Here is a 144,179-nt window from a genome sequence, read left to right as displayed (position 1 = left end):
CTGTTTATTACTGTTGCCTTTTTTTTTTCTTTGAGATATTTCAAGACCTATGCTGGTCTTGAACTTACTATTTTCCTGCCTCACCCTCCCAAACTGTTGGGCTTAAAGGCTCATCGAACTTTTTATTTTATTTTATTTTGCAGTACTAGGGGAGAGGTGTTTTTTTTTTTTTTTTTTTTGTCTTTTCTTTTTTGGTGCTGGGATCGAACCCAGGGCCTCACGCATGCTAGGCAAGCGCTGTACCACCGAGCTACATCCCAGCCCTATTTTGCAGTACTAGGACTTGAACTCAGGACCTGCACCTTGAGCTCCTTCCACCAGCCCTTTTTTGTGGTGGGTTTTTTCAAGAGAAGGTCTTATAAACTATTTGCCCCAGCTGGATTTGAACCTCATGAACTATTTGCCTAGCTGGCTTCGAACTGCGATCCTCCTGATCTCTGCCTCCTGAGTAGCTAGGATTACAGGTGTGAGCCACCAGCACCCGAATCATACTCAGATTTTACTCTTGGTTTTAGTATAATTTAAGTTTAGTAATGGCTGTGCTTAAAAAACAGTTTGCAAAGTTTCCAAAAAGTTGCCAGTTCTCTTCAGCTAGCACACCACTACCTGCTACACATTTTGGGATTGAATAATTTTTATAAAAAATATACAATTTCATGTTAGACTAAGGAAAAGAAAAAATTTTACCAAAAAGGTAAATCTAATTTTATTTTATGTACTCATTTCTCATGTTTTTATTTTAACTGATTCATAGCAATGTACAAGTTTATAGGGTACAGTGTGACATTTCAATATGTAATGTCAGATATTTCATATGTAATGATCAGATCAAGCTAATTAGTATATCTACCACCTCAAACATTTATCACTTCTCATGTTGGGAACATTAAAAATCTATACTGGCTATCACAAAATATTTGATTATTTGTTGTTAACCATAGTTATCCTACTATGCTATAAAACATTAGAGATTATTTGTCTTTACCTAACTGTACTCCTAGACCCATTACCGTCATCCTCTTAACTCCTTCCTGCATACCCTTCCCAGGACCTGGTAATCACTGTTCTTCTCTCTCTCTCCTTCTAGATCAACCTTTTAGCTTTTACATATAAGTGTAAACATGTAGTATTTGTGATTTAGTTCACTTAATACCATGTCCTCCAGATCCGTTCATATGACAAAATTTCAATCCTTTTTATGGCTAAACAATATTCCATAATGTATATGTATCACATGTTCTTTATCCACTCATTTATCAATGGAATGCTGCAATAAATAAGTGAGTGGAGATATCTTTTTGACCTATCAATGTCATTTCTTTTGGATATGTACTAAGTAGTGCGATTGCTGGATCAAATTATAGTTTAATTTCTAGTTTTTTGAGGCACCTCCATACTATTTTCCACAATGGCTGCACTAGGTAAACATGATTTTAAAAGTAAGATTTACATTGGATTTTGGAGCATGTGAGTATTCTCAACATCCACCTATATTCTCAGCCTGAAAACCTGAAGGAAGCCTATGGCTTGCAAGGGGAGGAGTGAAGAAGAACCTGGTGGGTCATTTCTAGAATCAGTCTGTCTTTGTATATAGGAAGGTAGAGACAGGTAGGCTCTGTACCTTGAGTTCTTGGAAAGAAATAAAAAGGAAGTGGTAATTTTGGACCAAAAGAAATGTACTTTTTTGGGCTAAGTGTCTAAGATGTGTGTGTGTGTGTGTCTATCTATCTATCTATCTATCTATCTATCCATCTATTTCTATCATCTATCTACTCTCGAGTCAGAAATGAGATCCCTTACTTCAGGTAAAATTCAGTGGTCAGTTAGTGTAGACTTTCAAATTTGCTTTAAAAATAAGTGTATTTCTGTTTGTTATAGCAGTGCAGGGCACCCCTCAGGCGGGCATACGCAATACTAATAAAGGCAGTCATTCAGGACCCTTGGTTCTTCCCAACTGCTCATTCCATTATCCTCCAGTAGGAAGAATGGGAAAGAGCATGGTGAAGCATAGGCCAGTTCTAGAAGTGGTGCACATTCCTTCTACTCATTTTCTACTGACTAACCTTTCTGCATGATAGGATGGGAAATGTAGGTTCTCTTTTTGTCTAAGAGGAAGAGAGACTAGTGGACAGCCAGCAGCCTCCACATTCAGGTCATATTTTGCTGGGCCTGGAAAATTTTATCTGGTAAAGACCAGAGCAGCATGCCTCCTCCTCTCCAATGTTTGAGAATGTGATCAAAATCAATCAGGAGATTGCAAAGGTCCTCTACTTACAAGTTTCAGTAAACTTTTCTAAGAACGATTGGCAAACTTTGATAGCACATCAGCCGTATCATCTATGACTGAAGAAAGGAAAGAGTACCTTGGACACATCAGCGTGAAATCCCAGAGTCTGTGAGACAGCCATTGTTCCACTTAGACAACTCACTTAGGAGTAAGTCCAATCAAAGCAGAGGTTTACATCTAGTTATATTTCATTCACTGAGAGAAAATAAATCACAGCTAGGTAAGGTGCTGTGCTAATTTCAGTGGGTGGGTTAATCCTACTTGGATTTAGAAGAGCCGAGAATAATACTACATATAAGCCATATTATCTCATGTGCCATTTTTCCCCTTACTGTCATTTCTGCAGTTATCTAATATAAGCTGTTTTTTATTTGTTTAGATACTTAATATAGACAATTTTTGACATTTTTGTGGGAATAACTTCCTCATAAACATAATAATTATGCTTCAAAGACAAAATGCTTTTGGAATCCTTTCCCTTTTTAAATTCCCTTTTACAGCCAATTTATAAAGCCATCCAAAAAAATCAGTTATGTTAGTCATGCCTTGATTTTTACCCAAAATAGTTTTATCTAGTTTGTGACTGCTCAAATCTAATGTGTTTCCAAACAATTTTTGGTTCTTCAAAAATATTAAATCCATGAATTGACACCTTTGAAGTTATTTAAAGAAGTTTGCCACAGGCTTTGAAATTCTAAAGACAGCTCCAAAAATATTTCAGGTAGTTGCATCAACTCTGGACTAAGTTCCAATGTAAGGGAAAAGGTTTGAAAGAAAACATTCATTTGATGTTTAAGTTATAGCAATCTTGATTTTAAAACAACAACAAAATGAATGTCATAGTCAAATTATATAAGGAATTAGAATCCATCTATAATGTGAGAAATATAGCAATTACCTAAGTAATTGCTTAAATCATTTCTGCTTGTCTTTTTCCTTTTGTGTTATCTATCAGTTATATATGCACAGTTTTAAAAGCAAAATAGAAAAATGGTAGTCTCCTTCCTTCTTCCTTCCTATTCCATTTCCTCTTTCCCGGAAGCACTTTCATCATTTTTGGCTGATCTTTTGATATTTACCTCCTTATCTCCGATTAACATGCTTGCACAGTCTTTTTATTATTTTATTTTTTAACAGTTTTAGCATTATTTAAAGACCTATTGCAATCGAAGTTGTAACTTCCCTCCACATTCCCTACAACACATGCACAACCTTCCCATTCCTTTATTCTCCATAAACATGTGTGCACCAATGTAGTGTTTATGTTATCATGATTCTGTAATTGTTATTCATGTGCCATGTATGCAGTTGTACCATGTGGTAAGCATGGCTGTGCCATGTAGTGAAGCAAGATTTCTTTCCCTTTTTCAGAAATTTTTCTGTTTAATTTTTTTAATCAAAATCATTAATTTAATTTTTATACATTTGCTTTTTTCTGGACATCCATGCATGAATTCCTTTAGTCAAACTCCATAGTTCCTCATATAGTCTGTTTGTCCATGAAAGGTTGCTTATACATTTTACCATTTCCTTCATTCTTTTTTCCATTTTTTCACATATTAATTGTACAAAATAATGTGTTTCATTATGATGTTTTCATGCATGTATGTAATGTACTTTGATCTTATTCACCCCATCACCTTTCTCTTATGTCTCCCCCACCACTAGTCCCTTTTTTTTTTCCCAAATAATCTCCCTTCTGCTGTCATGTCATTGAAAAAAATCAAGATTCTGCATAGGAGAGAAAATATGCGATACTTGTCTGGTGACTGGCTTATTTTGCTTACCATGATGATCTTCAGTTCCATCCATTTTCCAGCAAATGACATAATTTCATCTTTTTTATGATGTAAGACTCCATTGAGTATATATACCGCATTTTCTTTATCCATTCATCTGTTGATGGGCACCTACACTGATTCTATTACTTGGTTATTGTGAATAGGTTCACAATAAACGTGGGCATGCAGGTATCTCATCATATGCTGACTTTGAATCCTTCAGGTATAAATTTAGGAGTAGGATAGCTGGATCACATGGTTGCTCTATGTTTAATTTTTGAGGAATCTCCATACTGATTTCCACAGTGGCTACATTAATTTACATTCCCACCAACAGGGTATAAGGGTTCCCCTTCCATCCTTGCCAGCATTTGCTTTTGTTTATTTTCTTGATGTAGCCATTCTGACTGGGGTAAGATGTAATTGTGATTTGCATTTCCCTGTTGGCTAGAGATGTAAAACATTTTTCACACATCTGTTGGTCATTTGAACTTCTTTTGTAAAGCATCTGTTCAGTTAATTTGCCCATTTATTGATTGGATTATTTGTTCTTTTAGTACTTAATTTTTTGAGTTCTTCATATATTCTGGATATTAATCCTGTCAAAGGAGTAACTGGTAAAGATTTTCTTGCATTGTCTAGACTGTCTCTTCACTCTAATAGTTTTTTTTTTGCTGTGCAGAAACTTTTTAATCTGATGAGATCTCATTTGTCAATTCTTGCTGTTATCTCCTGAGGTACTGGAGTTTTATTCAGAAAGTCATTGCTTATGCCCATGTCTCGATATTTTTAGCTTATGTTTTCTTCTAGTAGTTTAAGTTTCAGAACTTATATTAAGGCATTTGATCTATTTTGAGTTATTTTTATATAGGGTGAGAGATAAGAATCTAGTTTTAGTCCCACATGTTGACATCCAGTTTTCCCACCACCACTTCTTAAAAGGTTGTCTTTTTTCCAACACATATTTTGGGCAGCTTGTCAAGAATCAGATAGCTGTAGCTGCATGGGTTTATGTCTGAGTAATCTATTCTATTCTGTTGGTCTACAAGTTCATTTTTTGTGCTGGTACCATGCTGTTTTTATTACTATTTCTCTGTATTATCTGAAACCAGCTATTGTGATACCTTTAGCATTGCTCATTTTGCTCAGGATTGCTTTGGCTATTTGGGGTCTTTGGTCTGCAAAGCTTTTTGAACTGATCATTTTATGTTATTTGTTTTCTTAGTTTTCCCTGTCCTATTTATCATGCATTCAAGCCCAAATTGTTCAATTGTCTAAATTTCTCTCAAGTAAATTAAGAGACTGTATTCTATCAATCTCATTCTTTATTCTCAATTTTGTCTTATGGAAGAAATCGTTCTTGAAGCCTTCCCACTTGCCCCCATTTGGGATGTGTTGCTTTCTCAACTCTATATAATGATTATTTGGGATTTTTTAAATCAACTTTTTGGGATTCCCTCTGCCTTAATCCTATGCACATTCTCCTGTATTCTCTTACTGGGCCTTCTTCCATTTTAATGGAACAAATCTTCAGGCATTCTTCTGAGAAAAGGTACATGAGCAATAACTGAGGTTTTAAAATGGAAAAATTAGACATGTTGAAACTATTCCAGGAGTGAGGAGAGAGAGGGACAAAGGAAAATGATGGAGGGGTAAATTTAAGTAAAATATATTGCAAGAACTTTTGTAAATGTCACAATGTACCCCCAGAACAACAATAATATAATAAAATGAAAAAAAAATACGATTTTACATGTCTGAAAATTGTCCAGATCAGGCCTATTCAGGAAATCTGCTTTTTGACTTAAAGTCAACTAATTAGGGACCTAGTACAGTTTGAATATGGAATGTTCCCTACAGGCTCATGTTTTGAATGCTTGGTCCCCAGCTAGTGGTGCTATTTTGTGAGGTTGTGGAAACTTTAGGAGGTGGGGCCAGATGGAGGAAGCAGGTTACTGGGGGCATGCCTTTGAATGTTGTACCTAGTCATCTGGAACTTCCTCTTTCTCTGCTTCCTGACCACTAGGAGATGAATAACCTCCTCCTCCACATGCTATAGCTGCTATGATGTTCTTCTCAAGGGCCTGGGGCCAAGCAACTGTGACCTGAACCACCCGAAACTTTGAACAAAATAAAACTTTCCTTCTATAAGTTGTTTCTACAAGGTGCTTTGGTCACAACTGCAGAAAAGTAAATATTACAGGAATTAATCTGAAAGATCCCTTCCCCTTTGCCATCATTAATCAAAATATAATATAATCATAAGGGTGCTATTTTATCACCTTTGTTTCTAAGCAACAGAAACAAGTTCAAAGTTCATCACCCACACTCAAAGAGAGGAACTTCTATAAAAGCATGTATACCATAGGGCGGGACTCATGGGGGCCATCTGCTTTATTTTGGAAGCTCCTATTATTTAGATTTTGGACCTTGTGGGGTATTTATGTGTGTAGATTCATAATATATGTATATACTCTATTATGTATAATATTGTACACATATATACATAAATAACATATATTATATATACACATATGTATCTACACATACACAAAAAATACCCTATGAATTTCAAAACAGAGATGTAGAGTATCAATGAACACCGTGTGTGTGTATGTGTGTGTGTTATATATAATATGTGTAGATTATATATGTATATATGTACATGTGAGTATATTTATATATTATATTATACATATATAGTATATATATTTTGTATCTACACACACACATGCACACACACACATGGTGTTCACTGATACTCCACATCTCTGTTTTTCTGTTGTAGCTTCTGAGAAATTTCCTCAGATGTTTTTGTCTTTTAACTCTTTATATATTTTTAAAATTCAAGTAGCTTGCTTTGCTTTCTGAATATTCTCATTTGTTATAGTATTCTATCTTTCTTTGTGGGGCTTTGCACATGCTAGGTCAGTGCTCTACCACTGAGCAACATCCCCAACCATTCAGTATCATTTCATGGATGTTCTGTCCTGCTGGGTTTTGTTTTTTTTTTTTTTTTTGAGATACTGAGGCTTGAACTCAGGGCCTATACCTTGAGCTGCTCCACCAGCCCCTTTTTTGTGTTGGGTTTTTTGGGATATGGTGTCGAGAACTATTTGCCTGGGCTGGCTTCAAACTGTGATACTCCTGATCTCTGCTTCCTATGATTATAGGCGTGAGCCACAGGAGCCCAGCAAAACTTTCTGAGGATATTATTGATATGGTTGTGCTTTATTTTGTTTTGGAATTTTCTTCTCTATGTAGGATAAGGGTTTCTTCCAAGTTTGTTTGTTTTTTTCGAGATTAGGTCTTGCTATGTAGTGCAGACTGCCCTTGTACTCACAATCCTCTTGCCTCAGCCTCCTAAGTGCTGTGGTTACAGACGTGTACCATCCTTTTTTTTTTTTTTTTTTAGGAGTCTGTATTGTCTGCATATTTATTTTATCAGAGAGATTTTAATTTTCATACACTTTCATGTTGCTATCTAGAGTACTTTCATTTTAGCTTAAAGAAATTCCTGTATCAATTTTTGTAAGGAAGGTCTGGTGATGATGAACTCCCTCAGCCTTTGTTTTTCTAGGAAAGTCCTAATTTCTTCTTTCGTCTCCTTCCTTCCTTTTTTTTTTTTTTTTTTTTTGAGACAATACATAGCCCAGGCTGGCCTTGATTTTGTGATCTTCTTGCTTTCCAAGTGTTGAGATTACAGGCATGAATGACCACACTCAGCTTTTCTCCTTCAACTTTTGAAGAACAGTTTTGTGAATCTGGTATCCTGGCTGGCATTTTTCTTCCCTTTTTAGCATTTTGAACCTACCACCTCACTTCCTTTTGACCTGCAGAATTTCTGCTGAGAAATCTGCTAATAATTTCATTAGAGCTCTCTTGTCCACCATGAGTCACTTTTCTCCTGCAGCATTCAATGTTCTCTCTGTTTTGATGTGTATTGGTATAAGCCCCTTTGGGATCACCCTAGTTGGAGTCATTTGACCTTCTTGAATTTGGGTGCCCATTTTGTCAGATTTGGGAAGTTTTCAGCCATTATTTCTTCAGATTTCTGTTCCTTTCTCCTGGAAATCCCATGATGTGCATTTTCGTTGGGTTGATGATGTCCTCCAATTCCCTTACACTTGCCTTACATTTTTAAATTCTTTCCTTTTCCTCTTCCATCTTGATAATTTCAGACGACCTGCCTTTGAGTGCTGAGTCTTCTGCTCAGACGTGTACCATCCTGTCTAGCTTCAGGTTTTTATTTTTTATGGTTGCTTTATTTTAGTTCTTTTACTTATCAGGTTAAAATTTACTTTAAATGAGAAAGGCTCAGGTAGTAGAGCACCTGCCTAGAAAGCATGAAGCCCTGAGTTCAAACTTCACTAGTGCCAAAAATAAAAAAAAGAGAGAAAGGCAGTGGGTATCTCTGAGTGTATGTATAGGGCTATTGGAGCTGAAGGTAGAGAATTGGTTTATCCAAAGGTAATTTTACTTTAGGGTGATCTCACTTGGCTACTTTTTGGTGGTGGTGGGGAATGTTATAATGCCAGTATCTCCAAGCTTTTTCTTTTGAGATGGTCATAACATGTAAGAAAGGATCTTTTAATCTCTTGGTTAAGAGAAAAAGTCAATCAACAACTGTTCTGAAAACTAGATTAGGATTCTCAGCATTTAACATGCATTATCTTCCTTGAATTCAGTACCCTACTCTCACCTTCAGCCCCTACCCAGTCAAAAGACTCTTCGTCTTACTTTCCTCAAATACTAAACCTCTAGTCTCTAAGGAGGTAGATGGGGGGCCTCGAGGGGTGGAGTGGTGGTTGCCTGGATGCTGGGAGTGCAGATATTGGTGGGTGTGACGACCTTTTAAACTTTCATCCAACCCTCTTGTTTTCACCCAGTCCCATTTCCAGAGACATTTAGCACTGTCAATTTCAGAAGCTTGCACAGTCTATGATAGGTAATTGAGTTAGTCCATAGTTTTCCCTGTGCTGGCTCTGGCTTCTGTATTCTCAGGTCTGTTACAATCTTTTTACCACTCATTCACTTACTTTCCAGTCACCAGGTTGTGTAATCATTTCTTTGTTTTGTTCTGCTCTTCTGTTCTTTCTGTCCTCATTGGTTTGTGCTTCCTGAGTTTCTTATTTCCATTACTAGGGGTTTGAAAGAGTATAAAAGTAGATGTATCCATTTAGTTTACCATATTTATCTGTAAGTCTGTTTATGTTTTATTGGAATAATTTTTTTTGGTTTTGAGAGAAAAAGATAATTGCTCTGATAAAAAAAAAAAACCAAACAAACAAAACGTAGGCCAGGTGCAATGTCTCCAGCCTATAATCTTAGCTACTTGGGAGGCTGAGATTGGGAGGATCATAGTTGGAGGCCAGCCCAGGCAAAAAGTTAATGAAACCCCATCTCAACTGGGCACAGTGGTACATACCTGTCATCCCAGCCACATAGGAAAGCACAAATAGGAGGATTTCAGGGCAGGTTTGCCAGGCATAAAGTGAGATCCTCTCTCAAAAATAATTAACATGAAAGAAAAAAAAACCACAAAAGGGCCTGGCAGAGTGACTCAAGTGGGAGAGTGCCTGCCTAGCAAGTATAAGGCCAAGAATTCAATCCCCAATCCAAAAAAACCCCAAAGACAGCCCCCCCAAACAAACAAACAAAAATTCATCTGCTCTATCTTTTGGGGGCATCTATCTGAGAAAGCACATTCATTTTTTGCCACCAAAGCTTTAATTAAAGTCAGTAAATTGATTAAACAGTTTTAGACAATGGTTCTTTCCTCAGGGGAGATAAAGAACATTTATTTGTCAATAAATACATGGACTCTGAATGAAGTAAATACCATTTCATTGATAATTAATTTTTCATGCTCACATAAAACTAGCAACTTCCACCTGCAGATAAATTATTCTGGAAGGCCGTTGGTTGAAGCTGAGGTTTCTTTCCATTAATGTTGGCTTCATTCCATTTGTGATAGCCTAGTCTTATCAACTGAGAGAGCTTCTGACAAAGTGACAAAGAACCAACATTGTCCTCTTCATTTTGTTTATGAAGGTTGTTTGAATAACAACTATCCAAGACAAAAATTCAAGCCAATTTGTAAATATGAAAAAATAACATAAGGATTTTTCTCCCTAAAAGTGTGGTCATATGTGTTTAGCAAGTTCCAGGTTCAGAACATTATAAAAAAGATAATCACTACTGCTGTTTAAAAACTTATGACTTTAGAGACATTTTTTAACATCTGTTGGATTCCCTCAATATCCCTAACCTTGGTAAAGACGGTCCTGCAATTTGCAATTTTTGTTTTGATTTGAAGAACCCTTATGAAATTCACTTCCCTGAGCAAAGTATCCCAACAGTACACACGAGGGACTTTCTCTAAGTCATAAACCTCCTGTGTTTCCATGAGACATCATCTCCTCAAGAGAGGCCTTTCCTGGAGCCAACAAATCTCCTTCATTTTCTTTATAAAACATATTGCCATGACCCAAACATTATATGTACATATGAATAAAATAAAAATTAAAAAAAAATTGCTATCTGAAATTATGCTACCTATCACTTGCTTACCTTTAACTGTCTAAATGCCCTGTACTAGAGGTAAAGCTCATGAAGACAAGAGCCTTGCTTGTCTACTCTGGACTGTGGACGTCAGCCAGGGAGCTTTCCCAGATGTTCACACTACCTGCCCCTTCTCATTCTTCCTGTTTCTGCTCAGCTTTCACCTTCTCAGAGACCACGCCATGCCCAAAGTCAGCTTTTCAAAATTACTGTCCATTTTCATACGAATCGTTGTTGCAAGGAATTAAAGGTGATTCCAGTTAGTTAAGCAGAAAGGGAGTTTTTAAAAATGTTGTTGTTGTTTTGTTTTGGGGGGCCCAGGGTCTCACCACGTAGTCCAGGATGGTCCTGAATTTATGCTGGAATTTGTTTTCCTGAATTCTTGAGAGAACTGGAGCAATATGCTTGAGCTAAGTTTCCTCAATAGCATCCAAAACTGTATTGCAGAACTGATCTTATGAAGGAATACTTCTACCTGCCATGTTGGGTCTTTTGTGCCTTGCACTGCCTTGTTGCCCCAACTCTTATTACAGGAGAGAAGGAAGGAAAGCAGAGAGAGAGAGGAAGAGAAGGAGAGATGGAGGGAGGGAAAGTAATCACCTGAACTATCTTTCCTTTTTGTATTGCTGGCATCTGGTTCAGATTCAAGTGTGGTTTTTATCTAATGAATGGATCCCAAGTCAAATGCCTTTCTCCAGCAAAAAAGACAGATAATAACCTCCTAAAAAGGAACCTAGTCTTTGCCTAACAGCCATACCCATGCATTGGAGCATTAAACAGTTTTCAGTTGTGTCCATTGTAGTCTCATTCACATTACTTCACTGATTTTCTTCTCAGCCTTTATATGCATATTTCTTGTTATTTCCACTACAATGTAAGCATAAGAGGATGGAGAATGTATTAGTTTCATATTTCTGCTGTGACAATCTAGAGACTTGTAAGAACACAAAAATGTTAGATCTGGATTCTGTATATGGAGAGAGAACATGCAATGTTTGTCTTTCTCGGTTTGGCTTATTTCATTTAAAATGATGATTTCCATTTACATCCATTTTCCCCTAAATAACATAATTTCACTCTTCTTTATGACTGAATAATACTCCATTGTGCATATATACTACATTTTCTTTGTCCATTCATCAGCTGATGGACACCTGGACTGATTCCACAATTTAGCTGTTGTGAATAGTGCTAATAGTGCTGCTGTGAACATGGGTGTGCAGGTGTCTCTTTTATATGCTGACTCACATTCCTCTGGATATATGCCCAGGAGTGGCATAGCAGGATTACATGATAGCTGTATTTTCAGTTTATTGAGGTGTCTCCAAAATAATTTCTATAGTGGTTGCACTTACTTATATTCCCACAAGAGTACATAAGGGTTCCGTTCCCCCAGTCCTCACCAATTTTGTTGTTTTCTTGATGATTGTTAATCTGACTGGGGTGAGATGGAATCTTAGTATCGTATTGATTTACTTTTCCTTTATGACTAAAGATGTTAGATATTTCTTCATATATCTATTGATCATTTGTACTTCTTTTGACACTAGTTTGTTCATTTCATTTGCCTACTTATTAACTGGATTGTTTACTCTTTCTATTAAAGCAGCATATGCCAAATGTGCTTGTATTTTAGAATTGTCTTGTCTAGTTCTGTAAAGGAACAAGGCATTCTTCATCATTTTTTTTCCTTTTTCTTTTTTGGTGTTACTGGGGCTAGAACTCAGGACTTTGTGATTGCTAAGCAGGAGTAATTGGATTATTTATTATTATGGTGTTTAATTTTGAGAATTATTTATATTAATCATTTATTTGATAAATAGTTGGCAAACATTTGCACCTATTATGTAGGTTGTCTCTTGATTCTGTTAATTGATTCCTGTGCTGTGCAGAAGTTTTTAAAATTTTATATAATCACATTTGTCAATTCTTACTCTTATTTCCTGAGCAATTGGAGTCCTATTCAGCAAATAATTGCCTATGCCTATTGCTTACAGTGTTTCCTCCATGTTTGCCTATTGTAGCTTCAGGGTTTCAAATCTTACATTAATATCTTCAATCTATTTTTAATTGATTTGTGAATAGATGAAAGATAGGGGTCTAGGCTAGCTTTAGTGTTCTATATAACCATTTCCCAAGCACCATTTGTTGAAGAGGGTATCTTTTCTCTGACATATATTATTGGCTCCTTTGCCAAAAGTCAGATGACCACAGCTGTGGAGGTTTATATCTGGGTCTATTCTATTCCACTGGTTTTTGTGCCAGTCCCATTCTGTTTTTGTTACTTTGGCTCTGTAGCATAATTTGATGTCAGGTATTGTTGTACTTCCAGTATTGCCTTTTTGCTCAGGATTGCTTTGGCTACTTGGGGTCTTTTGCACTTCTATGAATTTTAGGTTGATTTTTTTATATCTGTGGAAAATGACATTGCAATTTTGATAGGGATTGTATTGAATCTGTAGATTGCTTTTGGTAGTAGAGGCATTTTCAGAATATTAATTCTGCTGAGCCACACACTTAAAAGGTCATTCCATCTTCTATTGTCTTCTTCAATTTCTTTCTTCAACGTTCTATAGTTTTCACTGGAGAAGTCTTTTACCTCCTTAGGTTTATTACCAGGTGTTTAACTTCTTTTGTAGCTGTTGTGAATGGGTTTTCCTGATTCCTTTCTCAGCCTGTACATTATTGGTATATAGAAAAGCTATGGGTCTTTGTATGTTTGTTTGATGATGAACCAAACAGGTTCATCAGATCTAAGAGTTTTTTGGTGGAGTCTTTAAAATCTTTTAAGGATGGGATCATAGCATTTACAAATAGGGATAATTTGATTTATTTATTTCTTATTTGTATCCTTTTTATTTCTTTCTTTTACCTTATTACTCTAAGAATTCAAACACTATATGAATAACAGTGGAGAGAATGGAGACCCTTGTCTCATTCCTGACTCGAGAGGAAATGGTTTCAGATTTTCGTCATTTACTATAATGTTGGCCAAAGGCTTACCATATATAGTCATTATTAATTTGAGTATGATCCTTTCATTCCCAGTTTCTTGGAAGCTTTTATCATGAAGAGATGTTGAATTTTGTCAAATTCTTTTTCTGCATCTACTGAGATGATCATGTGATTTTTGTCCTTTTTTCTGTTTATGTGATGTATTACAGTACTCGATTTGTATGTATTCTGTGATCCTTCCATCCCTGGAATGAAACTAACTTGAGAAGGATGTATCATTTTTTTAATGTGTTGTTGAATTTGGTTTGCAGGTATTTTATTGAGAACTTCATTTTCTGTTGAGAACTATATTTTTCTTTGTTGTTGTTTTCTTACCTGGTTTCAGGACTAAGGGAATACTGGGTTCATAGAATGAGTTTGATAGCATTCTTTCTCTTTTTAATTTAGAGAATAGTTTAAGAAGAATTGGGGTTCTTTAAAGTTCTTATACAATGCAGCAGTGAATCCATTCAGTCCTGTGCTTTTCTTTCTTGAGAGACTCTTATTATTGCTTCAGTTTTATTGTTCGTTATAGATCTATTTGGGTGGATTATATCTGCTTGGCTCAAATTTGGTAGATCATTTGCATCTAGAAATTTATTCAATATTCTATATTTTCTACTTCATTAAAATATGTTTTCTTAATATTCCCTAATGATTCTCTGAATTGTACCACTGTTTGTTGTGATATTCCCTTTCTCATCTATAATTTTATTAATTTGTGTCTTCATCTTTCTTTAAAAATATTTATTTATTTACTATTTATTTGGTGACACTGGGACTTGAACTCAGAGCCTTGCCCCTACCACTTGAGTCACTCTAACAGTACAAGCCCCCTTCTTCATCTTTCTTTTAGTTAGTTTGGTTAAGGGTTTGTCAATTTTTTTTTTACCTTTTCAAAGAACCAACTTTTTGTTTCATTGATTTTTGTATTATTCTTTTGTCTCCATGTCTGTCCTGATCTTTTTTTTTTTCTTTTATTATTCATATGTGCATACAAGGCTTGGGTCATTTCTCTCCCCTGCCCCCACCCCCTCCCTTACCACCCACTCCGCCCCCTCCCTCTCCCCCCCCCAATACCCAGCAGAAACTATTTTGCCCTTATTTCTAATTTTGTTGAAGAGAGAGTATAAGCAATAATAGGAAGGAACAAGGGTTTTTGCTGGTTGAGATAAGGATAGCTATACAGGGCATTGACTCACATTGATTTCCTGTGCGTGGGTGTTACCTTCTAGGTTAATTCTTTTTGATCTAACCTTTTTTCTAGTTCCTGGTCCCCTTTTCCTATTGGCCTCAGTTGCTTTTAAGGTATCTGCTTTAGTTTCTCTGCGTTAAGGACAACAAATGCTAGCTAGTTTTTTAGGTGTCTTACCTATCCTCACCCCTCCCTTGTGTGCTCTCACTTTTATCATGTGCTCAAAGTCCAATCCCATTGTTGTGTTTGCCCTTGATCTAATCTCCACATATGAGGGAGAACATACGATTTTTGGTCTTTTGGGCCAGGCTAACCTCACTCAGAATGATGTTCTCCAATTCCATCCATTTACCAGCGAATGATAACATTTTGTTCTTCTTCATGGCTGCATAAAATTCCATTGTGTATAGATACCACATTTTCTTAATCCATTCGTCAGTGGTGGGGCATCTTGGCTGTTTCCATAACTTGGCTATTGTGAATAGTGCCGCAATAAACATGGGTGTGCAGGTGCCTTTGGAGTAACCTGTGTCACAGTCTTTTGGGTATATCCCCAAGAGTGGTATTGCTGGATCAAATGGTAGATCAAGGTCTAGCTTTTTAAGTAGCCTCCAAATTTTTTTCCAGAGTGATTGTACTAGTTTACATTCCCACCAACAGTGTAAGAGGGTTCCTTTTTCCCCGCATCCTTGCCAACACCTGTTGGTGGTGGTGTTGCTGATGATGGCTATTCTAACAGGGGTGAGGTAGAATCTTAGTGTGGTTTTAATTTGCATTTCCTTTATTGCTAGAGATGGTGAGCATTTTTTCATGTGTTTTCTGGCCATTTGAATTTCTTCTTTTGAGAAAGTTCTGTTTAGTTCACTTGCCTATTTCTTTATTGGTTCATTAGTTTTGGGAGAATTTAGTTTTTTAAGTTCCCTATATATTCTGGTTATCAGTCCTTTGTCTGATCTATAGTTGGCAAATATTTTCTCCCACTCTGTGGGTGTTCTCTTCAGTTTAGAGACCATTTCTTTTGATGAACAGAAGCTTTTTAGTTTTATGAGGTCCCATTTATCCATGCTATCTTTTAGTTGCTGTGCTGCTGGGGTTTCGTTGAGAAAGTTCTTACCTATACCTACTAATTCCAGAGTATTTCCTACTCTTTCTTGTATCAACTTTAGAGTTTGTGGTCTGATATTAAGATCCTTGATCCATTTTGAGTTAATCTTGGTATAGGGTGATATACATGGATCTAGTTTCAGTTTTTTGCAGACTGCTAACCAGTTTTCCCAGCAGTTTTTGTTGAAGAGGCTGCTATTTCTCCATTGTATATTTTTAGCTCCTTTGTCAAAGACAAGTTGGTTATAGTTGTGTGGCTTCATATCTGGGTCCTCCATTCTGTTCCACTGTTCTTCATGTCTGTTTTTGTGCCAGTACCATGCTGTTTTTATTGCTACTACTTTGTAATATAGTTTGAAGTCAGGTATTGTGATACCTCCTGCATTGTTCTTTTGACTGAGTATTGCCTTGGCTATTTGTGGCTTCCTGTGTTTCCATATAAATTTCACGGTACATTTTTCGATCTCTTTAATGAATGTCATTGGAATTTTGATGGGAATTGCATTAAACATGTAGATTACTTTAGGGAGTATGGACATTTTTACTATGTTGATTCTACCAATCCATGAGCATGTGCGATCTCTCCACTTTCTATAGTCTTCCTCAATCTCTTTCTTCAGAAGTGTATAGTTTTCCTTGTAGAGGTTTTTCACATCTTTTGTTAGGTTTACACCTAGGTATTTGATTTTTTTTGAGGCTATTGTAAATGGAATTATTTTCATGTATTCTTTTTCAGTTTGCTCATTATTAGTGAATAGAAATGCTAATGATTTTTCTATGTTGATTTTATATCCTGCTACCTTGCTATAGCTATTGATGATGTCTAGAAGTTTCTGAGTAGAGTTTTTTAGGTCTTTAAGGTATAGGATCATGTCGTCTGCAAATAAGGATATTTTGACAGTTTCTTTACCTATTTGTATTCCTTTTATTCCTTTTTCTTGTCTAATTGCTCTGGCTAGGAATTCCAATACTATGTTGAATAGGAGTGGAGATAGTGGGCAGCCTTGTCTGGTTCCTGATTTTGGAGGGAATGGTTTCAGTTTTTCTCTGTTAAGTATAATGCTGGCTGTAGGTTTGTCATATATAGCTTTTATAATGTTGAGGTACTTTCCTTCTATTCCTAGTTTTCTTAGAGCTTTTATCATGAAATGATGTTGGATCTTATCAAAGGCTTTTTCTGCATCTATTGAGATGATCAAGTGGTTTTTTGTCTTTGCTTCTGTTAATGTGGTTTATTACGTTTATTGATTTTCATATGTTGAACCACCCCTGCATCCCTGGGATGAAGCCTACTTGGTCGTGGTGAATAATCTTTTTGATGAGTTGTTGAATTCAGTTTGCCATTATTTTGTTCAGGATTTTTGCGTCAATGTTCATTAAGGAGATTGGCCTATAGTTCTCCTTTTTGGAGGTGTCTTTGCCTGGTTTTGGGATAAGTGTAATACTGGCTTCATAAAATGTGTTAGGCAGTTTTCCTTCCCTTTTTATTTTGTGGAACAGTTTAAGGAGGGTTGGTATCAGTTCTTCTTTAAAGGTCTGATAGAATTCAGCAGAGAATCCATCAGGTCCTGGACTTTTCTTTTTTTTTTTTTTTTTTTTTTATTTTATTATTCATATGTGCATACAAGGCTTGGTTCATTTCTCCCCCCTGCCCCCACCCCCTCCCTTACCACCCACTCCACCCCCTCCCACTCCCCCCCCTCAATACCCAGCAGAAACTATTTTCCCCTTATCTCTAATTTTGTTGTAGAGACAGTATAAGCATTAATAGGAAGGAACAAGGGGTTTTGCTGGTTGAGATAAGGATAGCTATACAGGGCATTGACTCACATTGATTTCCTGTGTGTGTGTGTTACCTTCTAGGTTAATTCTTTTTGATCTAACCTTTTCTCTAGTACCTGTTCCCCTTTTCCTATTGGCCTCAGTTGCTTTTAAGGTATCTGCTTTAGTTTCTCTGCATTAAGGGCAACAAATGCTAGCTAGTTTTTTAGGTGGGGAGACTCTTGATTGTTGCTTCAATTTCATTTTGTGTTATAGATCTATTCAGGTGATTAATTTCCTCTTGGTTCAGTTTTGGATGATCATATGTATCTAGAAATCTTTCCATTTTATTAAAATTTTCAAATTTATTTGAATAAATTTCTCAATGTAGTCTCTGATGATTTCCTGGACTTCCATGGTGTTTGTTGTTATCTCCCCTTTTGCATTCCTGATTCTACTAATTTGGGTTTTTTCTCTCCTCATTTTAGTCAGGTTTGCCAGGGGTCTATCGATCTTATTTATTTTTTCAAAGAACCAACTTTTTGTTTCATTAATTCTTTGTATGGTTTTTTTGGTTTCTATTTTGTTGATTTCAGCTCTTATTTTTATTATTTCTCTCCTTCTATTTGTTTTGGGATTTGCTTGTTCTTGTTTTTCTAGGAGTTTGAGATGTATCATTACATCATTGATTTGGGATCTTTCAGTCTTTTTAATATATGCACTCATGGCTATAAACCTTCCTCTCAGGACTGCCTTAGCTGTGTCCCATAGGTTCCGGTAGGTTGTGTTTTCATTTTCATTGACTTCCAGGAACTTTTTAATTTCCTCTTTTATTTCATCAATGATCCATTCTTCATTAGGTAATGAGTTATTTAGTTTCCAGCTGTTTGCATGTTTTTTGTCTTTACTTTTGTTGTTGAGTTCTACTTTTACTGCATTGTGATCAGATAGTATGCACGGTATAATTTCTATTTTCTTATATTTGCTGAGGCTTGCTTTGTGCCCTAGGATATGATCTATTTTGGAGAAGGTTCCATGGGCTGCTGAGAAGAATGTATATTGTGTAGAGGTTGGATGAAATGTTCTGTAGACATCTACTAGGTCCATTTGATCTATTGCATATTTTAGATCTTGGATTTCTTTATTGATTTTTTGTTTGGATGACCTATCTATTGATGATAATGGGATGTTAAAGTCTCCCACAACCACTGTGTTGGCATTTATATATGCTTTTAGGTCTTTCAGGGTATGTTTGATGAAATTGGGTGCGTTGACATTGGGTGCATACAGGTTGATAATTATTATTTCCTTTTGGTCTATTTCCCCTTTTATTAGTATGTAATGTCCTTCTTTATCTTGTTTGGTCAATGTACGTTTGAAGTCTACATTGTCAGAGATAAATATTGCTACTCCTGCCTGTTTTCAGGGGCCATTGGCTTGGTAAATCTTCTTCCAGCATTTCATCCTAAGCCTATGATTATTTCTGTTGGTGAGGTGGGTCTCCTGTAAGCAACAAATTGTTGGATCTTCCTTTTTAATCCATTTCATTAAGCAGTGCCTTTTAATGGGTGAATTAAGTCCATTAACATTAAGTGTTAGTACTGATAGGTATGTGGTGATCCCTGTCATTTAGTTGTCTTAGTTATTTGAAGGTTTGATTTGTGTATCTAAGTTAAGGTTACTCTCTACTTTCTTGCTTTTTCTTTTCCTGTGGTTTGGAGCTGCCTGTCTTTTCATGGTTAAGTTGGGTTTCACTTTCTGTGTGCAGAATCCCTTGAAGAATCCTTTGTAGTTGTGGCTTTGTGGTCACATATTGTTTTAGTTTCTGCTTATCATGGAAGACTTTTATTGCTCCATCTATTTTGAATGATAGTTTTGCTGGGTAGAGTATCCTGGGGTTGAAGTTATTTTCATTCAGTGCCCGGAAGATCTCACCCCACGCTCTTCTTGCTTTTAATGTTTCTGTTAAGAAGTCTGCTGTGATTTTGATGGGTTTACCTTTGTATGTTATTTGTTTTTTCTCTCTTACAGCCTTCAATATTCTTTCCTTAGTTTCTGAACTTGTTGTTTTAATGATGATATGTCGTGGGGTAGTTCTATTTTGATCTGGTCTGTTTGGTGTCCTGGAGGCCTCTTGCATCTGTATGGGAATATCTTTCTCTAGATTCGGGAAATTTTCTGTTATTATTTTGTTAAATATATTATGCATTCCCTTCGCTTGCACCTCTTCTCCTTCTTCGATGCCCATGATTCTCAAGTTTGGCCTTTTGATGGAGTCAGTGAGTTCTTGCATTTTCTTTTCACAGGTCCTGAGTTGTTTAATTAATAGTTCTTCGGTTTTTCCTTTAATTACCATTTCATCTTCAAGTTCTGAGATTCTGTCTTCTGTTTGTTCTATTCTGCTGGATTGGCCTTCTGTTTTGTTTTGCAGTTCTGTTTCATTCTTTTTTCCATATCCTGGCTGTTTTCTTCTTTTATGTTGTCTATTTTTGTCCTGAGTTCATTTGTCTGTTTATTCTTCGTGTTCTCTCTTTCACTTTGGTGTTTATACAATGCTTCTATGGTTTCCTTTATTTCTTCTTTTGTTTTTTCAAATTCTCTATTTTTGTTGTCTTGGAATTTCTTGAGTGTCTCCTGTACATTTTAGCTGACCCTATCCAGTATCATCTCTATAAAATTCTCATTGAGTACCTGTAGTATGTCTTCTTTTAAATTATTCTTGTGGGCTTCATTGGGTCCTTTGGCATAGTTTATCTTCATTTTGTTGGAGTCTGGATCTGAGTACCCATTTTCTTCATTCCCCTCTGGTTCCTGTACTAATTTTTTCTGTGGGGAAATTGGTTTCCCTGTTTTTTCTGTCTTCCCGTCATTGTCTTTGGTGTTGTTACTGTCCCTGTACTGTGTGCAATTAAGTATTTTCTAGCTTGTAATAATAACAATGGTAATATTTAGAATGGAAAGTTGAGCTGAGATGGAAAGCCAGAAGTTAAAGAAATGGGAAAAACAAATACACAGACTGGAGGGAGAAAACAGAACAAGGTATCAGACAAGAAGATTTCAAAGGTATAAACAGGGAGCTTTAGTGTACTAATTGACAGTAAGCTGAACAGACAGAGAGACAGAGAGAGGATTGAAAATCAAAAATAAAAAAAAAAGGTAAGAATAAAAATAAAAAATAAGTAAATGAAAGAAAAATCTATTTATAAAAATGTATTAAAATAAAATGAAAAAATAGAAAACTAAAAAAAACCAAAAAACCTCCAAGTTCAAATGCAGTGAAGTCACAGTCTCCAATCCTGGAGATGGTGCCTCAGATGTTGTTCTGTAGTTGTCTCATCAAAGGGGACGCATAAAGAAGAACAAAACTACACACACACACGCATAAAAATAACACCACCAAGTGTCCCAAGTTCAAATGCAATACAGTTTCAGTAAGTTTTTCAGCTTGCAGGTGTAATTGGGTTGTTCTCTCATCAAAGGTAAGGAGGCAAGAAAAAAAAAAAAGAGTCTAGAGACAGTTCTGAGTATGGTTTCTGCAACTGTGGCTTGCCTGCCCACTGTTGTCAGCCTGCTGTTGCTGGAGGCGTTATTTATGCAGATCTCTGGGGTGAGTTTAGCATTCACCTAGACCTGCAGGCTTTGTTGCTTAGATTTCCCCTGTGCGTGAGCCTCTGCTACAAGCTTGCCCCTTTCCAAGCACTGGGAAAGGTGACACTGCACCTGCATTCTCAAGCCTGCGTGTTTATTTACAGTTCATGTGGGAGGTGGGTCTTCCCCTCTCTCCTGTGCAATTCTCCTCCCACCTCCGCTTTCACAAGCTTTCCTGCTCCTGGTTGCTGGGTGAGCGCCCTGCCCCCACCAGAGGCTCTCTGGCCTGCCAGGCTTGTTTATTTACAGTCCCAGGAAGGATTCCCTTCCCCCAATCTTCGGTGCTCAGTGCGCCCCACCCTCTTTCCTGCGTGTCTTATTTGTTCTTATTGCTTATTACTCAGTTTCTCTTTTTTCCTGGGGTGAAGGTCAGTCTGTCCAGGGGGCTATGCTGCTCTGGCCCAAGGTTGTCTTTGGGAGTACTGTGGTACCACAAAGCTCACCTGGTCAGCGTCTTCCCAAGCCCTCTGGGCGCCAGCGACTGGCGGCCCTGGGGCCCTCCTGGTTTCTCCATTTAAAGTGAAGTGGAGATTCTCTGCGCTGGCAGGAGGTGTGGAGGGGTCAAAGTTATGCCTTTTCTCAGTGATTATGCCTGCAAAGTGTGTCTCCGGCGTCTCTCCAAGATTTCACTATAGGAGGCTCACTTTCTGCTTCTTCCCTCTAGCAGCCATCTTGGCTCCATCCTGTCCTGATCTTTATTTTTCTTTCCATTTGCTGATTTGAGGTTTAGATTGTTCATGTTTTTCTAAGACTTTGAGGTTTATCATTAGGTTATTTATTTGGGATCTCTAATTTTTTAATGTAAGTAATCATAACCATAACGTTTTCTCTTGCCACTGACTGTTCTGTGTCCCAAAAGTTCTTATAAGTTGTATTTTCTTTAAAATCATTCGATTCTAGAAATTTTTTTTACTATACACTTATTTCTTCAATGACCCATGGATCAGGCAAGAGTGAATTGTTCATATGTTTGATTATTTTCTATAGTTTCTGTTGTTATTAATTGCTAGTTTTATTCCATTGTAGTCTAGTGAGATACATTCATTTCAATTTTATTGTATTTTTTAAGATTTGTTTTATGTCCTATGATATAAACTATTTTTGACAGAGTTTCATGGGCTGCTGAGAAGAATGTGTATTCTGTACCTATTGGGTAGAGTGTTCTGTAGATGTCTGTTAAGTCCATTTGGTTTACAGTGTCTTTTAATTCTAAAGTTTCCTTATTGATCTTTTGTCTGGATGGTCTATCTATTGGTGAGAATGGGGTATTAAATTCACCCACTATTATTGTTTTGGTATCCATCTGTATTTTTGGGTCCAGTAAGTGTTTGTTTCATGAAATTGGGTGCACTTGTGTTGGTGAATAGATGTTTGCAGTTTGTATGTCCTCCTGCCAGATCGTTCTCTTAATAAGCATGAAATAACCTTCTTTGTTTCTTCTAACTAATTTGGTGTGAAGTCAGCTTTGTCACATATGAAAATAGTTATTCCTGCTTGCTTTTAGGCTTCATTTGCTTAGAAAATCTTTTTCCGTCCTTTCACTCTAAATCTATGTGATTGCCAGTGAGGCATGTTTCTTATGACAAGAAATGGATTGGTCTTGTTTTTAATCCATTTTTCTGGTCTGTGTCTTTAGATTGGAGAATTAAGAGTATTAACATTCAAAGTTATTATTGAAAGGTATGTCATAATTCCTGTCATTTTATTTATTTATTTATTTATTTATTTATTTATTTATTTAGTGCTTTGTTCTTCCTTCCTCCTCATTTGCTCTTTTAGTCATCTAGAGTGATTTATTCTTTCCCATATTTTTGTGGTTCATTTATCTTCCTTTTTGGTGTCTAAGGTTCCTTTAAGTATCTGAATTAGTGATCATGAATTACTTTATTTATTTATTTTAATTTGGAAGATTTTATTTCTTCTCCAAAAATGGAGGATAGCTTTGCTGGGTAATCTAGGTTGGCAGTTATTTCTCTCAGGGCTTGTATTATTCTATGTCTTCCTTGCTTTAAAGTTTCTATTGAGAAATCTGCTGTTATTCTGATGGGCTTACCTTTATAGGTGACTTGACATTTCTCTCTTGCAGCTTTTAATATTCTTTCCTTCTTCTGTAGGCTTAATGTTTAAGTGTAGTATGACATAGGTTCTGGTTCTGTGTATTTGAAGTCTTAAAAGCCACATGTAACTGGATAACCATTTCTTTCTCAAGCTTTGGGAAGCTTCCTGTGATTATTTTGTTGAATATATTTCTATAACTTTAATTTACACCTCTTCTTTTATGCACATGATTTGTAGATTTGGTCTTTATTGGTGTCCTAAAGGTCTTGCATCTTCTGTTTGTGCTTCTTTAGTTTTTTTTTTCTATTTTTATCTGCATGTTCAAATACATCTACCTTGTCTTTAGTCATCTAGAGAGATTGACTATCAGAAACAGTCCTGATAGTCTATCTTCAATTTGACCCAGTATACTGGACAGAATTTCAACTGAGTATATCCTTTGACTTATTGAAATTTTCACTTCCGGAATTCCTTATTTCTATATCTTTATTGAATTCCCTTTTTGTGTTCTGCATTGTCTTCTTTTTCACATTAAGCTTTTTACTTAAGTTTCCTTGCAATTTATTCAGGTGTTTATTCATGCCCTCTTTAACTTCATTGATCGTTCTTATAATCATTCTTTGAATTCTTTGTCTGAGATTTCCTCTACTGAACTGTCATTAGTGTTTGTTACAGTGGAGTTGTTGAGATGTTGAAGGGTCATGGTTTTTCTTTCACATTTCTTGTGTTTCTGAATTGGGATATGTGCATGTAAGGCCAAATCACTGGTTGAAAGTGTTAATCACCTGTAATCTTTCTGTTGATGTATTTTCAATGTTCAGGCAGGATAGTGTCATGGCTGGGATGAAGTCCTATTTCTCACTACTGGACTGGGATATGGTCCTGTGTCCCGAATGATTCCTACTACATACTCAATAAGTATTGATTGGATGAAAGAACTTAGATGATGAGAGTTGAGTTGGATTCTCTGCTTTCTTTTATCTTATACCCAACGTGTCTTGTTTGGGGCCATTCTAGCAGTAGAAGAGAAAGTTTAGACTCTATTAACATCTCATAAGGACACTGTCAGTGAGGCTTCACTAAAACCCTCATATGGACTTAACTCATCTACAAACCTAACCAGTGCATCAGGATGTTTTTTGACTTGGGATGCTGGGCCCTGTATTTCCCACTTCCCCCAACCCCAGCCATCTGAGTCAATATTGCTAGCAGTCTGATGTAGATCATGGAAAACATCCTTAAAAACTTGAGTTGCCAGAAACTAACAAGAAATCTGAGACTAGAAGAGCAGTCTCTCTTGTAGACAAACTCAAGTTCCTTCCAGTTCAGTTAAATCATGCTACTGTGAATGCTTAGACAACTGAAACCTTGCATTTAGTATCCTCAGTAAAGTTCTCTAGACATACCCATACATGTGTGTGAAGGCCAACTGAGGCCCACACTATTATCATGGCATCTCTTCTCAGAGAGTCAGTTTGACTAATAACAAGCAATTTAAAGCCTTGTTTTCATGCAAAACAAATATTGAACCTGTTACAGTGTAATAGAGAATGACTGCTTAAATTTTCAAGGAAAATAATTAGAATATTTTAAAAGTATTTCAGATAGACTTCCTTGAGTTACCCCCAAATAGTTCTCCTGTTCCCCATCATCTAAAATCTCTTTAACTATCAGTTAGGGGTACATTGGTGAAAAATGTCAAAAAAAAGGTCTAAACTTACCAGAAATATCACTTACCTAGCTCATGGTATAGTCTACATAAGAACATATAACAGTCTTTCTCTTTATTTTTCTAGGATCAGACTACCAATCATGAAAGAAAATGGGGGTGATATCTTACAGATATCCCTATAGACTTCTCTAAATTCACAGATTCTCGGATCAAGAAATTGCCACCAAAATAGTTTCTGCTGGGTATGGAGGGGGTGGGGGGGAGAGGGAGGGGGCAGAGTGGGTGGTAAGGGAGGGAATAGGGGCAGGGGGGAGAAATGACCCAAGCCTTGTATGCACATATGAATAATAAAAGAAAAAAAAAAAAGAAGAAATTGCCACCAAGATCCTTAGGCAAAAAGGAGACAAAGCTTTCCTTGGTCATCTTGTACCTACTTTTCTCTAGATATACAAAACCCTAGGGTAATCACACACTTGCCATTGGGTGTCACATTCTGACATCATATTCCCCTAATACTCCGTGCTGTAAAATTATCTTTTGCTTTTTGCTGTTCTTCCTCTGTTTTCTGCCCAGCAACTTCATCATAATAATAAATCTAAATTATTGTTAATTAATACCCTCTTACAACAAAGAACCAAGAAAACTGATTACTTATCTAAAGTAATTCTTACTAAAATATGAATACGTATGTTGCTTATATTTTGAAAGTAGAAAGATATCCAGATTAATTCTTTCAATAAGGTTGGAATTATTTCAGTTTTGCTCATTCTCAGGACTCTAACACAGAGCCTGACAGGAAATGAGTATTCAGTATTATTATTTGGATGGCAGAATACTTGGGTGGTAGCTTTGAGTAAGGAAGGCATCTTAATGTTCACGTTTTTCTTCCACTGCTTACATCCTTACTTATTTGGATGGCTGAAAAATAAGGCTAAAAGTTTTTGTTATTATTTTTTGTTTCTTTGTTTTTCACTACTCATAGAGAAATGACTATCATATTTCATAAAAATTTCCCTGATCTGTGTTGTTACATAATAATAAATTCACAGTAATGTTTTGGTTTCTTGGAAAGAAAGCTTTGTCTTAGAAATTTGCTTTTTTTATACCTAATTCCTTCTAGAACTGTTTTGGGACATACCTTAAAAAGAATAAGCCCGTGAGTGGGGAATTCCAATTCAACTATCTACAGCACTTAGCACATGACAAGCGATGAGTCCATATTGACTGAATTTGGGAGGCCACGTGTAGGATGCAGAGTCAGAAAGAAAAGTCCACACTCAACCACTGTGCGACCATGCAAGTCATTTAACTGCTTTCATGAGCCATTTTCTCCCACTGTTTCCACGTCTTGTCCAAAACTCACTAATCTGTGAGGCTTAAGATCTTCAGTTAAAGTTGTACTAAATGTTTTCCAAGGAAAATAAAAATGTCAGCAATGGTACAAATTATATAAGATACAACTATGTTGTACCTCCAGAAAGAGATTTGAGATGAAATATATAAAGTATCAGATACAGGGTTGCAATGAACAGTGTTAGAATTCAGTCCTGTTAGATTTTTAAGTGAATTCAACCATGTACGGAGTAAAAGCTAAACACAGAAAATAACATGGCCTGATGCTTAAGGGGAAATGCATAATCATGCCCACTGGGGAAAGGAAACAATCTGGATGTGGCTCTGGCAGTGATCTTGCTTACCAGGCCTTTCCTGCCCACCTTCGTCTTCCTTTTGTCATCCTTTTCTTCTGGGGTATACTTTCACTGGCAAGGAGCATAAAAAGGTATTACAAAAAGAAACTGGTAAAGTGATAAAGAATTGACCCAGTGGGCAAGGAAATGAATTATATAACTGTAAAATGGTGTGTGGGAAAATTTGCACAGACAGGAGATGAATAAAAAGAAGCACTGTGCCTGTTACTAACTTGGACAGGAATAAAAAAAAAAATCTTATCATCTTACTTTTCCCTACCTTATTTTTCTGGATAGATTTGACAGCTCAGAATTCCTCAGTGATTCTACTTTCTTGTTTCACATCTTTTTGTCTCATTTTTTTTCTTTCATTGCACAGTTTTCAAGCCCCCATACCACACTTAAGAAAAACGAGGGAGAATCACAGGCCTGGGGCTTGCATATAACTCTGTGTGGCTCAAAGGATCCTCAATTTCTCTGCTTCTGTGCTTTTCATCTGGAAAGTGGGCATAATAGTGGGGATGGTAAATGGGAGAACATGGGCAACCTCTGCCTGCCATCATCACTGTTTCTTCTCTCCAAGCTCTTCCAGCTTGGTACAAGCCATGTTGAAGGCTCCAGGCTCCATGCCTGCTTATCTGTTTTGATGGCCACTTTTTCACCAGCACAGCCCCCTAAATCTTATTTTATTTGCCTATGCTAATTTGCTCTTTTCTTCTTTCTGTTTCTGTCCTATATTTAGTTCAAATGAATGAATACATCATCAATATCTGCAATCTATTTATCTATGAGTTTTAAAATACATAAACTCCCATTCTTATGTGAGATTAAAGTGCCAATTGTTTAATTCCCAGTACCACCAAAATAAGCAAACAAAACTTCCCGAAGCTATTATATCTAATAGGTGCATTCAGCAATGCTATAAGACAAAAAAAAAAAAAAATCAGCATACAGCTTGAGTATCCTGTAATCTTAGCTACTGAAGGGGCAGAGATCAGGAGGATCATGGTTTGAGGCCAGACCAGGCAAAAAGTTATTGAGACCACATCTCAATCAATATGACCCACATGGTGGCACAGCACCTATGATCCCAGCTGCACAGGAGGCCATAAGTAGGAGGATCATGAACCGAGGCTTCTTCAGGCAAAAATGTGAGACCCTACCTGAAAAATAGCTAAAGCAAAAAGGGCTAGTGGTGTTGCTCAAGTGGCAAAGGGCCTGCCTCGCAAGTGTGATTCTGAGTTCAAATCTCAGTACCACAAAACTAACAAACAAAAAGCTGTATAAAATCAGTAACCAGTAGATGCTATATACCAATAGCAAATTATCTGAAAAAGAAATCAAGAACACAATCTCATGTCTCATAGCTACCAGGAACAACCAGGAATAATTTTAACCAAAGAGGTAAGAAATTTCTATAATGAAAACAAGACACCAATGAAAAAACTGAAGAGACAAAGAAACAGAAATACATCTCATGCTCATGGATTTGGAGAATCAATCTTGTTTAGCTCTCCACACTTCTCAAAGTAATCTACATATTCAATGCAGTCCATGTTAAAGTATCAATGACATTCTTAAAGCCTAATTTTGCTTTATTTTGTCTCTTGAGAGGGTCTCATTGTATAACCCAGGCTTACCTCGGACTCTAGATCTCCTGCCTCAGCCTCCTGAGGGCTGGGGTTACAGGCATACACCACAATGCCAACGACATTCTTCACAGAACTAGAAGGATCTACATTCATATAGAACCATAAAAAATCTAATAGCCAAGTAAACTTTAGTATTAAGAACAAAAAGGGGGCATTACACTACCTGATTTCAAAATGTACTACAAAGCTATAGTAATCAAAACATCATAGTATTGGCATTAAAAAGACACATAGAACAATTGGACGAAAAGAGAACCCATGTATCTGCAAACAACTGATTTTTGACAAAGGTGGTAAGAACATGCATTGGAAAAAAGATGATCTTCAAAAACTAGTGTTGGGAAAATAAGATATGCACATGCAGAAGAATGAATCTAGTTTTCTGTACCTCACCAAAATAGATTAAAGACCTAAATGTAAGTCCTGATCCTATGAAACTACTGGAAGAAAAATTAGAAATCATTAGAAGAAACTAGATCCCTGTCTTTCATCTTGTAGCAAAATAAACTCAAAGTGGATCAAAGACCTTAATATAAGGCCTAAAACTTTGAAACAACTCCAGGCAGTAGGAGGAAATACCCTGGAACATATTGGTATAGGGAACTCAAAAGGCTCAGCATGTAAGAGAGAGAATGAACAAGTGGGATTACATCAAATTTAAGAGCTCTGCACAGCAAAAGAGTCACTAGACTCAAGAGACAGCCCACAGAATGGGAGAAAGTCTTCTCCAGCTACTCATCCAATTAAGGACTAATATCCATAATCTACAGGGAACTCAAAAAACTCAACCCCCAAAGAATCAACATCCCAATGAAGAATCGAGCACATGAATTAAACTGGGAACTCTCAAAGGAAGAGGCACAAATGGCCCATAAATACAAAAGTGTTCAACTTCCCTGGTTATAAAAGAGATGCAAATCAAAACAATACTTAGATTTCATCTCACCCCAGTTAGAATGGCCATATGCAAAGGCAATAACCACAACAAATGCTGGTGAGGATATGGCAAAATAGGAACCCTTATAAACTGTTTGTGGGAATGCAAATTAGTGCAACTACTATGGAAAGCAGTGGAGATTCCTCAGAAAGCTAAAGATAAAACTGCCATATGATCCAGTGATACTGCTCCTGGGCATCTATCCAAAGGATTGTAAGTCAGGATACAATAGAGACACTTGTTTACTGATGTTTATCACAGCACTATTCACAATAGTCATGCTTTGGAAACAACCCAGGTGCCCTACAACTGATGAACGGATCAAGAAAATATCATATATATATACACAGTGGAATTTTATCCAGTCATAAGGAATAATGGCAATATGTTGTTTGAAAGTAAATTGATGAAATTGGAGGACATCATGCTCAGTGAAGTAAGCCAGGCTCAGAAAGTCAAAGGCTGCATGTTTTCTCACATATGTGGAAGATAGATCCAAAAGATAAATATATATATATATATATAAAACAAGCATGATCATATACAGACTCAAATGTAAAACATGTTTGTAATAGTTGAACTACTGTATGGAACTTGAGGAAAGAGGTAGGAGAATAACAGAGCATAAATAATATCATAAAACATAACACCTGTGAAAATAGAGGACATAAGGGTGTGTATTGAAAGCAGTTGAAAAATAGGAGGTGGGACACTAAGATTCCACCTCACCCCTGTTAGAATAGCCATCATCAAAAACACCACCAACAACATGCGTGGGTGAGGATGTGGGGAAAAAGGAACACTGGTACACTACTGGTGGGACTGCAAGCTGGTGCAACCACTCTGGAAAAAAATTTGTAGGCTTCTTAAAAATCTAAACATAGATCTGCCATATGATCCAGCAATCCCACTCCTGGGGATATACCCAAAGGAATGCAACTCAGATTACTCCAGAGGCACCTGCACATCCATGTTTATTGCAGTGCTATTCACAATAGCCAAGTTATGGAAACAACCAAGATGTCCCACTACTGACGAATAGATCAATAAAATGTGGTATTTATACACAATGGACTTTTACTCAGCTATGAAGAAGAATGAAATTTTATCATTTGCAAGTAAATGGATTGAACTGGAGAACATAATTCTGAGCAGGTTAGCCAGGCTCAGAAGACAAAAATCGTATGTTCTCCCTCATATGTGGACTTTAGATCTAGGGCAAATACAGCAATGTTACTTGGGTCACATGACAAGGGGAGAGCATATACCGGAGGTATGGAGATAGGTAGAAAACCCAAAACATGAAAGCATTTGATGTCCCCACTCCAGAGGAACTAATACAGAAACCTTAAAGCGACAGAGGTCACCATGAGAAGGGGATCAGGAACTAGTGTAAATATCAATTAGAGATGAATCAACTTGGGTTGTGACACATTTGTACATGGAAGCAATGCTAGGAAAATGCTTTGTCTTTCTTATTATGCTTATGTCTTCTTTTCAACAAAATTAGAGATAAGGGTAGAACAGTTTCTGCCTGGAAGTGGGGGGGAGAGGGTGAGGGCAGGGGACAGTGGGGAGAAATGACCCAAACAATGTACGTAGATATGAATAAATGAATAATAATAAAAAAAAGAAAAATAGGGGGTGGGAGGAAAAGGGGTAAGGGAAAGTAATGGAAGGGGTTGAACTGCTCAAAGTAAAGTATACTCACAGTGGGCATACATTGAGAAAACCCTTTGAACATCAACTTAAATATTAATAATGAAAGGCAAGACTGTAAAATAGGTATAGTGTCAGTGGGGAGGGTACTAATAGGAGAGGGTAGGGTGAATGAAGGCAATTAAGGTTAGGTTATATGGTTGATGGATTTCATATACTTATGTTAAATAGAATGAAGAAATCTCTTGCAATTTCTTTAAGTGGTGCAGGGAAGGGTTGAGGGGAAGAGATGATGAGGGTGATAAAACCAATATACAATATAAGCCTAATCAGAATTGTCATTATGAATTCCCCCATATAACAAATATATCCTAATAAAAAATTTTATAACACAAAAGACCTAAATGTAAGATCCTATGAAACTACTAGAAGAAAAACTAGGGAAAATGCTTTAAGATAATAGGATGGGCAAGGAATTTTTGGATAACATCCCAGAAAGCACAGGAAATAAAAGCAAATTAGATAAATGGGATTTCATCAAAAAAGTTTTTTCACAGTAAAGAGAATGATCAACAGAATGAATAGACAACCTAAAGAATTGGAGAAAATATTTGCAAACTGTGCATCTGGCAAGAGGTTAGTAACTATAATATATAAATAGCTCACATAGAATAGCAACCAAAAACAAAGAACCTACAGCATATGTCATTAAAATGGGGGCTAGATCTTGACATTTTCCAAAGAAGACACACAATGGTCAACAGTAATGTGAAAAAGTTCTCAGTATCACTAATCATCAGGAAAATGCAAATTCAAACCGTAATGCAATATCACCTTTTAAAAAGGCTAGTGCCAAAAAGATAAGTGTAGACAAAGAATGATAAAAGAGAACCCTTGCACATTGTTGGTGGGAATGTAAATTAGGACAATCGTTAACAGAAAATAATATAGATGTTCCTCAAAAAATTAAAAGTAGAACTACCATGTGATCCTTCCATCCACTACCAGGTATGTACATCAGTATGCTAAAGAAGCAGCTACACTCCCATGTTTATTGTAGTACTATTCACAATAGCCACAAAATGGAAACAATGTAAGTGTACAAGAACTGATGAAGAAATGAATGGAATAGTATTCAGTCATCAAAAGAACAAAACCCTGTCATTTGCAACAACATGGATGAAGCTAGAGGTCATTTTTGTTAAATGAAATAAGCCAAGCACAAAAAGAGAAGCACTATACGATCTCACCAATATGTAGAATGAAAAAAGATGATCTCATTGAAGTCTATAGTAGAATGGTGGTCACCAGAGACCAGAGAAAGCAGGGGAGAGAGAGGGATGTGGAAAGGTTGATTACTGGGCACTGAGAAGAAAAAAGTTCTGATGTTCTATTGCACAATAGGGTGATTATAGAAGACAATAATACAATGCATATATATGCATGTTTGTATATTTAAATCTAGAAGAAGAGATTGTGAATGTTTTCAGCATAAAGAAGTGATAAATTGAGGAGATAGCTTTGTTTCCCTTGACTTGAATATTACACAATGCAAACATGTATTGAAGCATCATGTTATCTCATAAATAGTACATTTTTGCATGTTAATTAAAATTAAAGGCTAAAAAATCTTTTTATCATATTTGCAGATAAGAAAGCTTAATTTTGATATTAGTTTATATTCACTATAGTTACTGATTTTTTTTTCTTTGTGGTACTGGGGTTTGAACTCAGAACCTACACCTTGAGCCACTCCACCAGCCCTTTATTTTGATGTTTTTTTTCAAGATAAGGTCTTGTGAACTATTTGTTCTCTTGATCTCTGCCTCCTGAGTAGCTAGGATTACAGGTGTCAGCCACCTACGCCCAGCCTGATTTCTTTTTTGATCACTATAATAGACCTCTTTAAAAATTACCTACAGTGTTTATAGGAGAGTAAGTTAGGTAGAACAAATTCCAAAAACTCTCAACAATTTTTATTAGAAACGTATTTCCTTGACACTGTCCAAACCAACTCACTACCATGAGGACCATATGTTGATGGTGGATTATTTCTTCTCCTTCTCCTCCTTCTCTTCTCCTCCTCCTTCTTCTCCCTCTTCTTCTCCTTCTCCTTCTCCTTCTCCCTCTCCTTCCGTCTCCCACTCCTTCTCCTCTTCCTCCTCTTCCTCCTTTATCTCTTTTAAGAAAAAAGAAGAAAAAGTTTGGTACTCACTTTAAGAATGTATTTTTTGTTATTGGATATGGGATTCCATACTTTTCCTTATTTGGTTCTTTATAATTATTGTGTAAAAGAAAAATTAAATGAAGCAAATGGTAACATTGGACTGGAGCACTGTGATACAAAATTGGAGATCCCTAAGGGTTTTTTGAATGTCTTACTTAGTCACTGCTTCTCATCAAACATACCCAAATGTTTGTAGTATGTGAGTATTCTAAAACAAATCTTTCATAGTGTCTGAGTACAGAATTAAATCCATAGTTTGCAGACACCTCTTTGTTTCTCTATATGCATTTAGCTACTGATACATCTTTTTCAATGAATGAAGCAAATCTGAGCACATACAATAAAGGGAAGCAAAAATTACCAGGTTTGGACTTCAGTTCACAGTCAGAAAGATTCTGTTGAGTCTGCCGGCAGGGGATCTCGGTATTAATACCCTACCTGGAAAGAGCTGACATGTTGAAAATGAGATTAACACCTTCCTGTTTTACATTAACTAAGGCTAAAGTGTCATTTGCCTCATCAGGAGAAAATATTCAATACTGAAATGATAGAGTTGTGAACAAAGATATGGTTTTAAGAAAAATGTTAAAATATGAAGTAGGATTTTTGTTGTGGTGGTAGAGGTGGTGATTCCTTAAAGATAAATACTTTGTGGAAATAAAAGACAAAGTAACAAGGATGCCTAAAAGCTAAACACAAGCACATGTTGCACAGCAACTCTTTCTCAGGCCAAGCCAATTGACACAGTAAGCACAATTGTCAGATGCTTAAAAAATAGTAAACGAATGCACCATATTGAAGAGTAATGATGCCTAGGTATTTGTTGCCAATTTCAGACCAGCCAAGAAACAAAAGAGCTAATATAAGTGATTTATTCATTCAGATATAAGATAGCACTTTTTAATTCCCTCACTTTCACAATCCATCTTGTTATGTATTTACTAAAGATGAGCATTTAGATGAAAAATATGAAAAATTCTAATGTAGGGAAGCCTCAAAAATCTCTGTCAAATATAAGTAGAAATGGGGTGGGAGAAGTCAGCCATAAGTGGCCTGAACTTCATACACTCAAAACAGGGCCTGGCCAAGAAACCAGAGAGACGAGATATGTGCTCCATGACTCATGGTTTGGTTATGCATGCAGACATTAACAATACCTAGATTATCAAACCAATTCAAATAGGTAAAAGGGCAGAGCCATACTTACAATAGGAGTGTTTAAGAAAGAGAAGAACTCTGCTAGGAGGATCAGGGGACATTTTCAAGAGGAGATGTGGTGTGACCTGGATTCTGTAAAATGGGTAGGATATTAATAGGTAGGAAGGGAAAATGGTGGAGAGAGCTTTCTAGGAAGAATGGACCAGTTCATTTGACTCCATGAGTGCTCCATATACAGCACTATGATTAAATAGACACTTAAAATATATGAACAGAAAACACACTGTCATGGAAATTACCACAGGGCATCCACTTTCTTGAAAAACCTATATATGTAATTGAATATAGAAGTGGTGTGCTAGTCAGCTTTCTATCAGGATGACAAATACTTATACACACTATAACAAAGACTGGTGTGTAAAGAGAAAGGTTTATTCTGCCTCACAGTTTTGGAGGCTACTCCATGATCAATTGCCTCGTTGCCTTGGGCCTGTGGTGAGGCAGTACATGATGGCAGAAGCCTCTCACGGGCATCTCATGGTCAGGTCAGGAAAAAAGAGAAAGAGGAAGAAACTGGGGTCACACAGTCCCCTTTAATGGCATGCACACAATGACAAACCTCTATTAGGTACCACCTCTTAAAAGATCTACCACTTTCCAATAGTGCCAAGCTGGAGACCAAGCCTCCAACACATGGGCCTTTTAGGGACATTCCAGATCCATACTATGGAAAAGAAAAAGAAATAAAATCAGTACCTAATTCTGCTTGCTAAATGCCTACTATTCAAGTCTTAAGAATAAAATACACCGGTAGCTATTGTTTCTATTCATTGCAGAGCTTCTTCTAATTGCCGCTATCTTACAGAGTCTCATTGAAAAGAAAGGGAGGTAGAAAGGGGGATGAAAATGCATGAGGTTTTTCAGGAATGCCAGTCATGTGAAGTTGGGCTCCTACTCTGACTACTTTCTTTTATTATTCCAAAGGTGACACTGGTCTATAGTGTTCAAAGGGAGCCGAGGAGGACAAGCAGTTTTAAGGAAGGCAAGTTAATGCCTCCCTAAGGAGAAGCCAAAGAGGCCCTTGCTTGTGGTGATGATGATAATACTAATAATAACAGTAAAAAGTGCAGGGGTGGAGTGGGGAAGGAGTTCTGATAACTGGGCTTGAGATGGGAGGAAAAGGTGGAGGTAAGCCTTGCAGGTGTTGGAGGAGGATTTGTAGGTGATGCGAGAATAAGGACAACTGGAGCTGTGAGGCAGGATACAGGAACATATCCAGGCAGCTACCAGGAATAACAGAGAGCACACGTTGCATCATCAGGATCACTGAGACCCGAATCCTCGGGGAAGTCATGTCTTTTTTGTACTAGATGTTTTGAAGCTGAGCTGGGGTGGGGGTTGTGGGAGGGGGGATGGAGGAGTGAAGGAGGAGGGGAAAATCACTGAGAAAAATTAAGCAGTCTGAAAGGAGAGTAAGATTATGAAGATAAATGTTTACCTCTCCACTGCATTGTATCTCTTGAAATGAAACTGTTTTTGAATAGTGCTGCATCGGTACTGCAAGAATGTGGGCATTGTGAACAAATTGACTGTCTCAGATGATTTGACACATTTTGATTTCTGCTTAGGAAAATATCTGTTAATCCTATTAGAAAGAGAAGGAGAGAGTCCTGAGCAGGAATGCAAAAAATCAAATCCATCTTGTGCACTCTATCCCAATGCCAAGTTTTTAAAATCTTAGCTATTTCCAAAAGACCTCATGCCTCATCACTGACCTATTTGGCATTACATCAAAATCCCTTCTTCTCCACCTCCTCCTCCTTGCCTGGCACTGCCTAAAATCAAGACAAGATTGGATGGCTGCCCTCTCTGTGGCAAACCAAAGGAAAAAAAGAAATCTCATTTTATGCTTTTCTCTTAACGTAATTTTCCTTCTTTTCTTCCATTTTTCTTCGTACTCTCCTTTTCTTCCTTCTTCCCCCTCCTTTCCTTTCTTCTTTATGTGGTTTGCTGTTTGCTAATATCCAACTCCAGACTATTCTTTGTGTTTGGCAGAGGAAGCAGTTTTATTGTTTGGAAACTCCAGGGGGGATATGGTGTCTATGATGTAGTCTAGGCCCAACCTCCCCTAGGAAGGTTAACTGCCTCCACCCTACTCTCAAAGGGGAAAAGATGCCAACCACACACTTGTGAGCTCACTGCTGTTCAGAAGTACTTTTTCTCCCCACAATAGTATACCTCAATGTTATAATGTGACTTTTTGAGGCCGGGACAAGTTATGTGGAATCTGAATCTATAGAGAGCAAATTAGCAATAAGGAGAACACAAGACATTTTCCCCTCACTACTTTGTGAAAAAGGTTCTTCTTGGAGCAGCACCTAAGTCTGATCAAAGGGTCTGTTCATCTGTCTCAAGAGCCAACGCTGGAGCTCAGCATGGAGCTAAAAATATGCACTCACAGTCCTAGAAAATTGTATTCATTAAACTCTACCTACAGGTCCTCACCCAGAATCTGCCCCGTACCAAAGCAGCTTGCTGCTGTTAATCCTCCTTTATAGATTAGGCAGTAAAATAAAGAGGGTGGGGCTGAAATGCAGGGGAAGTCTGCATACTTGTTTGGAAAAAAAGAAAAGGAAAGCACAGGGATTTCTTGTTCTCTCCTTCATGTTCTGAGTCGCCAGGATTGTCCAGACACCACTGAGAGACACAGGGCTTTTTAATGTTCTCAGTATTTTCACTTCCACAGCGTAAGTGCTACATGTAAAATGGGAACTTAGAGGCAAGATCAAAAAAACGTCTTTCAAACAGTGGAACATTATTTCTGTATTCCTCCTTTCTTTGTGTGTTAAGGAGGAAATAATAATAATCACAGCTGACATTATTGAGCACTTGCTATGTGCCAAGCAGGTGGTATGTTATTTACATAATCTCACTACATTCTCTAATATCCCTGTGAGATAGGTACTCTGGTTGCCAGTTTTGCAGATGGTGACATTACAGTTTTAGAAAGGTAAGGTAACTTGAGCAAGTAAGTGGCAAAGCTGGGATTTGAACTCTAAGCTTGCAAAGCCTCACTCTTAACATCTGTGCCATAATGCCCTCTCTAAATAGTTCCCTTAAAAGTATGTTTTATGGTTTTCATTTAAGACTTTGGTGACTGCTACTTAATAATAGTTCTGCTATTATCTTAATCTTTACAATTTTCTGCAATCAAATCATAGGGTTCCTTGAGGGAAGGGACTGTGTCTCCCTTACTTTCACAGCATCTCCTGCAGCTCTTAAAACAAAGTCTCTTGCACTAAGCTAAACAATTATTTGTTGAAATGCACTCTACATTATCTCTGTATCTAAATAAGGCCTGTCTAAACAAGTCCATTTCCCTCTACACTGGGGTTTTCCTCTTCTTTGTAGCCATCTCCTTCTTCTTGTTTTGTTTTCGAAAGGTTGATTTTGAACTAGAGGGACATTGCAGTTGTCTTGTCACTTAGCGTGATTTGAAAGTGAGAGTCTGTGTAGTGCTTTAGCCTGCCCTCAGCAATCAGGCCTCACATGCACGAAGCTCTGATTGTAGGAGTTGCCTTATTTGCATTGATGAGGATGAGCCAGCTGCTAGAGCATACAGAACTGCACCTGACACAATCACTGAGTTCAGGATTAGCGTGGGGAATCAGGAATCCACTGAGCTGCGTGGCAATCTCAGCCCCACATTAGAGTCACTCATGCAAAATGACCCAAATTTGCAATGAGCACAATTAGCAACCCAAAGATGCATGTTAATTTGGGGCCTGCTCTTTTCCTATATTTCCCAAAATTAAAAATAATAAATATACTCTTTCCTAGATGAGTCTGGGCATGAAAACAATTGAAGACTTTAAGGGTTTGTAGAAAATGTGCAAAACCCAGAAAATGAAGATTTCTTTGGGTAACCAGCCAACTGCCCCTCAAAATTGGCATCATATAGGGGAAGAGCTTTGTAGTGACATGCCCCCTTTGTGAATCAGTAGACAACAACTATGCATAAGTATAAATATAATAAAAACCACAATAACTGTAAAGAAAAATTTAAGCTCAAAAAAGGACTTGATATTTTATATTATACGAATATTTCTGAGGCTATGTTTGGATTACATATAACCAATATACACTCAATTATTTCAAGATGTCCTAAAAGTATGTTCCATTTTTATTAACCAGAGTTTATAAATCAAATTGAATGTCCTCAAACCCTGGGCTGTGTTTCCATATATTTCCAGTCTATAGGTATTAAAATGCTCACCTATACTTTAGGAAAAAAAAATCTACAACATTTTGCAAAAACTGAATAAATGATCATTCGAAGCAAAAGCATGCAGTTCAAAAGCTAAACCTCCCATTGGAGAACAGAAAATTTAATGAGCTTTTAATGGAATGCAATGCTCAGAGTAGTAAATTATTTGTTAGTTGACGATGCAATCAGCATGCTGATTAAGGTTGCTTGGTTTTTTACTAAACATTAACTGAATGAAAACGGGTAGTCCTTGTTCTGCTTGGGGGGCTTTAAGGAAGCAAATGGACTTTCAGAACAGAGATTGTCAATAAAGGTGAGTGCACTCCAGGTGTCATTTGAATATGATGATAAAATACTAGTGATAAATATTTAAAAGCATTTTAAATCCACAATGTTCGCCTAGTGTATTGTGGACTCTGTTTAAAGAAACAGTGGGCCTTAACAGGCCTAACAACAATCCCTCTATCTCTAGAAAGAAATATCTAGATCTGCTTTCTTTTATTGCAAAAGAAAAAAGAGGGATGGGAATGCTTTGAAAATATAAACCAACATGGACTCAGGGAGCAGGAACTGCTTGGGAGTTTGGGATGTAAACGCAAAAAAAAGAGAAAAAGGGACAAAAGTCAAAACAAAGAAAAAATATTCCTGCAGCAAATAAAAAAGGATATCTGTTTCTCTGGATAGAATGGGATAAAAATTTAATTAAGCAGTTTCAGTATTCTGTTGTTTTAAGATAATTGCTATTAGGTTATATATAATTTTAAATTTATAAATGATGGCATTCTGAGGGCAAGAAGTATTGTGTTATTGGAGTTATATTCCGTCTAATTTAGTAGGTCTGAAGGGGAGTGAAAGAAAAAGAACAAAAAAATGGAAATAAATTATCTAATCCTTATTTTTTGTTGTTAGATATTTAATACAGAATTCATAAAAACATCATTTATTATATTTTAGTCATATGTACATTAGTCGTAAGTTATTGCTTCTTTTGTTATTAAGTCTGTTTAAATTACTGGATTTATTTTCCCCCCTTACAAGGGGTTTTTGTTTGTTTTTCTCCCTACCAATTGAAGAACTGTGGGTTTGTAGGTTAATTTTCTTTGAACAGATAAAAATTTCTTTTTCTATAAATCCCAATTAGCTTCATCATCGTTGATTCTCTGGCAATGATCAGGTACTCTTAAAATCCGATAAATAACTACCTCTCACTTTTAACTATTCCTGTTTATGGCCCAAGAGGTTAAAAGCCTTTGACTGGCATTTGACTTCTGACCTCATATAAATGTTATCTTATCAGTTCCTGCTTGTTAACTTGTATTGAGTGCTTGTCCCTGATGGCTTTTAGATAAAGGGTTGTGGATTTTTTTCCCCTTTTTTTTCTTTTTAATATATTTCCTATAGGAACTAAACCATTTGCTTTGTTCTATGCCTAGTGCACTCAAGTCTGCACAGTAAGAATATGCTTTAAATCTGTTAAAAAACACCAAATATAACTATATTTATTTCTTACATTATTTTAAATTTAGCTTTCTGGGTACAATTTTATGATTAAAAATATATATTTATTATAATTAATGTTAGTAATTACTACTGATCTTAATCCTTTAGCATGTTTGTCAAGAAGCTAGCTAGCTTCATATTTTTTCTCTTGTAAAAAATACGTTTTTTTTTTTAATTTAGCTTTGCATTTTGCACCAGCATGAGATGAGTTAGAGAGATAATTTATGGAAATCTTGTCTCCGCAGACTTCAGAAGTCCGCCTAATGAGAGAGTCATCAGTAAGATATATCTTTTTTAAAAAATCAAATCCAGACCATGAACAGTGCATTTTCTAACCTTTGGGGAGGAAGGTGGTGGCCTGGTGCCCTCCTTTGCCCTTCTGTCCTAAGAATTAAGAAAGGTCTGGGCCTTTTATTTCATTTGCAGCTGTGTGTGTTGTTCACACATTCAAGTGTGTAAGTGTGTGAGTATAGTCACTACCTAAAAACATTTGAATGTTCGCATTTTAATCTCTTGCCATATACCTCCATGGCACCATGAGCGTATTCTAGGCAGATTTTGGTGCCTCAGAGACTGCTTCATTTGCAAATGACCTACAATGTGATTTCTAAACAAAATATTACATTAATTTCTGTGTGGAAAACAGACAGTAAGGAGAGGGAAGAAGGAAGAGGCAGCCATCTTGGAGTCTGTTTGCCTTTTAGCCTCATTCTTTCTTCTTCTAAGGCTCAGTAGTTAGAATATTATCTTTGTTTTTAATTGGCCCTCGACATAAAGCAAGAGGCATATTCAAGAGACCTTTGTATTTATACCTGGCATAGAAAAAAAGTTGTAACCTCTGTGGACTTTAAGTAATAACTACGACAATAGACAAACTACACTTATTATTCTCTATCCTTCTAAATAAATATACATATAAATGAAGCATATGCCACAGCTTGTAAGAGACCTGTACAAAACCTATTAAGGGAAACAAATGTCTATTTGGACCATTCATGTGCTGCTATCTAAAGAATTAATGTCAGTAAAGTTATCTGCCCTTCCTCCTCCCCCATTCTGTCTTTTCTCTCTCACACACACTCACATGCAGGCACACAAACACACACACCCAGACACCCCCACTATGGAGAAATGGCAACCCTGGAAACTTTTTTTTAAAACAGGAATTCCCCTTCTCTTAGATCATAGGTATTTAGGAACATTTGAAAAAGACTAGCTTTTATTTTTTTATTTTATTTTTCTGTGTATGGAGAGCTGCTATGGGTTTGTAATGTCCCAATATTGCCCGTATTCTGGCAACACACAGGTTTCATGCAATTTGTCCTAACTTTTCATTTCAACTATTGCTTTTCTCAAAGTGGCCAGAGTTTAAAGACTGCGAAAGCAAAGGGAAAAGAAAAACCACGGCAGGGGGAAAAACAAACCAACCCCCAAACTGGTGCTGGTATTCACTGCATTGACACATTCTCAAATGTTTTCTCTGTGGTTATAACACAAAAGCGCTTTCTTCTCTGTTTTGATGTGTTAAAGACGGAAAGAGAGAGGACACTTCGAAGTGGTAAAATAAGTATTTGGAAAGCACAGGGAAAGTAATTCTCCTTTAAGCGCCCAGTATGTGTCAGTAACATGTAGAAACTCTACAGTTTAATATTAAGTTTTTAAAATTGGAAAGGGTCTGAAATGTTAAATTTAAGTGCACTGTGTCACATCCACCAAACTTTTAGCTGCCAGTGTTACCTTCTTTTTGTATAGTCACAAGAGCATCTAGAAGTAATCATTCTACTGTCTCTGAAATAAGGAAAACAAGGTTGCTAAGCCTCTTCAAAAAGGGTGTTAGGGGATTAACGACAAACTATTGTCAAATTTTGATATTTGGCAGAAACTATAAACTTTCATTCCTTTAATATTGGTAATCTGAACTAATTTTCCTAGGCAATATTATTTGCAGACTGTTTTTTACTGAAATAAATGAGAATAAAAGACAACAATGTGGTTGTTAAACTCTCCTACTCCATTGACCAAATTCTCTGAGTAGAATCCCAGAGTCCCTTTCAATTATGCTTTTTATCCTTGAGTGGGGGGGGTTAAAAAAACAAGATTTAAATGTGTAAATGACCATTCTTCCAAGTATATAATTCATCTTTTAATATAAGGTCCTAAGCCTCAGTATATCTAGGGAAGAAAAAAGTGTTTACTTAAACCAGTTTATATACCAATCAAAACAAACTCCCCCAAAAGAATTTCTGATGTAGAATTTTTAAATTGTTGTAGTTAGAGGAACAGAAGATGAAGGGAAATTGAGGCTCTCAGTTTTTCTGCACATCTAAACTTAAGCTTTATAAGGTTACCAAATGATGTATTTAAAATACTGCTTATATATGTTCATATGTTTATAAACTTATCCCAAGAAAATATTGAGAAATACAGCCCATTTGATTTTTTTCTTCTCTGCCTCAAAGATCAAACCAGCTCTGTTTGGAAAAGCAGAGGCTTCTATGATATTATGAACCTTTTTGTGTTTCAGCAGTAAGTTGAGAATTTAGAGTCAGAAATACCAAAAATTTTAAGACCCAAATTATTGCTGCTGTTCCTTTGTGAAAACTAATGCAGATGGGCTTCTAATTTCCTTTGGTATCTGTCCTGTCTTTTGTGTTTTCTTTATTTGTATAATTTGGTCTTGTCCCTTCCTAGAGAATACTTAATTTGGGCACAGTCTTCCTGGTAGATTGTTATTCTCACTCCCCAGCTTGTCTGGGGCTGGGAATGGAGGTGGATTTCCTTACTTTAACAGCTTTGTAATTCAGACTCAGAGAAGAAGGACTTTTTTCTATCCATCTGGACATGCTTAAAGGTCACACCCAAGAGTATAAGCCATGTTCATATCATTCTTATGGAAAGAGGAAAATAATATCCACAGGCATCTGATACTGGGGCATGGCCTGGACACACACCTTGTCTTCTTCTTCTTGTCCTTGTCTTCCCTGAAGAACGACTATATTCATCCCCAAAGTGGTTGTTTCAAAGTGACCAGTCAGATGCTAGTAGGTCAGCTGGCCATACTGTTGGACAGAGGGTTCATAAATCAGAGAAATGTTGGTGTGGTTGAAAGAGGAAGGTAGGCCAGCCTGAGGGAAGCCCCGTAAATCTCTCCCAGAGCTTTGTTCCCGGTAGGGAGTGGGGTGAGAGTTGGGGTAGCTCAGGGCTGTGGGCTGTTTAATGCCCTGGCCCTCCTGCAGTGGGTGCTAACCTGTTGTTCACAAGAGCTGCCACTACCCTTCCCAAACATCGGTCCGCTTGGAAAAGTCAAGCACGGCTGAGCCCTGATTTTCATTTAATAGTCAAAACCAAGATGCATTTGGGCTATGATGATAGGACAGCTCCCTTGAAAAGATTATTTGAACTACAAAGGCATTCATTTAGGGCTAGCAATGTTGCAAAAGGGCCTGCTAGAAATTAGCAGCCTGTCCTGGTATTTGGAGAGCAAGAGTGACAACTTATTGGAAGTTCTCAAGGAATCATTTATATTTCACACTCCACTAGGCAGCTGATTTGAGATTGTCTGTTAGCATAACAAAAGCTCTGAGCCTGTGAACTTCAGAAACCTTTCGACCTCTTAGCTGCTGGCATGAATAGCCCCCAGTCCTGCCTATAGAGATCTCCCAAAGCTCCCCTGTTCGTGGCTAAATTGTTAATCAGGGTAATTTAATATAGTTTTCAATATGCCTCATCTCTTATTGGGAAAGGTATTCACAGCTTCCCTACACCGAAAAAAAAAAGTTCTTTTATTCAAGTGTGAGAGGGGCAGCTGCAGACAGACCCCATCCCTTGCTACTCCCCCCACTTCTCCTTCCCAGCAGCAATGTTCTGAGCAGCAACCACAGGGAAGGGCCAGAAAGAGAAATTGGGATGATGACGACTACTACGAAGATCCCTTTGCATGTGCTCCACCCTGAACCAGAAACTCCAGGCTTTGTATGCTGGGAACCAACAAAACAAAAACCCAAGAAACCCAAGGCTTAGCCATAAAGGAAACTTCAGAGCCAACACACACACACACACACACACACACACACACACACACACACACACACACACACACACACACACACACACCCCACACCTACTTCTCTGCCTTCCCTTTCCCATCACCGTTCTCCTCCCCCCATCTCCCAACTAAGCTGCTCCTGTGGCCCTGACAAAATGCACCAGACCCCGAGGCCTGCTCATTTTCATTTCTCTCACTTGTCAGAGACAGCCCACACCGGGCTGCACACTCCTTCACACAGTCACACGCAGCCTGTCCCCTGCATCCACTCCCAGTGTCACACATACTTTCTCCCACCGCTCCCTCCCACACTATCAATTCACATGCACATTAGTTAACTCAAAAGAGCTGAAGCACAAATATATTCATTTTAATCCAGTTAAGACCTAAGAGGTCTCATAGGATATTATTCAATAGTTTGAAAACCAAGTATAAAACTCAGATTTTGCTCTACTGTTTCATCTCAAAGAGGCCTACAGTTTGCCTTTCTTTCACTATCGTCCATGTGCAAAAAATAAAATAAAAAGTGAATTTTAAAAAATCATCATGAGCAAAGCACCCAACTTCAAGTAGACATTCTGCTAAAATACTATTATGTTGTCTTTCTTAATGATTGTGTTTCTAAGTGCCCATGTGCAAATTCAGAATGGTAACTTCAGACAACGAAGTAAAAATATGAAATCACTAATTATGTTTTTAAAATTAGAAATGGAAAGATACAATCTCTTAATCTTATTTTTATTCTTTCTTTTCCACGCTAGAATTTTAGGCCATCTGAAAAATGCATCTGAATACTCCCGGATCTCTTTGGCGGTGATTTTTGGTGTGATTGGTGCTTTCTCTTTGTGTGAGTTGAGGCCTTGTGACTTGTGCCATTTCTCGTGTATGTCTGTTTGGGTTGGTGTGTTTGTCTCTCTGCCTCCTGAAGTTGGATAAAGGCAAGGTCTATTGCCTGAAGTATTTTCTTTGATTTTTCTCTAGCTCAGAATGATCCCGGATGGGGGTTGGGAGATTTTTTTTCACTCACTTGGGATCTTAATGTGGCATCTAAAAACTGAGGAGAGGTGGGAAACCAATTTCTGTTTACAGCATCAAGGAAAGGGTTATAAAACCTCCCATATCAGAAATACAAATATAGACCCACACGTAAGGAACCAAAACAAAACAAATAGCCCAAACTTTTTCCCAAGATAATTTTTCTTGACATTAAAACAATGGTTAAAAAATAAGTTTCCTAGTCAAAATTTAAATATCTAAACAGTGCCCACAGGTGACATGTAGAAACAGAAAATAAAATAATTGTTTATAGTTATCATATGGTAATCCTCAAATTTATGTTTTCCTAAAAAGAAAAATCTGACAGCTTCAACTTCATTGTTGTAAAAGTTTTGAAGATAATGAGTTTTTTAAATTAGTAATTTGTGCATTATTCATTTCAATGATATGCTTTTGGTTTATTTTATTCTTTAAGTTATGATTTTCATTTAAAAAAAATTGATAGGTATTACAAATTGGTAGATAAATATTGCTAGTTTCTGTTTTTAAAAAGCCAAAAACTTGAAATCATTCATAAAAAAATTAATAGAAATTTAACTTTCATAAGATGTTTAGAGAGAAAAAATATTGTGGGAGTGAATTCAAGTATGACGTATTTGATACATTGCAAGAACTTTTATAAATGCCATGATGTACCACCACTCAGCACAACAATATAAAAAAATTGTGGCTTTAAACCCACGAAAAAAATACACAATTTTCATTTTCAGTGCTTTTGCTTAACGTTGTTTTCATTAGCCTTTTCCTCATTAGAATTTATGATCCATGTCCATCATTGCACTTTCACATCTCTGATTTCTGTTAAATTTCCTAGGAGAGGTTAAAAAATAGAAAAGAGTAAAAAGGCCTGTTTGCTTTCATCTAAGGTGCTCAATATTTTAAGACTATTTATATTTGCATTTAATTTTTCCATTGTCTTAATTCAAATTATTAAAATTTGACTTAAATTAATTCTATTGGGAGCTAAGAAGTAACAGAGGGATTTTTAAAAGGAATTAAACAACACATTTTTGCTAATTACAACGTTTTCTTGAGCTTGGGCCATCTAATGCCCTCTTCAGCATGGCACAGTTTGGGCTTTATATTTGTGGAAAAAGAAGGGTTAGAGAGAGAAGGATGTATATTTGGAATGGTGTTTGACAGGGGGAATGAACGCAGACACCAGAACAATTATATTACAATCCCATTGGGAATGCCAGCACCAAATTTAGCCAGACTGATGGGGTACTGTCTAGACGGTCCCTTTTGTGTATCAGCTGTTTTTTCCCTGCTTTATTGCACTGCTTGAATGTGTGAGTTGAACATGCATATGGATCCCAAACATAACCCTCCTGCAACCATACATTACTATTAAAGTTCTTCTCATTTGGCTAAGATTCAAGAGCTATGTATTCCTACTGTATTCCCTTTGCAATATTTTGTAATTAAAATGCAGCTTCCAGATTAGTGGTTTAACAAAGGTCATAAGACAAAATAAAAGGTGCCTGGTCTGTTTCTTTATATGAAGAAAATGTACTAGGTAAACATTTCTATCTTCCCAAACATGTCCACCTCTTTTTCACTCAAGTGAAAGAAAGCCATAAAGAAAAGAAATAAAACAATGAGAGAAGAAAGGCAGAGTACATATAAATTACTACTTTTCTTTTTGAAAAGGGCAAAGGATGGAAAGAAATAATATTCATTAAATGTTTGCAGGGTAATTAATGGCAGTCAGTGTATGTGTGTTTTTCCTTTTTTTTTTTTTTTTTTTTTGGTAAACCAAATGGAGTCTAGTAATCAGGGTTCTTACAAAGTCTTAGAAATGGATGCCCAAACTCTTTTAAATATATGGTTACAAATTGCTTTATTGTTGTTGCACAGCTAGAAAATCCCAGAGACATTTCACATTTGGGCAACTGTAAGGATTTTGTTTTCTTTGTAAAGATAGTGCAGGATGGATAGGCTTACTTTTAAGTGAGTCAGTATCCTCATAAAACAGTCATTGTTCAAAGGAGTAGGAATGCACCCTTAACTAGGATACACACTTCACAGGTGATGGGTATTAAGGATGTCTTTGCTAACAACCAAGAATTTGAAGCAAAAACACACAAGTATTATTGCAATTAGAAAATAAGAAACAGAAAAAAACACTAATACTGATGAAAGAGGTGTGAGATTCACTTCTTCCCATACAGTCACCAAGAATCGAAGGTATAAGAAATTAGAATTCCAGACAATGTAAATCATTGTAAATAAAATCCTTGCCTCATATAAGGATCTGGAATGAATTCACTGTTTCATGAAAGAGGATCCCATGATTCATAGCTCAAATAATTTGTTAATGCATACACACAAACTTTATTTGGAGCAGGAATTCTGCTCTCCATTTCTTTGAAATTATTTTCCCTTAACAAAAAGGAAAATGGTAAAAGCTTTTATTTTAAAGGGAAAACAAGTTAATAATAGGTAAAAAACATAATCTAAGTAGTTAGATTCTTGATACATACGCTAAATTTTGTGATTGATCAAATCATAGAATTTAGATTTTTAAAATAATGATTCTCAATGCTTTGCTTCTGGAATTTGATAACTATCACTTATTATGGACAATGAAGACTTCATCCATCTTTTGAGGATTGAATGCTGAAGATTGTGTTATAGGAAAGAGAAAGTAAATTGTACTTCTACTTTTACAGAAAAAGGAAAGACAAGAGGTGATCTATTTTCTTGGTTTGAAACATCATATAAGCAAATCAACAATCCTAAAGTATGATCAGTGACATAGGCTGGAAAAAACTCCTGGTTGGAAGAGGGGATGAAACTTGAACAACTGACATAAAATATGGAGAACTTCAGTAGGCACTTAGAGGGATTGGTGTTAGCAGCCTTTCAGGCCCAACTTTGGTAAGACAGACAAAAAACATCATCAAAGGCAGGTGGAGAGAGCAAAGAAACCAAGACTGAGAAATACAGAAAACAAGAGGAAAATGGGGGTTTGTGCATTGGTTGGGGGTGGGTGGCAGGCAGTGGTACTGAGTGTGGGGGAGGGGGACCAGGAAGAAAGAGGGAGCAGAGAATGAATATTCTAAGCATTGTTTTAATCTAAAACAGAGCTGCTTCCAGGAGAATGAATTTCAATGGAGCTGAGCCAAAAATAATTACAGAGATTTTCTTGTTTTGTTTTGTGAATGAAGAGCATCTCTTTTCTCTGGAGATGCGAGAGTGAGAAAGCACCAGAGCCAAGAGGTTGAAGTGATGCCCCTCTGCCCCTTTGCTTCCACACACCACAGTGGCAGCCCTTTCTTTCTTTCCTTTCCCAATAGCTATTGGCACAGAATTGTGTGAGCAAGAGACGAAAGTGGCAGCAGCCCTCAAACCTTAGCTGGATTTTCTATTCTGACAACAGCTTGTTTACTTTGATAAGGCTGAAGTATTGAAATTGGAAGCAAGATTAGGGTGGGGGGGCAGGAATACATATTTTAGGTTCTAGAAATAAAATTGAGCTATTTACAGCTAAGAATATTCTCCTATTTGAGATACTTGAAACTTCCTTTGGGGTTTGTTTTACCAATTACATTTGTTTCCTTGTTTTTCATCATCAATAGCAGGCTACTAAAGGAAATAAAATATTCTGTCAATTTTCCTCCATTTTCTCTGTGATGTAAAATCTTTATCTTGGAACCTTTTTTTACAGGGAAAAAAAAGTCATTTGTTAAAATAGCTTGAGCTGTGACTGAATTTTTGTGGAAGCAATATAATATACTCATGAAAGCAGGAGTAAAAGACTTTATACTAATATGAAATGCACAAGGTTGGAGGAGAATCCACTAACATTAATAGACTTTTGTGACAGTAATCATAAACAACTCAGAATTAACATCTAAAGACTATTAACTTTCTTAAGATAAATTGACTTACACACAAATCATTCCAGTAAGTACCATCTGAACCTGGGCATTCTCTTCAGATTTCTTCTTTTAGTTGTTGGGCCCTGTTAATAACCCTGTTGTCATTTTTTACCATTCATAGATGTTAATTCTACAAGAAGGGTTAAGGTATCACTTGTGTCCTTGTGCTATCTGAATTAAAAAAAAAAAAATTTCAAAAACCTAAGGATCAGTTCCTTTCCTCTATATCATATTTCACAACTTGTAGAAATTCATACTTGGTCTTATAAATATTTGATCTACTAAGTTTTAACAATTGAGTGACCCAGCAGAAGAGCAGCATAGAGTTGTAAATTTAATGGGTTAACACTAAAATGACCTTGGCATGAATTTAAGGCAAAAACATTTTGATTGTATTCATGGTCAATACTATCTACAGTCTTAAGCATAAACATCTGAGAAAGTAGCAAGAATAGACACAGTTTCCTTTAAAACTTTTACATATTAAAATTAGTGCTGTTTTCTGCCAAAGAACTATTGAAATATATAGCAGTTAGCAGTAAAGTTACATGATTCTATTATGCAGGTAACTTTTTTATTTTTTAAAAGGTGAAAAATGTCTTCATGTACATGGGACTTTATTTAGGGATTTTCAAAACATGTTTTAAATGTCACTGAATTTATTGTGTAAATCTGCGAATATGAGTTTTATGAATCCACATTTAATTTAATTAATCATTGATTCACTTGACATTTTTCTCCTCCTGAATTCTTCCCCCTATTTTCATCTCTCTATTAAAAGCATTTCTTTCACAGTGGTAGACTAATTTTTGAAGCAGATTTTACAAAATAAAACTGACAATGGTTTTAGAAGAACTTTTAAGAGCATTCAACTTAGATTTATTAGAAGTGATTAAATGAATACTTAAGAATTCAAAGTATCACAGTAATCTTAACATTGTATTTAAAAATCTAGTTCACCAAAATGAATGATATACTTTTTAAGAAGAGCAATTAGTAATATCAAATAACCAGAATCATCAGAAGTATACACTAAGCCAAAACAAATATTTGAGATTAGCGACAAATATTTATTTCTTGAAGAAAACATTATCTTTTTAAAAATTAAGTAACTTGCAAAATAACAAAAGATTAAATATTTATATCTATTAAAAACCTTGGCTGCTATAATTTCAGAATATATATTGGGTTATACTACATCACTAAAATTGAGACAAAATATTAGTTTACTAAAACATTTAGAATATAGTACACAATAATTTATTGTTAATGACAATATGTCACAGCAGTATATGTATTTACTATCAATCCCTACAACTTATTATAAAATTGAAGAGATGAAGTCAGATTTATAACTGATAAGTGTCCCAAAGCTATTGGTGATAGTAACTAAGTTAAAATGAATAAGGAGCCCTTCGTATATGCACTAGGATTTCTATAGTTTGTAAGAATACATAGGTAAGTGTATATAGATGTGTTCAATGTAGACACATTTGTCATTTGTTTATGCTGACCATGACATAAAAAATGGATTTTTAAACTTTCTATCTTAACCTCAAATTATCTAGGCCCAAATTACTAAATCAATTTTGGTTTAGTCAGTCAGATTGCTAAATTAAAAAAAGTTACATTTCACTTCAAATGAACCATAAATTGCCCCCAAAGTAATCTTATTTGTTTGTTCTTTTCATTTTGTAGTATATGGAGCCCAGGATATGACTGTACAAGGGACAAGCAGCAAGAAGCAGTAGAGAAGATTAAGATGGAAACTTCCTCCAGCTTCACAGGCTTGTTGCTGGCTGAAGATGCCATTATGGTATTTAGATAAGATATGCTTAATATAAGACTATAAAAAGAGCCCTCAGCCTCCAGGGCATTCAGAGGCAAAGCGAAGCTTCTTTCTTTAGACCATACACTTCATTGCATTAGCCCAGGAAGCCATCTAAAGATGGTCTCATCCATCTCACACACCTGAGTTTTGTCATTTCATGTCATAATCTCCATATTCTTTAAATGTAGTTTTAAAACGTGTTAAATGGAAATGCTGATATAAGCCTAAATGTTGCTATACTTGCTATTTCTGCTCTAAGTTCATTCATGGTGGCAGTTTTAGTTAAAGGGCCCAGAACAGCCATGTTATATAGCAAGAAACAAAACCCTCTTGGTTTCAGTGAGGGTTAGATACATGCCAGAGTAGAGTGAATACTGTAGATATTTGAGATAAATACATTCTGTGGAAATATACTCAGTTCATTGACGTGCTCTGTGACATATAGAAAAGTATGCTGCATTACAAATAAATCCCTGTTAGGCTTTTTTTCCATATTAAATGCTATTTTTCATATGTTGGTCATATAGAATATGCAGTAACACTTATGACAGTAATAGCTGACTCTAAATAAGAATTGCTAGTGATCCTATATGTCTATTTAATCATAATTAAGGACTACCTGGCAAGCACTAAGTGACAATAAAGCCTATTCTTGCTAAAGTATTAGATAAGTTGGTAATAGAGAAAATGGTCACTCATTTAAGATAGAAAAGTCAACAGAAAATAATAGTAATTATATGTGCCTTGCACACAGCCTACTGTATTTTCTCCAGTGTGCACTGTGCTATTTATATGTGCATGTGGACACATATATAGCTTTCATATATTATATATATAAAAGATGAAAGTATGGTACCTCTTCTTCATGATACTGCTACATTAGGAAGTTTTATAGTATGGCTTGTTTCCCAGGGTAAATTTAGCTTTTCCACATTTTTTTGGGGGGGAGTAGAATTTCTCCTCCCATTTAAAAACTGGTTTTCATCACACAACTGCATAATTATTTTTTCTGCAACCAGCTATAATTACTTGTTTTGTGTATCTCTACTAGAGTGATTCAGTGTTTGCTGTTCTACCTCATAAAATGCATCTGTATTAGAGGCATGTGAAAAGGAGTATTGACCTTATATAATATATTGCTGTATTGGTAGGGGCACACAGCCCCAATTCTTTGTAAAAAGGAACCAAAGTCTATATTGCTTTGAGTTTTCCTTTTTGAATGCTATGTGAGTTTTCTGACTAACACATAAAACTGGAGGTAACTAAAGACAAGGAGCTTCACAACATGGAAATTACTTAGTAAACAAAGAAACTCCCTCTCATATAGATGTACAATGGGTGACTGAGTAAAAAAGGCTGTTGGAGGGATTTGTTGATAGTGTCATCATAGAAAACCCTGAAATCAGCGTTTGTGAGATTTGTCAAACCAAAAACTCAAATAGATTTCAAATCACTCAAGAATATCTAATCATTTTATGTCATTCATAAGGCTCTCCACAAACAAAAATGAAAATTAAGCATTCTGCCAGTCTCCTTTCATCTTGTAACACTTCTTCTCTGTCTTTTCCCTTCCAACTCCTATTTGTCTGTCATCCTTTCTTTCAAGTTCTCTGTAAACCTTGCTTTCCCATGTCCTTCTTTAGTCTTATGCTACAGCGATGCCAATAAAAATAAATAGCCTGTTTAAAACAAATGAGTCAAGGCCAAAAAATAAATGATTGGTGTGTGCCTTTTTATTATGATTTAGTAAAAATACACCTGTGGCATTATCTTTAAAATTTCTTAAGAATGATTTTAGAAACAAATTTCAAAGAAAATGGAAACCTGAAGAGCCTTTTAACGTCTCTGGACTTGTTTATAAATATATGCAATGTTAAATGCAGTGAAACCCTTGTGAGACTACTTTTGTGCTTACTGATCCCAGGGTGCAGAAAGAATTAGCTTATCCAGGAAAACTCAAAGTCATAATTAGTCTTGTGAATTATAATAATCGGGTCTCATCCTGCATTTCTTTCTCATGTAGTACTCCCAGAGGGAGTTCTGCATGAAAAAAGGACCAAGGATTGGCCATTACTAATGGCATACCTGTGAAATATGAGCAGTTTTCGATTGTGCCAATCAGAAAGACTAGGCATTTGTCCTATCTTGGTCTTATATCCTTTGATTATAAGAATAACATCAACAAATTTTCCCAATTTCAGTCCTAGTTTTCAAAATACCTCTCAAAATTAGAAGATAAAAATGAAGATTTTTTTTCACCCTAACTAAAATATGTCTTTTCCTCTTAGGTTACAGTAGAAAGCTACAATTAATTTTTATTTTTAAAAAGTTTAAAATGCCTAGATTTTATGTAGTTTCCTCAAACAAATAGAAACAGAAGAACAAGTAAGGAAAGAATCAGTGAAACCAAGTGGAAAGTCTATTTATTCTTGAGGAGTTCAGATCAGCCATCTTTCCTATTTTTGACTATTGAGATCACCTAAGCATATGTTGACTGAGATATTCAGTTGTTTTAATATATTGACCTAAATTAAATTAAGGGAGAAAATACAACCCTGAGATATTGACACTTTGTGAAATAGAATTATAGCATACTGAACTGTTAACTAGATTTAGAAAAATAGGCAGGCAAAATGCAATAATAATTGTATATCCACTAAAGTCCAATCCTGCATAGCTCCAATAAACCTACAAGTTTAGACAATAGTTCAGCAACAGGTAAATAGCTAAATAAGTTATAGTGTATTATAACAATGGAGTATTACTCTGCTATAAAAATAATAAAACCTTACACATTTTACAATGTGGAAGAATCTCAGCATCATTGTGAGACTTTGTACTCCAAAAAATGGAATACAAATCATTTATACAACATTGTAGGGAATGCAAACTAATTAATAGTGATGGAAAGAAGAAAATTTAGAATGGTATACATGTTCACTATCTTGACTGTAGTGGTTGCAAAATTTTAAATCATACAGCTAAATATGAGCTATTTGCTAAATATCAATCTTACCTAGATAATTTGATAACTATAAAGAGACCAATTAGAACAGATACAGCATCCAATAAGAATGAATGAGAACCATTAACAACAACAATAAAAAACAGACAATAGGTTTTGGAGTTATCTGGGCAATTGGAACCACATATGGTTACTTGAAAGTAAAGAATTTAGAGATTCAGATTACTTTCATTCCACTAGCTGATGTTTATGCCCCTGGTTTAATTCAAACCATTTTCCATTTTTCCTGTTTTAAAAAATATATTTTTGAATGAGGTGAACAACACAAGTATTTGATTCTATCTCTAGCAGTAGTGTGTGACTTTGGGCAGATGACTAAACCAGTGTCAGAATACCACTAAGCAATTGTTGAAGGCAGAGGTAAACTGAAAGGTACTTTCATCTGGGGAAAATGAGATCCATCCACAAAGCATTTCAATTTTACAATTGTGTGTTTTGTCATAACACCTCCAAAGATTTTTCTCTTCCTTTTCTAAACTACCATGGGTGATAAAAATGGAGTGAGGAGGTTCATTGGGAGATGTTGTTAGCCAAATAACAGAAATTCCTTGAATATGTTTTCCTCAGAAAACATATGTAAGCTGATCAATGTTAATTGGTATCAGCAAAAATTTGTTCAAATCCACAATAAAGTATAGAAACAAAACATTGAGTCTCTATTCAGAACTAGAGATGACTAATAGAACCAAAATGCCTTGTATGGTACAGAGTAAAGGACTGAGATAATTCCAGGTCATTTTTATTGTTCTAATTTTTAATAGTAAGTGTTGTGTTTATTTACTTATATCTAAACTTAGATGTACAATGTGAGTTAAATCAGTCTCCATCTCAAGGAGAAAGGGGAAATAACTTTAAAAATCCTCAAAGACTAAGTTAAAATCAATAAACATATGGGGAAAAAAACTGGGAGCAAATCAAATATATGTGCAAACTGACATTTTACTAAAAGAACATACTTAAAACTTTAGGCCTATCAAACATATGTCAATAAAATTGGATTAAAACTCAGCAAGTAAAATGTTTATAAATGCAGAACTCCACGTGTCTTGTATTACCTGAAAAACAAAGGTTTTCCTATATTATCAAATTATGATTTAAATTTATTGTTCTGATCTTAGAGAAATATTTAAAATGTATTAATGACAATGGTCCTATTTACAGAATTAGGTACATTTTAGTTTTTTAAAATGTCCTTTTTTTTCCAGATTTAGTAGTTATGCTTCATAGTTAGATTGTTAGATACAACATTTGCAATAATAAAAATGTAGTATTGACTCCAGACATTTAGAACTGACTTTGTGTTTCTATTTAGCTAGCTCTTGCATTTAAACCTTTACACAGTAAGTATGAGTATTGTTATTATTTTTTTTCCTGGATAGTGTTTCAAAATGAAAACAAAATAAAACAAGAGAGGTTCTTCTTTTCCTTTTCCTGTGCACTTGCCCAGGTCTCCTGTTTTTCTTTTTTAATGCCTTCATTCTTCCCTCCTTCTTTCTCTCCTGTCACTTCATTATTTAGCCAATGATTTCTTTCTGCTATTGCTAATGCCAGCTAAGGACCAAGACATCATCTGAACTGTGAACATAGGCAAGCCTCCTCACTATTATTATTTTTTTTAAGCCAGAAATGGAACCCAGAGTCTCTCCTGCTAGGCAAGCACTCTACCAGTGAGCTATATCCCTGTCCCTCTCTCCTCACTAATTTTGATTGTGCTTAGCATTAAAAAGAACTTCTCAGATACAACATTAACTATACCTCTTTGTACAGTGCCTGCATTATTACTTTGGTTATTGTTGTTAACTCTTCTCTCAGAATTTTAGCTTTAACTAGGATCAGTTTATTATAGCATAATTCAAATTTTAAAGACTTTTGAGAGGCCCCACCAATGCCACCGCCATCTGATTCCCTATGTTCCATACAGTATAATGACATGAGCACATCTCCTTCACCTTCAGACTATTTGAGGAATGATCTAAACTCAAGATGTTTGCAAACTCACACAGAACAAAATTCTGTGCTCGGGTTCCTGGAACTGAGGACTCTGTTTCTAGTAAAATTCTATGGGGCCTTATGGTACTGAGATGAAGAGTTCTGTAAAGGCTGATTTTCTTTCTGTAGAATCATCTTACTGTTCATTTGTGACTTCCTGCTGTTGAAATATTCAGTCAACATTTTTATCCCTCACCTACTCCTACTCCTACGGAAGGTATAAATTGGCATCATATTTATGATACTTCATGGCCATATTCTAGATGCTTCTTTTTATCAGCATACATTAGCGAAAATCCACCCTGCCCATCTAACTGGATTTTCTGTAGGACTTTTGGGCAATACTGGAATTTGAACTCAGGTTCTAGTCTTTACTAGGTAAGCCTTCTACTATGTGAGCCATGCCCCAGCCTCAGAATGATGATCTATGTGAGGTATTTTTGCAAACTACAAAGTATGATTTAAAAGCAAGATGATTTTATTAGGAATAATAGAAGACTAGAAACTGGTGTGGCATAGCAATTTCAGCCAGGTAATTCAGGCTTTTCATTAAAAAAACACTTTGTGCAGATACATTTTATTTATTTATTTATCTAATTAATTAATTAATTAATTGGCTCACAGAGAATCAGATCATTAAGTAGAATCAAAGAGCTATTCCTTATTAATCCAAAGGAGATGTTGGGATAGTCATTGGCATTAAACCATTTGAGTGTGGAATTCTAATGAGAAAAAAATATCCTGTGTTCTCAGAAGACAGGTGATAAACTATCTATGGACTAGCCACTTAGATGATATCTTTAACAAGTCCTATCCTCTATTAAATTTCCATTCTCCCAAAACGTAAAGACTCCTTTTTCTCTCATTGATCCATTAGCATAAAGTCACTTTCTAATTCACTGTCATAAGTAATTGCAATTAAAATGGATTTATTAATTAATGGATAATATAATCATTATTAATTACTCTTAACAACATAGCATTTCGTATAATCTGCTCCAGAACTACTCATCTTTAGAAAAATAGAATTCAAAGTTACCTCCAAGGACAGTTGAACCCACAAAATCAGCTATGGAATGAATTAGAACAAAAAAATAAAAAATATATACCATTTCACAATGAAGAGTTAATCAGAAATTATAAACATCCATGTTTAGTTTGCCTTTATCCAGTTAAATTTCTTAAAATTAGAAAAATCAATACAATTTTCAAATCCCATTTGTACATTTCTTTTACTCATCAACCAAAGAATATGATGACCCCAACTTTTATCTATGTAGATTTATTATATTTGAAGAGACAAAAACAATTTTATCTACTTTAGTTTAAATTTTGGCAAAAACGGTAAGGCTTGGTAGTTTTTAGAACCTAAGATTTATTTACAAGATGTTGATGTTAATTGAAAAACAAAATGTTATTTCAATTTATGCCTAAAGAAATTTATTTGAGTATCTTAGAATTTACCAATTTCCATCTATTTGTTTTACCTAAAATCACATCATTTGTTATATTCATTTTTTATCTGTCACTAACTATTTTTATAGGCTGTTTACTGTTCTATTCAAAGAACAACATATTTTATCAACACTTCCTCTAATACATGACAAGTGGCAAGAACAAATTATATAGAATTTTGTGTAAGTAAATACAATTATACAATGGAGTATCCTAAGCAAATATTAAAAGCAGATACAGATAATTGGGTCCTTGCCTAGCATGCAGAAGATCCTGGGTTTGATCCTTAGCACAACACACACACACAGGTGGGCATACACACAAATAAATAAATAAACAAATAGATAAATAACTTGAGGTAATTTGAAACCATTTTTGAAAGGGAGGGGCACAGAAAGGAAAGCAGATTTGAAAGCAAATTTGTATGAGGAAGTGTGATGAATTCAGTGCTACATACTTGAATCATAGGTCTGTCTACAAGACATCTAAATTGTGATGGATATTGTGTAGTTGCATAGAGAGTCTTCAGATTAAGCAAGAAATCTAATCTTGGGATATTTATTTGGGAGCTGTTGTTTAGAAAGGACCAAGCGGTCAAAGGTGTTAAAATCAAGAGGTTATATATAGAATAAGAACCAAAATCCACTGATTTCACTACCAGAGGCTATTGGTTAATATGATAATAGAGTTTTAGTGAAATGGTAGAGGCAGAAGCTAGAATTCAAACAATGGGGGACAAAACTGAAAATGAGGAAATGGAATTCATTATATTTACAATGAATAGCAAGGTTTTCATCTTACCTCAGGATTAAGAACTAGAATAAGTTATTTTCTAAAAAAAAAATGTAAAGTGAAATCATCTACCTTTCTTCTTCATCTGTTCTTTTTCTTATTGTCCTTTCTTTCTTTCTTTCTTTTTTGTTTCTTTCTTTCTCTTTCTTTCCTTCCTTCTTTTTTTTCTTTCTCTCCTTTCTTTCTCTTTCTTTTTTTTTATTCATATTTGCATACAATGTTTGGGTCATTTCTCCCTCCTTCCCCCACCCCCTTCCTTACCCTCCCATCTCCTTTCTTTCTTTTCTTTCCTCCCTCCCTCCTTCCCTCCCTCCTTCCTTCCTTCCTTCCTTCCTTCCTTCCTTTCTTGGTATCTTTGTTGAGGTTATTTACTTCAAAGAAATAATATATGTAAAATGTTTATCACACAGCCTAATTTAGCATTCAGGTAACACAATTAACTATAGGCATTCCTGTAGATTACCTAAATTTAATTCAACCCTGAAAATGTGTGGGAAGGCAAATTTTTGTGTAGGAGAAGCAAATATTTTATTATTTTAAATGGGAAAAATAGTAGTGTAAAAACTCAAACCAGTTCTGGTAAACATCATTAAAACACTCTTGAATATCTACATAATAATCTAAGGATTTGTGCATTATAAAAAGCACTTAATACTTGATTATTTAATATTTAGTGAACCTGTTAATGAATATGTTTATATTGATTACAGACAATATCAGGTATGAGTCACATTTTCTTTGTATACTGCGATGAATATACATTTAATATAAATAGGCAAGAAGATAATATGTGAAAAATACATTCTGATGCAGTTACCATGGCAAAATAAAATAAACAGATGAGACTTAAGAAATACTTTACTGAGGGAGATTTAGTATTAGAGAGATATTTTCACTTAATAATGTGTACAGCTCTAGGTGAGGCAAACTCCATATTATCAGATACAAATATATTCTACATCCTCTTGTATATGTCTCTGGAAATTACATGAAAATTCATTATAAAATTATTATAGTTTGAAATACTAAATTTAGGATAAATGTTTTAAAAAGCCACATTTGCTATTCTCGTTATGTACCTATATGGTAATCCAAGAGTTAAACTTGTTATAGCACATGGTCAAAGACAAAAGTAAAGCAGTGATTGTCATTGGGGACAATTTTACCCCTCAGTGGACACTTGGTCATGCCTGGGAACATTTTTGAATATCACAAAATAGAGGTCAGGGATACTGTTAAACATCTTACAATGTTCTCCTCCTACAGCTCTCATCCTACAGTTCTCCATGAGAAAGAATAATGTAGCCCAAAATATCAGTGCCAAAATTGAGGAACCCTGAAGGAAAGTAGTGTTCAGAGGCATGTTTCTCTGTGTAGGGACCAATAACCAAATAAATTTGAATACAACTAAGTGCCAAACTAGAGTCTTTATAACAAGCAGAGCTGATTTATGAGGTATTAAGTATTGAGTGGAGAGGGAGTTGATTATAACTTCGTGGAGACTGTCGAATGCAACATGAAGAATTGTGACGATAGGCTCTAATGAAAGAAAGTGTTGTAGTGAAAATGGAGTTTGAAGATTTGTAGATCACTAGGTACAGGATATGTTCAAGAAAGGAGAGACTATTATGATTAAAATCCATCAAGAGCAGGGGAAGAGCAGCATAAGCCACAACCCCATCAATGGAAATCTAGAAAATGGATGGAGCCATATTTCAGAAGAAACCTGTGAGTATCACAAAATCGAGAGTTGGATGAATCAATGTCCTTAGCTTTGGGAATATAAAATGGATCTTTTCATCAATGATACTAATAGGTATAAAAAAAGGAGCTGCTTTTGGTGGGAAATACGAGAAAAATATTTAGTTTTGACATGCTATACTTCAGGTATAGATGGGGCATCAAAATGCATGAGATAATTTTGATGATTGCAAGAATTTTTGTCTAAGATTTTTGGTTAATTTTTAAAAAAGCATTCAGGTGTTTTTCAGGTTTTAAGTCAAGTAACACATCTAACCACTATCTCTATGTCGTATGTCATATGTCATATATGCATGATATTATATTAAGGAATTATTGGAAAATGTTACTACTCCATTTTTTTGGATGAAAGAAATGAAGATTAGCAAGATTAAATAACTAAGATCATACACTACTAAATCTTTGTATGAAAATTTAACCCAATGTCTCCTAACTCTAAGTCTTGGGACTTTTACTAAAATGATTTTCTTCTGGTATTTATTGCATGCTCAAGTTATTTAACAAAATCCCATATAAGTACATTTTTATTGGGTTTACAGGTAACTTCCCTAGATATGCATACTTTAAAAATACATTTTTATTCTTTGAAAAATAATACATTGCATTGCAAAATTTGGAAAATTAAAATGCATAAGTCAAGAGAATTAAATTCACTGTGATTCTACCACTTAGACATATCTACTAATAACTAACTTTTAGGTAGTAATTTAATTTTTATCATTTTCATTTTTCTCTGCTTATGTTTTTGCTGATGGATAGTGGTATTTCTAAAATGAATTGTGAAGAATTAGAAAAGGATGGTACACTCACTAGAGAATTAAATTTCAAATGCATAAAGAAGAAAGTTGTGTGGGGTGAGGGTGGGGAGACAGAGTGGAGAGAGGGTAATTTCTAGAACCTTTTTTTGCCCACAGAGCCCTAGGAACTTAATAAATCTTAGTTCATCTGTCATCTCTATGCTCTGCTAATGACAAGATTAAATTGAAGCTACACTTTCCTGAGTGCTTATCATTTGCCAGGCGCAGTACTAAGAGCTTTACTCACATTAGCTCATCTTATCCCTGAAGCATATTTCCAACTTAAAGAAGAAGAAACTTAGATTTAAAGAGGTTTTAAAAACTTGCCCAAGCTCCACATCTAGTAAGTGGGGAAGTGCAGATTCAAAAGCAAATTTGTCAAGCCACAGAGGCAGTGTTCTTCTTTGCTAGGCTGTCTCTTCTTGATGAAGAAAAATCAGGTGTAGAAAAGTATGTAATCCAGGAAGGTGAGTCAGAGCAGAACGAAGGAACTCACGAAACACTCATGATTTCCAATGTCAGATTCCTCTCTGTTTTTTCTCTTCATAGGAGTAGGTTAACATTTGACCTCTGGAAGGGTTAAGTGCTTGAGTTACTAGATGGTTTTTATTTGATTCTATTAGAAAAATACAGTTTGATAAGGAAAGCACATGAGATTATTATGCATTGGACACATAGTAGGCCTGCAGTTTGCTGAATGAATGATCACCAAACTTGTAGATTGTTTCTCTGGAGTACCTTTAATAACAAGTTGAGCCACTGAACCCCACTAAAGTTTACCAGTTACTTATTTAGAATGATAAAATTCCAATAAATAATGGCTGACCAAAGTTATTACTTGCAACACTTAAAGTCAGACTACTGCTCTGTGTAAATAAAATGCTACATTTAAAAGATGTATAATTGCAAATGATCACATTTTGGCTCAATTTAAAGTAAACAAGCATATTCTTTTGTTTTTGTCAAATGTTTAGAAAATACAGTGTTTGGCTTTCAGTTTTAGGCTGTCAGATGGTGCTGTTGAGAAAAAGTAAAGATTTTAAGTAAATAAAAGTGTGGGTAGATTTTCTCAGCTAGTCCTCCAGGTTGGGACTATCTTGCATGGCTATGGAAACATGTTCTCCCTGTGATGCTTGATGTCAGCCACTGGTTTTACATGAAGACCTATATTAGCCTAGTCACTCACAGACATATTTATACATAATTGTTGGGTTGTAGCCTGTGTTTATTGTAATGATAAATGTTTCCAAAACAATTGTTCTCTGGGGTCCTCAAATAAAGATATTTCTGTCTTTGGAATTTTAACCACACTACAATTAAAATGAAATGCAATCAATAAAATATTAATGCAGGTATATTTGAAGATCAACTGCTTAATGGTTAGGTCCATAGCTATCATTCTCTAGCTTCCTGAAAGTCAATGTATAGCAGTCAATGAGTTAACTAGTGAATTGGAAGTATAATACGCCCCAAATAGTGGGTATATTATTAATTCTTTAATTAGATATGTGACATCAATTAGAGTTTATGTTGCTGGTCTTTTAAAAACCTTTTGCCAGAGTGACTTGTTACTTTGAGTTGATTAAACATTATTTTTAACACTAAACACTATACCACTACAGGAAGTACACAGAATCATAAAATGTTAGAGCAAGTAACAGCTACATAGATCTGTTTTTACCCTTTCTTTTAGGATGGGGTACTGAAGATCAACATGGGGTCCATGGGGTACTTTTGATCAAGTCAATACAGTTGCTCATTATCACACAGTTAGTGATGGAGATGGACCTCAAATTCAGTGCTCTTGATTCTCAAGTCTCAGTTTCCAAAACATTAAGTTACTGAATTTGAAGTTCCTAGCCCAGGTTCTGATCTTGCAGATACAGTGGGTTATTTGCCATGCAGCTTGCGGGCACAGCCTATTTTCATTATTTTCTCTCGACAGGGTGGAGTAGGAATTAAGTAAGTGAATGAATAAGGGAATAGCAGAAGCTTGCAGTAAATGAAAATTCTCTCTCATGGTGACAAATGCCATGGAATTTTTAGGTCTATTTAGTGAAGGAGAACACTGTCTTCCCCTCAGAAGTGAGGATCTGAAATAGCTAACACCAACTTTAATCTTATGAAAGTTACTTCTCCTAAGACTTATCCAGATGGATAGATTTCCTTGGAGGTTCTGACAAGTAAAATGGACTATTAAAAAATATTGATATCTCAACTGCCATTATGGTGTTTTATGTTGGCTGTGGAAGTCAAAATATAACAATGAATTTCCAATTAGTTTTCCATTGCTTCTTTCTATGTGATCCAGCTTTAATTATTCATTTTACTTCATGCTGGAAAATGAAAAGATTCTAAGCTTTAGTTATTCGTGTAACTCTAGCAGTTCTCTACCAGGGAAAAAGTAAGTTTTTGAACTGTCGTTTATCTTTGTGTTTAACTGTATAAGATTATAGAAAAAAATTCAAACATATAAACAAAAGTATAAGCAGTACTATGGAAAGTGCTGCTCATTTCACTTTAAAAAAAAAACTCGTATCACCATATAAATGGTCACTCTTAGAACAAGTTAAAAATGATTGAGTAAGTTTGGCAATATTGACAAAATTACATCAATTCTCTGTCAAAATACATGTACTTTGCCAAACTGATCCCAGCATTTGCCTTTCAGTTCTGACAAAAATAGTTTCAACTGATTTAATGACATTTTTCAATCTCATTGTTATATAAAGGTCTTTTACAACAACCAAATCAAGTTGACCAGTTGGAGTCTCACTCCTGCTCTTATTCACACTTCCTCATTATCTTTTCGTGTCTGAACAAGTTATCCAGAGTCAAGAAGTTTGAAGAAGATTCAGCTCTTGTTGCAAGTGTTTGTGTTTCTACTTTTTGAAGCACCAGGAGAGAAATTTACAAACTGTCTGCAAACTGAAATTAGTGGTCTGTAGTATAAAAAACTGTCACAGCAGAGACCTTGGCCAAAATTCAGTCAAGTTTTTTCTCCCCATGGTGAGAGAGGTGTACCACTAATGTGCACAAAATTATTTTAGGAAGCATATGGAGAGTGAATGACACAATGAGAAACAAGCTTCTTTTCAGGTTTTTTTTTGAGACTTCTAATTATATTAAGAAGAAAGTCTGAGTCTGGTACTAACAAAGAGCTCTCCAACATTTTTATCTTCCTTTTTAAGAAATAGAGGACAAGCCTCAGGCTCAGAGTCTTCAGCAGACAACTATGTAGAGCTAGAATTTAATAATAGTGTATGGTTTTCATTAAATTAAAATTTCTCAGATTATCATCTATATGCATAACAGGTTTTTAATGGCAGAGAGACAAAGCTTCCTTTTAAAACATACTTATTTAAGTTAAAAATTAAAAACAGATCTGGTTTAAAATAAATATTAAAGAAAAACTAGTGCAATGAATATATCAGTGCAAATATTACTTAAAGGTTGAGATGGTAAAAATCACAAGGTTGCTGGCTACAGCTTGGAGGGGCTGGAAGCTACTTCCCTGACTGAACAGATGTGAAACCCAAGCCAAGAGAGTTCAGGAAATCATAAAGTCAGGACTGCAATCCACAGGTCACCTACCAAATGGATGTCACCTTTTTACTTGACAGTTTAAATCATTTTCTCCAAAATAGCTCTTTCCCCTATCTCTTTGTGAGTAATGTACAGTAAGTTTGAACTTGAAAAACAATAAAACTTTATTTCTATGTCCCCATATTATGACAGGACTGACTTGACAAAGTTATTGAAGAGGAACTGTAAATATTAGAAACACTAAGCCAGATTTGTAGGACATGAGTTACAGAGAAAGGAAATGGAAAAAGATTGCTTCAATGTAAAATTTAACTTCAAGTTCAAAGCTAAACAAGGTGTTATTTTTAACTCTCTTGAGACTGGTTTGCCAAAATAAATAAAAATGTGTTTTGCTTTAAATTTGTAAGTCAAGTTTTGAATTCTTAAAAACTTGACTAGTCTAACTTTCTAACCACCACTTTTTAAAAAACATGTACAGATGCTCATTGAAAAACAAAACTGGAATGCTCTTAGAAAGAGAAAGTTTTAAATTAAAAGAAAATTGTGTATCTTGCAAATCTTAAAAATACTATAATTAGGTTTGCAGTTTGAGAAAATAAATTGAGAGTTTTTAGTGATATCCTTGACAAAACTATTTCCAAGACGCTTGAGAGAGAACAATTTTCTTCCACTGCACAGGATCCCATGGCTTCCAAAGGCAGTGGCTACTCCAGCTAAATAGAGTTATTCAGTTTTGGACTTTTGATTCAAAAAATAACTAACAGCTTTCCTCTTATCATCTTGTCTACTTATTTTCTATTAACTGAAGGCTCTCTCATTGGAGGAGTGGAGGAAGCAAATGCAGGTAGTGGGGAGGTGGGTGGCAGCTAAGGGTCAAGTTGGTTAATCATTTGATTGGGTGTCAAGATCTATGTCATATATTGAAAGAGGAAAAAAAAAAAAAACCCAGTGTAAGACATTCGATATGTTTTAAAATACCAGCCAGATGAAAACTCTTTTTTCTTTCTCTGCCTCAGTTTATTTCATTCAAACGATGGGACTAATAGGCATCTATGTTATTGGATTTTCTGAAGAAGCAACTATAATTAATGAAATATAAAGCCCAAGAGCTGAAATGGGAAATACTAAGCTGCTTCTCTTAATGCCTAAATCACTCTCAGGTTGTAAACAAAGAACAGAGCAAACTCACTACAGTATTCAGGTAACGGATTCACCTTTTCAAACTCATTCCTGGTTCTGACATTTTCATTCCTGATTCTGAGAGCCCAGCTGAATAGCCTTTAAGAAGTTTTAGTCTGGGAAATTTGAAGAAAGATCATTCCATGCACACCACAGTCTCTCTGGAAGAAAGGCTGCTGAGTATCAGCTTGCCAGGGAAAAGATGACTCTGCCATACCCTCTTCAATTTTCTTCTAAGGATTGAGGAACAGAACCTTTTTTTTCAATACTGGGGTTTGTACTTAGAGCTCACACCTTGAGCCACTCCACCAGCCCTTGTATGTGATGATTTTTTCAAGATAGGGTCTCACTAACTATTTGCTCAGGCTGGCCTCAAACTGCAACCTCCGGATTTCTGCTTCCTAAGTAGTTACAATTAGAGGCATGAGCCACCAGAGCCCAGGTGTACACCTTTTTCTGATGCTGAATATCCAAGATGGAGCAGACATGACATTTGAAATGGCAATCACTTGTGAACCATTTCCATAGAGGCCTAGAATTCATCTTTGCAGCCCTTTCTCTCACTCATGAGAATACTATGCATGCAGTTGCATCATGTCATGCCCACGTCACTCAGGACCCCATTAGTGACCAGTCTTTGGAGCTGTCTCTGTGAGTTCCCCCAAAGACAGAGTTGGGTATACTAGAAGAACACTATTTGTGTGTGAAGATCACAATGCTTCTTTAGTAATTCATGTCGGTGTGAGTTACTTTGGTTTTTTTGACCCACAAATTAAATTTTTATAACTTCATTCTTGTTTAGAATTTCAACTGAGATATATAATATGTGTGTGTGTGTGTGTGTGTGTGTATATATATATATATATATATATATATATATATATATATGGAATCTCCCTGTTTCATTAGGTGAGGAATCAGTCACAAAGAACTATTTACTTATCAACAAGTCACTCTATAGTTTTTTCATAATTGGAATATACTCCAATATTCAGCTTCTCATTTGAGTACTTTTTCTGCAATGCAATTCCTAGTAATGGTCTCTCTCTTAGCTTTCATCCTTTTTAAGTTAAGTTCTGGGCTATTATGTCAGACCTGCCTATCTCAGTCATTTATGGTCCTATTTTACAGATAGCAAACTGAGACTTAAGGAGGAGGAAAGGGTATATCTTAGTTGATGAAAAAAAATCCAGTTAAGACAGCAATGTAAGATACTGTTTCCTTTTGGTTAAAAAATTATCTTTACTTCCAGAGTTTCTGACCTGATGAGTGCTTAACTTTCTTGCCAATCCTCCATAACTAGCATTCTGCTTAGTTCTTTTATGCATCAAATATGGGTCACATTATTCAACTTAAGTGAAGTAACTTGTTAGTGTTTTTCATGCTGTCAACAGCACATATGGCTTAACCTGCCATAAAAGATGTTTTAAATTTTTTGTTATTTTTTAAGCACTTAAAAAGAGCTTTAAGTAATTTTCTAAAGAAGCTACTACCAATTGCAACTTTAATAATTCATTTGCAAAAATTATTAAACATTTTAGTGAGGTGTTAGAAATTGAAAGTGTTATTGGATTCTTTGGTTTCAACAGATTTTCTTGAAGAAATGACCAGGAGCTTCAAATCTGTTTTAATGCTGTCTGTCTCCTTACAGATATAATAATCATGGAAAGACTAAGAGCTTGGGATTATTTGGAACTTGGTTTTGTCAAGGCACATGCCTTACTTTGTATATATTTTTTTCTTCTTTGTTGGTGGTACAAGGACATAATTATAATCAAATAACTCTAGGACCAAGAGAATTAAATTGGACTTAATAGCAATGTGGTTGATTCTTGCCCACTCTGAAAGGACAAGAGCATGACCTCCCTGGCTAAGAGCAAATAGGAGATTTTTCTTTCTTTCATTCCTCCTGGAAGAGTGGTTTCTTTAATAATAAATATCATGTTTTAAAATCACATAAGTTTACGTTCCACTACAGGGAGAAGTATTTTAAATCTCTCAGAGATATTACCTGAAAAGTAACAGACTGGTCACTTTCTCCCAAAACATAAGGGCTCATGAAAGAACATGCAGTGCTTGAGTGCTGCAAGATAGATTTTATTGTAAAACTTTATGGAATTAGTCAGTGAAACCTAACATTAGTGGTTCTAAACTTTTGGGTTGAGAATGTGCTTTTTAATTCACATGGAATCATATATGTAAGGCAGGGATATGGAAATATGAAAGTGGAGACCAGTATTCTTTTAAAAATTATGCTGAGTAGTGAGATTGACCCAGAAAGGCCCATTATATGAGGAAACATTTGGGCATGTCATGAGGTGGCTGTATGTTTTTAATTAGTAGTAGAATTATTATTTTTTTACTTTCCTTATGATAGTAATTTTTGATAGTCAAGTATCACTGTCTAGAAATCATTCACTTTAGTTATCTCCATGCATTCATTCAAACAGACCTTTATGGACAAGACTCTTAGGTATTGGGGAAAAGAAGGCAAAGAAGAAAAAAGGGAGGAAGGAAGGAAGGATAATTTCTGTCCTAAATTGCTTGTTTTGAGATTGTGAAGAGTTTGTTAATGTGCCAGAAGGCAGGATAAGGACTATGAACAACGTTCACTTTCGGGAGATACAGTAGCAGTGGGAATAGTTAAGGATCAGATTATGACAAATTGTTCTAGTGGAAATTGCACCCTTTGTAGTCATTTGAAGTCTATCTCCTTTAGAATATGAAACTTCTTTTTCTCATGGAATACAGATTCATTAACTATTACATCTTCAGTAGTTTGGGAATGCTAGGATGCCATGAAAATACTTATTCAAGAACAAGACTAGAGAAGCCAGGTGCCAGTGACTCATGTCTATAATCCTAGCTACTCAGGAGGCAGAGATTAGGAGGATCATGGTTCAAGGCCAGTCTGGGCAAATAGTTTGTAAGAACCTATCTTGAAAATATCCAATATAAAACATGGTGATTCAAGTGGTAGAGTGCCTGCCTAGTAAGCATGAGTACCTGAGTTCAAGCCCTATTACTACCAAAAAAAACCCAAAAAACAAAAAAAAACCCCAAAACAAACAAACAAAAACTAGAAGCATATTTCAATCCAAAAACCACTTAGATGAAGCCTAAGAATCCACTTCCTACCCTTCCTGATCCAGGAAAGTACCCATCAAAGTAATTCTTTACAGTTAGTGTCCTTGTGGCTGAGCACATCTAATTTTGTAAGAAAAGTATTAGCTTATGCCAGAATAGAGAGAGTGGAAATTGCCACTGATAACTGATTATTTTATCTAATTCAGAGACCGTCCACAGGCTACATAGGATTTTCATGTTACTCCAAGAGTTCTTAGATCATTCTGGTAATTACTTCTCCATTGTACTTTTTGCTGGTGTTTCTTGGATGATGTATGTTGGGCATATCTAACTGAAAAGTTTGTGCTTTTTCTAAGGCCAGACATGGAACTCTCAAAGAGGCATGCAACTGCAGGAAAATTCAGAAAAACCTTAGGCTAATAAGTTCAAATTTTACTCATTGGAATATCTGGAACTAATTTTTGCTCAGTACTATGAACCAAATGTGATCCCTTCCAACTTCTAACACTACCAAGATACATGTGTTGAAGCCCTAATAACCCAATGTGATCCTATTAGGAATGGGGCCTTTGGGAGTAATTATGGTTACATTAGGTCATCAAGGTGGGGGTCCTCAGGAAGAAGACAAGTCTCTTTACTTCCACATTCACACACTGAAGAGAGTCCATGTCAATGCATAGCAAAATGTGACAGGCTGAAAGCCAGTAAGAGAACCCTCAGCAGAAACCCTTGTGACTGGTTTTGTTGAAGAAAAGACATAAGCATAATAGAAAAAGCGTTTTTGCTAGTTGAGTTAAGGATAGCTATACAGAAAGATTCCTACTGTTGCTCTCATGTACCCATGTGTTACGACCCACGTTGATTCAACTCTAACTGATCTTTACATTGGTTCCTGATCCCCTTGCTAGTAATAACCTGTCTTTTTAAGGTTTCTGTATTAGTTCCTCTAGAGAGGGACATCAAACCCTTTCATGTTTTGGGTTTTCTACCTATTCCTATATCTCCCATATGTGCTCTCCCCTTTTCTTGTGATCCAAGTCCAACAATATTGCTGCATTTGCCCTAGATCTAAAGTCCGCATATGAGGGAAAACATACGATTTTTGGTCTTCTGAGCCTGGCTGACCTCGCTCAGAATGATGTTCTCCAATTCCATCCATTTACCTGCAAATGATAAGATTTCATTTTTCTTCATGGCTGAGTAAAATTCCATTGTGTACAAGTACCACATTTTCTTGATCCATTCATCAGTAGTGGGGCATCTTGGTCGTTTCCATAACTTGGCTACTGTGAATAGTGCTGCAATAAACATGGGTGTGCAGGTGCCTCTGGAGTAACCTGTGTCACATTCCTTTGGGTATATCCCCAGGAATGGGATTGCTGGATCATATAGCAGATCTGTTTAGATTTTTAAGAAGCCTCCAAATTTTTTTCCAGAGTGGTTGCACCAGCTTGCCTTCCCATGAGCAGTGGATTAGGGTTCCTTTTTTCCCACATCCTCGCCAGCACTTGGTGGTGTTTTGGATGATGGCTATTGTAACAGGGGTGAGGTGGAATCTTAGTGTGGTTTTGATTTGCATTTCTTTTATGGCCAGAGATGGCGAACATTTTTTCATGTGTTTTTTAGCCATTTTAATCTCTTCTTTTGAAAAAGTTCTGTTTAGTTCAGTTGCCCATTTCTTAATTGGTTCATTGATGTTAGGAGAGTTTAGTTTCTGAAGTTCCCTGTATATTCTGGTTATCAGTCCTTTGTCTGATGTATAGCTGGCAAATATTTTCTCCCACTCTGTGGGTGGTCTTTTCAGTTTAGAGATCATTTCTTTGTTGTGCAGAAGCTTTTTAATTTTATGAAGTCCCATTTGTTCATCCTTTCTCTTAGTTGCTGGGCTGCTGGGGTTCTATTGAGGAAGTCTTTGCCTATACCTGTTTGTTCCAGAGTGTTTCCTGCTCCTTCCTGTAGTAACTTCAGAGTTTTAGGTCTGATATTTAGGTCCTTGATCCATTTTGAGTTGATACTAGTACAGGGTGATAGACATGGATCTAGTTTCAGTTTCCTGCAGACGGGTAACCACTTTTCCCAGCAACATTTGTTGAAGAGGCTGTCTTTTCTCCATTGTATATTTTTGGCACCTTTGTCAAAAATGAGGTGGGTGTAATTGTGTGGGATCATATCTGGGTCCTCTATTGTGTTCCACTGGTCTTTATGTCTGTTTTTGTGCCAGTACCATGCTGTTTTTATTGCTATTGCTTTGTAATGTATTTTGAAGTCAGGTATTGTGATAACTCCAGTATTGCTCTTTTTGCTGATTATTGCTCTGGCTATTCTCAGTCTCTTGTGTTTCCAAATGAACTTTGGGGTAGATTTTTCAATTTCTGTGATGAAAGTCATTGGGATTTTTATGGGAATTGCATTAAACATGTAGATTGCTTTCAGTAATTCAGCCATTTTTACCATGTTGATTCTACCGATCCATGAGCATGGGAGATCTTTCCATCTTCTGTTGTCTTCCTTGATCTCTTTTTTCAGGAGTTTGTAATTGTCCTTGTAGTGGTCATTCACATCCTTTGTTAATTTTACTCCTAAATATTTGATTTTTTTTTTTTTTGAGGCTATGGTGAATGGAATTGTTTCCATGTGTTCCTTTTCAGTTTGTTCATTGTTGGTATATAGAAAAGCTAATGATTTTTATAGGTTGATTTTGTATCCTGCCACCTTACTGTATCTGTTTATGGTGTCTAAGAGTTTTGGGGTAGAGTTTTTTAGGTCTTTAAGGTATAGGACCATATTGTCTGCAAATAAGGATATTTTGACAGTTTCTTTACATATTTGTGTTCCTTTTATTTCTTCTTCTTGCTTAATTGCTCTGGCTAGAAATTCCAGTGCTATGTTGAATAGGAGTGGGGAGAGTGGACCTCCTTTTCTGGTTTCTGATTTTAAGGGAAATGGTTTCAGTTTTTCACCATAAAGTATGATGTTGGCTGTAGGTTTGTCATATATAGCCTTTACAATATTGAGGTACATTCCTTTTATTCCTAGTGTTCCTAGAGCTTTTATCATGAAGTGGTGTTGGATCTTGTCAAAGGCTTTTTATGCATCTATTGAGATGATCAAGTGGTTTTTGTCTTTGCTTCTATTGATGTGCTATATTACATTTATAGATTTGCATATGTTGAACCACCCCTGCATCCCTGGGATGAAGCCAACTTGGTCATGGTGAATGATCTTTCTGATGTGTTGTTGGATTCGGTTTGCCATTATTTTATTGAGGATTTTTGCATCGATGTTCAAATTGGCCTGTAGGTCTCCTTTTTGGAAGTGTCTTTGTCTGGTTTTGGGATGAGAGTAATTTTGGCTTCATAAAATGAGTTAGACAGTGTTCTTTCCTGTACTATTTCATGGAACAGTTTAAGGAGGGTTGGTATTAGTTCTTCTTTAAATGTCTGATAGAATTCAGCAGTGAATTCATCAGGTCCTGCACTTTTCTTTTTTGGGAGGCTCTTGATGGCAGCTTCAATTTCTTTTTGTGTTGTAGATCTATTCAGGTGATTAATATCCTCTTGGTTCAGTTTTGGGTGGTTGTAAGTTTCTAGAAATCTGTCCATTTCTTTGAGATTTTCAAATTTATTAGAATATAGGCTCTCAAAGTAGTCTCTGATGATTTCCTGGATTTCTGTGGTGTTTGTTTTAGCTCTCCTTTTGAATTTCTGATTTTACTGATTTGAGTTTTTTCTCTCCTTATTTTAGTTAGGTTTGCCAGGGGTCTGTCAATCTTACTTATTTTTTCAAAGAACCAGCTTTTTGTTTCATTGATTCTTTACATGTTTTTTTTGTTTGTTTGTTTCTATTTCATTGATTTCAGCCCTTATCTTAATTATTTCTTTCCTTCTGCTTGTTTTGGGGTTTGTTTGTCCTTGTTTTTCTAGGAGTTTCAGCTGTAGTGTTAGGTCATTGATTTGAGATCTTTCTGTTCTTTTGATATATGCACCCATGGCTATGAACTTTCCTCATAGGACTGCCTTTGCTGTGTCCCAAAAATTCCAGTGGGTCTTGTTTTCATTTTCATTAACTTCCAAGAACCTTTTAATTTCCTCTTTTATTTCATTAGTGACCCATTCATCATTGAGTAATGTATTGTTCAGCTTCCAATTGTTTGTGTGTTTTTTACTACTGTTTTTGTTGTTGATTTCTAGTTTTAATGCATTGTGGTCAGACAGAATGTATGGGATTATTTCTATTTTCTTGTATTTGCTGAGGCTTGCTTTGTGCCCTAAGATATGATCAATTTTGGAAAAGATTCCATGCGCTGCTGAGAAGAATGTATATTGTGCAGAAGTTGGATGAAATATTCTGTAGATATCAACTAAGTCCATTTGATCTATGGTGTGATTTAGTTCTAGGATTTCTTTATTTTTTGTTTGGATGACCTATCTATTGGTGATAAGGGGGTATTAAAGTCTCCCACTACCACTGTGTTGGGGTCTATATATGCTTTTATGCCCTTCAGAGTATGATTATGAAGTTGGGTGCATATAGGTTGATAATTGTTATTTCCTTTTGATGTATTTCCCCTTAATTAGTATGGAGTATTCTTCTTTATCTTGTTTGATCAAAGTAGGTTTGAAGTCTACTTCAAGTATTGAAGAACTCTACTTGAAGTAGACTTCCGAGATAAGTATTGTTACCCTGCCTGCTTTTGGGGACATTGACTTGGTAAATCTTCTTCCAGCCTTTCACTCTCACCCGGTGTTTATTTCTGTCGATGAGGTTGGTCTACTGTAGGCAGCAGATTGTTGGATCTTCCTTTTTAATCCAGTTTGCCAATTAGTGTCTTTTGATGGGGGAATTTTGTCCACTAACATTCAGTATTACTGTTGATAGGTACGTGGTGATCCCTGTCATGTAGTTGTCTTTGTTGATTAAGGGTTTGATTGTGTGTAGCTGAATCAGTGTTACTCTTTGCTTTCTTGCCTTTTCTTCTCCTGTGGTTTGGTTTTGCCTGCCCTTTCATGGTTTTGTTTGCTTTCATTTTCTGTGTGCAGAATTCCTTGGAGAATCTTTTGTAGTGTTGGCTTTGTGGTCATATGTTGTTTTAGTTTCTGCTGATCATGGAAGACTTTTATTGTTCCATCTATTTTGAATGATAGTTTTGTTGGGTAAAGTATCCTATGATTGAAGTTATTTTCATTCAGTTCTTGGAAGACCTCACTCCATGCTCTTCTTGCTTTTAATGTTTCTGTTGTGAAGTCTGCTGTGATTTTGATGGATTTGCCTTTGTATATTATTTGTTTTTTCTCTCTTACAGTCTTCAACATTCTTTTTCTATTCTCTGTGCTTGTTGTTTTAATGATAATATGTCATGGGGTAGTTCTATTTTGGTCAGGTCTGTTCGGTGCTCTGGAGGCTTCCTGTACCTGAATGGGCACAGTTTTCTCTAGATTTGGGAAGTTTTCTGTTATTATTATTATTTTTATTTTATTTTTTTTACTTTATTTGCTTACTTTTTATTTATTTTTTTTTCTTTTATTATTCATATGTGCATACAAGGCTTGGGTCATTTCTCCCCCCTGCCCCCACCCCCTCCCTTACTACCCACTCCACCCCCTCCCGCTCCCCCCCTCAATACCCAGCAGAAACTATTTTCCCCTTATCTCTAATTTTGTTGTAGAGACAGTATAAGCGTTAATAGGAAGGAACAAGGGATTTTGCTGGTTGAGATAAGGATAGCTATACAGGGCATTGACTCACATTGATTTCCTGTGCATGGGTGTTACCTTCTAGGTTAATTCTTTTTGATCTAACCTTTTCTCTAGTACCTGTTCCCCTTTTCCTATTGGCCTCAGTTGCTTTTAAGGTATCTGCTTTAGTTTCTCTGCATTAAGGGCAACAAATGCTAGCTAGTTTTTTAGGTGTCTTACCTATCCTCACCCCTCCCTTGTGTGCTCTCGCGTTTATCATGTGCTCATAGTCCAATCCCCTTGTTGTGTTTGCCCTTGATCTAATGTCCACATATGAGGGAGAACATACGATTTTTGGTCTTTTGGGCCAGGCTAACCTCACTCAGAATGATGTTCTCCAGTTCCATCCATTTACCAGTGAATGATAACATTTCGTTCTTCTTCATGGCTGCATAAAATTCCATTGTGTATAGATACCACATTTTCTTAATCCATTCGTCTGTGCTGGGGCATCTTGGCTGTTTCCATAACTTGGCTATTGTGAATAGTGCTGCAATAAACATGGATGTGCAGGTGTCTCTGGAGTAACAGTTTTTTGGGTATATCCCCAAGAGTGGTATTGCTGGATCAAATGGTAGATCGATGTCCAGCTTTTTAAGTAGCCTCCAAATTTTTTTCCAGAGTGGTTGTTCTAGTGTACATTCCCACCAACAGTGTAAGAGGGTTCCTTTTTCCCCGCATCCTTGCCAACACCTGTTGTTGGTGGTGTTGCTGATGATGGCTATTCTAACAGGGGTGAGGTGGAATCTTAGTGTGGTTTTAATTTGCATTTCCTTGATTGCTAGAGATGGTGAGCATTTTTTCATGTGTTTTCTGGCCATTTGAATTTCTTTTTTTGAGAAAGTTCTGTTTAGTTCACATGCCCATTTCTTTATTGGTTCATTAGTTTTGGGAGAATTTAGTTTTTTAAGTTCCCTGTATATTCTGGTTATCAGTCCTTTGTCTGATGTATAATTGGCAAATATTTTCTCCCACTCTGTGGGTGTTCTCTTCAGTTTAGAGACCATTTCTTTTGATGAACAGAAGCTTTTTAGTTTTATGAGGTCCCATTTATCTATGCTATCTCTTAGTTGCTGTGCTGCTGGGGTTTCATTGAGAAAGTTCTTACCTATACCTACTAACTCCAGAGTATTTCCTATTCTTTCTTGTATCAACTTAAGAGTTTGGGGTCTGATATTAAGATCCTTGATCCATTTTGAGTTAATCTTGGTATAGGGTGATATACATGGATCTAGTTTCAGTCTTTTGCAGACTGCTAACCAGTTTTCCCAGCAGTTTTTGTTGAAGAGGCTGCTATTTCTCCATCGTATATTTTTAGCTCCTTTGTCAAAGATAAGTTGCTCATAGTTGTGTGGCTTCATATCTGGATCCTCTATTCTGTTCCACTGGTCTTCATGTCTGTTTTTGTGCCAGTACCATGCTGTTTTTATTGTTATTGCTTTGTAATATAGTTTGAAGTCAGGTATTGTGATACCTCCTGCATTGTTCTTTTGACTGAGTATTGCCTCTTGTGTTTCCATATAAATTTAACAGTAGATTTTTCAATCTCTTTAATGAATGTCATTGGAATTTTGATGGGAATTCTGTTATTATTTTGTTGAATATATTGCACATTCCTTTTTCTTGCACCTCTTCTCCTTCTTCAATGCCAATGATTCTCAGCTTTTGTCTTTTGATGGAGTCAGTGAGTTCTTGCATTTCTTTTCACAGGTCTTGAGTTGTTTAACTAATAGTTCTTAAGTTTTTCCTTTAATTGCCATTTCATCTTCAAGTTCTGAGATTCTGTCTTCTGTTTGTTCTATGATGCTGGAATGGCCTTCTGTTTTGTTTTGTATTTCTGTTTCATTCTTTTTTCTGAGGTTTTCCATATGTTGGGTTACTTCCTCTTTAATATTGTCAATTTTTGACCTTAATTCATTTATCTCTCTGTTTTTGGTGGTCTCAGTTTCAGTTTGGCATTTATTTAGGGCTTCTATGATTTCATTTATTTATTTTTGTGTTTTCTCATATTCTTTATTTTTGTCCTCTTGGAATTTCTTGAGTGCCTCCTGTACATTTTGGTTGACCATGTCTAGTAACATCTCTATGAAATTCTCATGAATTACTTGTAGGATTTCTTCTTTCAGAATGTTCTTGTGGGCTTCATTGAGTTCCTTGGTATAGTTTATCTTTGTTTTGTTGGAGTCTGGGTCTGGATATGTGTTTTCTTCATTTCACTCTAAATCCTGTAGTACTTTGTTTTTTAGGGGGGAATAGTTTCCTTCCCTTTTTCTTCTTCCCATATTTCCACTAGGTAATGTTTCTATCTCTGAACTGTGTGTAATTTAGTCTTAGCTGGTTAGCAATATTAATACTAACAAAACCAAGAGAGAAGGATAAAAAAGAGAGAGATGGAAAGATAAAAGGAAGAGAGTAGCGAGGCAAAGAGAAAAAAAATGGTAGAGATGGTGGATAATCAAACAGTAAACCAGGCAGCAAATCCCTTAAAGAAGGGAAAAAAAAAAAACTTAAAAAAAAAATCACCAGCTCTGGAGCAGTAGAATTGCAGTCTTAGTTGTTCTGATGCTAGTTCTTTAGCATCCAGACCTGTCCGTGTGTGTCTCTTAGGTAGGTTTGGAGCCTTCTTGTGGCAAGTGGATGGTGGGTGGGGTCCCACAGGCCTTCAGGTGGAGGCCTTTAGCTGAGATGAAGTAGTGGGTCTTTGGAGTGTATGCTTGGTGTGCCTGAAGGGCATAGGCCAATGGAGTGGAGATCCTGTGTGTCTATGGATCCCTGGCTTGACAGGCTTGGAGGGGAGGCATGGTGGAGCAGAACGGAGATCATGTGTATGTGGGTCCCCAGCTTGGCAGCCCTTAGGGGCACAGCCTTGCAGAGTGAATATTGTGCATTGCTGTGCAGACTTTGGGGGCATGGGCGGCAAAACAGAGATCATGCAGGGCTGGGAAGTGTGGCCCAGTGAAAGGGAGCTCCTGCAGGGCTGTGCAGGACTGTGAGGGGCGTGGCCTGGCGGAGATCATGAATGTCTGTGGATCCCTGGCCTTAAGGTCTCATCCCATGGAGATCCTGCAGGTCTGAGGGGTGGGAGTTTGGGGTAGCACAGCCCTGGTGGAGCAGAAGAGCAAGGCCAGAGGATCCGAGATCCCATGGCTTATGGAGCAGCTGCTCCACAGGCCTATGGTGTGGGGCTTGACGAGCAGCACCTGCTATTCTTTTAGTATATGGTGGCATGGAGAGGCCTCCCAGGAGCTAGGGGTTCAAAGTGCTGATGTTTCAGCTCTCCTTGGTGTTTTACCTCATTCAAGCAAGTCTCCAGCTTCTTGTCAAAGTCCCTGGATCACAGAGGTCAGAAGGTCTGTGGCTGCGTTCAAGTCACCATCTTGCATCTCTGTAGGTCCTCATTTGGTACTTTAAACATGATTTTCTAGCCTCCGAACTATGAGAAAATGAAATTTTGTTGTCCAAGTCACCTAGTCTATGATATTTTGTAATGACAGCCTGAGCAGACTAATGCAGTCAGAATGTTCTGTTTTTGTTTTTGTTTTTCCTGGAAAGTATAGAAAAGTTGCTTTTCCCACCCCCTTCCATATCTGATACTCAGCATTCCAGCCGTACATATACACTTTATAAGAGATGTTAAATCTTTCTTTGCATTACTTTTCAAGAAGCCTGAAATGAGTTTGGGTTTTCTATGACTGGTAAATAGAGAGAGAGTCCATTTCATTTTAAATTTTCATTTTTCCCCTGAAGCACATTTAGTAGTCTTTATGCCAAAATTTTTGTCATCACTGCAATAGGCTCTGGTTGGGTTGGGCAGATGCATGAAAAAAATCTCTCTCTGTCTCTCTGTCTCTCTCTTACAAACACACACACACACACACACACACACACACACACACCTTCTCCTGTGTTTAGAAGTTTATCATTCTAATTGCCACTGGTGGTAATATTAATACCAAAATATAATGAAACAAATCAAGGAATCCTTAAATTTTATTTCACCTAAGCATCTAGCATGAGAGATGAGCTTGATTTGAAAATCAGTGATGATACAAACTAGATTTCCTATCTAGCAAGGAGATTTATAGCATGAATAAGACACCAAGAAATGAACCAATAGGGTACTGTGTATAATTCCATTTAAAGGGGAAAATATTCCTTAGGACTCAGGAGCCATTATTTCAAATGCTTGTATAAATATGGTTTAGTTCATCATCACCTTTTCCAATTATGTTTATGTTCAGCTCCAAAGTACAGCCTCTGCTTCCTTTTTCTAAAATGCCATCTACTGAAGTAGCATTTTCATTAATATAAATGATATTTGCAGTGCCCAGAAATGGTGCTAGGAGTATAGGAGTTGTTATTTGTGAACTAGACATACTGCAAAGAAGTGCCATATTTAGCCCTAACTTAGCTTTTTTAACAAACCCACTTAAAACAGTACATTTCTTAAGTTCTTCTTGAAATATTTATATTTCTGAAATAATTGTCTTTATGTAGATAAAAGAATGTTATCATCTTTTATTTTCAACAATATAATTTTTGTACCAATGTGGATTAGAGTTTCAGCCAGTTTTATACTATCAAACAGTTTGGGGGATCAGGTAGGGTCCCACCAAACACTTGCAAATATAACTATAGCTTTGTTTGTTCTGAAGTTTTATTCTTAGATGACTAAAATATTTTAACTGCATTAAATAAGCAAGAATTGTCCTGTGGTGGATATGAGCAAGGACTTAAAGAAGACTGCCTGAACTTGAACCTAAGTTCATTCATTTATTGGACATCCTGGAAAAAGCTGTCAGACTTTCGATGACACAGTTTTCTCATCTGTAAAGTGAACATAATAGACCACATCTCAGAAGTTTGTAGTGAGGGTTAAGTTAGTAACCCTGTTTCACTGTTACAAAGAACAGTGAAATAAAAGTGTTTAATCTTATTAATATGACACTTCATAAGAGCAAGCAGGGTGAATGAAGTGAGAAATACATAATGTCTGGCACAACCAAACAGAAAGGACCCTCTCCAAAGATGTACTATTGTGGTACATCTTTGATCTATTCTAGAAAACAGAATATTAGACATTTCTGAATTTACCCGATTTGGACATCTTTCCTTAATACCTACAGACAAGGTTTAAAACATTTAAATATAATAAAAGTCCTAATTAAGAATAACTGAGTTCTGAATAATTGTTTTCTGCTTTGCCCTTCACTGTTATTATTCAGGGTTTAAATCTTCAAAGTTAAGACATTTGACATTTGACTCTTTTTCTGTCATATTTAGCTATTTACCCATTTTTCTATTATTTCTCTCCTTTCTAATTTAGTCCAAATTTGTATAATCATCTCTATGCTGTTCTTTCTGTTGCTTACCTTAATCCCATCTTTCACAAACTTAATTTTGTTTTGTTTTTAAGGAATGTATCCTGTCCCAGCTCACCTGGTTGCTTATGTCCAGCTGTCATACCTCTAATGGTATAAGAGATGGACCACATGTTGTTGGTGTAAATAATGGGGACTGTCCTGCTAGTTCTCAACAGAACAATCCCAGTTTATTCCTCACCAGAACTTGTAAATCAAGTTAGGGAGCAATGGTTTTAGGGTAGGGCATGCTAGTTGAAAAATATTGGTCTGGTCTTAATGCTTACAGTCACAGGTAACAGAAGAGAGGACTGACCATGCATCATTGGCTCTGAACTGCTGACCTGGGCATAAGTTCCAGCACCTGTTAGATACCCTAGAGTGATTCTAGCCCTTAAAGTGATTCCTCACTGCTCGTTTGAAAACAGACATTAAAGAGTACAAAAAGGACATGCTGAAAACCAAGCATGAACTAAAAACCTTTAGAAAATCGCTCTAATTCTTGCCCAAGCATGTTCAGTGAGAAGACTCACTTTATTGAATACATTCTTTATCAGGATACTTCTTAGAAGATCCCTTGTTAAGAGAAAAAAACTGCTTTCAGCAGAAAGCGACTTAGGTCAAAGATGGTGATTAGTCTACACCTTTATCCCTTTCTTTGTTCCTTTTGCATTGACATTCAGGCAAAATAACATGGCAAGTAGAATCTGATAGTGTGGTGAAAGGAACTCTGGGGTTAAAGTTTGGCTAAAAGTGTGTTATTTGGAAAAATAATTTATCTTTCTGAATTTTAACTCTATTCATATGATGACATAGTAATCCCTACCTTATAACAATGCTGTAAAGATTAAATAAGACCTTTGTATGTTGCTTTAATAATATTGGGTATAATAATCATCTATTTTATTTGCAATAGGTAATATTAATATTATGGATTTGAGTAATTAAGGTTCCAAAGCTTTATTTTCTATCAAACAAGGTGAATGATTTCCTTAATTTTTTTTCCTTTTTTTCAAAAAATACATAATCTTTATGCCTTCTGGGATACTTAAGAGGTGCCCAGTGAATAGTTCATAGCAAACACCATCATACTATAAGGTGTTGGTGGGGGGTGGTATGTCTTCATTTTATCATTCACAGTATTGGTTTGACTGTACACAATGCTCTATAGGTCCTCAAGAACTATGCAACAGATTGCACCTTAGAAAACAAGTCATTTGTATTGATAAATTGTTAAATTATTACCAAATTATAAAAAAATTCTTTTCAGATACCCCAAAGCAAATTATTTAGACATTCAAGTTCTGTGAGGAAAACAAATATTCATAAGTCATGGTTGTTGCCTTCAGGAAACTTACAACCTTGTAGGAAGCATTTCTTTCACTAACAGCTGTGACTCCTCACCAGAACCTCTAAATCAAAGTAGGAGGGAATGCTTTCTGTATAGGACAGCCTAGTTGAAAGATATTGATGTGGTCCTACTGCTCGCAGTAACAAGTAACAGAAGAGAGAACCATATATTTGGATCTGAGTTGCCAATCTGGACATAAGTTTCAGAACCTGTTAAACATGTCAGAATAATAAGAAAGCAATCAAAAGGTATATAATTATTATATTTCAGTTTTTAAAAGGACTTCAGTCTAATCTCTGAAAGCATTTTTCCTTGCCTCACTTCATACCCAGTCACTCTGTACATCTTTATGGGGAACGCTGGAATGTTTTGGTACATTTATACACTGTGTATTAATCAACTCAGAATCTTTAGATTATCCATCACTTCAAACATTTATCATTTCTTTGTGATGAGACCATTCAAAATCCTCTCTTCTGGCTATTTTGAATTATGTGATACAATATTGCTAACTTCAACAACTCTCTGTGTAATAGAACTCCAAAACTTATTTCCCCTATTTGGCTATAAATTTGTACCTGTTAATCAATCTCTCCCCATCTATCCCTCTCTCCTATCCTCCCTGACCTCTACTTCTGTGAGCTCAGCTTTTTAATATTCAACATACAAGTGAAAATCATGCAGTATTTGTGTTTTAAGGAGAAGTCTTCGGAGTTATTCTTTTGTCAAAGGATAAGGTAATGGGGAAGGGGAAAACAGGGAAGGAATTAAAATCAGTTGAACTGTGTATCATGTGTCAAGCATAGTATTAGGCCATTCACATTCATTGTTATAGTTACTCCTAAAAACAATACTACAAGATGGATTTTAAAATGTTAACTTTATGGCTGAAAAAATATGGTAACTTTAGAAAGCTGAAACCTTGTCTAAGATCACACAACTGACAAGCAGTGGAGATAGAATTTCAATCATTAATGAGGGGGATGTTAGAAAGTAGGGCTTGCTTAATTTAATTGAAAAGTCCTAAAAAATATTTTGACTATCTCACTTTCTCCAGAAATGCCTTATTTTTCTTTCCTGGAATTCTTCCTTTTATTCTGTGTTGAGTCCCCAGTTAAAATTCTAGATTTTGGAACCCTCTGAACATGATAAAAACTACATATAGCACAGAGACCTTATCTTACAAGAACCAATGGTTATTTCTAATGTGCTAGTGTTAGTATCAAATGCAGGAAAATTCATCTGACATTGATTTATTGTAAAAATGTGCTGTAGAATATACTACAACTAAGGTATACAATGTTTTCTGCCTGGCTGAACCAAATGTAGGTGGATCCTCCTGAACTTTTATTTGAAAAAATAAATAGTATCCTATAAAAAAAGATATGCAATGCTTTTATCCTTTTACTTAACAAGTATTAGTGGTTATTGTTTGTATCCCCTAGTTAATCACAAAATTTTATAAATCAGCTTTAAAATAATCAGTGCAGTCAGCTGGAAGTAGCAGAAAACCAATTTAATCTGGCCTAAAAAAAATGAATCAAGAAGTCTGAGGATGGATAGTCCGGAATAGAAAAAAAGGAAGGGTGAAGAGATCCTATATCTGTCTCTTAAAAAAAAAGAAAAAAAGCATTATTCGAAGCCCCAACTAGCCCTCACATGGATACTCCTACAAGAAAGGAATGTTGTGCTATGGCTTAGAATATGGAAATTGGGGGGAAATGTTAGTAAAAAATCAGAAACAGATCTTTCAAACATATCAAGAATTTTAGCTCTGAGAAAATGATGAGTTTGCCCAATGTTGGGCACAGGTTGCTACAGTGATACCTGGGCTGTGTTTGATGATGCAAAGGGCCATTTGCTCCTCTCCCTTACTGCCTGTCAGACCATATTCAGGTTTCTTGGACTCTAGAACAGAGATAATGATAGTACTTATTTTATATAGTTCTTGTGTTCATTTATGGGCTGGTGAATATACCTAACATAAAGCTTGGCAGATATCTCACTTTAATAATTATATATAAGCAACTATAAAAAGAAACAATAATCATTGGTATTATTATTAGGCATAAAATTTATACTTTTCCCAGACTAGAGTGAGCCTACATTATCTGTATATTGCTTTTGCCAACATTTCAAAAATAATGTTTTGTCCTAGGAATTCCTACCTCAAGCTCTAGATACGTCCTCTGAGAAGGTGCCCATGACACCAGCCACACTGGAGGTCAATGTAGATGCCAAGGGAAAGTTTACAGTGGCTATGCTGATCACTGAGCTCCTTGATGCAGAGCTGTTAATCTCTCCTCCAGAGCTGGATGGAGGCCTATTCTGTCTTGAAGCACTGAGTGATGCCATGCCAATTCAAGGCAAGGTCTTTATTGCTGAAAGGCTTACATAATGACATCTTTATTCATGTGAAAACACAGGATGAATTTCAACTGTATGAAATTGTTTATGTTCATCAGAAATGTTATGTGTCATTACAAAGTCTGGTTTCAATGAACCAGCTATGTACTGGATATTAAATAAACATGGAATTTTACATGTTCATAATATTTGGTTTCTTATTGTGATTTTGACGAACTATACTTTCAAGCATTGTCAGTGCATCCTTATTTACAAAGAAATGTTTGCTTGTAGCAGAATGATGTAGTGACTTGCTTTATTTTAAGATAAATCAACTTTTCAATGTTTAATGTGAAACTGACTCAAAAATGTTCTTTTAGGCCACATTTACATTTCTCTCTGCATAATATGCTTTATACTATTTAAACTTAATACTATGAGCTGTAAAAACCAAAGACATTCTAATTCTGTTTCTAATGTATTCTTGCAAGATAAATAATTTATAATACACTAATAAAACTAAGGAGTTCATATTAAAAGACATTATTTGACCTATTGAAATTGATCTATGGGAATCGACTCTCTTAAAAGTAATTGTGTAATATTATTTTGTATAAAATTGACTATCTTGTATTAATTCTTCACAACAAGTATAAAACAAAAGGTTGAAACTCTTCCATCTTTCCACACATTGAAGAAAAGTAAATGAATAATTCCTAACTTTGTGGTTTTTGTGTTTCTTAGTAAACATTTTGCTTTCATATAGCAGCTTTTGGCTACCTATTTAAAATTAAATCTTCCTTCAAAGTACACCTAGTCTTTTCACATCTTTGAAGTGGTATTTGTATGAAATGTTTCAATTTTGCTATTCAGGGAGAGAAATGTCATTTATTGTTTTTTAGAATATGAACATGAGATAACTCTGAACCCATATTCCTTTGCCTTGTGCTCTCTCTGCATAGCAGTCACCCATGCTATAAGTATCCATACATAGCTCTTGAGATAAGAAAAATTATAAAACAGCAAATAAATATTATAAATATAAGATTCCTTTAAGGGGAGCGGGGAGGGGGTGAAATCACCCAAACAATGTATGTACATATGAATATATGAATAAAGAGAAAAAAACGATTCCTTTAATCTTAAAAAAGCTTCCCTAGAATGGCCTTTTTAATTACTCACTATATGTAATGACTAGCTAATTTCATCATGTAGGTGTGTGTTTGACATGCTTCCTTTTTAGGGAGGCACCAGGAAGATGCTGAGGATGGGAAAATTGACTGGCTACTTCAGAGCAGGTTTCTAATAGCAGGGCCATAATGTTTTTATATCTGGTGTCTTGTCCTTGCTTTTGAAGGTGGGGTGGCAGTGGAAGGAAGTGAAAAAGAGGGGAGGAGGAAATCTAAAAGCAGAGAAGAAGGAATAGGGGAAGTTTACCAGCATGTTAGTGACCAAATGCTGATTTCTGAGGTCACACTTCAGAGCATCCTAGCACCAGCTTGAGAGGACCAGCAAGATTCCATTTAAAAATGCTTTTCTGTGCTATCTTTTGGATTAGGTTACTTTTGTGGGTGAGTAACCTCACCCATTCCTGGGATTCTTTCATTCTGAGTAGCTTCATTTTTCATGCAATGGCCTTCCCTTGACCTTGGCCCCAAACTCCAGGTCACCTTGTTATAGCCATGGTACAGCAGTGAATAGAGGGCTTACTAGATTGTTGGCACTGGATAAGTAGCACTGAGCACAATTGCCCTCTTTCATGAGCAGGAGGGAAGTTTCATTTCCTAAGTTTTAGAGAGAGCTGGACTGACTTACACCCTCTTTATTTTATTGCCCAGTAACTTTCCCTCTGGCCAGATCTGCAAACTGGTTGCCGTGCAGGAAGGTGACATACACCACAGATGTAAGAAGGAAAAAGGATCCTTTATTAACATCATCACAACTTTCAGTAGTGCTTCAAATCAAATTCATTTTATAGTGAAATACATCAATTATTTGTCCCGAATAATAAAAAAAATTAATTGCTTAAAGTTAATCTCAGTAATTTAAAAAAATTGTATATTTTTGTTTCATTATATACTTCATCTAAAAATAATTTCTGAGCACTTAGCCATGCCAGTGTTCCATTATCCCAAATTACTGCCAGAAAGAAGTACTTTTCATATATTGGGGGAAATCATGATTATCCCTCAGTCAGAAACTATAAGCAACCCCCACAAGTAACTCTTGTGTTTCCAGTCATGAACTACTTCTGATCATTCATTATGGTCACTTCTGAAGCTCTAGAGTATACTATGGCTCATTTTTGAGGAAAGACCTACCCAACAGATCCTAATGCTAATATTCCAGGGTTACAGTGTCTTAGTCTATTCAGGCTGCTATAACAATGCACCTTAGGCCAGGCAATTTACAAACAACAGAAATTTATTTTTTAAAAAAAGAAATTTATTTCTTGAAGTCTGGATACTGGAAAATCTAGATCAAGGCACCAGCAGATTCATGTATGAAGAAGGTTTCCTTCCTGGTTCATAGATAGTGTTGCCCAGCTGGGCTCTCACATGCCAGAAAGGTCCAGCAGCTTCTTCAGGCCACTGCGAAAGGGGCTAAGCCCACTCATTAGGCTCTGTCCTTATGACCTATTCCCCTCTTAAAGGCTTCACCTCTCAACACTGTTACATTGGGAAATAGGTTTCAACATATGAATAGCATAGCATGAGGGACACCAACATTCAGAGCACAGCATACAGTAAATAGCAAATTCTGACATGTCACTGAAATTTAAGACCAGTGTACCAGTCTGTCTCTTCTAAATAAATCAGTTTGGTAATATTGACAATTTCTAAGGCCACCACTCTACATGCTGTATTTGTTCCCATTCTAAAGATGTTAGCACTAAAGAACAGTAAAAAAGAAGAAAAAAGAAAAAGTATCTCAACAGCTGATGGGAAGCATTAAGCTAATCCTTTATCTTGCCATCCAGCTTTGACAGTTCTTGGAAAAATAGTGCTTCAAATTATTTTTCAAGTGAATAGACTCACATCTCATGTTTGGGAATTTAATTAGGCCCAAGGGAAAAAGATATGGAAGTTTTTAACACCATTTTGCTATGCAAAGTACTCATGAATATTTTCAAACATATTAGGTAATTCTATATTAAATATACTAGTGATTCCTAGTGGTCTGACTATGGTTTGGCAGAAAACAACCATCAGTCAATGTTAGCATCACGTGGACACATTGTTCTCTGTGCACTCTAAAGCAATCAAAAGAGTCTGCAAATGTTCTTCAAAGAATACATCTAGAATGTTACTTCGTTAAACATCTCCTTGGCTGCATTCTATTTTCCACTTTGAATTGCACATTTAGTTTTGTAATGACCTTCTATGGCAAGGAGGTTTTATTAACTCTTTGATCTTCTAGCTTTGGGATGAAAACAAAGAAAATATAAATGAGCACTTTGTGCACTGTCTTATAGAGACCAGAAGAAAAAAGAAACGTTTTCATCAAAAAGATTGGTTTGTGTGGAGACTTTCAGTCCTTTCCGTTCTTTTCTTCCTTTGAGCAAAATGCTTATCAGTACTATACATGTGTTTGTTTTAATGTCTTATGTATAACTAAGTCTTTGTTTCTCTTCTCTCTGGTGCTAGTAGCTGAGTTAGGGTCATACAACTCTTTGTAGATTTTCTTTTTTAAGACCATTCTCCATCCTTGGTTTCCTTTCACCCTGAGTACAATTCTTGGGAAATCTGCCACTATATTTACAAATGCTGGAAGCCCTGTTCTGTTTTCTAGTGTTTCTTTTTGTGTGTTTATATGGGTGGTAAAGGGAAGGGGATCCTCCAAGTTGCCTAATACTGTGCTGAAGAAAAGATTGATAACTTTTTCTATCTAAATCCCAGTTCTGCATTTCATTGTCACTGTGTCTATAGACTCTGGCACATTTGGAAATGGAATCTCATCACTTAATTATGTTGCTTCTGAAGTCCTGAATTCATAGCATTATTAATATATGGATGTGATACACCTTTCAAATTTGCCATATCTTTATTTTTTGTCACCATTCTGTTTAAGCACTCACCTATCTTTTTTGGTGTTTATCACAACTTTGGGAGCAAAACCTTAGGTAAGCAATCATAAAATACCAGCCCTTTGGAGTGGCTCACATGGTACAGCACCTGCCTAGCAAGCATGAGGCCCTGAGTTCAAACCCCAATATCACCAAAATATAAATATATTGGTAGTTATATAGATATAAATGTAAGTAACAAACTTTTACAGTAAAAATTAAATCCAAAGGAAATAGTTACTAATCAAAGCAACTGTTTTCTCTTTCTCATAATCAGTCATTATTTATATCACACATACTGTCTTTAGCATCTTGAAATTTGAAACTATGTTTTTAAATCTAAAGCAATCTAAACTAAGAACTTGGGGACTTTTTGTATTTGCTTATCTGGACTCTAGAACAATAGAGGAACTAGTTGTGAGCTCATCATGTAACCTGGTCGTATTGCAGCACCACAGGTTTATCTGAAATGGAGTCATTATTTCAAAATGACTACACTTCACTTTAGCCAACTTTTCCTTTCACTTGACTCATTTAACACTAATGATTGTAGTACTGATGTGCCAAACCTATCATTTTTAGAGATGAAAAACAATAGTTTGCTTAGTTACCTTGACCAAGCAAAGCAGACCCAACATTAGAACCCATACCTTCCACTTTCCAGTCTGCTTTATTTTGCTTTTCAGGATCAAAGAATCAGGAAAAATGATCAATAATTGACATGGAAAACATACAGCTTTTTACTTTGATGAAATATAGCTGAAAGGTTCACCTGACAGAGAAGTGGCAACTGGTAAACTCCTCTTCACATCCTCACTTGATGACCTTCCATTGCCTTCAACTTCTGAACCTAGTCCTGGCTCATGTTAGCACTTCCTCACAGGGTTTTATATTTATTTGTCCGATCATACTTTAAATTATAACTTTCCTAAGCTAAAATTCTTCTTATAATCTAGAATGGGTTCTAAAAATATTGTGTAATTGTATAGGTCAAACTTTCTTCTTGCCACAAATACCTGACAGAACAACTTAAAGGAGGAAAGATTTATTTGGGGATCACATTTTCAGAGGGCTCACCCCTTGGTTGCTTGGCTTCATGTACTTAGACAGAACATCACAGTGGTGAGAATGTGTGGTGAGAAGGGAAGTTGCTCATTTTGGTGACAGAAGGAAACAGAGAAACACAGGAAGGGGCCAGGACAAGACATGCCCTTCACATGGACACATTCCCAGTGACCCAACAGGTCCTACTCCTCAAAGCTTTTACCACCTCCCAAAATAATGCTGGGGACCAAGCCTGTAATACAGGAACCTGTAGGGAACATTTTATATTCAAATCATAACAACAATGATATTAATAACTATAGATTGCTGAAAGCTATGAGATTCCTTCTATTGGGAAACTATAGATAAATAACTTATTTTGAAAGCATGTCATTCTGACAGTTTGATCAGAAACAGTTTAAATTTAAAAACACATTAGGAATGTTTCTAAACATTCTATTGTAATACTTTTTTAAATAACAAAACAAGTAATAGAGCAATCAGTAGTTACATTCCTGCTATGCTTTAACCTTAGATAGAAACAAGATGACAAGCAAAGACAATAACTTCTAGCAATTATTAAGTAGAAATTTGATCCATATGTATTGAAGAAATGCTTAAATTTGAAATCTTGAAGTATTAATTACTTTAAGTGGTCCCAGAGAGATTAGAAAATATTGGGAAGAAAAAATGAAGTTACTTACAAAATTCTTTTCTATTTTTAACTTTTGGTAGCCCAAATAGTTAAAATAGCTTAAAATAGTGTAATGTCTATTCAGAGACTAGTAGCCTTTCAACCTATTTAGTAATATTTTGCACTTCTCTCAAACAAATCTCAAACTACCTAATCATACAATAATATTGCAAAGGTTATAAATAGTTCTATTAAGCTGCTGTAGAGGAAAACATTTTATAGTGAGCAATTATTTATTTAGTTTTTTCATCCATGTTACTAGGTCAAAACAGTATAATCATTCTACTTTGCAAACTGTAGGAGAAAAAGGTTGAAGGACTAAGGGCTTTTGTGAAAAGTTCTGATTGCCTTGATACTGCTAGAGGAATAAAAACCTGTAACAGACTTTTAGTTAAAAATGGTGACTTAATTATGTGTGCTTATCTCCTCTCTTTCCACTAACACTGCAAAAATGATAGCAGAAGAATAATAAACACATTTGCCTATAAGAAAAGAAAATGAGAATACTTATAATAGTGGACGTGGAATTTAAACAACTATTTGGAAGACAGAGAAGATGGAGCAGTATAGTTGAAAACATAGTTGGGTGATATTTCAAGAAATCCAGAGAGGTTGAACATGGAAGGAGGAATGTGGTGTGAGGAGGGCAGGTGAGAGCAGTAGTGACAAGTCTGAATGAAGACTAGATGGACTACCAGATCATCTTACACAAATATGTGCACACACAAGCCCCTCACACTCTCCTGAAGGAGAGAAGAATTTGTTCTCCAAAGAAATTGAACAACCCTAGTTCAGTTTCAAGGATTCCAGGCACACAGAAGACAAGGCTAAGAAATAAGACTTAAATGAGTGCAAGTTTAATACTGTCCTGTAAAAGCTCTGCCCCTTCTCTGGCCCAGCTCTCAAAGTGCTGGTAGCCAGGAAAATGCCTTCTTAGGCAGGAGACTTCAAGGTATTTCTCAAGAGAAATTGAATGGCTCCCAAGAATACACATATGAAACTGAAATTGGAGTTCCCTAGGAAAATTCTGGATGGCTAGCTAATCCCCCACTACAGCGAAGTTTTACCATCACTAAGCTATCACCATACATGCAGATTTTTCACTCAGGTTTATAATGTCATACTCTAAAACATGAGTGAACATCTAAGTAAGGATAACTTGACATATCAGGAAAGTCTCCAAAGGAAAAGACTGGCACAAGAAATCTACAGAAAGAGATATCCAAAGATCAGAGAAGAAAATGTAATACCATTAGAGTTAATATTTTCGTACATAAAGGAAAAATATTGTGTCTAAAAGTAAGAATAAAATATTACAAAAAGAAATAATAATAAAAGTATTAACTTTTGAATATCAAAAATCTATGGCAAAAAATTCAACAAAAATGAGGTGATAAAGTTAAGAAAAACAATCTAGAAAGCAGAGCAGGACAAATTATTGGAAGATATAAAAAGTATGGCTAAAAATGGTCATGTATCTCAATATACAGTCATCCCTCATTATCTGTGGATTATTGGTTTTAGGACATCCTATCAGGTACCAAAATCTATAGATGCTCAAGTCCCTTATTTAAAATGATATTGTATTTTCATATAACTTACACACATCCTCCCAATCTGGATTATCTGTAATTACTTATACAGAGTAAATATGATGTAAATAGTTGTTATAGTGTATTGTTTAGAGAATAATGACAAGAAGAAATATCTGTATGTGTTTATTACAAACACAATTTATTAAAAATATCTTTTATCCCCAATTTGTTGAATACCAGGGTTAGGAACATTCAAATATGGAAGGCTACTGTTACTAATATGTAAAGAAAATGCACTTTTCTTGAAGTCATTTTAATGAGTTAATGGTACCACCTCATATGGCTAGTGTTATGGCTCTCATGAATTTTGTAGTGGAAGAAAATGCTACAACTTATAGATAAGGACCCTTGAAGGAGCTGAAAAACTGCAAAGTTCAGTATGGTCCAGACTTGAATAAACATAGTTTCTCAAGGATTCAAGAATTTGAGGCTGGCCCAGGTCACCCCTACCACTGCCACACAGATTCCTTCTCTCTCTCTCTCTCTCTCTCTCTCTCTCTCTCTCTCTCTCTCTCCTATACACACTTGGACCTCTATAGCAATGGGTTCTACATTCATAGATTTAACCAACTGAAGATTTAAAATAGATTTTTGTTTGGTTTTGGTGGTACTGGGGTTTGAACTCAGGACCTCATGCTTGCTAGGCAGGCACTTTACCACTTCACCTATACTCTCAGCACCAAAATATATTTTTTTAATGCATTTGCACTGGACATACACACACTTATTTCTAGTTATTGTTCCCTAAACAACACAGTATAACAATTATTTGCATAGCATTTCCAATGTAGTAGGTACTATGAATAATATAGAGATGACTTAAAAAATATGGGAAGATGTGCATAATTTGTATGCAGATATTACACCATTATTACCTATTGCTAATTTCCACCTTTTTTCATAACTTCTTGGTACAATTTATCACAAGTTCAATATTAACACAACATCTTTAGCAGTTCATATTATTTCTTAGAAACATTGCTATGGAACCATCTTAGCTGGTCGTTTCCCCCTCCTCCCATAAGTGTTAGGGGTCAGACTCATGGGCTTGCATACATGGAGCAAGCACTTCATCATTGAGCTACATCTTCAGTCCAAGACCTGATTGCTCTTTGTTCCAGTTCTTAGCTACCTTCCTGGCTGTTCCTTTGTTTTCATCTATGCAATTCCCTTTTTTCTTCTCCTGGATAGTTTCCCATATTCTATCTCTATACAGTGTCTTCTCTTTCTGGGTCTGTTCCTTTATTTTGATGGAAGATATTCTTTAGAAATTTGGTCAGGTTAAAAAGACATAGAGATTATGAGTATGATAGACTTTAATGTGCCAATCTTTTCAGTAACACTGCTTAATCTGGATTGGTTGCTTTCCATGCCTGGTGCACAATTTTTATATATCTGCCCCTAAGTATCCATGGGGGATACTCTGGAGACTAAATTTTTATGTTGAGGGGTAAACAAGAGGCGAGAGAGGAGAAACTGAAACTTTAAAATAAGAAAGGTCTATCCTTTAGTTAATTCCAAACAGGATTTATTTTGTGCTTTTCAAAATAAGTATATCAAAAAACTAACCTCTCAAAGAATCAACAACTTCCTCAATAAACGAGCAAATGAATTGAACTGACAATTCTCTAAAGAAGTATAAATGGGGAGATTCCAAGATGGCGGCTAGAGGGAGGAAGCAGAAAGCGACCCTCCTATAGTGAAATCTTGGAGAGACGCTGGAGACACACTTTGCAGGCATAATCACCGAGAAAAGGCATAACTTTGACTCCTCCACATCTCCAGCCGGCGCAGAGAATCTCCACTTCACGTTAAACGGAGAACCGAGGAGGCCCCCGGGCCGCCAGTGGCCGGCGCCCATACGGCTTGGGAAGACGCGGACCAGGTGAGCTTCGCGGTACCGCGGTTCCCCCACAGACAAGCCTGGGCCAGAGCAGCATAGCCCCCTGGACAGACTGACCTCCACCCGGGAAAAAAAGAGAAACTGAGTACTAAGCAGTAAGAACAGTTAAGACACGCTGGAAAGAGGGTGGGGCGCCCTGAGCGCTGAAGATTGGGGGAAGGGAAGCCTTCCCGGGACTGTAAATAAACAAGCCGGGCGGGCCGGAGAGGCTCTGGCGGGAGCGGGGCGCGCCAGCAACCAGGAGCGGGGACGCTTGTGAGAGGAGGGAAGACCCACTTCCCACGTGAACTGTAAATAAACACGCAGGCCTGACAACGCGGGGCAGTGTCGCCTTTCCCAGTGCTTGGAAAGGGGAAAGCCTGTAGCAGAGGCCCCCCTCCCCCGCACAGGAGAACTCTGAACAAACAAAGCCTGTGGGACCAGGTGAGCGCTAAGCTCACCCCAGAGATCTGCATAAATAACGCCGCCAGCTACAGGCTGAGAGCAGCAGGCAGGCAAGCCACAGTTGTAGACACCACTCTCAGAACTGTCTCCAGACGCTTTTTTTTTTTTTCTTTTTCTCCCTACCTTTGATGAGAGAACAACCGAATTACACCTGCAAGCCGAAAAACTTACTGAAACTATTGCATTTGAACTGGGGACACTTGGTGGGGCTTTTTTTTTATTTTTTCTTCTGTGTGTGTGTGAGTGTAGTTTTGTTCTACTTTATGCATCCCCTTTGATGAGACAACTACAGAACAACATCTGAGGCACCAACTCCAGGACTGGAGATTGAGACGGACATCCAAATTATTAAGACTGAAATTGCATTGCATATAAACTTGGAAGTTTTTTGGGTTTTTTTTTTTTTTTAATTTCCTATTTTCCATTTTATTTTAATTCATTTTTATAAATAGATATTACTTTCATATACTTATTTTTTTATTTTTTTTATCTTTGATTTTCAATCCTCTCTCTGTCTCTCTATTGTCTGTTCAGCTTACTGTGGATTAGTACACTAACACTCCCTGTTTATACCTTTGAAACTCTCTTGTCTGATACCTTGTTCTGCTTTCTCCCTCTTGTCTGTATATTTGTTTTCCCCTTTTCTTTAACTTCTTGCTTTCCATCTCAGCTCACTCTTCCGTTCTCAATATTACCATTGTTATTATTACAAGCTAGAAAATACTTAATTACACACAGTACAGGGACAGTAACAACACCAAGGACAATGACAGGAAGACAGAAAAAACAAGGAAACCAGTTTCCCCACAGCAAAAAATTAGTACAGGAACCAGAGGGGAATGAAGAGAACAGAAACTCAGAGCCAGACTCCAACAAAATGAAGATAAACTATGCCAAAGGACCCAATGAAGCCTACAAGAATAATTTAAAAGAAGACATACTACAAGTACTCAATGAGAATTTTATAGAGATGATACTGGATAGGGTCAACCAAAATGTACAGGAGACACTCAAGAAATTCCAAGACAATAAAAATAGAGAATTTGAAAAAGCAAAAGAAGAAATAAAGGAAACCATAGAAGCACTGTATAAACACCAAAGTGAAAGAGAGAACACAATGAATAAATGGATAAATGAACTCAGGACAAAAATAGACAACAATAAAGAAGAAAACAGCCAGGATATGGAAAACCTCAGAAAAAAGAACGAAACAGAACTGCAGAACAAAACGGAAAGCCAATCCAGCAGAATAGAACAAACAGAAGACAGAATCTCAGAACTTGAAGATGAAATGGTAATTAAAGGAAAAACAGAAGAACTATTAATTAAACAACTCAAGACCTGTGAAAAGAAAATGCAAGAACTCACCGACTCCATCAAAAGACCAAACTTGAGAATCATGGGCATCGAAGAAGGAGAAGAGGTGCAAGCGAAGGGAATGCGTAATATATTCAACAAAATAATAACGGAAAATTTCCCAAATCTAGAGAAAGATATTCCCATACAAATGCAAGAGGCCTCCAGGACACCAAACAGACCAGATCAAAATAGAACTACTCCACGACATATCATCATTAAAACAACAAGTTCAGAAACTAAGGAAAGAATATTGAAGGCTGCAAGAGAGAAAAAACAAGTAACATACAAAGGTAAACCCATCAAAATCACAGCAGACTTCTCAACAGAAACATTAAAAGCAAGAAGAGCGTGGGGTGAGATCTTCCGGGCACTGAATGAAAATAACTTCAACCCCAGGATACTCTACCCAGCAAAGTTATCATTCAAAATAGATGGAGCAATAAAAGTCTTCCATGATAAGCAGAAACTAAAACAATATGTGACCACAAAGCCACCATTACAAAAGATTCTGCAAGGGATCCTGCACACAGAAAGTGACACCCAACTTAACCATGAAAAGGCAGGCAGCACCAAACCACAGGATAAGAAAAAGCAAGACAGTAGAGAGTAACATCAAGTTAGGTACACACAATCAAACCTTCAAACAACTAAGATAACTAAATGGCAGGAATCACCACATACCTATCAGTACTAACACTTAATGTCAATGGACTTAATTCACCCATCAAAAGACACCGTTTGACAAAATGGATTAAAAAAGAAGATCCAACAATTTGTTGCTTACAGGAGACTCATCTCACCGACAGAAATAAGCATATGCTTAGGATGAAAGGCTGGAAGAAGATTTACCAAGCTAATGGCCCCCGAAAACAAGCAGGAGTAGCAATACTTATCTCTGACAAAGTAGACTTCAAACCTACATTGATCAAACGAGACAAAGAAGGACATTCCATACTAATAAAAGGGGAAATAGACCAAAAGGAAATAATAATCATCAATCTGTACGCACCCAATGTCAACGCACCCAATTTCATCAAACATACCCTAAAAGACCTAAAAGCATATATAAACGCCAACACAGTGGTTGTGGGAGACTTTAACACTCCATTATCATCAATAGATAGGTCATCCAAACAAAAACTCAATAAAGAAATCCAAGATCTAAAATATGCAATACATCAAGTGGACCTAGTAGATGTCTATAGAACATTTCATCCAACCTCTACACAATATACATTCTTCTCAGCAGCCCATGGAACCTTCTCCAAAATAGATCATATCCTAGGGCACAAAGCAAGCCTCAGCAAATATAAGAAAATAGAAATAATACCGTGCATACTATCTGACCACAATGCAGTAAAAGTAGAACTCAACAACAAAAGTAAAGACAAAAAACATGCAAACAGCTGGAAACTAAATAACTCATTACTTAATGAAGAATGGATCATCGATGCAATAAAAGAGGAAATTAAAAAGTTCCTAGAAGTCAATGAAAATGAAAACACAACCTACCGGAACCTATGGGACACAGCTAAGGCAGTCTTGAGAGGAAAGTTTATAGCCATGAGTGCATATATTAAAAAGATTGAAAGATCCCAAATCAATGACCTAATGATACATCTCAAACTCCTAGAAAAACAAGAACAAGCAAATCCCAAAACAAATAGAAGGAGAGAAATAATAAAAATAAGAGCTGAAATCAACGAAATAGAAACCAAAAAAACCATACAAAGAATTAATGAAACAAAAAGTTGGTTCTTTGAAAAAATAAACAAGATCGATAGACCCCTGGCAAACCTGACTAAAATGAGGAGAGAAAAAACCCAAATTAGTAGAATCAGGAATGCAAAAGGGGAGATAACAACAAACACCATGGAAGTCCAGGAAATCATCAGAGACTACTTTGAGAACCTATATTCAAATAAATTTGAAAATCTAAAAGAAATGGACAGATTTCTAGATACATATGATCATCCAAAACTGAACCAAGAGGAAATTAATCACCTGAATAGACCTATAACACAAAATGAAATTGAAGCAGCAATCAAGAGTCTCCCCAAAAAGAAAAGTCCAGGACCTGACGGATTCTCTGCTGAATTCTATCAGACCTTTAAAGAAGAACTGATACCAACCCTCCTTAAACTGTTCCATGAAATAGAAAGGGAAGGAAAACTGCCAAACACATTTTATGAAGCCACTATTACACTTATCCCAAAACCAGGCAAAGACACCTCCAAAAAGGAGAACTATAGGCCAATCTCCTTAATGAACATTGATGCAAAAATCCTCAACAAAATAATGGCAAACCGAATTCAGCAACACATCAAAAAGATTATCCACCACGACCAGGTAGGCTTCATCCCAGGGATGCAGGGGTGGTTCAACATACGAAAATCAATAAACGTAATAAACCACATTAACATAAGCAAAGACAAAAACCACTTGATCATCTCAATAGACGCAGAAAAAGCCTTTGATAAGATCCAACATCATTTCATGATAAAAGCTCTAAGAAAACTAGGAATAGAAGGAAAGTTCCTCAACATTATAAAAGCTATATATGACAAACCTACAGCCAGCATTATACTTAACGGAGAAAAATTAAAACCGTTCCCTCTAAAATCAGGAACCAGACAAGGATGCCCACTATCTCCACTCCTATTCAACATAGTACTGGAATTCCTAGCCAGAGCAATTAGGCAAGAAGAAGGAATAAAAGGAATACAAATAGGTAAAGAAACTGTCAAAATATCCCTATTTGCAGACGACATGATCCTATACCTTAAAGACCCAAAAAACTCTACTCAGAAGCTTCTAGACATCATCAATAGCTATAGCAAAGTAGCAGGATATAAAATCAACATAGAAAAATCATTAGCATTTCTATACACTAACAATGAGCAAACGGAAAAAGAATGTATGAAAACAATTCCATTTACAATAGCCTCAAACAAAATCAAATACCTAGGTGTAAACCTAACAAAAGATGTGAAAGACCTCTACAAGGAAAACTATACACTTCTGAAGAAAGAGATTGAGGAAGACTATAGAAAGTGGAGAGATCTCCCATGCTCATGGATTGGTAGAATCAACATAGTAAAAATGTCGATACTCCCCAAAGTAATCTACATGTTTAATGCAATTCCCATCAAAATTCCAATGACATTCATTAAAGAGATTGAAAAATCTACTGTGAAATTTATATGGAAACACAAGAGGCCACGAATAGCCAAGGCAATACTCAGTCAAAAGAACAATGCAGGAGGTATCACAATACCTGACTTCAAACTATATTACAAAGCAATAACAATAAAAACAGCATGGTACTGGCACAAAAACAGACATGAAGACCAGTGGAACAGAATAGAGGATCCAGATATGAAGCCACACAACTATGAGCAACTTATCTTTGACAAAGGAGCTAAAAATATACGATGGAGAAATAGCAGCCTCTTCAACAAAAACTGCTGGGAAAACTGGTTAGCAGTCTGCAAAAAACTGAAACTAGATCCATGTATATCACCCTATACCAAGATTAAGTCAAAATGGATCAAGGATCTTAATATCAGACCCCAAACTCTTAAGTTGATACAAGAAAGAGTAGGAAATACTCTGGAGTTAGTAGGTATAGGTAAGAACTTTCTCAATGAAACCCCAGCAGCACAGCAACTAAGAGATAGCATAGATAAATGGGACCTCATAAAACTAAAAAGCTTCTGTTCATCAAAAGAAATGGTCTCTAAACTGAAGAGAACACCCACAGAGTGGGAGAAAATATTTGCCAATTATACATCAGACAAAGGACTGATAACCAGAATATACAGGGAACTTAAAAAACTAAATTCTCCCAAAACTAATGAACCAATAAAGAAATGGGCATGTGAACTAAACAGAACTTTCTCAAAAGAAGAAATTCAAATGGCCAGAAAACACATGAAAAAATGCTCACCATCTCTAGCAATAAAGGAAATGCAAATTAAAACCACACTAAGATTCCACCTCACCCCTGTTAGAATAGCCATCATCAGCAACACCACCAACAACAGGTGTTGGCGAGGATGTGGGGAAAAAGGAACCCTTTTACACTGTTGGTGGGAATGTAGACTAGTACAACCACTCTGGAAAAAAATTTGGAGGCTACTTAAAAAGCTGGACATTGATCTACCATTTGATCCAGCAATACCACTCTTGGGGATATACCCAAAAGACTGTTACTCCAGAGGCACCTGCACATCCATGTTTATTGCGGCACTATTCACAATAGCCAAGTTATGGAAACAGCCAAGATGTCCCAGCACTGACGAATGGATTAAGAAAATGTGGTATCTATACACAATGGAATTTTATGCAGCCATGAAGAAGAACGAAATGTTATCATTCGCTGGTAAATGGATGGAATTGGAGAACATCATTCTGAGTGAGGTTAGCCTGGCTCAAAAGACCAAAAATCGTATGTTCTCCCTCATATGTGGACATTAGATCAAGGGCAAACACAACAAGGGGATTGGACTATGAGCACATGATAAAAGCGAGAGCACACAAGGGAGGGGTGAGGATAGGTAAGACACCTAAAAAACTAGCTAGCATTTGTTGCCCTTAACGCAGAGAAACTAAAGCAGATACCTTAAAGCAACTGAGGCCAATAGGAAAAGGGGACCAGGAACTAGAGAAAAGGTTAGATCAAAAAGAATTAACCTAGAAGGTAACACCCACGCACAGGAAATCAATGTGAGTCAATGCCCTGTATAGCTATCCTTATCTCAACCAGCAAAACCCCTTGTTCCTTCCTATTATTGCTTATACTCTCTCTACAACAAAATTAGAGATAAGGGCAAAATAGTTTCTGCTGGGTATTGAGGGGGGGAGCGGGAGGGGGTGGAGTGGGTGGTAAGGGAGGGGGTGGGGGCAGGGGGGAGAAATGAACCAAGCCTTGTATGCACATATGAATAATAAAAGAAAAATGAAAAAAAAAAAATAAAAGGAGAGACTTCCCCTACAAAAAAAAAAATAAAATAAAAAAATAAAACCAGAAAAAAAAAAAAAAAAAAAAAAAAAAAAAAAAAAAGAAGTATAAATGGCCAATAAACACATGAAGAAATGCTCAACATCCTTGACCACATAGGAAATGCAAATCAGAACTACACTGAGATTCCACCTCATCCCAGTCACAATGGCTATCATCAATAACACAAACAAAAACAAATGCTTGCGAGGAATTGGAGAAAAAGGCACACTTCTATACTGTTGGTAGAAATGTAAATTAGTGCAACCACTATGGAAGGCAATATGGAGGTCCCCCAACGAACTGAAAACAGAATTACATCATCCAGCAATACCACTCCAAAGCACATATCCAAAAGAATATACTCCAGGTTATGATAGAGCCCTTGAACACCCATGTTTATTGCAGCACTATTTATAACAGCCAAGCTTTGGAAGCCCCCAAATGCCTCACAACTGGTAGTTTAAGAAAATGTGGTATATATACACAATGGAGTTTTATTCAGCCATAAAGAAGCATGAAATTATGTTGTCTGCAGGTAAACTGATGGATCTGGTGAACTTCATGTTAAGTGAAGTAACCCAAGCTCAAAAAATCAAAGGTGACATGTTTTCTCTCATATGTGGAAACTAGACCTATAAGTTAAATTTATATAGAAAAATTATATGATAATTTATATATATATATAGAGAGAGAGAGAAAGAGAGAACAAAATTGTATTAGTGAGTCTTTCTGAGGGGGCTATGGAAGGTGGGAGAAAGAAAGAAAATGTTGGAGAATTGAACAATATTGAAACAACCCATCTATATATGAATGTAATATAATACACTGTACAGTAAGCTGTTGGATATTGGGAGAGCATGGTGATAGAGAATGAGTAAGTGACAGAGGGGAGGGGATTATTTGAAAAAAGCACAGTGTATACAGACCTAAATTACCAAGAAGAAACTCCCTTGGACTATCAATATACACTTAATTTAAAAAAAATGAAGGGCAGGGGGAAGAATAAATCTTATCAGGGAATGGGAACCAGTGGGAGGGAGGTAGGCACAAGGAAAGGGGGAATGAGGATGAATATGGTGGATGTACTTTGTATCTACATATGAAAGTAGAAAAACGAAACCTGTTGAAATTGTTCTAAAAGTGGGGGAAGTAGAATTTATATTGGGTCCCAAAACATAAACTTGAAAATATAATTTCCATTGTTTTGGATTGGTTCTCAAATGATAGTTTAATTTAATTCAATTGTATTGAACAATCATCTGGTGAACATGGCCAGAGGGTGTAAGTTTCAAAGAGTTTGAGGATTCTATGCAAAAGTCAGGGCTATGTCTAAATCATGTCCAAATTTTAGTATCATTACTGACCAAACACTTTGAGAAGAACATCCTTGTGAACCAAAAAATAAGTTGTTAACTATGTGTGGTGCTTCAAACCTATATTCTTAGCACAGAGACTAAAGCAGGAGGATAGTGAGTTCGAGGCCAGTGTGGGCCACAAAGTGAGTTTGAGGTCAGCCTGAGATCCTGTCTGAACCCTTAACCACCTCCCAAATTGAATTGCTAACATTTTTGTGTTTCAAAAGATACTTTGGGATCACAGAAGCAAAAACATCTTTAATGATAGCTTTTTAAAACAAAACAATTCAGTAAAAGGAATGAGGATTATGCTGATAATGTGGTTTATTTTCCTTTAAAAAGAAGTCTGTTATGGCAGAACTCAAAATCCCTCCCTTCTTCCGCATATCACCATCACAGTTCATTGAACACTTCGGTGTGCTTACCTTTTTAGATATCCATTTCCCTCTACTACCTCCTAAGCCTCTCAGAAGCAGGGACTGTATCATATTCATCATTATTTTCTCTATCAATAGCACAATAACTGGGACTTAAAAATGCATTAAGTGAATGAATTTTAATTACTTACCCAAATATATCTATTAATCTCACTTTGAATTTCCATTTATGTAATAAGAATTGGAATATTTCTCTTGTCTTATAAAGATGACTATTTTTCCCATAATGCATTTGGAACATTATTAATAAGACAAAGGAAAAGAAAATGTCACAATTCATTTGAAATGCAAAGAGCAAATAAACAGCAGTTAAAAAACAGACTTTAAATGTTGCACATATGTCAAACAATAACAAGAATGCTTTTCTTAGAATTTGAAACATTGATGAGTGAGATTGTTATGGCATTAGAATTTTTTTAGGCTAGCACAGAGCTTGATGTGGATTAATAGCTATGTGCATCAACAGAAAAAAGAGAACAGTGAATTGGTAGAAACAGTTCTACTGACAGAAGTCTCCATAACTTCAAAGCTGGCACTTGACATTACAAGAGTGATTTGAATGCATTTGGCTGGGGGAGAGAACAAGGACAATTTTCTTTGGTTGCAGTAGACAACTTTTCATAGTTTACTAGTTCCTCTGGGATTATAAGTGGACCCATTCAGGAAGGAGTTGCTATTACACTAAAACAAAGCATTACAAAACAAAATTTAAACAACAAAAGCAACACTCATACATACCATTGGGTAAATCCACTGAATTGGACATTTATTTATTTGTCCAATTCTATCCCTAATCATGATGAAAGAGGCAGTGAGAACTTTCAAGTTATACTGATGAAATAACAAATAACAATCATTCATAAAAAGAGAAACATCATTTCTAGATTCTAAAAACTTTCAATATGGCAGGATTCATTTGGTTAACATTGAAAAACAAAACCTAAATAACATGTATCCAGGAATTCTTGCAGAAGGATGGTCTTTAGCATGACTATGTGGAGCCACGAAGTTATGCACTCCTGGAATACTTAGAGACTTTATTAAAAAGTGTCAAGGAATGACACAAGTTGTCAGTATATATATTATGGGTGCCAAGCTCTGATATCACTCCTCCAGTGATAAGCAAAGAAGCAATTTTAAAGTTACAATATGTGTGGGGGTTTTCTATAGAAAACTATGAGATTATTTATCTGTTTTTTGGGATCCTGAATGAACTTCTGTATTTATTACATCTGCCAGGAAATCTCACAAGAATGTTTACTTATGGAATTTCTGACCCTTGTTCCCAGATAATATATTATTATATTGATAATATTTTTTAGCCACTGCATGACGTTTTTCCTACAGAGATTTTATCTGAGACTGAAAGCCAGGTGTGGTGGTGGTATATGCATCTAATCCCAGCATTCAGGATGGGCAGAAAGATCACAAGTTTGAGGCCAGCCTGGCCTACTCAGTGACTTCAAGACCAGTCTGTGCTATATAACAAGAGACTCTCTCTCTCTCTCTCTCTCTCTCTTTCTTTCTTTCACACACACACAATTACACACACCAGAGGAGAAGATAAGGTTCCTTTTCCCCTGATCATATAAGCACATCCTTAAAATAAATGCGTTTGGAAAAGGACTACCTCAAAAGGATGACTTTCTGCAAAAAGTTCCACTTTTATAACAAAAATGGTTAGAATCCTAACCACCAATGAAAGAGAAACCAAAAGATCATATGAGTGCTATTTTAAAAATTGAAGATTTGAACAGATTGCTTTATTTGATCTCATTTGGCCTTCCATATTTTTATATATCTGGCTCTGACCTCACCTGACCTCCAGAATCAAAGTTCAACTGCCTGCTTGAGATCTCTACTGGAAGTTTAATAGGCATCTCAAAGTTAACAACCAAAACTCAATGATAGTCCCTGTCTGTGTTAGTCAGCTTTTCATCACTATAACAGATGCCTGAGATAAAATCAACTTATAAAGAGAAAAGATTTGTTTTGGCTCACAGTTTTGAAGGTTTCATTTCATAATCAGTTGGCCCTGTTTCTTTGAGCCTGTGGAAACACATCATGGCAGAAACTCATGGCAAAACAAAGCTGCTCACCTTTTGGTCAGGATGCCAAAGAGAGAGAGGAGGATAAAGGGGAGGAGGGTCCCATTATCCCCTTCAAAGGCATGCCACAATGACTTGAAGACCTCCCACTAGGCCCAGCTTCTTAAAGGTTCCACCACATCCCAAAAAGCACCATGTTAGAGACAGAACCTTTAACAGGTAGGCTTTTGGAGAAATACTTAAGACCCAAACTATAACAGTGCTTCTACTCTAACAGCCTTCCTTTTCTATAGTCATCTCCCTTGCAGAAAATTGAGCCATTATCAACCCAGCAGCCTAGGCCAAAAAAATTTTTTAGGAATCTTTCTAATTTCATAGTTCCTTTATCATCGATCAACTCTGCAGCAAATTGTATTAAGTATTACTTTCAAAGTATATCCTTCATATGTCTACTCCTCAGCATCTCCACAGCTACTACCTTGGTCCAAGCCACCATTTTCTCTCACCTAAGTAATGCAAAGACCTGCTGAAACCCATTTCTGCTTCTGCCTTTGCTACTGGTATATCTAGACTCAGCAAATGATCTTTAAAAAATACTTTTTGCAGTGTGCATTCAATAAATAAAGCCCTCTAAAGGTTTCCACTGCTGTCTTCTTCTGCAGTCTACAATGTTGACATGACTTGGACCTCACCTATGTCCTGAAACTTATTTCATTCCACTCTTCTGCTCATTCACTGTGTTCCAATCGGAGGCCATGCCAGACTTGTTCCTCCATATGGCCTATGCATTTGCTCTAAGGGCTCAGACCATCACGTTTGTCTGTCTGCTTGTTTGATTTGCTTTGGTCATTAGGGAATCAACTCAAATATCTCCCCCTCAGATATCTTCATGACCACCTAATTTGAATCCTAATTTGAATACATTCTGTTAATCAATTATTTTTTTCTCCATAACTCTTATCACAATTTCTTTTGCCTTTCTGTTTGCTTTCCAACTCTCCCAACTAAAAAATATTCTCTGAAAGTAGGCATTCAGTCTGCTACATTAACTATAATATCCACGGCAGCTAGAAGAATGCTGGCCCACAGTATATAGTCATTAATATTCGTTGAATGAGCAGATAAATACATGAAGCCTCAGAAGTTTTAAATGAGTTTATTTAAAAATTTAGTAATTAATAGCACTGTACTAAAAGTACACTAGGCTGAGACTTTGTGGAATAAATGGCTATTAATGTTTCAGCTACAAAGAGCCTAATAAATCCAGGTGATAGTATTTTGGTGGTTAAAATATATTGCATTAGCACTGGGAAGTGGGTCCTTGAAGTACTGTAAAACAAAATCAAACACTTTGAGGTTATTATTGAGATGAACTTTTTAAAATTAAAAAAAAAGCTAGCAGTATAGCTCAGTGATAGAGCACCTGCTTAACATGCATAAGCCCCTAAATTCAATACCCAGCACCAAAAAAAGCAAACAAATAAACAAAAAGCATTTAGGCCTGGGGATGAAGCTTATTGCCAAAAAAAGAATGAATGAATAAATAAATAAATATCGGCTGACAAGGGAACAAATACATAGAGTGACTAGTGGAAGAGTTCAGTGAATAGTGCAAGAGCTATTCAAAGCTCTGATGGAGAATGATAGCAGTGAAGTAGGAAGTTCACTAAACAAGAAAAGTCTGTAAGACAATCTTCACTCTTTTTTTTTTTCAGTTCTGGGGATCAAACCCAGGATCTTGCACATGCAAGCAAGTGCTCTACCACTGAGGTTCATTACCAGCCTTCCAAGACAATCTTTATCTAGGCTAACCCAAATTGAATTCAGTTATGATGAAGTTTGGAGGGCAGTAGGGAAGATTAGAATTATTCTTGTATACTAACAACTTATTAATACAGTAAACATAAGTAAGAATACACTTTCTAAAGGATTTCCTACTTTTGTTTTGTGAGAGGCCTCTCTAATAGAAACAGAGAAGATAATGCTCATAGGGGATATGAAACAAAGTTCCCAAAAGTATGCACACACTGTGAAAGCTTCATCAAAGGAAATGAGAAGGAGATCGTGGTAAAGTCTAAAAGAGGGTACAAAACAGCAGATGATGAAGAACTCATATGAACTCATATGAACTCTTATGAACTCATAAGAATTGATATCAAACTTAGAGTTAAAGACACATATAATCAATCCTAATTATCTGTGGTAACATGGCAAATGTTAACCTTGGGTTGCTTCTGCTCATCACCCAGCAGTGAGAATTCAGTGTAAATTTGAAATAGAAACTCATTTCACTCTCACACAACATAATTATGAGGTAAATTTTCTGGAAAAACAATGCATGTAATAGATTTCAAAGTCAAGTGGAAGTGATTTTTAAACTATTTGTTATTTTGTGTTACTCAAATAACCAAATGATGATTTTATAGTTATATCATCACATACTAGAAATGAGTAAAAGAATAAATGAATTTATATAAGGTGAAACATATTGAGGTGGTAATTGGCTACAAATAGAAGTGGAGTAGCTTTCATCTCTAGTATAATTTATGTTTTAAAATAAATAAATGTTTTGAGAATAAATGATATATATGTATATGCACATGCACATATACATATATATATTTCAAATGCATTTCAGAGTGGAATGTACTTGATAGATGATCAAGTTCAATTCTTCATCAATATGAGCTTAACTATTTCCTCTTACCATTAAACATGAACTGAACAAAATTGCTCTGCAAACTGAAATTTTTTACTGACTAAACTACCTCCACTTAGAGAGGTCTGGGGTTTCACCCACAGTCACTGTTGATCTGGGTGGAACTTGTGTGCCTGATGGCTCTTTAGGTCCACTAACACAAAGAATATAATCTCTACCGTGAGATTTTTCAAACCAATTTAGTTACAACTATTTGAGTAAATCATTTCCCTGTCAATCAAGTACTTTTTAATTTTAGTATCATTTAAAAAAATTTTTAGTATTATTTAAATTCCTTTCTCATTGTCTTCTAGAAGCACTTATAGGAAAAAAACAAGAAGTTTGGGTCATTTCCCCACAACAAGCTATTTATAATAACCTGATTTAAAAATCTTATTTATTTATTTATTTTGGTGGGACTGAGGTTTAAACTCAGGCTTTGAGCTTGCAAAACAGGTGCTGTCCCACTTGAGACTCACCTCCAGTCTACTTTACTCTGGTTATTTTGGAGATGGGCTGGCCTCAAACTGTGATCCCCCTGATCTCAGCCTCCTAAGTAGCTAGTATGACAGGCATGAATTACTGGTGCCTGACAAAACCCCTAATATTTGATAGAAGCATTCTTGAGTTCCAGACTTATCTTTATTCTCTGCTTCATATAATTATGGAGCAACCTGTATACTTAAACACTTACACTATGAGTTCAGCATTCTTAAATTGAAGAAACACATTTAAATTTGTCACTTTTTTGTGGATGTGTTTGAGCCTAGAGAATATGCCTTCATTTCCTTTAAGAACTCTGGAACAGAGAAGTGACTGTTGACACCTGATTTCCTTTTGGCAGGTGACCAGATAGAATCAGTATTACTAACATGCAGGAAATGCCAGGCACAGGGATAGTGACAAATGTGGCAGATGATTTAATATCAAGTAAAGATAAAGGTGAACAGAAATGATCTTTACTTCTTCATTTGCAAATTAAGTTAAAAGTGCTTTTGTGCCTTTGCAAAACACAAAGCATAACTTAAAACCAACCTAGTGGTTTAAGATTTATTCTGTAAAAGTACTATCAGATACTACAAGTAACCCAGCAATTATGATCAGTATATGTTTAATAGTAGAGGGGGATATTCAAGCCGGGATTTGGAGGAAAACTAGATCATGATAATTAGATAATGAGTTTCTTCAAATAGGTTGAGGAACAGTAATTAAACCTGAGAATGTTTCATGTACCAGTTTGTACAAGGAGCCTGAGAATAAAGTCCTCCATTCCACATCTTGTGGGTCTGATGCAGTCTTCCTTTCTCTTAGCTTGTTTACCAGTGGGGTTTAATGGCAGAGGACAGTGGATTAGCCTGAACTCGGTGTCATGCCCTCTGGCAAAAGCAGACTGGGTAGTGCCTCTACACTCATTGTTTTCCTCTTCTCTTTAGTGAAGTTATCTTTACATGTTTCTAATTTTAAAAAATAGTAAGTATTCAATGCAGAGAAGTACAAAGAAATCAGTAAAAAAATCACCACCAATTCAACTATCTAAATGTAACCCCTGCTAAGATCATGGTATATCACTACCATAAAGTCAGACCATGTATTCTGTTTTATTTTTCTTGTCAAGACCAATTTCCCATTTCAATAAGTATTCTTATATGGCTGACTACCATCCCATTGTGTGGATGTTTTAAACTTACTTAAACCATTTCCAATAATTAGAGGTCTATACTGTTTTATTTTTCACTATTATTAATAATGCCAGAGCATAAAATTCTGAAGAAAAATTTGATTTTTATTCTTTGGTATTGTAACTTTATCTCAAATAAGGACACCAAATAAAGAAAGAATAAGGATAGGGAAGAGAAAAGATGGTAAATTAGAAGCATTCTGCATTTTGACTCTGTGAATGAGACATGCCAAGTAACACAGGGGACACTATATTCTGAAGAGAGAATGACTATTGGGAAGATGAGAAAGAGGCGGGAGGACAACAAAAAAGAATTGAGAAACTGTGGCAAAGAGAAAAATCACTGAACAGTTCCAAACCCTTCCTTGGCTCCCTAGGAGGGGGAGGGGAAGCTAAAGACACAGTGACAATGTAAGCCAGATAGCACTGCTGAGAGATGAAATTCTAAGCACACAATAAGCCCACCCTTTCTGCAAGACAAACTCAGTGCAGGGATTTAGTGCTCTAGTCTTCAGTGAAGAAAGACATTTTGTCTCTCCTTTACCTCAAGAGCTATAATAAAACACTATCTTGAGAGAAGGCTACTGTTTGACACTGAGTTACTTTGGGAGTTTGAAACAAGGAACAACCATGGCTGGTTCAAGTAGACTTGGAACACCCTGCCACAGTGTCTGAATGGCAGATGGCCATGAAAGGTGGTCACAGAGAGGGAGATGATCTGACATGGTCTCACAGAAGTTCAGGCAGTGGGAAACACTTAAGGTAAAGGGCCTGGTGGTCATAAGCCCACCCTCCATGGCTAGGAGTAAATCTCATCTCCTGAAGGTTGAGGTAGAAACAAAACATGCACCCTGTGCTTGGTGTAACATTAGGCCTCCAGGGCCTGCATCATGAGTACATGTATTGGAAAAAAGGTAGGTCAGAAGGCCCTAAGGACAGAACTTCTAAATCATGGCTTCCTCCCTTTCACAGGGAGGTGAACTGCTAGGTAGATTCTGAAAGCACTGAGGCCCACCTCTAAGAAATGCATCCCAGTGCGTGCTACCAAGTGGATCCAGGGCCCCTAACTAGGCCTTCTAAATCACATGATTTCCATAGCTCCTACTCCCAATAGAAAGGCAAACTGCTAAGCAGAGTCTGAAAGAACTGAGGCCCACCTTCAGGAACTGCATTCCAGCACATATGAGCTGCCAGTTTGGTCTGAGGGCCCTAGATCAACCCTCCAAATCAAGTAACTTCCATAGCCTCTGCTTAGCACAGGGAGTTGAACTGCTGTGTGGAGGCTAAAAACTCTGAGGCCTAAAAGCAAGCAGGAGTAGCTATACTTAAATCTGACAAAGCAGACTTCAAACCAAAATTAGTCAGAAGAACAAAGAAAGTCACTTCATACCAACATGGAGAACAATCCAACAGGAAGAGATGACGATTATAAGCATAAATGGACCAAACATCAGCACATCCAATTTCATAAAGCAAACACAACTGGACATAAAAATATAGATAAGCCCCAAGACAATGATAGTGGATGACTTTAATCCCCTAATATCACCAATAGATAAATAATCCAGGAAAAAATACCAACAAAAACCCCTTCAGAATTAAACAACACTATAGATCAAATAGACCTAACAGACATCTACATAATAATCCACCCAATAGTCACAGAATATGCATTTTTCTCAGCAGCCCACAGAACTTTCTCCAAAACTGTGGACTACAATGCAATAAAACTAGAAATCAATAGCATGAAAAAGTACAGAAAATATCCAACCATGTAGAGACCAAACAGTTCACTTTTGGCTGATCAGTAGGTCATTGAAGAAATAAGCGGTAAATAAAAAAATTCCTTGAACCAAGTGATAATGAAAACACACCTTACCAGAAACTTTGGGACCCAGCAAAGGCAGTACTTAGGTAGAAGTTTATAGCTATGAGTACTTTCATTAAACAATCAGATCCCCAATAAGCAACCTAGTGAAGCACCTTGATCTCTTAGAAAAACAAAAACAAGCCAACCCAAAAGCAGATAGACAGAAAGAAATAGCAATGTTGAGGGTAGAAAATAACAAAATGAGTCAGGCATCTGTGGCTCTTGCCTATAATCCTATCTATTCAGGAGGCAGAGATCAGGAGGATTGCGGTTTGAAGCCAGCCCAGGCAAATAGTTCCACGAGACCCTATCTCAAAAAACCTGTCACAAAAATAGAGCTGGTGGAGTGGCTCAAGGTGAAGTCCCTGAGTTCAAGTCCCAGTACTGCAAAAAAACCCCCAAAAAACAAAAAGAAAATAACAAAATAAAGACTGAAAGGACAATACAAAGAATAAGTGAAAAAAATAATTGATTCTTTGAAAAGATAAACAAGACTGACAAACCCTTACTAAACTAACAAAAAGACAGAGGAAGCAGACCTCTTTATAATAAAGGTAGGTGAGCATGTTGATGTGTGCCACTCATTCCAGATACATGGAAGGCTGAGATTGGAAGGATCATCATTCCAAGCCAGTGCAGGCAAAAAGTTCTCAAGACCCCATCTCAACAGCAGAGACTGGGTAGGGTGGCATGCAGCATGTGCCTATCATCTCAGCTACTAAGAAGCATAAATAAGAGACTCATGGTCCAGGCCAGGCCAGTCAAAGAAGCAAAACCACATCTGAAAAATAACCAGAGCAAAAAGGTCTGAAGGGGTAGAGCACCTGTCTAGTAAACATGAAACTTAGAGTTCAAACTTCAGTACTGCCATAAAAAAAAAAAATTACAGATGAGAAAGGTTATATTAGCAATAAATTCCAATGAAATTTGGAGGATCATTCTGTAATACTTCAAAAACTTGCATTCTAATAAGCTGGAAAATATAGAAGAAATAGATAAATGTCTAGATGTGCATGACCTAACAAAATTGAACTAAGAACATATAAATTACCTAAATAGATCTATAAGTAGCAAAAACGTGAAATAATAGTCTACCAACAAAGAAAAGCCCAGGATAAGATGGACTCACTGCTGAATTCTATAGGACCTTTAAAGAAGAATTAACACCAATGCTCCTCAACTATTCAATAAAATAGAAAGGAAAGGAATACTAACAAATTCATTCTATAAAGCCACTATTCCTGTGATATCAAAACTAAATAAGGACATGACAAAATAGAAAACAAGAGACCAATTTCCTTGATGAACATACAAGAAAAATTCTCAATGAAATACTTACAAACCAAATTCAACAACACTTTTAAAAGATCATACATCAGGATCAAGTTTGTTTCATTCCAGGCATGCAAGGATCATTCAACATATGCAAATCCATAAATGTAATATATCACACAAACAGAATAAAGAACAAAAATCACATGATCACCTCAGTAGACACAGAAAAAGCCTTTAGCAAAATTCAACATCAGTTCGTGATAAAAACCCTGAACAAACTAGGTATAAAAGGGACATAACTGAACATAATAAAGGCTATATATAATACACCTATAGCCAACATCATACTAAATGGGGAGAAACTAAGCTATTTCCTCTAAAGTTGGGAATGTGACTAGGGTGTCCAATTTCTCCACTATTATTCAACATAGCATTTTAGTGCTATTGCCCAGAAATAAGGCAACAGAAAGAAATAAAATAGACATAAATAAGAAAGAAAGATCCTTACCTCAACTAGCAAAAACCCTTGGGTCCTTCCTATTACTGCTTATACTCTTTCATCAACAAAATTAGAGATAAGGGCAAAATAGTTTCTGCCTGGTAGTGAGGGGGTGGAGAGGAGAAGGAGAGGGTGGGGGGGGTAAGGGAGGGGGCAGGGGAAGGGGGGAGAAATGACCCAAACATTGTATGCACATATGAATAAAATAAAATTTTAAAAAAAGAAAGAAGTTGAATTATCCCTACTTGCAGATGACATGACTCTATAATTAAAAGACTTAAAAATTCTATCAGAAAATTCCAAGTTCTCATAAACTGTTTTGGCAAACTAGCAGGATGTGAAATCAAAATATAAAAATCAGTAGTTTTTTTCTATATACCAATAATGAGAAAGAAATCAGGAAAGCAATTCCATTCATAATACCCTCAAAAAACATTACATACCTAGGAAGAAATCTAACAAAAGAGGAAAAACCTTTACAATGAATACTATAAAACCTTGAAGAAGCAAATTGAGAAATATGCTAAAAGATGAAAAGACCTGTGTTCATGGATGGGCAGAATTAATATTATGAAAATGGCTTATCTACCAAAATCCATCTACAGATTCAATGCAATCCCCATAAAAATTCCAATGTCACTTTTCACAGAAATAGAAAAATCAGTTCTAAAATTCATATGGAAATACAAAGGACCCAAAATAGCTAAAGCAATCCCTTTTGAGAAAAGGAATGCAATTCTTGAGTTCAAATTATACTACAGGGCCACAGTAACAAAAACAGCATGGTACTTGCACCAAAACAGATACTTTGACCAATGGAATATAATAAAATATCCAGAAATAGGCCCACAGAGCAACAGACATCTGAGTTTTGACAAAGGTGTTAAAAACATATATTGAAGTAAAGGCAGCCTCTTCAACAACCATGCTACAAAAACTAGATATCCATATGTAGAATACTAAAACTAGATCTTGATCCCTCATCCTGTACAAAAATCCATTCAAAATGGATCAAAGACCTGAATAATGTAAGACTTGAATCTTTGAAACTACTAGAGGGAATCACTTTAAGATAAAGGCATAGCTAATGCCTTTCTGAATAGGATTTCAATGGCACAGGAAAGAAGATCAAACATTGACAAATTAATTATATCAAATTAATAGGCTTCTGCACAGAAAATGAAACAGTTACTAAAACCAAGTGACAACCTACAGAATGGGAGAAAATCTTGGTCAGATAGTCATCAGATAAAATATTAATATCCAGAATATATAAAGAGCTCCAAAAATTAAACACCAAAAGAACAAACAATCTAATTAATAAATGGACAAATGGATTGAACATCCAGTTCTCAACAGAAGTACAAATGTCCAATAAATACAAGGAGAAATGTTCAACACTCTTAGCCATAAGGAAAATGCAAATCAAAGCTACACAGATTCCATCTCACCCTAGTCAGAATGGCTATCATCAAGAAAACAAACAACAAACATTGTTGAGCATGTGGTAGAAAGGAACACTTATACACACACTGTTGGTGCAGCCACTATGGAAATCAGTATGGAGAGTCCTCAAAAATCTCAAAATAGAATTATCACATGATTTTGCTATACTATTCCTGTGCATATATCTGGAGGAATGTGTGTCTGCATACAATAGAGACACCTGCACTCCTATGTTTATCGCAGCACTGTCCTCAGCCATTCACATTATATTTTGTGATCAAAATGTTAGACAAAACATTTTTTTCTTCCTTTTTCTGGATTTATGTATTCATTTATTCGTATGTGCATACATTGTTTGGGTCATCTCTCATCCTTACTCCCTGCCCTCTCCCTCTACCCCCTCCCCCTTTGCTTCCAGCAGAACCTGTTCTGACCTCTTCTCTAATTTTGCTGAAGAGAAGACATAAGAAATAATAAGAAAGACAAAACGTTTTTGCTAGTTGAGATAAGGATAGCTATACAGAGAGATTCCTAGCATTGCTTCCAAGCACAAGTGTACTACAACCCAAATTGATTCATCTCTACCTGACCTCTTCACTACTTCCTGGTCACCTTTCCATATTGACCTCTGTCTCTTTAAGATTACTATATTAGCTCCTCTGCAGTGGGCACATCAAACACTGTCAAGTTTTGGGTTTCCTACCTTTCCCTTTCATGTATGTGGTCTCCCCTTAGTGAGTGACACATGTCCAATAATATTACTGCATTTTTCTTAGGTCTAAAGTCCTCATATGAGGGAGAACACACGATTTTTGGTCTTCTGAGCTTGGCTAACTTTGCTCAGAATGACATTCTCCTGTTCTATCCATTTACTTGTGAATGACAGGATTTCATTCTTCTTTGTGGCTCAGTAAAATTCCATTGTATAAATACCACATTTTCTTAATCCATTCCTCAGTAGTGGGGCATCTTGGCTGTTTCCATAACTTGGCTATAGTGAATAGTGCTGCAATAAACATGGGTGTGCAGGTGCCTATTGAATAACTTGAGTTGCATTCCTTTGGGTATATCCCTAGGAGTGGGATTGCTGGAGCATATGTCAGATCTATGTTTAGTTTTTAAGAACCCTCCATATTGTTTTCCAAAGTGGTTGTACTAGCTTACATTCCCTCCAGCAGTGTATGAGGGTTCCTTTTTCCTTGCATCCTCACCGACATTTGTTGTTGGTGGTGTTTTTGATGATAGCTATTTTAACAGAGGTGAGGTGGAATCTTAGTGACAACACATTTCATTTTGTGAAAGATTTTATTCTCAATGAATCTGTAAAGTATGTTCTAAAATCTTCTTCAGCAACTTATTAAACATTAGAAACACTGAAGTTGAGTTTTGAAATAATTTAAAATTGGCAAAAAGGTGTGCATCCATATTATCCAATAAAAAAGAGAACTAAGAGAAACAATTTTTGATTCTATTCTTATATCAAATCTTATATTTAAAAGTGATATTGCAGTATTATTGTCCGTAAGTAGTAAGTAGGAAAAGCAGTAAAGACCACTCAACTCCAACAGCTGCCAAGCTCTTTGGCTAAGCACAAGAATGTTGTAGAACTTTATTAAATGTGGTTGTAGGGAAGAAGGATAAAGCCCAAGTAAACAAATTTTTATTTTGAGATATAATAACAGCACTGGTGAACTAATTTAAACCATGGAACTGAATTTTTAACAAACAAGTTTCTTTTTAATAAGTTTATTGTATGTAAAACTGTCCTGTGTTTGTTTTCTATTCCAGAAATACAAGAGCTCTCACTTTACTACACAATTTTCAGACATTACAGTGAAATGCACATACATGCATACACAAGCACATCAGACACACACACACACACACACACACACACACGCACACACACACACACACACGCACACACACTTCTGCAAATCTATGAAACCATTCCTTACCACTTTGAAGAGTTCCACTGTAGTCAATTATCTTTACAAACTAGAATATTACAAGTGGAGATATTTCCATATTAGAGTTACAAAGTAGGCTAATAATTTCATATTAGATGTTATTGCTCTTCCAGGCAAAGTCTATTTCACAGCCAATAACATGAAATCAAGTAACATAATCCAAACCAAAAAGACATTTTGTTGCTATCCTTTAGGAAAGGAAAAATTATTTCTTTTCCTTGGAATTAATTTTTTTGACTCACAGCTGTAGCTATTTCCATTTTTCTTTCTCTGAACTTCGTACAAATTCTACAAGTATTATGGATCAGAATACAAGTTTTTCAAAAACTTGTATAGAGCAGCTCTTTATAAGTGTCTTTTTGTTTTATTGATTAGCTGCAAGTGAGCATTTATATAGACCAAGAAGTGCAGAAAGAATTCTACATAGTCACATCCAGCATACGATGTGGTACTGTATTAGAAGAAAAAGCACATATTGTTCTCAAGATTAGATTCTTTAAGGCTGATATACATTATGATAATCCAATAATAAATCTCAAAACCCAAGTTATATATTACCACGTCTTTGAACACTTTTTACATTATACAGATCACACAAATATATTGTGCATTTTGAGATTAACATGAGCTGTGGATAATGATGTCAGTGACACTACAATATTAAAAAATGTGAAAAATATTCCTGTTGCATTTACTGTCTCTTTGGAAATACAATGCTAGCATCATTTTAAGATGTTATGTTATTTGCTACCACAATACATCTCCACATGTATCCAATCTTTAAGACATTGAAAAACTAGATGTGTGTGTGTTTATATGTAAGTTTTATGTACATGTACATATATATACAACTCATTACATAAGTTAAACTCATACTTGCTGATTTTATAAAGAATTTGAAATTTATAATGATTTCTTCAATTATGTGCATGATTATTTCCCACCAATCTATGTTCTCTAATCATGTACGTGGAATTGCATGTCATGCACAATAAAATACAAGCTCTAAAATCTGAAGTAATTCCTACATCTTAATAATATCAGAGTTTAACATAAAAATACTTCCTTCCCCATTTCCATAAACCAGAAAATTCTATTGGTTCTGAGAGTACAACTGCAGGAAGCATGGTAGGCAACTTTATAAGTATTCTAAAACTATAATGACATAATTGGAGCGATTCTGCATAAAAAACAGTAAGGAACTTAATTTCTACAAAATAGTTCTCTTGGATCCTCATTAAATCAGAGATTACATAGATTTGAAAATGAATAAATAAATAATGACAATAGTAACCATGTGGTTTGTAACTAGGAACCTGGAGTCAGATAACATGACTGAGTTCTAGGTGGAGAAAGGGAAGCTCATGTATGTTAATTAACTATGTTTGCTTCTTGCTTTCTCTCTCACTTTCTCTTTGTCTATCATGCGGTGATGTAGCAAGAGGGCCTTCACCAGATGTGGCCCCTCAATTTTGACTACTCAGTTTCTGGAACTATGAACCAATAAATTTATGTTCATAAATTACTTAAAGATTATGATTTAGTAGCTCAAAACAGACCAAGACAGTGACATCTGATGCTAAGTAGGCTCAGTACCAGTCTCCCTTACTCCATAAAGCTGGCATCAAAGTATTCTGATTCTCTTGAAGAGCTCTGGCAGATTCTCTTTGTCTTCTTCATAAGCACTTCCTTCCAAGCTCTCCCTGTTGAACCTTTTAAAAAAAATCACTACACACCAACAATGAACAATTCATAAGATGACATAGATGTAGTTTGCATTAGGACCAGAAGCAAGCAGAAAACTCTGGATGTGGTTTTGGTTTGGTCCTCAAATCCAGAGGTTTCTTATAGAACTGTGGAGCCAGGCATTGGTGCTATTCCCCTCTACATGAATTATGAACCATTCTACTTTGCTGTGTACTCCAGTCCTGCCCTGGAGGAGAGGTTCAACAAGCATAATATTGGGAGAGCTAGTAGTAACAAGGAGCAACTCATTCATAACACTTGTCACAAAACCTACTGGTAACAGTAAGTTTTTGGGGGGATGTTTTGTTGAATTGAATGAATGATTCTAGATAATAGCATTAATAGTCAAGCTGTGCTAAATAATGGGGTTATGTTGCCAAGAGACCAAAGAAAATACCCAGAGATGGTGGGTGAGGTATAAGGTTTACTGAAAGTTACTAACAGGGAAGCTAACAAGTGAGATAAACTTACTAACAATATTGACTGTCCAGTGGCAGCCAGACTAACAGGGAGGGCATACAAACCAACAGCCCTGCCTGGAAAGCCCAGTGACAGTAGGCTGAACAAACAGGACTTCTCTCCACCATGTTCTTATCTGCCTGTAGTTCAAGCACTGATTATCCTCTCCACAGCACTGCTGAGATCCAGTGGCTGCAGCTAGCTGGACCACATTTATCTCTCACATGCTCCTTTATCATACCCATTATTGCAGGGAGAGGGGTTTTAAAGTTTAGGCTACATAAGCAGAGATATCACTGGCTTAGTGTGCTTTATCCTTGCATGACCAGCATTCCAAGGAATAGCTGACTTAGAAGGAAGGCAAGAGGCAGATGCTCTTCCACATAACACTAGTTTGCCTCATTCCCAGTGTACATGAGAGAGTGTCAGTGGCCCTGTATATGTCCTTGTCCCAACATTCTGTTCTGCCTACCTGGCTGCTTCCATGGCTCTCTTGGCTTGTCTAGAGCCTTGGGAAAAGAAAGGAACATGGTAGTTGATGCTGACTCCGTATTGTTCTCAGGGACCATACATAGCACTTTGAGGTGCTGCATGATCTAAGAAAAATCATTTGAAACTGGCTGGATCTCAGATTTCCCATGTATAAGATGGAGAAAATAATAACAGTTCTTTCCTGGAAATGTGATTTTGAGGCTTAACAAACATTTCTAAATTTTAATGTGTAGTGCAAATATGAAGATTAAAAGATTAAGAAATTTCCCCTGTGTTGTCTCCTAACATATGTGCCTAGATGGTAATAATTTGATGCATAAAAGAAAAGGTTCAATTTTCTCTTTTGTCATTTTTATTAAATAAAATAGGTAACCTAAATGTCAAGAATTCATGTTTTTTTTTTAAATGGAATTTAATCAAGTTACTCTTTTCTTCAATCAAAAATGATAAGCCTATTAATAATACTATATTCTTGAATTCAACTAGAGCTTGAAAAATGTGCCCATGTCTGTTCAATAGTTCCTTTGAGCCCGTGGAGGTCATAGCCTCATCTCTCACCTCTGTAATGCTGACTTTGAAACTATCATTGTACAACATTTGTTCTCATAAATACCCTGAACCATTTTCATCAAGGTAACCAAACCTTTCTGCTAAATTGAGTAGACTCCTTAGCCTTTATCATACCTGTCCATCTTAGCAGCATTTAACACAGTTGCCCACTACTTCTTATTGAAATGTTTGCTTAGTGTGGTGTCTGTGACATTTCACTCTTCTGACTTTTCTTCACATTCTCTGCTTCTTTTTTTTTTTTTTTCCTTTTGCTTTAGTTCTTCCCTGGGTTATGTTCTTGGCTTTTTTTTTTTTTTCACTCTATTCACTATCCAGGCAACCTTATGCACTTAGGGTTCTACTCCTGATCTATTTTGGTTATTCTCAAATCTTTTCTAGTCCACTCTTCAGCGTTTCACACCTAAATGCTTGACGATCTTCTTGAGAAAAGCAGTTGGATATCCACAGGCAGTTTAAATTCAACATGTCTAAAGCTGAATCCATTGTCCTTCCCTCCCCAGCTACTCTTCCTGTTGTATATCTAGGTTAATAAATGGGCAATATAACAATTAAGGCTCAGTGGAGGAGAGAGACACCAGTCTAAGTGTTTTAAGCAAAAGGAACACAATTTAGGGCTTCTACCTGAAGCCTTTTCCCCATGTTCATTCCCTGCTACCCTAACATCTTTGTTCAGTTAATTGCTATTGATCCTAAAGTTTAGAATTCAGGTGTAACCTAGTCCTAGAAATCTTCCCTGATCCTCAAAATTTGGATAAAGTAACTTTCCAATGTTTACAGCATTGTATATAATAAGCATGTCTGCCTCCCATGCTAGGCTTTAAGCTCCATGAATCCAGAGACCATATCTATTATGTTTGCTTTCACACCCACTACCCCAATACAGTAGCAGACACAGGACATTTTGTGTCTCTGCCCTTCTCTTGTTGCTAGAACTGTATCTCTTGCCATCTCAGTGGCACACATTTTCTCAATCTCCCTGGCTCAGTTCGGATTTGTGCCATAAAAGTTTTATGCCCCCTCCCTGTTAGAATATAATCCTTACTTCTTTAAGATCCCTGCCTTTCTTGGGGTTTATCTGTTTGCAAATAACAGGAACTCATTTTAATTTATTTTCAATGAAAGGCAAGGACTGATATAAATAGGTACGCTCAGATACAGACATAGCATTATCTAAAATCTTGCAATATTTCTAGGGTAATTGAAACATAGCCACTGCTTACCCACTCCCCATGGACTTCTGAGTACAAATTAAATACCAAGGAGTCCACAACACCTGTTCCAGCACCACGGATAGTGATTATGAGGGACTAGAACATTAAAACAAAATAAACAAAACCCCTGTTTTGTGCAGGGTTACATGTTTTCTGGCTTTTTTTTTTTTTTTTTTTTTAGTTTACTCTTCTTTTTTACTGTTTTTTCTGCCTCTCTAAGCACACAGGAGCCCCAATCTCGTATTTTTTCCCAGCACCAACAGGAACTGACCAGCATCTGAGATGGATTATCTCAGTTCCTAGGAGAATTAAAAGGGCTACATTAAAAGGGCTGTTAATCCTAACCCAATTGCAGGGACGACAGGATCAAGTCACATATCACAAATTATCATCTGTGCCCAACTCCATACTTAGAGTGGGCAGTTTCCAGAGAAAGGGACATAGACTAAGAACCTCCCACAAGATGTCTTTACACTTCCCTGAGCTCCATCCATGCTATTGTTACATAGTCTAAGCCATTTTTTATACTTACTGCTATACATATATACATTTCTAATGGACTGTAGGAAGCTTGAAACAGAGGCTATGATTTATATGTTCATATTCCTAGTAACTAAGATAGGCACACGATCCACTTCTAGTGAGTGAAAATCTGGCCAGGAATGTTTCCATATGCAATGGACATGCCAAGACAATACAAAAGAGATTGGAGCTGCTAAGATCACCTACCTTGTGAAAAGAGCCAGCAAGGAAGCAGAATTCAGAAGTGGAAAGTATCAACTTGTATTAGTCTTCTCTTGCTGCTATAACAAATTACCACAAATGTAATGCCTTCAAATAGCAAAATTTATTATCTTGTAGTTCTGGAAGTCAGCACATGGTATAGATTACTGAACCAAAATCAAGGAGTGTCCAGGGCTGTGTTTTTTTCTGGAAGCTCTAGGAAAGTCCATTTTCTGCTCATTTAGGTTATGAGGTACCTATTTGCTTCTGGCTGTTCAAATGAAGGTTGTTTCCAAATTCTAGAAGCCACCACATTTTTTAACTTATGCCCCACCCTTCTCCATCTTCAAAGTCAACAAGAGTATGTTGATTTCTTCTCACATCACTTCTCTCTGATCACCCCTTATGTCCTCTAGTCAACTTTTAAAGACACGGGTGATTAGATTGGGCCCAGGATAATTCTCCATCTCAAGCTTTAATCACATCTGCAAAGTCCCTTTTGCCATGTAAGACAGCACCTCATAGTTTCCAGTGATTGAGGTATGAAAATTTTTGAGGGGACCATTATTATGCCTATGACACATACTCTGGTGTCATTATTCAAGCCACAGAATCAGCCATGCCAAAGGTCAGTTAGACTGTTGGACCTTTCAGCTATGTGGGAGGATAAACCCCATTTTTTTGGTTAAATCCACTTGAGACAGACATGTTGTCACTTGTAATGTTAAGGAACCCTAAGTAGTATATAATTAGACTACAAATCTCTGCTTTTAGAAAACTGTGTGTATTTATATCCCAAAGAGCTGAGGCTCCAAAAGTGTCACAAATTGGCTGCAGTCCTTCTACTCTACCCAGGTAGAAATCATGGGTAGGCAAGGAGCTGTTGCTCCACTTGTTCAGGCCCTTGGTGGGTTTTTGTAATCCTGGCAAGCAGTGGCAACAGACAACAGTGGGAAGTGGCAGGTGAAGCCCTCCAGCATCTAAGCTCCCATGCACTGGGGGTCAGGGCCTAGGTATTTTGACAGCTGGGGTAGCAGCAAGAGGTTCTGAGCCTTGGGAGTTGGGGCCAAGGCTGGAAGTATTACAGCTTGCCTCATGGTTGAGAACCAAAGCAGGAAACATTACAGCTCATTCACATCTCAAGCCAGAACCTATGGCAGGAAATGTCTCACAACCACCATTATTAAAGAACTAATGATAGTTTCACTTTTGCTGCCATAGGTCAATGTCAGCTTCTCTCTCCTGGTGACCAGCCCCATCAGCTGATGTAAGTTTCACTTTCACTATAGCTGCTGCAATCTCTGCTTTTGTGAACCCCAACCAGTCAGCAGCAGATGTTCTTATGCTGCTGGAGGCCTTGGTTGGCTGCTGATTTTAGTGTCACTGCTGGGGATCTCTAGTTCCTACCTCCACTGTTGTAGGACCTGATTAGTTGTGACAGGCCTGAGGCCACTCCTGCTGTTGGCCCTTACTATCATTGGAGCTGGTTGTTTTTTAGTAAGGGCTCCAGCCCACTGCCTCTGCTCTCGCCTCTGCCACTACCATCTCTTCTCTTCTTTTCTTACCAGCTCAGTTGCTCTACTAATGATGAAAATAAAAAGAGGCAAGGAAGACCACTGGAAAGAAGTATTTAATCACTGCTGCAACACCAAGGGGCTACACAGGAGAGTGTCTCCCAGTTGCTCACCAAATGAGTTAAGCAGCCTGCTTATCTAGCTAGAGAGGGGATGTGTTAAGGGTGTCTACACCAATCATGGTTGTCCTGTGTGTAAATGAAGGACTGTGTTTGCACCTGTCACAGACTTCCTGATGAGCCACCAGGAAGTGTTCCCCATCTGGCCTGGTTGGAAATGGGTGCAAGGACATATAGGTTTTCCAAAGGCTTGTGGTAGCAAAAATCCTGTTGCAAGCTATTTGCTGGGACAGTGCCTTCAGGAGTCAGAGTTGTGCTTTGGGTTCAAGGTGGTTGGTACTGGCATGAGGGCAGTCTGGCTGCCAGGAGATAGTCTTTCACTGGAGGTCGCTGGGACTCTGGGGGAGGCTCTAGCAGCTGTCAGTTAGGTAGGTAACCCTCCCAGACCCTAATATCTAGCACACTTAAAGGAAAAAAGTATTATAAGGGGATGTTTACAACAAAGCCTTGTTGTTAACATTAGCAGTGCTGTGATAAGATTCAATAGAGCTCTAGCAATACCCTAGTACCCCAAAGAGAGGTAGGTCCCTACCATATAGTTCAAAGACATATTCTTTAAAAATGCTGTTTTTTTCCAACTCCTTAAGTTTATAGAGGAAACCAAGACCAAAGAAGAAAAATAATTTCTCTAAGGTCACAAAACTAGTTCATTTCAATTTTGGCAATTAATCTCCAAATTTCAGACTCTCACTACAATGTTTGTCAGTATATGAAAAGTATTTCTGTCACTATAAATATCTGGATTTTTCCCACAATAGCCAACAGTTAACACAGCTGAAGAAGCTACAGGTTCTACTTACCGTCTTCTAAGAAGATCTGCCTGGTTCCCGTCTGTAACTCACCAGATTCATCTGAATTTTATTTTGCAGCTTTTGCTTTTCTGCCCATCTAGAGTAAGTCAACCGAGTACTTGTCTGTTAGAGTAGTCGTTTATTTACTCATTCATTCATTCTTTCCTTTAACAAAATTGCTTAGCTGACACCAAGCAAATTACAGAGCAAATTTGCTAAGGAAAGCAAATTATCTCATATTGCTTAAGTCCTCATTAAATCTCTAAAAGATTCTATGTCTTTTTTTAAAGAAATGCTAAAAATCTTTAATAACAATATTGTCATTTTACTGAAGACAAGCATCTTTTACTGTTTTAGTTCCTGACAACCTGGGCCAAGGTGACCTTGTTCAGTTCCTACGGGTAAATGCATCCTTTTTATTCTGGCAAGGATGAAAGAACACTGAAGAAGGATTTCTAATTTCTGGGACTGAGAACAGCTTAGTCTAATAAAGTCACTCACAACTAGCTCAAGAGGTGTCCATGATGTTTGATTCTGTTCCCAGCTATCAGCACTGGATTAAAGAAATGAAATAACAGTAGTATTAAATGACTTCAGGATTTTTCTCAGTGTTGAATTCTTTGTAAAATGCTATACTTGCAAATTTGGCTTTACAAATTTTGTCAATTATTTTTTTGAAAGGACAAAAGCAAATATATTCCCAGTGATATCTTTCTCTCTTCCCAACCTCTTTCCTCCTGATTGCCAACCTAACTGTACCCTTTTCTATTACTCTTTTTAAATTTTTTATTTACCATATATTAATAATACCAGGGAATTTCATTGTGATAATTCCATACATGCATACAGTATACCTTGAACAAGTTCACCCCCAACATTGTATTCTCATTCTCCCTCTCCCTCTTCCCCATCTTTCAAGCAGTGTCTGGTGGGTTATTTTGCTATTATCAGATGTGTATGTGTAGTGTTCTCCTATCTTCACCTTTCAGTATGCTTTCTTCTCCCATCCTCCTCCTCCTCCGTCCTCCCCCGGCAGTCCCCCCACACATTCATTTCTAAATATTATAATTATTATTGTTGTTGTCATCAATGTTTTTTGCTTCTCAACCTTCTGTTAGATTTCTTATATGTCTGCTTACCCTTGGCTGTTTGCCTATAATTAAGAATTAAAGACTAAAAAATTATTTCAGACTCTAAGCATGTGGTGGGATTTCTTTATCTTGATCTTCCTTTTAGTATGATGTAGTTACATCATTTGCTAGGAATCCTTCAGTGTCAATTTTTGGCCTTTGCATAGAACATAGTAAGATTCTCCAAAGTACTCTTCCAATATATCCTGGAGGATAAAATTTTCCCAACCAGAGATCAGGCAAGAAAGTGGTAGGAAAAAGCTAGACATCTCAGTATAGGTGTCACCTTGTCTCTATGTGTTTGATATGGCACTTATGATTCTAAATGTTCCTGATATCTTCCATCCACAGACTCTTTCCTTCACCCTCTACAGAGATACTTGGTGACAAGGATCTAAGGATTTAGTGTTTCTCAACCAACTTTCCACAAATCTCAAAATACACTATCTCTAAGAAAGAAAGAAATGTTAGTTCCATTTGTAAACTGCATCAGTTGGAAGTAAAATATTTTTTGAAATACTCATTTCAAAAATGTTCAATACAAAAGAAAAGGTACATCTTAACAATCAGTACAATATGGTAGTATTGACCTTTTCACAAGATTTCTTCTCCACATCCTATTGGAGAGGTATTTGGTAATATTAGTTCCTCAGCCTTGGTTCTTAGCCCCTATCCCATTAGCATCAAATTCATTTTTCTTGTATCTACTTAAGCAGGAATGCTCACTTATGTACTTTTCACATTCCAGATTTTCTTCCTATATTCTCCTGTCCAGCTCTATCTCAACCTTTGCAGTTCATATATTTTTAAAAATTATTCATTGAGTTAGAGTAAAGTTTTGAGAAGGAGTGATAGTGTAGCAACAACAATATAGATGGAGGACATGTTCAAAAATACATCTAGCATCCAACCAGTTTTATAGTTAGAAGAAAATTTTTGTATGGAATGTTTAACTAGCTCTCATATCAGTCCCAAATAGTTCACTAAGAAGACTAGTAGACATCATCTTCTGGTCTTGTTCCAGCTACTTTATATGATGAAGACTGTGTTAATACTTCTCTTTCTTGGGATTTTATGAGAAAAAAATAACAATTCTAACAATTTCGATTTGCACAGTGCTTTACAATTACATGATACTTTCATATATGTGAAAGTGCTTTGAAGCACAGAAATTCCAAGGTAAGTAGGACACTTTTGTATTCTCCACATAGTGTATCATATATGAAAGTAACCAAAACTCAAGGTGAGGGGACAGGAAAGATAACCAATATATTTAAAGTCTGACCCAAACAAAGCTCTTTCCAAATGTCAGCAGACTGTCCTGGGTGTTGCACCCTCCCATGCATAGATGGGTAGGTAATGGTCATGTCTAGACTGTCTATGCTGGCCTTTGAAAAGTCACATTTAGTAGAATCTAAAAACCATCCTCTTTATTCAGAACCTATTCAATCTGAAATCTGATCTCTCTGTGACTTCCCACTCTTGTGGCTGCAATTTTATCTTTTAGTAGAAAGCTTTCAATAATATTAGGTCCTTGGAGGAAAGTGGGAAGGGAAAAGAAATTTTACATCACAGTGAGTGACTAAAAAAAACACAAAAAATTAATATAACAAAACCTTTAGAAAAGGCATAGAAATGTATGTACAAAACTGTGCTTTCCTTTTTAAAAGGATTTTACTTATCTTTTGTGAAAGATTTTGAAAAGACCAAGGGGAAAAAAATCTTTCTTTCTGCTTCTAAGCTACTTCAAGCTTACTGGTTTGTAGTGAGGAAAAGTGAGCCCAGGATTGTTTAATTCCTCTCTTTCCTCCACAAACTTGACCATGGCATCTTGCTTGACTGAAAGTACCAACGATTACAAGAAAAGGGGAGAGCACGTACGGGAGATATAGGAATAGGTAGAAAACCCAAAACATGAAAGCGTTTCATGTCCCCACTCCAGAGGAACTAATACAGAAACCTTAAAATGACAAGTTATCACTAGCAGGGGATCATGGGTCGTAACACATGGGTACATGAGAGCAACAGTAGGAATCTTTCTGTATAGCTATGCTTAACTCAACTAGCAAAAATGCTTTGTCTTTCTTATTATGCTTATGTCTTTTCTTCACCAAAATCAGTCACAAGGGCAGAACGGGACCTGCCTGAAACTGAGGAAGGGAGGGGAGGAAGGGTGGGGGAGGGGGCAGGGTGGAGAAATGACCCAAACAAAAATAAATGAACAAAAAAACCAAATAAATAAATAAATAAATGACTAGGAAGACAAGGGAAAAAAAAAAAAAGAAAGAAAGTACCAACAGAAAGAGAAGCAATGGGGCAGGGAGGCACAGAAAGTTCTTGAAGGCAGTTTGAACTTATGTCCAAATGAGAAGAGATTGGTGCTACCAAGAAAATCCACAGGTTCTTTTCACTGGAAAGAGCAGTTGCAATGGGAGTCATTGGGTGTCATACTGCAGTGAGTACAGGCTCTACTGAAGGTGCACAAAACCACTATAGTACACAGACAGAGGTACAACAACTGCTTTGATACAGCAATCCAGCCAATTGCAGGACCTTCATGAAGCGTAAGGAGAGGGTTCTTTGGGCACTGAACTTTACAATCACAAAGATATCGAATTCAGACTGGACATTATTTCCAAATGAGGTCACACATACAGCTGGAAAGCCACACTGATGGGATTGAAAGAAGTCTATTGTGTCACTTTAAACTCTTGCCTTACCACTGATACATCACTACTGACAGCCCAAGTCAAACCCCAGCATTTCCCACCTGACCTAACTGAGATTGTTTGGCTTCATGTTTGCATCCATGCCTAAACCTATTCTCCAAAAGTAACCAGCGTGATCTTTTAAAAACGTTAATGTCATAAGCCTGATTGCAACCTTCCAATGCAGTCCCATCAGACAGAATAAATTCAGAATCTTCAGTAAGCCTATACAAACCTGCATAATCTGAAATTTAACTACATCCCCTACTTCATTTCAGTAAATTTCACTGCATCTAAGCAGACTTGCTTAGGATTCTTGAAAATGGCAGGAATGTCCCCAGCTCAGAGCCTTGGTTTTTGCTTGGAAAGCTCTTCCCTCAGATATTTACATGACTTGTTACCTCTTTTCATTTAAGTCATTCTTTAAAACTAGTTTCCTCACATAAGTGTTCTTTGAATAGCCTATTTAAAAGAACACCTCCGTCACTCTATCCATTCAAGATGTCTTGATTTTCTTTATAACATACTCATATCCCCATTAATTTTGCCTATTTGCCTTTTGTCTTCCTTACAAGAATATAAGCCCCATGAAAGCAAAGATTTTATTTTGTTCAATGCTGTATCTCTTATGCTTAGAGCAACAGTGCCTGAAATACAGTAGGAACTCCCAAAATAACTGGTGAATGAATGAATAGTCATTAAGTCATTCTGCATATGGCATAATAAATATTAATTTACTTTCTTATGTTTTAAGAAATACCTCTTAGATAGTCCTTTGTTGTAGGATGTGCATGAAGAGGGGTGGGGCTGAAGGAGAATGAGAGCAGGACCTTTTAAAGTGGTCTACTACTCATGGCTTTCTAAATTAATAAAAAATTAGGGAAATTAGTACTGCAATTCTTTAGTTGCACTAGATACATTTGAAATGCTCAATAACCACTTGTGGCTAGTAACTATCCTGCTAATCACTATGCAGACATGAGACCCCTGACTTTAGCCTAGGCTTAAGAGCGTACTTTGTGAGGATTGTAAAATCTTTTTGATTTATTCAGAAAACATTCATTGAGCACCAATTATGTTCCTATGTGCCATACAAGTTATTGGAAAACCAGAAGTAAACAAAACACAATTTTGTCTCCAATGAACCACCATCCCAAGAGGGCTTTTATGGTTATACCACAAGCATGTAGGGATTGCACTGATGAAATCTATGCAGCACTAGACATCATTACCTAAAGCAGAGTATAGGGAAATGGGACACAGGGATAAAGAAATACAAAAATATTTCAGTCAAAAGAGTCCTTATTAGTGTCAAGACCCAGCATCCCTTAGGTAACAGAAATTTTAGCCTCTTGAGTTAGAATAGGTGTGAGAAGAAGATAGCAATGACAGAAGTGACTCACTTTACTTCATGAAGATTTTTTTTGTTTTGGTTTTTAGAGTAACTGTAGAAAGAAAATGGTGTTCTTTTAAGCTACATCTTTAATGTTTTATGTCCATGTGAGTTAATTTTTTATGGAAAAATTACTTATTTGTAATTTAAATTTCCCCAAGTAAAGGCTTTCAAAATTTCTTCTTTAAACTTTTTTCTCCTCCAGTTCAGAGCACATGAAAAATTAGAATTCAACAAATCACTCATTTTTTTCCACTCAAACTGAAGAATCTGTTTTAGAAAAAAATTAACTTACAAAGCTAGCCTGGATTATTTTTCTGACCACTTCATTCTTACAGTTTTGTTCCAGTTTCATAAGTATATTGGAGAGCCTTGTACAGGTGTTGCATGAGACTAAAGGCAGAGTTTGTTCCAAAGTGCTTACTTGACTTCCAAAATGGTTGCCGGCTTTCCTTGTCAGTATTGCCTAACCAGACCATCTAAAAGCTGAGCGCTTCTCCCAGAAGATTTTCAGAAACTATGACTAAGGAAAAGATAAGTTTCTCAGCACCTCTAGGATTTGGGGATTTGGTTAAGTTTCTTTGGTCATTAGTTTTACTTATGTTTCTAATTAGTATTAAATTGTTAACTTGGTTCTTCATTTAACATATACTTTGATAATTGGCAGCTGTCATTCAGTCACTTTTGAAACATGTCATTCTGTGAGTATAAGGACACAAGGTCAAATGCACATTCCCCCTTGGGATCAATACCCAGGCCCAGAGAACACCAACAATGTCAATTGTTTTAAATCTACCCTCATTATCATAAATGCAATATTCATACAAATATTATATAAATAAAATAAATTGCCATTTAAAATCTGTTAACAATTCCATATGTGTTTCCAAAAATGAATTTTTGCCCTTGTTTGGTTTAGATTTTAGACTCTGGAATTGTCACATGCTTCACAGAGTTGTGTGCTGTATATCATAGTGCTGTGTATTTGTATTACCTTGAGGATTTGTATTAAGTTCACATTCACATTTCTAATATTGCAGAATATTTACCTAATTCAAAATGTTTATTTTCATAAATTTTAAGCATATTTAATATGCACAGGCAATTAAATCCTTTAATATCATTTTCTAATGGGCTGACTGTAATGAGTTTATTCTGTAGGAAAACAAATGGAAACATTATCAACCAGTTTAATTCTGTTTATATGGCCTATAAGGAAGATTTATTTGAGGTGAAGAGAAATTGCCTTTGGAGAATTGGTAAATGTGTTTCATTTGCAGTTATAATATCAGAAAGATAATAATAGTTTCATGGTGAGGTCTTTTTTGGAGGGGTGGAACAGATTCACAAACTTCCCCAATTGGATCCTCTTTCTTCATGAGTGACATAGATCTATAGAATATCATTGTCATTGCTACATTCTGTTGAGTACATATTTAAATTTCCTTTCAGATTAACATCAGAGGTTAAGTTGACAGCCCAAGCTGTCACTTGTTCTGAACACCAATTTATGTGGTCCATTAAAAAGTAGGTCTGCTCAAAGAAGACATTTTCTATTGTAATATTAGCTCTCACAGAGTAAAAACAAAACTTTAAATTAAAAAAATAAAAGAGTAGCAATATCTTCATATTTCAGGCTATATCTAGAGATCTCAGCTAAACTACTTTTGAGATTTTCTTATTGATTGCCCAAACTTCGATTCTAAAAATTTAGCACCTCTCTGTATTTTCAAGAGAAGTATAACTTATTAATTAAAAGCATTTATGTTTTAGAAGAAAACATCATACTAGTTTTTAAAGAAATTCTACATTTAGAGCTACCAGATTGAATCAAATGATTTATTTATTTATATTTAAAATCAGTTTTATGAACTTAATTCTTGCATTCTGGGCCTTTAAACTCAATATAGCCACAATTTTCACTATTTAAGGAATCCATGTTTGAAAAATATAGTACACTTGTTTTACTATTAATGTTACTCTGATTAACAAGCCTACAAATATTGCCATTAGAAATTAATGCAACAAGAATAGTCATAACTGCTATTTTTCTCCATATTACACATTGATTGGTGAACTTCATCTTTTAGTACTTTAGAGTTCCAGGTGTTATTATTTGGCTCTATGTTTGGAAGTAGGCTTGGAGAAAACAAAGTTCTAATAATTATGGAAAATGTGATGAAACAAAGGATTTCTTAGATGTAATAATATATTGTAATGGAGCTTGTCTTGTATGTAGGAGATGCATTATTACAGCATCCCAAAAGAACTTATCTTTTGGGATACCCCTATTAACATCTCAGAACAGGTGCTGAGCACACAATAGAGTCTCAAGAAATGTTGGAATGACTGAATAAATAAAAAATGAGCAAATTCAGTTAGAGAAGTGCTAACTGAATAGCATACTACTTTATGGAATTTCCCTAAAGTGGTCAGAGAACATGTCTAATTTATGTCTTTTAGATTCCTGCAACATTCAATAGTTTCACATAACCTATGAACATATAAGAAATATTTGCTATTATTACTGAAAACTTTTAAATTTTAACAATATTTTTAATGGAATATGAGGAAAGTCCCAACTGCCCTTTAAACCTGCCCACTCACAAGATAGCTTTCAAGGGAATTATGTAGGTATCTTCATGGTTACCACAGTTGGATGTAACTTTGGTTAATGGTATCAAAATGAAAGTGACAATTGTTCCCAGATAGTGCATTATGGATAATATTTGGCTATACAAAATGGTACAGAAACACAATTTTGGCTGAAATGTTCTCACTGAGGCCCCTCTTTGGTGAAGAACAGAGAGAAATTCCCTTGACTTCAGGTTCACATTCTCTCTTTGGAAGCAAATGTGAGGAGACCACAGAGCAGACCCAAGTGGGTATTTCCTGGCCACCTATATCTTTCCAGGAAAATGCCCTGGAGTGCACAGGCTTCATTACAGCTTTGGCAAAACACCAGCATGCACCAGCTGCGTGTGGGACTGCTCAGCCTCCTGCCCAGTGGAGAGGAATAGAAGTCGTCAGTCTTCCTCTGCAGGTTTTCATTAACTCTCTTCTAATCTAGAGCATTAATTCTTGGACTTCTGGGAACAGAGTTGTTTAATCCTAAAATCTTAAAGGCAAACATCTTTCTTTTCAAATCTACTTCTGGAATTTGTGGGCTTTTGAAAGTAACAATCACCACAGATTTGAAATATCCACTATTTGCACAGGACAAATCAATGGTGTGAGTTCCATCTATTACCTGTTATCTGAATTGACCAAATTAGAATTAAAAGTAGAAGGGCTACTATGGGGGGGGCAGGGTGGGAATCTGTTATTTCAGTTAGATTTACAGGGAGTCCTTGTAAACAGGGTGCTAAAAAGTGTGTTGGATTTTTTTTAACCTTTTGTGACACACAACAGAGCTGTGAAATCAGTGAATTAAATAGTTCCAGTCCCCTGGGCACACAGGAGCGATAGCATAAAAATAGACAGCACCCATTATAACATTACTGTTATGGAGCAGATGGACAGCTTCGGTTTCAGTCTTTTGTCCTTACTTCAGAATGGGGCAGAACTGGGAAACGACTGTAAATTTTCTCAAAAGAGATGAATAGGAAAGCTGTTAACTTTTTTTCTTATTTAAAAAAAGAAACCTGGAAAAATTCCAAATTACACATTTTGCAGCTCTTTGACTGCAATTCTTTAGCTTTTGCTGCAAAACATCTGTAGGTGGTTAAGCATTTCCCACCCTCATTCCCCAAAATGGAATATCTCATTCCTGGCAAGACATCCAATGCCCGCAAAGACGTGTTTACCAAACCAGCTCATTGCCATGTGTGCCACAGTTTCTCCAGAACATGCTGCATGCGAGTTGATTGGCTTAGCTTAAGAGACTCAGAGAGGAGAAACAAGCAGAAATCAGGGATTAACAAAGAAGCAAAAGATGGGAGAAGAAAAGAAAGGAGGAGGAAGAGTATTATTTTTCATCGTACATTTTAAAATTAATTGATTACAGTAAATATTGGTGAAACATTTTCCAGTCATATCACAGCAGCTTTCCCATTATGAGACAATTTCTAATGATATTGAATGTCAAGGTAACCAGTATACAAAATAGGTGAGCCAGTTCTTGAAGTATTTTGATATCTAGTCATCTCTAAGTTTATTTCTATGATGAATCAGATTTATCTAACGAAGCAAAGATTAAAACCCATTTGAGTTCAAACTTTAATTTCAAATTTAGAAAAACTTAACATATTTTGAAAAATTCCACAATAGAACCTCAAATGCATATAATCTTGCTAAATCCAATGAATAATATTACCCATCAAAAGGAACTAACACAGTTATTTACATAATACTTTGATTTATTGAAGTAATTATAAATTTCAAGGTAATTCTGAAGAATAATAAAAATTTTTCTTTCATAAATGAAAGCAAACAAGGAATTTTTATACTTTATTTTTTCAAAAGTTTCTGTTCTGTATACTAAAATATTTTAATAAAAATATAAAATATGAATGGGACAAAGTGTTGGTCATAAATACCTTCTAAATGCTAATAGAGAAGGATACTAATGATACCCTGGAGCACATAACAATTTTATTTAAAAAGAACTTTACAAAGGGAAAATAATATGAAGCATTCAAAAAGTACAAAAGCTTGATATAATTATCTGATATGGACTAATATGGTTAATGATCATTCTGACACCTCTAAGTCACATTATTTATGCTATGGAAATATCTGAGAATTCACAGTTTTATTTATTTTATTTTTTTTTACCATTCAGAACTATTTGTAGACAATGAATAGCTCTGGATAAACTTTAAAATAACAGAAATGTATCATCACAAGCAACTCTCATGTGCTCCCATAAAGTTTATGTTTTATCTCTGAAAACCTTCCCTTATTTAATAAGGTTTAGCTTCTTACTTTTAACTTCATATTGCTGTTGCAAAAAATTAAAAAGTGAGAGGGATCTAGTACTGCTCTGGCATGTTGCAGTGTTGTCATGGATACAAAAGTATGGTACATCACTTCCATCAATAAACAAGATTCTCAAAGAGAACTTGGTAGGACATACTAACCTTGTAGTATTGTTGGCTGCAGAGAACTTTAAGCAAATAGACTGTGGTTTTAAAATAGCACATATTATTAGAAGAAAAGAAAGTTAGACTAAATAGGTACCTTTTGTATGTGCTCAACAATTTTGGAGGAATTTAAAATTGCATAATTTACTTTCTTTTCTATTTTCATATTGCATATTAATTGTTATATTGTTAATAAAAGTTACCATTACGATGATCAGTTCCTGTTTTCTTTGGTTGTAGTAGTACTTCACAAAGTACAAGTTATTTATAAAGGGAAAAGTGAAATATCCTTTATATTACATGAGGGAAGAGTCTCTCAGGAGACATTTAGAAGATTACTTTTTACAACCACAGCCTTTAATGGCATTTCAGATATTTTTCTTTTTTGTTTTATTTTTTATTTATATTTTATTGCCTTCAAAGCAAAATCTGTTATGTATGTCAAGCTAAAAAGTCATTATTACATTACAACAAAAGTAGGTTTGCTTGATTTTAACAAATCAGTGTCTTATGATGAAGGAGTGATGATTGAAACCTTTAAATTTGTATTGCAAAAGAGAGAAAATGTGTGGATTATTCAGAATGAGCTATTATTAATAATGAAAATGTGTCCCACATTAATTTTCTCAGAAAATTCTGATAATGGGAATAGTTTAAACATGTTTACCAGGCACAGAGAATAATGTACCATTATGTCACTATGTATCTTGTGGGGAAAAAAAAATCATGCACATTTTCATTTGGAAAGTATCTGCTTTTTGTAGGTGTAGGAAGGTCTCTAAGCAAGTCAGTTGACATGTATTGGTCTCCACTGAGTTTGTTTGCTTGAATGAATGAATGTATCAGCAATTGGACAAATTACCAAAAAACTTTTCTAGTGAGTTGCATAAACTTTGAAATAGTGCATAAAGCTAGGCTAGGAAAACATAGTTCCATTCCATAATAGCCAAGAATAGAAATCTGCTAATTGCACTAAAGAAGTAAATATTTTATACAACTTTTTAAATTACCTTGCTCTAAATCTCTTAGGAAAGAGTAAGCAATCTAGGGAAACAAGGAAGGGAATTGGGTTAAGACTGAAGAAGGTAAAAATCTAGTTGAAATACAAGTTCCAAATGAAAAGATTTTGCACCAAATCTGGATCTGCTAGGAAATTGCATGACAAAACACAGACTCATTTCTAGTCATTGCAAATAGATTTTTCTAAATTTAATCTGCTAAAGGCTGTTATTCTGCAAGGCCTACATGAGAATCATGGTAGTTCTTTGTGGGGATTCTCTGATTTCCATATTCCAAACACAAATTTTTCACTTTCTCAACTATTTTGAGAATTCGAAGTGAGCAGGGCTCTAAAATTCAAGTTCAGTGTGCAGAGAGTTAATTTAAATTTGATAACAAACGGCTCTGCTTTTGAAATGAATGTAACCTGGCAACTTCAGCTGGGAACCCTTCGGAGGGCCTCAATTATGTATGCAGCTTCTTTGAGAAATAGTTTCACACATCTGACCCAAGGACCACTATGTTGTTGCCATGAAATAAAACTGTACGTAGGCATTGTTTCGTTTCTGTACTCTCTGCACTCTGCCAGACTCCACTCCCTTCCCCCACTCAGTGCATGCATGTGTACACACACACAAACTCCTGTATTGTCATCCAGCTTCTATTTTTTTAGTAGAGTGAATGCATCAATATAATTATCCTATGTGTAATGCTCCCCCCCCCACCATTACTTTTGTTCGTTATAAAAATATTCTGACTCCAACTGCCAAATTATTCTGGTCAAAATTAGGAGTAGGAAACCTAAAAGATAAGTAAAGGGTTAAGCTACCCACACCATTTCAATTTTTTTCAAAATGGCTGCTTTGTCTGTGTGCATACACCAATAGCAAATGTCCTTCTGTTATTGCACAGCCAATTTGATGTGTCAAGTATTCATATGCTAATAATGGTACAGTTTCTCACTTTTTCACAGATAAATGGTAAAGATTGTTACAGACAGTGAAACACAAGAATAAACAGCTTTTATTTCAGAAACGATAAATTACTTTCCATTCAAATAACATGCGACACACGCTGCTGACCATTTTGTTTCTATTCACTGTTAGTTTGCCTTCTGGGTGTGTTTTTTTAGAATAGTTTGAAAATATTTAACAGATATGGACAGAGTTGTTACTAATGACTTGATTGCATTAATTTGCTTTCTAGTCATTTCATCACTCAAAGTTTATTTTTATGCTTAGTTATTACAGCGGGAGAAAGTTTGATGGAAAATCTGACACTGTTTCCTTAACATGGTACAATCAAGTCTTTTTTAGAGCTTGATAATGACAGTATTTGAAGAATGGATATCTTCCTTTCCAGGATAGCAGAATTGTCATTTAGTAAATAAAATCCCTTCCTAGGAGTATCACCTAAAAAGAGACACTTGAATGAAATGTAAGTTTTGTCAGAACAAAGTGAAATCACTTTGGTTTTCTAAGAAAATCTCTAAAAAGCTGAGTTGTTTAAATATATATGATTAAAACATACACTTATTGTTGGGCTTAGACAAACTAATGCAACAGTGAGAGTGGGGATGAGGAGTGGAAGTGGAGTGGGAAAAATAACTACTGCTTAAAGAAATGCTTAAAAAAGAAGGTGCCCGTGAATCTGCAAGCACTGATGACAGTTACAAATCAAAAGAAACATTTCTGATTTATGTTTCATCAATTTTACAAAATGTGCATATATACTCTTGAGTTGTGATTCTTTCTAGGGATAAAAATTAAAGCAAGTTATACTGATGATTCATTTTTCCAGCTACTACTTAAATTCATTTTATTATGCCAACAAACTGAGCTAAACATGTGATCATTTTTTAGTTTATGCTTGATTCTCTGCAACTGTTACCTATGCTTGCTTTAATTACTTATTTTGATAGGACAGCCTGCAAGTTGTTTTTTTTTAAAACTGAAGAAGTCACTCAATTAATTTCTAGGCTAAAGATACAACTTTAAAAAGTGGGTCATACAAAGTTTTTTTTCTAATTGGTTAAAATTAAATACAAACACACACACACACACACACACACACACACACAAATGCAGACAAAATCAAATTAGAAGATTTTTAGAAGCATACCCTTGGCCATGTGGAAGTCTGCCTTGAGACATTATAGATTCCAAAGGTAACTATGACACCAGGTCAATGAGGCTGCAGCCCTCTAATAGTGTAATCAGCAGATTGTAAATTTTTACATAATTCTAGGACAAAAGCTAGTCATTTAAAAGTAGTCCTATAATCTCAGGCTTTTTCTCTGAACTCCAAAATAACAGGAATGACGATCATCTCAATGAGGAATAATGAATATAGAATGACCAATTCTATATCAAACATAGACAATCAAGAGATTTTTCCACAATAATGCTACAAAAGTAAGCTAATAAAACTTGTTCCCTCCTTTCTTCCCCTCTTAATACCATTGTTAAGCCTATAATTAATAGGATCAGCTTCAAATACGTATTTTTAGTCCTGCCTTTTATACATGTTAACTTTTTTTTTTTTTTTTGCTACAGGAAGAGTAGTTAATGGCAAATAAAATACTAATTTTTACTTTATGGGACACCCATCAAAAAGTGACTGTAAGCTAATTTATCAAAATTGAAATAAAGTAGGACACCAGTAACTAGTTCACGAATTAATTTAAAATATGATATATGCCACACAAGCTGCATTACTCAGATTGTGTTATTAATTTAAATGTTTCTTAACTAATTATAAAGACTAAATGTAGAAGGTTTTACCCATTGCTTCTTTTCTTCCCCCAGCTAGTCCTTCTTTATCTGGGTAAATACAATTAGGCCTCTCAGAGCTCTGGATCTTTCATTTCTTCCTTTTAATTCTTGTCAGCATACTTAGCACCTTGGGCATAAGCCCGGGCATACACACATCCACTGCCTCAAGCTCCATTTTCAATTGCTTTGGGAATCTCCTTTTTAAGTGTGGAGATTTAAGTCATTAACTGGAATTTTATATAGTGGACACACAGACATGAAGTAGACATGCAGACCTGTACAGAATGTGCCAGCTGCACACAATATTTAATCTTTCATACTATATTAATGCCCCTGAACTCCAGGAAGACTGATTTGGGTTGAGGTAGTGGTATTGTACTCTCACTCAAGACAGTTTAATTGTAACTGAGTTTTCAGTCAAAAATAAATAGAATGGAGTGCCAAAATGCTGAAGGACTGTGAATGGGATAGAAGAAACAAGACATGGAAACAAGGCTTTTTTCTTTTGTGCCTCAAAAGTTGCAGACTTTAGACAAATAAAATACTGAAATTTACACTAATTGGGGTAAGAATTATAGTTTTCCTTTTCAAGACATTTAAGAATTACGTGTTTTGAGTTTTCAAGTTACCTGAGCACAACTTTTGGGGTGGAGGGTATAAGTTGCCTATGCATAACTTAACTAATTCATTTCTACTCTTGACTGAAAATTTTCAGCCTGAGAAAAGTATCACACAGAAAAAGTGAGCAAAACGTGAAGGAACGGTTAAGTGTTATACAAAGTCACCGAGCTTCTCAGTTCCATCAGCAAAACTATGTTCAAGCACTGAGAAATGTTCTCTGTCTTGAACAGCTTACATCTGTTTTCAGCAACCAACTGAATGACAGAATGTGACATGTTTCCTTCTTTTTCTTGTAATCAAATCATCATGCATTGCCTCATGATATTTTGGTATAAATGATATGCTACAAAAATATTATCTGTTCTCATGTGTTCTAAGAAATATATTCTTGGATTTCTGCAGATGCAGCTTTGTTTCAGAAGATGGTGTCAATGGATAGGTCAAGCTATTATTATATATGCAAAAGAGAAAGAGAGACAAGGCCACGATCAACACAAATCACGTGGGAAAATCTTACATCTGGCCTTAAAGACTGTATGTCTTATGGAAGAAATTTACTTCACCTTTATCTAGAAATTGATTTAATTCTGAAACTCTTCCCATAGGCTCTCTATTACTAAATATTATGAAATTGTGGATATGTAAATGTAAATTATGGCTCAGATAATTGAACTGCAAGTGTGAACATAAGTACCTGAATATTAGAATAAGAAAACCTTAACATTAAGTCTGAGTCTACATATGTTACATGAAATGAAGAGTTGAAGCACTATCTGAAAAAAGCAAGCATCAAATAGTTACTCTAGAGATATGCATGGGGAATCAAGTTACCTGGATTAGAGTCTTAATTATTCACCTTATTTGTAGAGCTCCAAATGACTGTATCTAAATTGAATCACCAGTGCTACGAGTACAATTAAACCTGTCAAACTTAACAAACAAACCAACATCTCACACTTTCAGATTGGTATTATTGTCATCCATCTTTGAAATAACAAAATCTCTGCCTCTCACCAGCATAGAAGCAAGAAATCAGGTTCCTGTATCCATCACATAGAGTGTTCCCCCATATATAAAAGCTGATGGTTTTGGTGATTTGGATTATAAAATGAAAGTCATGTTTTTCTTCTATTCAGTCAGAGGAATGATGAGTACTGTGAGTCAACAGGAACCACAGCAAAGGAGAGCAAGACTAATGAAAAGACGGTACAGAACTTCTCTGATGGTTCCCACATTGATGCACCACCCTGGGATAGCTCATTAGGGTCCTCAGAAGAACACAGAGTCTTTTAAACAAGGCTTCCTTGTTCCAAGAGTGTATTCATCACCTCTTGCCTATCCAGGATAGGAAGGCGTTTTTCTCCTTGGAGCCTGAATGAAACAACCTGCAATCATTTGTGTGGAAATGTTGCTAAACATATTTATTAACTTAAAGAATCTTCATTCACTGGAACAGAGACAACTATAGAAGAAATGGATTTTCCCAAGGGTACAACTTCTATTTAGTATGTTATCACCTTTGTAACCTATTTGACTGAGGATACTGTGGTAATAGTTGAGAGAGACTTCCCCATTTTTACAAGGAAAAAATAAAGAATTTAAAGGGATAGGAGGCTTGTGACAAATAAGAAAAAGAAAAGAATAAGTGACTCATGTATGTCTAATGGAGCAGGCACCAAACTAAGAAATAATTACAACCTTGCCCACAATTCTGTTGGAAGGAGAAGGCACCAGCTGGATTTTGGCATGGAATGTTAATGTGTGAAAACAGAAGTGACTCTGAAAGAGAAGGGAAGCCCAGAAACATGAAGCAGAGCATCCCTGACTGCATTTTAGTAAACACAACATGGCCCTTTTAGTGAGAGTGTACTGCTGTCCTCTCTTAAGTTTAAAGACAAAAAATACTGTAGATTAGTCTTGCTTGCCAAAGAGAACAATGTGGCTAAAATGACACCAGCAAGGAAAAATCTCCCAAATGAATGAGGCTGTACTCAATTTACAATAACTTGAATATAACAGTAATTAATAGAGGTGGAAGGGGAGACATTCTGGAGAATTGTGCTGAAAAGTTGCAAACTTGGTGGTGCTAGCAAAGATTCTCACAAAGGTCTTCAAATCAAAGAACAGGACTTAAATCAGATAGTGTCACATTGGTAACATCTCAAGTGATAAAGCATATACTTAAAGAAAAGTACCCTATGGATTTAACTGAAGACTGCTTTTGGGGTGTAGCTGTTCCAACATAAAGTACTACACTAATGTATTCTGGTTTCTTTAGTGTTGAAGCCTTGCTAATAAGTGAGTGAAGTGAACAGGGTGTTAGATGTGTGATGAGGATAGAAAATGCAGATGTTTTGTGAATTATTTTTAAATTGAAAACCTATTACAAACATTCTTATGGTTAAAAATAATTCTTGAAGTGAATACTCAATTGTGCTTATTTTCTGGTGAGTTTCAAAGTACATCTAAAGAAAGAAGAAGTGAGGCACCATCTATCAGAGTCTACTTTGGAATTCTACCCTGCCAGCCTGCCTCTAGGAAGGAGAAGCTTGTGACTGAACTAGTGGATAAACTACTGACTATTCCTTGGCATTTATTAACAGCATTCTTATACCACCTGAGTATACACATAGTCTCACAGAAATGTAAAACACAATAGAATAAAATATTCGGCCATTACTTTGCAATTTAAATTTTACCATAATTTAAAAAGAGGCATCAGTGAAGACTCTACATGTAACTCTTTCTAATTTTAAACTTCAGATGAATTTTCAGTTTTCAAATTAAACCATGGTTAATATTTAAATTATGTTGATTCATGAACATTGGGAAGACTGGAAGAATAAATTCAAGACTGAAAAATTAAACATAATACATGTGTATATTCATAAGGTTTTGGTTCTGGTTATATAGATATGTAGTTGTAGGTGTATATAGATACATAGAAAAACATATGCAGAGAATACATATAAAGAGAAAAGTAGCCGGGCTCTCTGGTGGCTCAGTCTATAATCCTAGCTACTAAGGAGGCAGAAAGCAGGAGGATCGCGGTGTGAAGCCAGCCCCTGTCTAGAAAAAGTCCATCACAAAAAAGGGATGGTGGTGTGACTCAAGGTGGTGGCCCTGAGTTCAAGCTCCGGTACCACAAAAAAAAAAAAAAGGTAAGTAGTTGTATATATAAACACAAATGTATGCACATATAATGTTTGATAACTTACATATATATATATAGCTAAACCTTTTATGCACATCTCTATATACATCTTTATTGTGTTTCTAATAATATAAGTGCTTTGTATTATATTGTATGCTTAGTATAATTTTAGCTTGTATTTTTGTTATGTGTAAACTTGAAATTACTAGCGATTCTGTTTCAAGAATTTACTGTAAAGTGTTTTTAAAAGAAGAAAATCAGCATATAATGAAGAAAATCAGCAACTTTTGATTATTTTTACTTAGGAAATAAAGTCCCACTGGCTTCCTAAAAGTTGGATTAGTTGCTACTTGGTACACAGGTTTGTGTGAGTATTGGTGAGAAATCCTATTTTGTCTTATACCTGAACAACTGGAATTAGATTTTATACCTCCAAATGCTTACTGGGATAATCATAGAATCAATAAATGTGAAATTCCTGTTATGGAAGAAGGCTTGTGATTTTGCCTTTTTGTTTTGCTTTGTTTTGTTGCTATTGTTTTGTTTTCTTTTGCTTTGCTTTGTTTTACTTTTGAGACAGGGTCTCACTGTGTGATCTTTCTGCTTCAGACTCCTGAATGCCAGGATTACAGGTCTGCGGTACTGTGCTTAGAGAGACTTGTAACTTTAAAAGCTCATAGTTTTAAAGAATCATGTGACTTTGAGAGATCATAAATACATTTCCCTTGGATTTTTCCTCCTAGCTTGGTGGCAAAAAAGGTAGAGATCTTTAAAAAATAATAATTAAACAAAGAAATGCTATAGCTAGTCTCAAAACCACCAGTTACATACATTATGGACTCCAACTGATAGGAAATACTTTTATCAGTGACCTGAAAGTCTACATTGGAGGAGGCAGTAAGAGGAAATGAAGAAGACTAATGGGGATGACTATGGAAGCTCGATATGTGAGAGATATGTGAAATGAGGAAAGGAGAAAGGCATCTACATGCTCAATTATCTTCCATCACAAAACATGCAGTCCCAAGATCCTCATGCATAGCTTTCTAAAGGAGACACCATGAGAGAGAGAGAGAGAGAGAGAGAGAGAGAGAGAGAGAGAGAGAGAGGCATGCACAAACCCCAGAGTTACATTCTTGGAAATAAGGAATAATCCTAATCTCTTAACAAACTGACAAAATGGCTCAAAATAGCTGAATGTTGTTACATAGATAATTATCCTAACTTGTGTTTTTATTAAAAGATTGGTACAAGATATTTTGAATACTTAATATCCTATAATTCATTTTTGATGCATTCAATTTTGGGGTAATAAGTTTTTAAATAATAAGTTTTTAAAACTAAATTTAAACTCTATTGGAATAGTGGAAATGTCTTTCTGATGCTGAAAGCACATATACCGTGGAATTGAGTTCTTAATAATAATACATTCAAATAAAAGAAGTATATAACATGCGAGGTCTTCTAAGTAAAAGAGCTTTCCTGCAGGTATCTAATTTAGAGACGGCATTGTTAACAATGTTGACATTTAAGTGGCCATAGCTAAAGCTATGCAAAGAACATTCTATTATAATAAATGTGAAAATCTACAATTTTTCTTAGTGTTCAATTTAACAGGATATGTGTGTTGCTTGGCAGTGTGGAGGCTGAAACAACTTCATAACTGGAGAGTTTATCTGATAATTTGACCAGAGGGCCTCTTAGCCTTCACTACTAAGGGAATACAATAGGAATGGAAGATTTATGTTGTACTGAATCTACTTCTCTGAGTTCTGTATCTAAGATCAGAAAGCAATAGAAGCCCACACTGTCTCATTCACACAGCTAGTCCATTCTTAAGGCTCTAGTCGTAGGCTGCTACAAGAGTAATTTAATTAGATGCCCCATAAAACAAACACACTTTTATTTCCTCTCTTTTTTTACTAGTGTATATTAATTGCACAAAGGGGTTTCATTGTGATATATTCATACATGCATGCTATGTGCTTTGTTAAAATTCACCCTCTCTATTGCTCTTTCTTATCACCACTCCATGGCTTTTTAAAACAATTTTTAACAGATTTCCTTACTCTATTTTCGTACATGCATATGAAGTACTTCAATCATATAACCCCCCCCCTTTACCTTCTTTTATCACCCCTCCCTGCTCCTTCTGGTTATCACTCCCAAAGGCTCCCCCTGCTTACGTCCCCCCTTAAGACATTCTTTTTGTATATTTAGGTCTAGGTTCTGCATGTGAGAGAGCACATGTGATATTTATATTTCTGAGCCTGGCCTATTTCACTTAGCATGATGATTTCCAGTTCTATTTCCCTGCAAACAACAAAATTTCATATTTCTTTAGAGTTGCTAATATTCCATTGTGTATATAGACCACATTTTCTTTATCTGTTCTTCAGTTGGTGGACACCTAGGCTGATTCTATAGTTTGGCTATTGGGAATAGTACTGCCATAAACATGGGTGTGAAGACATCTCTCTTGTATGCTGACTTGCCCAGGAGTGGAATAGCAGGATCATATGGCAGTTCAGTTCTATTTTTAGTTTTTTGAGCACCTTCATATTGATTTCCATAGTAGCTGTAACTAATTTGCATTCCACCAACAGTGTGTAAGGGTTCCATGAACATGGGAGGTCTTCTCATCTCCTAGTGTCTTCCTCAATTTCTCTGTTCAAGGTTTTATAGTTTTCATTGTAGAGTTCTTTCCTCTCCTTTCTTATTTAATTTTCTGAAGAAATTGTGAATGTGATTGTTTTCCTGATCTCTTTCTTTGCCTGTTTATTATTGATATATAGAAAAGCTATTTTTACATGTTGATTTTAAGTCCTGCTATTTTTTTTGTGTGGAGTCTTTAGGATCTTTTAAGTATAGGATTATATCCTTTATAAGTAGGAGTAATTTAACTTCTTTCCTTCCTATATGTATCTCTTTTATTTCTTTCTCTTGCCTTATTGATCAGCTAAGAATTCAAGTACTATAATGAATAAGAGTGGAGACAGTAGACACTCTTGTCTCGTTCCTGATTTTGGAGGAAATGCTTTTAGTTTTTCCTCTTATAGTATCATACTGGCTAAAGATCTGTCACATATGGTCTTTATTATGTTGTGCTATGAGCCTTCTGTTTTTGTTTGTTTTGGGTGGGACTGGAGTTTGAATTCAGGGCATTGCACTTTGCAAAGCAAGCGCTATGCTGCTTGAGCCACACCTCTGCTCTATTTTGCTGTGGTTATTTTAGAGATGGGAGTCTTAGGAACTACTTGCTCAGGGTGGCCTTGAACTGCAGTCCTCCTAATGTCAGCCTTCCAAGTAGCTAGGATCGCAGGCATAAACCACCAGCACCCAGCAAGATATGATCCTTCTAGCCCTAGTTTCTTCAGATCTTCAGAGCTTTTATCATGAAGGGATGTTGAAGGTTTTTCTGCATCTATTGAGATGGTTATGTGATTCTTGTCCTTGCTTCTGTTTATATACTGTATTACATTATTGATTTGTATATGTTGAACCATCCTTGTATTCTTGGAAGGAAGCCAACTTAATCATGTTGTATGAACTTCTCAGTGTCCTGCTGAATTCAGTTTGCCACTATTTTATTGAAGATTTTCTGTCTATGTTCATCAAAGAAATTAGTCTATAGTTTCTCTTTTTTGTTGTGTCCTCATGAGGTTTTTGGTATCAAAACAATATTGATTCATAGACTAAGTGTGAAAGAACTGTTTTTCTTTGTACTTTGTGGAATAGTTCTTTGAAGCTATGGTAGAATTTAGTACTGAATCCATCCTGTCCTGGGCTTTTTCTTTATTGGAAGGGTATTTTTTTTTTCATTAGTAATATTTCTATTTCAATTGCTTGTC

The 144,179-nt window shown here is 36.1% G+C and overlaps 1 long non-coding RNA gene across 1 annotated transcript; it reads left to right on the top strand.

Annotated features, from left to right (window-relative positions):
- The first annotated feature begins 38,810 nt into the window (after positions 1 to 38,810).
- Positions 38,811 to 84,588, top strand: LOC141424174 (uncharacterized). Its single transcript, XR_012449121.1, has 3 exons — positions 38,811 to 38,965; positions 50,839 to 50,956; positions 83,207 to 84,588. It is a non-coding gene; the product is annotated as an uncharacterized lncRNA (long non-coding RNA).
- Positions 84,589 to 144,179: the final 59,591 nt, after the last annotated feature.

Source organism: Castor canadensis, chromosome 6 (assembly GCF_047511655.1).
Source record: "Castor canadensis chromosome 6, mCasCan1.hap1v2, whole genome shotgun sequence".
NCBI lineage: Eukaryota > Metazoa > Chordata > Mammalia > Rodentia > Castoridae > Castor > Castor canadensis.
Note: the sequence above shows the minus strand (reverse complement) of the source record. Positions and strands in the feature narration are given on the sequence as shown.